The following is a 144,179-nucleotide window of genomic DNA, read 5'->3' on the forward strand; positions in this document are numbered from 1 at the left end:
CTATTTAAAGAATCTCAAAGAAAAAATATATTTTGATTTGTTTAACACTTTTTTTGGTTACTACATGATTCAATATGTGTTATTTCAGTTTGTATGGCTTCACTATTATTCTACAATGTAAAAAATAGTAAAAATAAAGAAAAACCCTTGAATGAGTAGGTGTGTCCAAACTTTTGGATATATTTTGTGGGAAATGATTATCTTATATTTTAGATGTGCTGTTAGCTTAGAAAGAATACATTAATGATTAAACATAATAGGTTTGTGCTGTACTGATATAGACTGTTTAATATAACAAGCTGTGATTAATGTGAGGAACGTTAGGGGGTAGGATGAGATAAGACTTGTGTCTCACATACACACACACAGCCTCTTTGTTAGACCGCTCAAGGACGTGTACTGCAAAAGTGCTGACTCTCTGGACAAGTTGCAAAACAACGAACACCTGGCAACAGTGAAGTGCCAAGGGTCTGGGACCAGCCTGTGCGCCAACGATAGGCTGAGTAAGTCTAAACCACGCTCAGTCTCTACTCTGATAGGCCTGCTTGGAGCAGGAACTATCTCTGTCAGAGTATTTAAAGAAGAACTTATGACAATGGCTCAGTTCTCTGAGTGCCCTGCGTGGTATTTCAGTGGACCCATATATACGAACATCATATTTACCATTGAAGTGGTTTGCATTAATTAAAATACTAGTCTATTTTAGAAGACGTGTATTGACCTCTTTTTGTTCCTATACCAGATTTGAATTGACGCAACTTATCAATTGGTGACCACTGACTGTGATCTGGTAGAAGGGACTTCGCTGGGTATTGTCCGGCCCATTGGACATCTCTGTCATTGGACGGTGTGTTTCACAAAGAGTCCGGACTACTAAAAACAGGTAAGTAGACACCTATTGTTATATAACTAAAGTTCTGCACATTGGCTTTATCCAAATTAATTTTGTGAAACACCTGTCTGATGTAAGTGAACTAAATTATTCGAATTATTATGAGTAGATAAGCACCATATTGTGACATGCAAATCTGTGGTGAATGTGATGTTAAACCTTGGTACCATAGAGTATTGTTCCACCGGCACGTACCAGAGGGCTAGGTACGGCTAGGATCTGGGAAAAATACTGAAATCCCCAGGCTAGGACCACCAGGGGTGGGAAATGGGGGTACAGGGAATTATTGGATTAAAAGTGTTGCGCTATCGGCAAGGTCCGTAACTAGTACGGCTAGGATCGTAGGAGCACTTTAAAGTACACTATAGTGTTGCGCTTCGGCAGGGAGCTGTACTTGGGGGTACCGCCCAGATCGGAGGAGCACTTTAAAGTATAGGGTGTTGTATGCATGAGAGTGCGAATGATCCCAGTGTAATAAAATAGTGTTTGCAGATGAAATAAAAGAGTGAATACGGGTTATTAAAATTAATAAACCTGTATACCTTGATAGAAAACTAATTAGGAATTAAAGACGTCTGTGGCTGTCCAAACTGTATAATTTGTGAATAACTATTGGGTTTGTGGTTGCTTAAACCATATAACCCGTTAATAACAATTGGGAACATAAAGGTAAAATAATGAATAACTAGTATGACTAAACTGAAACGTTTGAACTGATATAACTGAACTGTAACGTTGGTGTTTGAAATAACATAATACTGGTTTTAAATAATTATGTTGAAGCAATTTGGTTTATTATTTAATTTAACGTTTGATGTTTGACATAGCATGATACTGGTTTTAAATAATTAAGTTGAAGCAATTTGGTTTATTATTTAATTTAACGTTTGATGTTTGACCCTGCAAAATACTGGTTAAATAATTACACTGAAATAATTTGGTTTATCGTTGAAATATAAATATGCACTGACTATAACTAATTAGGTGGGAATAATTTAATAATAATAATAATAATAAATAATAATAAATTTGATTTAAATAATTATATAGGCGTACTTTAAATAATAAAATAACGGACGAATATTACAAATTAGGACGAGGAACAGACGGGGCCTGTTCCGACTGGACACAGGAGGGAGAGCCGCGAGGGGAGGGGCTGGAGACAGCTAGAGTGTGGCTTTTGGAGAGTCAGGAAAGACTGGGGGGTGATTTGTGTCGATTGGGAGTTGGCTGGGAACACCACGGGGCGATTGTTTGAGAGGTGCCTGTGGGTTTCTGACGATATATACGTATGGGCTTGCTCGCCCGAACGTAGACGTACGTAATGGGCGAGAAAGTAGAGAATATGAGTTTAAGGTTGTACCGTTGTTTGATCATGTGATGGGGTTTGATGGGTGATCGGACCATGACTGGTGTGGTTATGGAAGTAATGTATAAATAGTGGAGAGCCAATAGGGGGTTCCATTGAACTATTATGTTTTGTTGGGCATTTCGGTGGCATGGGGTGGGGTCTGTGTGTATGAGTGAATTCGGCGGCTGGTATGGGTGAAGGGAGAGAGAGCATTATTTTGTGTTACTGAATGAGGTGAGAGTTAAACTACTGAGAATAGAGAAGTATTATGGACACTCCGTAATAAATAAACTGAACCAAACAAGACGTTACTACAGCAATAGAGGATGGTTAATGTTGTTATGTTAGTTTTTAAACCCGATGATAGAGGTAAATGCAGAACGCTGTTTGAGAGTGTGTTTTATTTTTGCTACTAGGGGATTTAGTGTTTGAGATGAAAGGGCTGGCTAGTCGGGAGTGATGACGTGGCTGGTTGTGCGACATGGAAGTGGTTGTTTGGCGTGCTTTGAAAGCATCGCGGAATGTGTGGGGTGACTGGCAATGTATGGAGAGGGTCCCTGGTTCGAACACAAGTAGGGACAGTGGGTAAAGCTTTCACATTGGGGCTATAGACCTAGATTACTACGTGGATTGAGAAATGTGAAAGGTTGAATTAGATAGCTTAAGTAGAAGTACTCTAGAAAGGTCTATGAAAATATGTTACAAGGTCCCCGTGCCTTCCCCGTTGTGTAGGAAGGAGCAAGGGGAGGGGTGAGAGAGAGTTCAAATGATAGAAATATCATTAAATGTATGCTTATCAACGATAGCAAGTATTTGTTTTATTAATTAGGGCCTAATCAGAGAGAACAGTTAAAGAAATTGAATAGCGAACTGAAATGGCGATAGAGCTGTGAAAATTATTTAAGTTGAGGACAAAGGAAAATAATTTATGATTCTAGTTCCCGGGTAAAAGGGTTGTACTTGCTTGACTAGATCGAGCAGAAGTTTTAATAGTTGAATGAAAAGCATTTCTTTTGACGAAGTCTAATGGTTATTACTTTATTCGATAGGTTGCTTGACGCCAGTGGTGTATGCAAATAGTTGGTGAATTCTAGAACAATAATTTATTTTCATTACGGGGACCAGGGGATGCAAGTGGCTTTGGCTGTTGTGCTGGGGGAATAGCGCCAGCCTGTGGTGGGTTCTAGATTTGTTAAATAAACAAACATATATTTTAAACTAAAGTAATGCATTAGGCTACAATTATAACATTATCAGAAAAAGGCACAATTTAATGTGAAATAGTATTACAATTATTATTAATAGTTATTACAGTTATTATCATTGATCCAGTAATGATAGAAGGATAGTAGAGGAAAGGCAAGGGATTAAATCTCATTTAGGGAAAGCAGAGGAGCATGAAGATATATTAGGGAGAAAATAGGTCTGTAATTTTCATCATAGGTACACGTCAACTATGACAAACAAATTGAGAATTCTTTTCTTCAGAAAATCACATTGTAGGATTTTTTATGAATTTATTTGCAAATGATGGTGGAAAATAAGTATTTGGTCACCTACAAACAAGCAAGATTTCTGGCTCTCACAGACCTGCAACTTCTTCTTTAAGAGGCTCCTCTGTCCTCCACTCGTTACCTGTATTAATGGCACCTCTTTGAACTTGTTATCAGTATAAAAGACACCTGTCCACAACCTCAAACAGTCACACTCCAAACTCCACTATGGCCAAGACCAAAGAGCTGTCAAAGGACACCAGAAACAAAATTGTAGACCTGCACCAGGCTGGGAAGACTGAATCTGCAATAGGTAAGCAGCTTGGTTTGAAGAAATCAACTGTGGGAGCAATTATTAGGAAATGGAAGACATACAAGACCACTGATAATCTCCCTCAATCTGGGGATCCACACAAGATCTCACCCCGTGGGGTCAAAATGATCACAAGAACAGTGAGCAAAAATCCCAGAACCACACAGGGAGCCCTAGTGAATGACCTGCAGAGAACTGGGACCAAAGTAACAAAGCCTACCATCAGTAACACACTACGCCGCCAGGGACTCAAATCCTGCAGTGCCAGACGTGTCCCCCTGCTTAAGCCAGTACATGTCCAGGCCCGTCTGAAGTTTGCTAGAGTGCATTTGGATGATCCAGAAGAGGATTGGGAGAATGTCATATGGTCAGATGAAACCAAAATAGAACTTTTTGGTAAAAACTCAACTTGTCGTGTTTGGAGGACAAAGAATGCTGAGTTGCATCCAAAGAACACCATACCTACTGTGAAGCATGGGGGTGGAAACATCATGCTTTGGGGCAGTTTTTCTGCAAAGGGACCAGGACGACTGATCCGTGTAAAGGAAAGAATGAATGGGGCCATGTATCGTGAGATTTTGAGTGAAAACCTCCTTCCATCAGCAAGGGCATTGAAGATGAAACGTGGCTGGGTCTTTCAGCATGACAATGATCCCAAACACACCACCCGGGCAACGAAGGAGTGGCTTCATAAGAAGCATTTCAAGGTCCTGGAGTGGCCTAGCCAGTCTCCAGATCCCAACCCCATAGAAAATCTTTGGAGGGAGTTGAAAGTCCGTGTTGCCCAGCGACAGCCCCAAAACATCACTGCTCTAGAGGAGATCTGCATGGAGGAATGGGCCAAAATACCAGCAACAGTGTGTGAAAACCTTATGAAGACTTACAGAAAACGTTTGACCTGTGTCATTGCCAACAAAGGGTATATAACAAAGTATTGAGAAACTTTTGTTATTGACCAAATACTTATTTTCCACCATAATTTGCAAATAAATTCATTAAAAATCCTACAATGTGATTTTCTGGATTTTTTTTCTCATTTTGTCTGTCATAGTTGACATGTACCTATGATGAAAATTACAGGCCTCTCTCATCTTTTTAAGTGGGAGAACTTGCACAATTGGTGGCTGACTAAATACTTTTCTCCCCCACTGTAAAACGTTTAGCTGAAAAAGAAAACAGGAATAATTTACCTTACACCCTAATATAGACATTGCATTACTTTTGATGTAATCGTGATTGTATTGGCTAAAAAACTGAAATATGACATTTACAGGGGGGACAGGAACAATAGAAGGGGAGACAGATTATCCTAGGGGGTTGATCAAATAATTGATAATGGATCATTTAAGATGAGGTCACATGTAGCAGATTTAGGGTAATCAATTAAATTATCATTGTATACTCGAGGAATTTTGAGTGGTTTTATGGATTAGTGTTCTATTAATCCTGTGTTTTATGCTTTATTAATCAAGTTAACCATTGTGAATGTTTGTCTTTCCTTATGTGAAGGTTTGACGTTCCTGGGTGGCTGGTAGCCAACCTAGTACAAGTTGGGTGTAGATGGAAGGACTGGGTTTTATTTGTATTTTTTTATTATCATTATTGCCTATTAATAAAAGTGTGATTCTTTTTGTTTGTATTGTATTTTAATGAGTGACACCCTAGTGGGTGTCAAAAGGGGGAATCCTAAATTTCCCTGAAATTTCTTATTTGGGGTTTTCTTATTTTGGGTTCACACCCAGTGGGTGTGAAAAGGGGGATTGTGGGAAATTATTATATTATATTTTAGATGTGCTGTGAGCTTAGAAAGAATACATTAATGATTAAACATAATAGGTTTGTGCTGTACTGATATAGACTGTTTAATATAACAAGCTGTGATTAATGTGAGGAACGTTAGGGGGTAGGATGAGATAAGACTTGTGTCTCACATACACACACACAGCCTCTTTGTTAGACCGCTCAAGGACATGTACTGCAAAAGTGCTGACTCTCTGGACAAGTTGCAAAACAACGAACACCTGGCAACAGTGAAGCGCCAAGGGGCTGGGACCAGCCTGTGCGCCAACGATAGGCTGAGTAAGTCTAAACCACGCTCAGTCTCTACTCTGATAGGCCTGCTTGGAGCAGGAACTATCTCTGTCAGAGTATTTAAAGAAGAACTTATGACAATGGCTCAGTTCTCTGAGTGCCCTGCGTGGTATTTCAGTGGACCCGTATATACGAACATCATATTTACCATTGAAGTGGTTTGCATTAATTAAAATACTAGTCTACTTTAGAAGACGTGTATTGACCTCTTTTTGTTCCTATACCAGATTTGAATTGACGCAACTTATCAATTTACAAAAAAAAAGTGTGTTGTCTTATACTTAATTGCTGACAGCCAGTAAACACCATGTTTACATTGGAGAAGGCCATGCATTTAAGTTGGTTATGTTGTGCAATGGAAGTTGTTTTCTGTTGGTGATGAGCAAACTTGTCCAACAAAACAATGTTATATATTTGTTGGATTTAGCACGTATAGCTTGTTTACACTGATTGGTGTCACCTTGTTAGTCAGTATGTGTTACACCTGTGCTGGCTTGTCCATCTCGTTAGTGGGAAGGCATTTCACCTGTGCTGGCCCTGGTGATGTTTAAGAGTGGCTGGCGCAGTGGTCGAGTTGTCTTGAGAGATGTGTTGGGTCAACACCTTTTAGTTGGCGTGACCGTATTGATTTCTAGATCCTTTATCTGTTTGTCCCTGTTTTCGTGTTGCTTCCTGTCTTTAAGTTTGGTGTGGATTTTCTTTTGTTTGCTTTTTAGGAACATTTTGTGGACACTCATGGTGGGTGTCTTTTAGGGTCCAGTTGTCGGTAGTTAACTTTCAGGGGACACCCCCATGAGTGTCTTTCAGAACCCCTCCTAAAACCCCACCTGTTTTGGTTGTTGTCTGTGACTCTGTTAGTTTCCCCCTTCTGTTTGAGCGACATTATTTGGTTTGCTTGTTGGGGAACGTAACAAAAGACCTGCATCACTATACTGAGCGCTTTGCCATTTGTAACTGGGTGTTTTTAGAGCCTTCATGTTTTTCCGTAGCCCCCATACTGCAGAATGAGGAAGTCTATTGCAGGTGGGGTAAGTTTATCAAAACCAAGTGAAATCACTAAAAAGCTGTCTGGACCCTTCTATAATATGCCATTTACATCAAATTGAGATTTGGTTGTAAAATAGTGAACCAATACTTTACCAAGTTAGCACATTTTATAATAGCAATGTTCTATAGCTTATCTAGCTAGCTAAAATCTTGTTGAAGATTTGTTTTGACTTCAAAAGCACTTGAACAGAGAAGCATCGCATTAGTGGAAACCAAGACTGTTATTAGAGCAGGCCTGGTTGTAGCTAGATATGTTCGAGTCACGTCAGGGACAATTTTAGCTAACCATAAACTAATTATCCTGACCTAATTATCCTAACCTGCCACGAAAAGACACTTCTGCTAGTCAAAACCGGCAGACCTGCCCTGAGAAGTCTTGATTACGACTTCCCGGAAGTTTCCCACTTCCGACAAGCACGTGAATGTCCCATAAATGTATAGGCTTTATTAGCCTACGTGTGTGCACATTTACCTAATAAAAAAACTTGAAGGATTAAGGCATGAGCCTGTCAATCATGACTTTATTACATTTCCCCTCGAATAAACTAATTAAAATGCCTATTAATTAACATGGTGATTACATAATTAATTCCTCTACATCAGTGGTTGAATTGTCAGGCATTCAACTTACTCTTCAAAGTTGTAATAGTAAAATGCACACGATGCAATTTCGAAATTGGGTTGTGCATTAGCAGTTTTCCTCTTGTCATGTCAGTCATTGCAGACTTTAAAGAGCTATTTATAACATGTCAGAAATGTCCAGATCAACTAGCCCATGTTTGAGTCACTCGGATATCACATGAACACAATGTCAAAATGTGTAGAATTGCAGGAAATGGGCTTTAAAATAGTACCAAAAAAAGTATCCACCCCATGGCAAAATGTATCGAATTGCAGGAAATAAGCTTTAAACCTGCAAAATGGAACCACTGTTATACATGTATTGAACATAAAAAAACACTGAGGTAGCCTACTAGGATAGCCGATTAAACTCAACTCCACGATTTATGGAGTTGAGCGGCAACTAGTGTGGGCGGACTGGAGCTCCGACATCAAATAAAATGATGTTATCAAAAGCTACTGATTTCAGCACCCAAAGAATAGGCCGCAATTACACACAACATTGTTCTGAGTAATTGCAGGCTATTCTTTGGGTGCTGAAATCAGTCGTTTTTTATAACTTCACTTTATGTGATGTCGGAGCTCCAGTCCGCCCACACTAGTTGCTGCTTAACTCCATAAATTGTGGAGTTAAGTTTAGTAGGCTACCTATATGAGCAAGCCCTGTGTAGCTCAGTTGGTAGAGCATGGTGCTTGCAACGCCAGGGTTATGGGTTCGATTCCCATGGGGGGCCAGTATGAAAATGTATGCACTCACTAACTGTAAGTCGCTCTGGATAAGCGCGTCTGCTAAATGACTAAAATGTAAAATGTATATGCAGTGGCGACCCGTCATTCAGGGCAGGTGGGGCAGAGCTGTTTTGCATGTTATTTTGGCATTAATACGTGTCACATTAGTTTGCAAACAATGTAAAAAATATATATATATATATACAAACTTGCTCTCTTTTTTGCTTTCCTGAGTAAGGCATCTCCAAAATGCTGGTGTTTCAGCCTAGCTCAGTGCTTTCTGTGGTGGTGGGGCAGCCAGCTGAAAATACGGAACGTAGGTGTTTGTAATGTTCTCTAGTTGCGCCGTGATTGGCTCAGTGTTCTGTCACTCATGGGGACACTACTTCACCGCCAAATCTAAGGGTAGAGCTCGAAAATTCAAGCCCCTTGGGTGCTACCATAGAGTTACATTAGAAGTGCCCATCCAAGAAGGCTCAAGGTCATTGGCCACAGATAAATGACGTCAAATCACGTTATATCTACAGCAGCTTTGATTGGACTGATCATGTCAACATCATACTTTCAAAATCTTAGCTAGCAAGTTAGCAGTCATCATCATGAATCAAGTCGACAATCTACTGGCAAATCATTTTTAATCATTGTCATATGAAGAGAAATAATTAAGAGAAATTATAGATAAAATGTATCGGTGCAATGTAGCCATTGGACATAAACACTACACAACAAGTTGGAAATAGCAAATTCAGCAATGAGTGGATTGGAAGAAATCAGTGACTAACTGCAAGTATTGCAAAGCAATCACTAGCCTTCTATTCAGTGAAGTGGGTGTGTGGTCCCAAGTCTGGGTTTAAGGGTCTCTTTTCCAAGCTTAAAATGATAAACATTCAACAGTGGCCATGGTGTCAATCCAGCATGACTTCTGCCGTGCTCAAAAAAACTGGAAACTCAACTGGGAGATCTGATTTCATGAGCTCCGACTGGGAAAATACATTTTGAACGGTCATTCAACTCGGAATTGCAAGTCGGGAACTCTGCCTCTTTCTAGAGCTCCGACCTGAAGATCACTGATGTCATCATGATTCGACCTTGTTTTTTTCAGAGTTCGCAGTTGTCTTGAAAGCACCATCAATCCAGAGAATGCCAGACTTTGATGACAAAGTTTGGTGACAATATTTGCCCACGAAGGACCGCCGCGCCATCTACCTGTTCAATTGAGCACAGCACAACAAGGTGAGTCCAAAATGTATTGTATGCTGCTGCATAAATTATGTAATATGCCAGGGAGATAAGTATACTGTAGGTAATTAAGTAATACTAAGTGTATGTTGTGTAGTAAGCTGTTAGTAGCCCATGTGCCTCGCCCTAATAATTTGGTATTGTTTCCCCTCCTAATTTCGCCTACTGTTCTGACTTGGTGGTGCATATGTGGCCTATAGCCTGTTTTAGAGAAATGTCATCATTGAATATTGTAAGAGCTTTCATTGTCTGCTTATATGCCTCTTATCCGCTCGTCGTCCCCTTATGCCATAGTTTGTACATCAAAATTTTCAGTAGAAACCACATTTGTTCAAGCAAGTCAGCCATATCAGCTATGTTTTTTTTAAAGGCAATAAATTAGACTGAATTAACTGTTTTGCTGCCAGACAAGGCTCTGCTGATAGCCAGGTGTAGCAGTGGTAAGGTGTTGGGACAGCTTTATGTAGGCCCTCAGTTTGTGGGCACTGTTTGTCACCGTTATAGTGCAATTAATGTATTGTTTAGTGTTGTGTAGTGGCTTTGCTGGCATGCATCTAAAAAACTTTGTTTTTTTCAGTTTGCCCCACCAAGATTTACATGGTAAAATCGCCACTGCCTATATGACACATGCATGCACGCGTTCCAACACAACAGCCTGTTCTCATACACTAGACGTAACATAGTAAATGTAAATCCGTGAAAACGAAAATGAGCGTAATATCTTGGTTTACGTATAGAATAATACGAATAGCTCTGAGACCAGGTTGCACAGCCAGCCGCCACACATAGCTCCGCGGGCTGGGTCTATCTTCTTTAAGTCACCGCCCATATCAACAGAGAGGAGGCACGGCTCACGCATCAGGTATAATATGCATAATTCCATAATGACCCCTGTTAGACAAACGACTCATAGGCTAACTGCAATAATTAGGAAGGCTACATTCGCCATTTTACTCGGTAGGTTCGACTCCAAACCTGTGTTGCTTGCAGGACAGGGCGTTCGGATTTGAGCATCTGCTGGCAGAGAAGATGATATGGACTCTATCGCTGAGGGTGTAGAATACGCATTGTGATGCAAAATCATAGATGGCTATAAGTTGAAAAGACAAAACGAACCTTGTAATCGTAATAATAAGGGAGAATGGTGTTTCTAGCGCGCACCTTTAGACACTGTGACAGCCTGCTACAAGAAGGCCGTGCTGCCTCTGCAGCCTGACAATTTCACGCCAATGGTGCTGGCAACCCGAGGAGAGATACCGACGCTATACTTGACTCAAACCCAGGCTGCCTCTACATATCTGGCCTGGACATGGGTCCGCTAAAGCGGTACCCCGCCTGTCCATAAATCCGAGACTGCACAGAGAGGAAACAAAACCATCGTGATATCCACACCATAACTGCGGATAAAGGCTGTGCTCGCGTTTAATTTTTGTGGGTCTGTTTTCTCGCACCTCTGCGCAAAAGGTAAGCAATGGGTATGCTACCCATGGATGCACCCGTGGTCAATATTTAATGTTGCATTTTATTATGGTTTAGGATGCTGACCAAAGGAATTTAAATATGTTATTATAGCCAAACCATTACATTAGAATACAGAGTCATGTTGTGCATGTGTCATCACTTTCAATTAAGTGAAATTGATTGATTTATAGCCTTGCGTCTTGTCAAGGAGATTGGCATTAAGAATTGACGTAGGGAATTTCCAGAGTAGCCTAACCCAATAGCGAGCAATGATAGCATAATGTTCAGTGCGGTCCCTATTCAGTAATGTGCGCAAAGCAATACGCCTGTGGCCTCGACAGCACGAGAGAAGCGTAGGTATTGACATGCTAATTAATTGATGTAGGCTAGCTTGCCTTGTAGACTACAGTAGGTGCTATAGTAAGATATGTTCAATTCACCTGTCAATATTGAGAGTAGGATATAAAACATGATACTTCTCTGTTGGTGTTATAGGCTACCCATTGTAACAGAACGTTGTGGCTGCGTAATGCCCTGGGGAGGACAGAATAATGCTTACTCCATGTGCTATGTAGCTAAGCATTGACATCATGCCATTATTTCAGATGGTATGAGTGGGTTTATGTTATGCCTACATCCAGGGTGTCACAGCCCCAGTCTTCAAGGGTTCTATCCTGTTCACCTGAGACTGATTAAGACCTGGGAAGAGGAAACTATTACCCTTTCACAATATCATGCAGACCCAAACCATACTGTGCTGGCTCAGAACATCGCAGCAACTATGGTGGATGTGTAACCAGGCGGGCTCAGTACGACATGATTTTGTCTCGACTCGGCTCAGTTGTCAAAACCAAAAGCCATCTGTTTTGTGGGGTCATGCAGTGAAGGTGTAGTTGGACAAAGTGATGTACAGTAGGGAGACTGAGAACAGGTGAAATGGATGTGTCTGGGTTGGCTGTACAGTTTATATGCTTGTTTCATGACCATGCGTGTCTGTCTTTGTGTGTGTGTGTGTGTGTATGCACATCTAAGTAAAATTAAGGTGCAGATTAATGTGCCGTGTGCATATGTTAGTAGCCTTCACTTCCATTGTGTTTATAAAAATATCAGCGTTCTAAAGTGGTTCTGCATGAAAACAGGAAGTGAGCGTGAATGGAGCCACTTCCGAGGCGCTTACTCGCATTGCAGGTCATTGTGGGATACCTCTCAGTGTGTGACTCATTCCAGGCATGTATTCCCATGGGGAAGCAGCCAGCGAAGTAGCCATGACGATAGCTCCATGGCATATTGCTAGAAATACTCTGGCACAGTATACAGTTACTGCTCTCATAGTGAGTCAGAACTGCATTCGTTATTATGAGGCCTCAGTGCATCGATAAAGCTTACACATTTATATGAACTGCATTACCCATAGTGCACAGGTCCATAAATGATTAACCTACTGTATATCCACAGTAACATTAGCATGGTTCATTTACAGCATATCATATTATAGCTGTGTGGACTGTGAGCGCATTCGGCATGTGTTTTTGTGTGTGGCTTTCGGGGTACCCTACGTGTATGCGTCATAGATGCACTGCCTAGGTGTTTCTCAAAATGCAGAATACCGTGCTCCGAGCACACAAATTGGAGCACGGGAGGGTCGGAGTATGAGTCCAAATCAAAGTGTGCGAAGCGAAGCACGGAGGGCACTTCTCGAATGTGTACTCAGTTTGTACATATTTTGAAGCATGCATCGATGCTAGCTTCAACGAAAAGTATGCAAAGAAATATGACGCAACCACGTAAAAAATTACAAAATATTTATTGAAATCAATGGGGGCCATTATTTAAGCTGAAGCGAGAGAAAATACACTCCGACTTCGGAATGAAATGTTGCCTATTCACATCTCATATGTCATATGACTACAATATTTGATCTTGATACGTTAATAATTACATGCTGTTTTGGCATGTTTACCTGCCTACGTACCGTAGATCGCAAGCCCATAATAAGTCAATAGGGCTAACTGGCTAGCTACTACTGTTAGCTAGCCAGATAATTGTTTGCTAGCTACCCATAAAGAATTGACCTTGCATAACATTAGTTTTAGGTCATTTTTGCCCGTTAAACTATCTGATTAGCTACATTATTACGAGTCACATATATCTAGCTAATAATTATGAAGTAAAACGTTTCTTTGTGTATATCTTGTTTTGTCTCTATTGTTGCCATTGTCCTGGCTGGAAGAAGGTTCAGTGAATGGGGAGATGCAGTGTGAGGCAATACAGTAGGGGGAGTGTGAGTGCTTGTCAAATGTAATGTTTTATGCGTTCTCCACACTCTCGTCCTCACAAGAACACACTCGAGAACGTCCTCAGAGAATGCACTCGGAGCATGAGTGTGGAGCAAGGTGTATCTATATTGAGAAACACCTCCTGTTTCAGTGTGTATGTGTGTAGAAGTATAGTGTGTGTGCTAGCTGTTTACATGACAGTATTTGATAACCAATACAAGTCTGTGCCGTCAAAAACCCCCAAAAACAATACTGAGCACACACTTGCTAACATACTACTGTCAGCATGTACACACACAACCACCCCCCTGCGCATGATATAATGGGAGTGCATGTTTGTGTGTGTGCTGCAAAGGAGTTCTTTATACAGTGCCTTGCGTTGTGAAGATTCAGCACTTCTCCTTGGCAAGAGGTGTGTAAGGCATGGAAGTGTGTGCACTGTTCCGTACTGTCATCTATCCTCCCTGAGTTTTTCAGCCTTTTGAGAGGCCCAAATCTCCTCTGGACAGAATGATATCGACAGGAAGCCTGGAAGACGGACAGGTGTCAATCAATATTCACAAGGCCACCCACCCTCTAGCAGGGACACAGAGGTGTAAGGAGAGCGAAAGGGACACATTTTCCACTGTCTAGGTATGCAGTGGTGTTGGTAGAATACGGGTCAATTGGCAAGAACAGCAATATTCTTATTCCAGCTATACACAATTTTTTTAGTTTTTCTCACCAACCTCCCGTTTGAATGAATACTGTAGTTGTGAACTTCCACAAGGTTTATTGCTAGCACTTTTGCTTTTGGGGTCAGGGAAACCAGGTTCCATTCCCACTCATTGTTTGCTACATTGGTGTCAAAATGGAATGGCACACTGTGTGGCCTTTGGAAGTGGGTCCCAGGTCTGAGGCGCGAGGCACTCTTAAAAAAATAAATAAAAATAAAAGTATTTATTATTTTTACCCCTTTTTCTCCCCAATTTCGTGATATCCAATTGGTAGTTACAGTCTTGTCCCATCGCTGCAACTCCCGTACGGACTCAGGAGAGGCGACGGTCGAGAGCCATGCGTCCTCCGAAACACGACCCTGCCAAGCCGCACTGCTTCTTGACACACTGCTTGCTTAACCCAGAAGCCAGCCGCACCAATGTGTCGGAGGAAACACAGTCCAGCTGGCGAACGAGGTCAGCTTGCATGCTCCCGGCCCGCCACAGGAGTCGCTAGAGCATGATGGGTCAAGGACATCCCAGCCGGCCAAACCCTCCCCTAACCCGGACGACGCTGGGCCAATTGTGCGTCGCCTCATGGGTCTCCTGGTCACGGCCGGCTGCGACACAGCCCGGGATCAAACCCGGATCTGTTGTGACGCCTCAAGCACTGCAGTGCCTTAGACCGCTGTGCCCGCGAGGCACTTTTAATGGTGAAGCGCTGGGACGTTACAAACTCCCCAAGGGAGATAACTTTACTCACTCCTGCCATTCGCTACAATACTTTACAAGTACAATCTTCCTTCCTTATTTCCTTGAAATAATTATTGATTTAACATAACTGGACAGGAGAAAGCAAGTGCTCCACAACATATCTTTCACCGATCTAGTCATATCAGATCAGTGACTTTCCTTCAAAGAAGGGCTGTAGGAAGATAGCATTTCTAAAGCAATGAAGAGAATTCAGCCTTTGCTTATCCCACTGGGCACAGATGTCAGTTCAAAATCTAGTTTTGAACTTCAACAAAACATTTTACAATGTCATTGGATTTAGGTCAAATGTTCAGTAAAAAAAATCCTCAAATTCCTTTACGTTGATGACTTCATTCAAATCCAATCAGTTTTCCACGCTGATTCACCGCTATCAGAAGCATATACAGTACCAGTCAAACATTTGGACACACCTACTCATTCCAGGGTTTTTCTTTATTTTTACTATTTTTTACACAGAATAATAGTGAAGACATCAAAACTATGAAATAACACATATGGAATCATGTAGTAACCAAAAAAGTGTTAAACAAATCAAAATATATTTGAGATTCTTCAAATAGCCACCCTTTGCCTTGATGACAGCTTTGCACACTCTTGACATTCTCTCAACCAGCTTCATGAGGTAGTCATCTGGAATGCATTTCAATTAACAGGTGTGCCTTCTTAAAAGTTAATTTGTGGAATTTCTTTCCTTAATGCATTTAATCAGTTGTGTTGTGACAAGGTAGGGGTGGTATACAGAAGATAGCCCTATTTGGTAAAAGACCACGTCCATATTATGGCAAGAACAGCTCAAATAAGCAAAGACAAACAATCCATCATTACTTTAAGACATGAATGTCAGTCAATCCAGAAAATGTCAAGAACTTTGAAAGTTTCTTAAAGTGCAAAAAACATCAAGCGCTATGATGAAACTGGCTCTCATGAGGACTGCCACAGGAAAGGAAGACCCAAAGTTACCTCTGCTGCAGAGGATAACTTCATTAAAGTTAACTGCACCTCAGATTGCAGCCCAAATAAATGCTTCACAAAGTTCAAGTAACAGACACGTTTCAACATTACCTGTTCAGAGGAGGCCTTCATGGTAGAATTGCTGCAAAGAAACAACTAGTAAAGGACACGAATAAGAAGAAGAGACTTGCTTGGGCCAAAAAACACGAGAAATGACATTAGACCGGTGGAAATCGGTCCTTTGGTCTGATCATTCCAAATTTGAGGTTTTTGGTTCCAACCGCTGTGTCTTTGTGAAACGCAGAGTAGGTGAACGGATGATCTCCGCATGTGTGGTTCCCACCGTGAAGCATGGAGGAGGAGGTGTGATGTTGTGGGTGTGCTTTGCTGGTGACACTGTTGGTGATTTGTTTAGAATTCAAGGCACACTTAACCAGCATAGCTACCACAGCATTCTGCAGCGATACGCCATCCCATCTGGTTTGCGCTTAGTGGGACTATCATTTGTTTTTCAACAGGACAATGACCCAAAGCACACCAGGCTGTGTAAGGGCTATTTGACCAAGAAGGAGAGTGATGGAGTGCTGCATCAGATGACCTGGCCTCCACAATCACCCGACCTCAACCCAATTGAGATGGTTTGGAATGAGTTGAACCGCAGAGTGAAGGAAAAGCAGCCAACAAGTGCTAAGCATATGTAGGAACTCCTCCAAGGCTGTTGGAAAAGCATTCCAGGTGAAGCTGGTTGAGAGAATGCCAAGAGTGTGCAAAGCTGCCATCAAGGCAAAGGGTGGCTACTTTGAAGAATCTAAAATATATTTTGATTTGTATAACACTTTTTTGGTTACTACATGATTCCATATGTGTTATTTCATAGTTTTGATATCTTCACTATTATTCTACAATGTAGAAAATAGTAAAAAATAAAGAAGAACCCTTGAATTAGTAGGTGTGTCCAAACTTTTGACTGGTACTGTGTGTGTGTATGTACAGTGAGGGAAAAAAGTATTTGATCCCCTGCTGATTTTGTACGTTTGCCCACTGACAAAGAAATGATCAGTCTATAATTTTAATGGTAGGTTTATTTGAACAGTGAGAGACAGAATAACAACAAAAATCCAGAAAAACGCATATAAATTGATTTGAAAAGTATTTGACCCCCTCAATCAGAAAGATTTCTGGCTCCCAGGTGTCTTTTATACAGGTAACGAGCTGAGATTAGGAGCACACTCTTAAAGGGAGTGCTCCTAATCTCATCTTGTTACCTGTATAAAAGACACCTGTCCACAGAATCAATCAATCAATCAGATTCCAAACTCTCCACCATGGCCAAGACCAAAGAGCTCTCCAAGGATGTCAGGGACAAGATTGTAGACCTACACAAGGCTGGAATGGGCTAAAATACCATCGCCAAGCAGCTTGGTGAGAAGGTGACAACAGTTGGTGCGATTATTCGCAAATGAAAGAAACACAAAATAACTGTCAATCTCCCTCCGCCTGGGGCTCCATGCAAGATCTCACCTCGTGGAGTTGCAATGATCATGAGAACGGTGAGGAATCAGCCCAGAACTACACGGGAGGATCTTGTCAATGATCTCAAGGCAGCTGGGACCATAGCCACCAAGAAAACAATTGGTAACACACTACGCCGTGAAGGACTGAAATCCTGCAGCGCCCGCAAGGTCCCCCTGCTCAAGAAAGCACATATACAGGCCCGTCTGAAGTTTGCCAATGAACATCTGAATGATTCAGAGGAGAACTGGGTGAAAGTGTTGTGGTCAGATGAGACCAAAATCGAGCTCTTTGGCATCAACTCAACTCGCCGTGTTTGGAGGAGGAGGAATGCTGCCTATGACCCCAAGAACACCATCCCCACCGTCAAACATGGAGGTGGAAACATTATGCTTTGGGGGTGTTTTTCTGCTAAGGGGACAGGACAACTTCACCGCATCAAAGGGACGATGGATGGGGCCATGTACCGTCAAATCTTGGGTGAGAACCTCCTTCCCTCAGCCAGGGCATTGAAATTGGTCGTGGATGGGTATTCCAGCATGACAATGACCCAAAACACACAGCCAAGGCAACAAAGGAGTGGCTCAAGAAGAAGCACATTAAGGTCCTGGAGTGGCCTAGCCAGTCTCCAGACCTTAATCACATAGAAAATCTCAGGAGGGAGCTGAAGGTTCGAGTTGCCAAACATCAGCCTCGAAACCTTAATGACTTGGAGAAGATCTGCAAAGAGGAGTGGGACAAAATCCCTCCTGAGATGTGTGCAAACCTGGTGGCCAACTACAAGAAACGTCTGACCTCTGTGATTGCCAACAAGGGTTTTGCCACCAAGTACTAAGTCATGTTATGCAGAGGGGTCAAATACTTATTTCCCTCATTAAAATGCAAATCAATTTATAACATTTGTGACATGCGTTTTTCTGGATTTTTTTGTTGTTATTCTGTCTCTCACTGTTCAAATAAACCTACCATTAAAATTATAGACTGATCATGTCTTTGTCAGTGGGCAAACGTACAAAATCAGCAGGGGATCAAATACTTTTTTCCCTCACTGTATGTATGTATGTATGTATGTATGTGTGTGTGTGTGTGTGTGTGTGTGTGTATGTATGTATATATATATATATATATATATATATATATATATATATATATATATATATATATATATATATATATATACTTACTGAACAGAAATATAAATGCAACATGTAAAGTGTTGTTTTTATTAACTGAAATAAAGGATCCCAGAATTGTTCGATACGCACAAAAATATTATTTCTCAATGTTTGCACAAATTTGTTTACATCCCTGTTAGTGAGCATTTCTCCTTTGCCAAGATAATCCATCCACCTGACAGGTGTGGCATATCAAGAAGCTAATTAAACGGCATGATCATTACACAGGTGCACCTTGTGCTGGGGACAAAAGGCCACTCTAAAATGTGCAGTTTTGTCACAAAACACAATGCCACAGATGTTTCGAGGGAGCGTGCAATTGGCATGCTACCATAAGCCACCTCCAACATCGTTTTAGAGAATTTGGCAATACGTCACACTGGCCTCACAACCGCAGACCACATGTAACCACTCCAGCCCAGGACATCCACATCCAGCTTCTTCACCTGTGGGATCGTCTGAGACTAGCAACACGGACAGCTGATGAAACTGAGGAGTATTTCTGTGTGTAATAAATGCCTTTTGTGGGGAAGCACTCATTCTGATTGTCTGGGCCTTGTTCCCCAATAGGTGGGCCTGGGTCCCACCCATGGCTGCGCCCCTGCCCAGTCGTGAAATCCATAGATTAGGGCCTAATGAATTTATTACAATTTACTGATTTCCTTATATTTTTGTTCAATATAGATTTTATTTTTTATGATGTGGAAGCAACGTTTATTCAACCAGTATTTGTGCCCAACAGAATAGCTCTATGGTATGCCTGCCCAACAATATAATTCTATGGCTTTACCATAAGCCTGGTGCCCAACAAGCTCAAAATGGAACTGATTATTTATTTATAGGCCTAATAATACACTGTTTCATGCAGTTATAACCAGAATCTCAAAGCACCAGATAGATTCTGTGGGTCCCAATACAGAAGAGCATCTGTTTGTTTTTTTACCAACTTTTGGAACCTGCAATTTTTTTGTCCGAAACATAAATGGCTACCATGGCCTTGTTTTGCTTATTTGAAAATGAATACTTGCTTCCTTCTTTCTTTCCTAGATGTAAATCAATCACAGATCTCACATTAAAGCGGTGTAGCAGAAGCCTAGCGTTCACCTAACCAGTCATGTAAGATCAGTATTTATTTCAAGGGAAGGAAGGATGCATTTTCAGGTCAATGCCCCTGTACTGTGAATAGAGGCAGTGAACAGACTCCTTATCCCGTTGGCTCAGTGAGACAGACATAACCCAGACCTCTCCCAATCAAATTAGTGTAAACAATGGCATACAGACATAGAAGGAATTTGAGGACTGACCTCAAGAACAGTTACATAACTACCATTCAAGTGTACAGACTTTTCTCTCTCTCGACTGTATAATGCTTGTTTACTTAAAATGCTCCTTCTCCCACAAGTGTGTGTGTGTGTGTGTGTGTGTGTGTGTGTGTGTGTGTGTGTGTGTGTGTGTGTGTGTGCGCGCACATGTAGCTGTGTACATATCTGTTTGTGCCTGCATGCGTGTGTGTTCCCCAGTTGTATAGTCTTGTTGACTCAGGCACATCCATGCAGGCATCCCTTTCTCCAGTTTCAGCATCAGTCTGGACGCACAGGCAATCCTCACACACACACGACGAGGATCTCTCATCTCATGTACTATCACACTGAGCAACATAGATCGTTACAGGATTACAGATCACTATTAAACTGAGATTCAGTGATATGATGTTGCCTCGGGCAGCAGATGAACTGATGATATTGCAGATGTGCACGATGCAAGACATTGCACTCATACAAAGTATCTGCCCATGTGCACAAGTACACTTCTGTTACAGGAGTTTCCAGATGAACAAAAAGGAGAGCAGTAAAGTCAATCAAAAATCTATCCGGTTCTTACAAGTTGCAGCAGGGAGACACCACCCAACACAGAAGCAGAGGAAAAGTCTTGCTGGCATTCTCTGAACTGGCCCTTATTTCCGAATCAGACGGGAAACTGTTCTGTCAACATTAGCCCTAGGGGTTTGAAGGAAACCCAAATAAGGTAGTGATCTTTGTCTCCTGCTACAGAGTTATAAACATCATCTACTACTGAAAACAGTACTGTAACAGAGCAGACACAGTAGTCAGACGATCATCAGTGATCAATCATCAAACATTGTCCACAGAATGTCATCAATACAACAGTAAATAATCAGTGTGTCCTCAGTCCTTGTACTTGGACCATAGTAACTTGCTCTGGCATCAATCTCTATTAACAGATATGAGAGCAATCCATAACATTCAGCATCAAGTCTAGTGACCATTAACTCACATCACAACATAGCTGCGGGACAAGAACAGAAGAAAAGTTAAACTTCGTGCTTCAAGCGCTTAGTTGTTGTGGACCATGGCCTGACACTTGTTTACTTTGTGCATCGCTGAGTCTACCTTGTGCATCGCTGAGTCTGCCAGCTAGACACACCCCTTAAGTATCTCCAGTCAGTTCATACATATAAAGCCAGAGTCAGACCATCTGCAACAGTCGGACCCACCCACATTTCAACAAACATGCACTATATATACAAAAGTATGTGGACACCTCTTCAAATTAGTGGATTTGGCTATTTCAGCCACACCCGTTGTTGACAGGTGTGTAAAATTGAGCACACAACCATTGAATCTCCATAGACAAATATTGGCAGTAGAATGGCCTTACGGAAGAGCTCAGTGACTTTCAACGTGGCATGCCACCTTTCCAACAAGTCAGTTTGTCAAATTTCTGCCCTGCTAGAGCTGCCCTGGAGCAACAACGGCACACAAGCCTTAAGATCACCATGCACAATGCTAAGCGTCTGCTGAAGTAGTGTAAAGCTCGGCGCCATTGGAATCTGGAGCGGTGGAAACGCGTTCTCTGGAGGGATGAATCACACTTCACCATCTGGCAGTTCGACGGACGAATATGGGTTTGGCGAATGCCAGGAGAATGCTACCTGCCCCAATGCATAGTGCCAACTGTAAAGTTTGGTGGAGGAGGAATACTGGTCTGGGGCTGTTTTTCATGGGTCGGGCTAGGCCCCTTAGTTCCAGTGAAGGGAAATCATAACGCTACAGCATGCAATGACATTATAGACGATTCTGTGCTTCCAACTTCCAACAGTTTGGGGAAGGCCCTTTCCTGTTTCAGTATGACAATGCCCCCGTACACAAAGTGCACAGTGCACGACCTCACTAATGCTCTTGTGGCTGAATGGAAGCAAGTCCCTGCAGCAATGCTTCAACATCTAGTGGAAAGCCTTCCCAGAAGAGTGGAGGCTGTTATAGCAGCAAAGGGGGGACCAACTCCATGTTAATGCCCATGATTTTGGAATGAGATGTTCGATGAGCAGGTGTCCACATACTTTTGGTCATGTAGTGTATGTTGGTTCATCAGAGATCACCTCCTCAATTTACCAAGGAGCTACAGTACTGTGTAATGGTCCGCAAGCACCCACAACAGCTTAGTCGGTTATAATAGTGCTGAACAGACGATGAGACGAGCCCAGCATAGATCAGCCCAAATCAGAAATGACTGGTGCTAGCATTAGCTCAAATTATACCTAATCTTCCAAAAAGCCTTGGTTGTTGCTCAGCACATCTAAAATAAGCTCCCACTGGATCCTAAAGTCACATGTCCCCCTTTTCATTCTATACAGTTGTGGTTCAGAATCTGACAGCCAATCAGAAAGTCCTCCCCCTGATATCCCCCAGACACCTTTGCTGATTTTAAGAGCTTCCAGGGAGGCAGTTACAGCTGCCTTTCTCTGCTGGATCTCCGCTTCCCTTTTCTGGGGCAGTCAATCTGACAGACTCCACAAAGCATGGAGGGAGAGAGGGAAAGAGTCATAGTGAGAGAGAGGGGGACTTTCAGTCCTCAAAACAGTACAGTGGGACATTGTTATTGTTATGGAAACATGTCTCTAATACAATAAATCCTGTTTTAGCTTTGTCTGTCCCATTGCATGCATTTTTTATTTATTATTTTTATTTAACCTTTTTATTTATACAGGTTTTTCTTATTGAGATAAAATCTATTTTTCAAGAGAGAACTGGTCCGACAGCAGCAGGAGGAACAAAGTTTCAGACTAAACAACTTACATACTCTAACACAAAACTGGAGACACACATACAGTACAACTATTACGTAAAGAAACACAAATTAAATCGAGATGGAGAGGTGAAACAATCAGCAGTTTCGCTTAAACCCAGCTTTCCGGATGTCATTTCCTCATTCATTTGGAAGGTTGATTAGGAAGGAGAGAATCACAGTGTGTAAATTAGAATGGTTCGGCCTAGGTGGCAATGTACTATACATTCATTGGTGACTGGATCTTTGACACCACATAGCAGTCTGGTGGTGACAAATGCTTGTTCAGGGATCTCGTGATTGCATTTCACTGAGACTTGTCCAGTGTTCACTGCTTTTGCTGTGCGTGCAGTGCATCGGGTAAGAGTACTGACGTGTTTTGTTCTTTGTGTCACCCGTCTGTCTGCCTCTGTCCCTCATTTTCCTCTCCATGTTGTCTTCTCCTCTTTCCTAGTCTTGAGGTCTCTGTCTCAATCTTTGCTTGTTGGACAGCGTAAATTTGAAGTAGCAGAGTGGACAACGGTGGCTGTGTCTTCCACCCGTCTTTGCTCCTGGATTGTTCACTGCACTCAAGAAATAATTATATTTTTACATTGGCCAGAGAGAGAATGGTCAGAACTTTAGGTACAACACACTGCAGAGCTTCTATGGAAGGCTAAGTTCTGCAGCCTCCACATGAAACATTACTGACACCACCATCTGAAAGCTAAAGCTGTAGCAAGCTACCATAGTTATTAAGTGGCCGAGGTAGACCACATCTCTGAAGCGTAACCCATCACTAAGACCAAGGGTTTCCGGTTATCTAACCAACCCGTTGAGAGCTCCCGTAACTACATCTCCAAACTTTCAATTTCCTGCTTTGGCCTTTCCCCTGCAGCCACCATGCGTCCCTCACTTGCCACAGCAGTCCTTCCAAGGACCCGTAACCATCCCCACACAGCCCACCCCCACAATGCACACGGATTGTCCGGACATGTGGGGCGGGAGCACCTGTCTGCGCCGCGGAGGCGCAGCCCGCACCTGCGACACACGCTCAGCCCGGAGAACCTGCGGAGCCTGGCAGAGCGTGGCGGCGCTGCCGGGTACACGGCTTCCGTGGTGAGCAGCCCCATGGGCCTCCCGAGGGCCAACAGTGACACAGACTTGGTGACGTCGCAGAGCCGCTCGTCGCTGACGGCGTCCACGCTGGAGTTCACGCTGGGGAGGGGCGAGAACCTGGTCATCTCCTGGGACATCAAGGAGGAGGTGGATGCCACCGACTGGATCGGCCTCTACCACATCGGTGAGACACTCAGCATGTTCGTTTCACAATGGGGTAGTTAGTAACTAGGAACGTTTAAAGTAGAACATGTACTGGTTGCCCCCAGGGATACACAGTTATGTTATAGTCCAGTACAAACACAACCTTATTCAACTACTCAACTAATATAGCCCTTGATTAGTTGAATAAGGAGTTGGTAGTACAGGTGTAAACAAAAATGGTCTAACCCAGGGGTACCCCGCCAGAACAAGGTAAACACTATTTAGCCTTATCCAGCTACTGGTAGAGCATTGAATCAAGGGTTGAAAGAAATGTTCACATTTTAGTTTTATTATAGTAGTGTTTCTTTGATTTGGACTGACAAGGCAAACTTTTTAACTAATACTACTGATCTGACTGAACTGATCCTAGCTGTTGTGTAGGACTGGCTGATTCTAGCTAGTTATGTAGAGAGTTGAGAAATGCAAGTCTCTGGTGCAGGAGACTACAGAGTCAAAAAATGAAACTGGAGCTGTTGAAGTTCCACAGAAGGGAAGACTGAGTCAACACAAATACTTCTATAACACACAAATACCATCACATAGAGTACCAGCCAAAAGTTTGGACACACCTACTCATTCCAGGGCTTTTCTTTATTTTTACTATTTTCTACATTGTAGAATAGTAGTGAAGACATCAAAACTATGAAAAAAAACATATGGAATCATGTAGTAACCAAAAAAGTGTTAAACAAATCAAAATATATTTTATATTTGAGATTCTTCAAATAGCCACCCTTTGCCTTGATGACAGCTTTGCACACTCTTGACATTCTCTCAACCAGCTTCATGAGTTCTCCTGAGTGGCGCAGTGGTCTAAGGCACTGCATCGCAGTGCGAACTGTGCCACTAGAGATCCTGGTTCGAATCCAGGCTCTGTCGCAGCCGGCCGCGACCGGGAGACTCATGGGCGGCGCACAATTGGCCCAGCGTCGTCCAGAGTAGGGGAGGGAATGGCCGGCAGGGATGTAGCTCAGTTGATAGAGCATGGCGTTTGCAACGCCAGGGTTGTGGGTTCGTTTCCCACGGGGAGCCAGTATAATGAAACTGGCTCTCATGAGGACCGCCACAGGAAAGGAAGACCCAGATTTACCTCTGCTGCGGAGGATAAGTTCATTAGAGTTACCAGCCTCAGAAATTGCAGCCCAAATAAATGCTTCACAGAGTTCAAGTAACAGACACATCTCAACATCAACTGTTCAGAGGAGACTGCATGAATCAGAACTTCATGGTCGATTGCTGCAAAGAAACCACTACTAAAGGACACCAATAATAAGAAGAGACTTGCTTGGGCCAAGAAATACGAGCAATGGACATTAGACCGGTGGAAATCTGTCCTTTGGTCTGATGAGTCTGAATTGAAGATTTTTGGGTCCATATGCCATGTCTCTGTGAGACGCAGAGTAGGTGAACGGATGATCTCCGCATGTGTGGTTCCCACCGTGAAGCATGGAGGAGGAGGTGTGATGGTGTGGGGGTGCTTTGCTGGTGACACTGTCAGTGATTTATTTAGAATTTAAGGCACACTTAACCAGCATGGCTACCACAGCATTCTGCAGAGATACACCATCCCATCTGGTTTGGGAAGAGTGGGACTCTCATTTGTTTATCAACAGGACAATGACCCAACACACCTCCAGGCTGTGTAAGGGCCATTTGACCAAGAAGGATAGTGATGGAGTGCTGCATCAGATGACCTGGCCTCCACAATCCCCCGACCTTAACTTAATTGAGATGGTTTGGGATGAGATGGACCGCAGAGTGAAGGAAAAGCAGCCAACAAGTGCTAAGCATATGTGGGAACTCCTTCAAGACTGTTGGAAAAGCATTCCAGGTGACGCTGGTTGAGAGATTGCCAAGAGTGTGCAAAGCTGTCATCAAGGCAAAGTGTTGCTACTTTGAAGAATCTCAAATATAAAATATATTTGGATTTGTTTAACACTTTTTTGGTTACTACATGATTCCATGTGTTATTTCATAGTTTTGATATCTTCACTATTATTCTACACTGTAGATAATAGTAAAAATAAAGAAAAACCCTTGAATGAGTAGGTGTGTCCAAACTTTTGACTGGTACTGTATATATACACCTAGACTATCCTGGGTGGTCTCCAATACAGTGCATTCAGAAAGTATTCAGACCCCTTGACTTTTTCCACATTTTGTTATGTTACAGCCTTATTGTAAAATTGATAAAAGTTCCCCCCTCATCAATCTACACACAATACTCCAAAATATGACAAAGCAAAAACAGGTTTTTAGACATTTTTACAAATGTGTATATATATATTTTTTTTTTATAAATGTGTGTGTGTGTATGTGTATATATATATTAGGGCTGTCAAATGATTAAAATTTTTAATCAAATTAATCAGAATTTTCAGTGGATTAATCATGATTAATCACTATTTGCAATTACACCTGAATCCTAACCATTTTTTTTCTGAAATGCATACCAAAAGATAAATAACAGGACACAGATACATAATTTTCATATTATGTCTGTTTATTAACACAGCCAAATAATGGTGTTTTAAATCAAGCTGAAACATACTACACACCATAATATTTGTCTTTGTAATGTTCCATCACTTCCTCTTTGGCATTCCTCTTAACCAGGATGTACAATTTACAGTATTCAATTGAACAGAAAGCAATAAATGTAGTCAAATCATAACAGTGACCTACCACATTTTTGCACAATTTGAGTCATCTGTGGAAAAAAACATTTTCAATAAAACTTTTAAATCAAACCAAAGAACAATCTTTTACCTTTTCCTCCATTCTTTAATCCAGTTGCTCAAAAAATCCAGTTGCTAACTACTATAACATGTTGCACTGAAACTGGTCTTTTGTTTGAACATCACCTTTCAAATCTACTGAGCTTCATCATCTTTCAGCCAGTTGCTGAGGCAAACTAACTTGTTCACATTTTCTGAAAGTAAAGCTGACCTTTTCTTGTTCACAATGTGACCTGCAACTGAGAAAAGTCGTTCACAGGGAACAGTGGTTGCAGGAGTGGCTAGATATTTGTGAGCTAGTGAGGCCAGCTTCTCATGGGCTCCTGAATGAGATGCCCACCACCTCAAGGGGCAGTCCTCCAATTTAATGGTGGGCTCTGCTCTGTACCTCTGTATGGCAGGTTGGACCTCTTCATCTTCTGATTCTGAATCTGAGCCCATTTGCAGAAGGCTGATTTTCTTCCTGGGTGGCCCATCATCATGTGTCTGTGAAGACCTTCTGGGTGATTCTTGTTGCAGCATCCCTTCAAGTGTGGTCCACACCTCTTCCCTGTCTGTCTTGGGCAGGCATTTCAAGTCTTTGAAACGAGGATCCAAAACTGTAGCAATCTGGAGCCATGCATTGTTGAGCTGTTCTTGACGGGATGCTAGGTCCTCCTTGAACTTGGTCTTGAATCTCACCACATATGCAGGGTCCTCATCACAGGCTTCCATCTTGAGACGCAAGTGGCAGAGAGAAGGTAGTACCACAGAACAGGAGACATAGGCCTCTCCACCCAGGAGCTCAGTTACATACCTACGCACACAAACACACACATGCACACAGAGACAGTGTATTATTAGAACAGTGGTTATCAACATATTATTATTATTATTATTATTATTATTATCATCATCATTATTTTTTACATAGATACATGTTATTGATATTTGACTTGGTTTAATTCATTCCAGAAAATAATCAAAGCGATGTTATTTGATAAGTTACAGACTGATTTACCTGCATGGCTCTAGAAGTGTCTCCAGCCTCTGCAGTTTATCCCACTCTGGTGCGGTCGGCAAAACGAGTTTGTGCTCCTGATTGTCCAGGGCTGCGATGACAGCCTCTTTATTTCTGCTCACGCGCTTGACCATTTCCAGCGTCGAATTCCAACGTGTTGGAACATCCTGGATCAATGGCTGTTGCTTCTTTCCCAGACTGACTTGTTGTGCTTGAAGCTCCGCAGCATTTGCTGGGCTGTGCGTAAAATGGCCGACAACTTTGCGAGCCTTGGCCAAAGCATTTACAAAGCAGCTGTCAGCAAGACTCACTGTGACACTTCTCTGCACCATGTGAGCGACACAGTTCATGTGTTCATAGCGTGTAAGTCGAATTGCGGCAACCATGTTGCGTGCACTGTCAGTCCCAATGGTTGTAGTCTTGCCCTCGATGTCCCACTCACGTGCAACAGACAGGAACTGTTCTTTACAAGCCTCCGCAAAATGACGCTCCTCAGTTTTTAATATAGTCAGCGCAAAAGACTTCAGTTCCCACGTGTCACTGATTAAATGTGCAGTTACTCCGAGGTAATTGTTGTTACTCACTGATGTCCAATGGTCTCCTGTCAGGGCGATATGATTTACTTGAGCCAAGACCTCTTTCCTTTTTTCTTTTCGTTTTCATAGAGCTCGTGGATTTTCTTCATAACTGTGGCTCTTGACGGTGGCTTATAGAATGAGTCTTGAGACGCCACTTGCAAAACATCAAGGAAACCTGAGTCTTCTACAATGCTAATGGGTCTACAATCCTTTGCAATCCATTTTGCTATTGTGTTGGTCAAATTATCTGAGGTTGATTTTGTTAATTGCCTGCAAACATTCAGCGTGGTCTGGCGCAAACCACTTGCTGAATCTGACGGCCCAGCAAACGCATGTTTGGCGTTGACATGGTACTTCAAGCTTGAACAGCTCCGGTGAAATTGAAACTCCTTCTTACAAATCTTGCAAATAACCTTGTACTTGTTAACTGTACCATCATCATTCTTTTTATATTTGAATCCGTCAATAGGCCCACTTTGCTCACCTTGCTCCATCTCGCCTCTAGCTCCCAACCACTTTCCTGACCTGAATAATTTGTCACACTGCGCATGCGTGAAATGCGTTAAAAAAATTGACGTAATTAACAGCAAACAACTAATTAACGTCGTTAACGCGCTATTTTTGACAGCCCTAATATATATATATATATATATATATACACACACACACAGTGGGGAAAAAAGTATTTAGTCAGCCACCAATTGTGCAAGTTCTCCCACTTAAAAAGATGAGAGAGGCCTGTCATTTTCATCATAGGTACACGTCAACTATGACAGACAAAATGAGGGAAAAAAATCCAGGAAAATCACATTGTAGGATTTTTAATGAATTTATTTGCAAATGATGGTGGAAAATAAGTATTTGGTCAATAACAATTGGTCAATACTTTGTTATATACCATTTGTTGGCAATGACACAGGTCAAACGTTTTCTGTAAGTCTTCACAAGGTTTTCACACACTGTTGCTGGTATTTTGGCCCATTCCTCCATGCAGATCTCCTCTAGAGCAGTGATGTTTTGGGACTGTCGCTGGGCAACACGCACTTTCAACTCCCTCCAAAGATTTTCTATGGGGTTGAGATCTGGAGACTGGCTAGGCCACTCCAGGACCTTGAAATGCTTCTTACGAAGCCACTCCTTCGTTGCCCGGGCGGTGTGTTTGGGATCATTGTCATGCTGAAAGACCCAGCCACGTTTCATCTTCAATGCCCTTGCTGATGGAAGGAGGTTTTCATTCAAAATCTCATGATACATGGCCCCATTCATTCTTTCCTTTACACGGATCAGTCGTCCTGGTCCCTTTGGAGAAAAACAGCCCCAAAGCATGATGTTTCCACCCCCATGCTTCACAGTAGGTATGATGTTCTTTGGATGCAACTCAGCATTCTTTGTCCTCCAAACACGACGAGTTGAGTTTTTACCAAAAAGTTATATTTTGGTTTCATCTGACCATATGACATTCTCCCAATCCTCTTCTGGATCATCCAAATGCACTCTAGCAAACTTCAGACGGGCCTGGACATGTACTGGCTTAAGCAGGGGGACACGTCTGGCACTGCAGGATTTGAGTCCCTGGCGGCGTAGTGTGTTACTGATGGTAGGCTTTGTTACTTTGGTCCCAGCTCTCTGCAGGTCATTCACTAGGTCCCCCTGTGTGGTTCTGGGATTTTTGCTCACCGTTCTTGTGATCATTTTGACCCCACGGGGTGAGATCTTGCGTGGAGCCCCAGATCGAGGGAGATTATCAGTGGTCTTGTATGTCTTCCATTTCCTAATAATTGCTCCCACAGTTGATTTCTTCAAACCAAGCTGCTTACCTATTGCAGATTCAGTCTTCCCAGCCTGGTGCAGGTCTACAATTTTGTTTCTGGTGTCCTTTGACAGCTCTTTGGTCTTGGCCATAGTGGAGTTTGGAGTGTGACTGTTTGAGGTTGTGGACAGGTGTCTTTTATACTGATAACAAGTTCAAACAGGTGCCATTAATACAGGTAACGAGTGGAGGACAGAGGAGCCTCTTAAAGAAGAAGTTACAGGTCTGTGAGAGCCAGAAATCTTGCTTGTTTGTAGGTGACCAAATACTTATTTGCCACCATAATTTGCAAATAAATTCATTAAAAATCCTACAATGTGATTTTCTGGATTTTTTTTCTTCTCTATTTGTCTCTCATAGTTGACGTGTACCTATGATGAAAATGACAGGCCTCTCTCATCTTTTTAAGTGGGAGAACTTGCACAATTGGTGGCTGACTAAATACTTTTTTCCCCCACTGTATATACACAGTGAGGGAAAAAAGTATTTGATCCCCTGCTGATTTTGTACGTTTGCCCACTGACAAAGAAAGGATCAGTCTATCATTTTAATGGTAGGTTTATTTGAACAGTGAGGGACAGAATTACAACAAAAAAATGCAGAAGAACGCATGTAAACATTTTTATAAATTGATTTGCGTTTTAAGATTTCTGGCTCCCAGGTGTCTTTTATACAGGTAACGAGCTGAGATTAGGAGCATACTCTTAAAGGGAGTGCTCCTAATCTCAGTTTGTTACCTGCATAAAAGACACCTGTCCACAGAAGCAATCAATCAATCAGATTCCAAACTCTCCACCATGGCCAAGACCAAAGAGCTCTCCAAGGATGTCAGGGACAAGATTGTAGACCTACACAAGGCTGGAATGGGCTTCAAGACCATCGCCAAGCAGCTTGGTGAGAAGGTGACAACAGTTGGTGCGATTATTCGCAAATGGAAGAAACACAAAATAACTGTAAATCTCCCTCGGCCTGGGGCTCCATGCAAGATCTCACCTCGTGGAGTTGCAATGATCATGAGAACGGTGAGGAATCAGCCCAGAACTACACGGGAGGATCTTGTCAATGATCTCAAGGCAGCTGGGAACATAGTCACCAAGAAAACAATTGGTAACACACTACGCCGTGAAGGACTGAAATCCTGCAGCGCCCGCAAGGTCCCCCTGCTCAAGAAAGCACATATACAGGCCCGTCTGAAGTTTGCCAATGAACATCTGAATGATTCAGAGGAGAACTGGGTGAAAGTGTTGTGGTCAGATGAGACCAAAATCGAGTTCTTTGGCATCAACTCAACTCGCCGTGTTTGGAGGAGGAGGAATGCTGCCTATGACCCCAAGAACACCATCCCCACTGTCAAACATGGAGGTGGAAACATTATGCTTTGGGGGTGTTTTTCTGCTAAGGGGACAGGACAACTTCATTGCATCAAAGGGACGATGGACGGGGCCATGTACTGTCAAATATTGGGTGAGAACCTCCTTCCCTCAGCCAGGGCATTGAAAATGGGTCGTGGATGGGTATTCCAGCATGACAATGACCCAAAACACACGGCCAAGGCAACAAAGGAGTGGCTCAAGAAGCAGCACATTAAGGTCCTGGAGTGGCCTAGCCAGTCTCCAGACCTTAATCCCATAGAAAATCTGTGGAGGGAGCTGAAGGATCTGCAAAGAGGAGTGGGACAAAATCCCTCCTGAGATCTGTGTAAACCTGGTGGCCAACTATAAGAAACGTCTGACCTCTGTGATTGCCAACAAGGGTTTTGCCACCAAGTACTAAGTCATGTTTTGCAGAGGGGTCAAATACTTATTTCCCTCATTAAAATGCAAATCAATTTATAACATTTTTGACATGCGTTTTTCTGGATTTGTTTGTTGTTATTCTATTTCTCACTGTTCAAATAAACCTACCATTAAAAGTATAGACTGATCATGTCTTTGTCAGTGGGCAAACGTACAAAATCAGCAGGGGATCAAAACTTTTTTCCCTCACTGTATATACATACATACAGATGAAGTTGGAAGTTTACATGGAGTCATTAAAACTCGTTTTCAACCACTCCACACATTTCTTGTTAACAAACTATAGTTTTGGCAAGTAGGTTAGGACATCTACTTTGTGCATGACACAAGTAATCTTTCCAACAATTGTTTACAGACAGATTTTTTTCACTTAATTCACTTTACCACAATTCCAGTGGGTCAGAAGTTTACATACACTAAGTTGACTGTGCCTTTAAACAGCTTGAAAAATTCCAGAAAAGGATGTCATGGCTTTAGAAGTTTCTGATAGGATAATTGACAACATTTGAGTCAATTGGAGGTGTACCTTTGGATGTACAGTGGGGAGAACAAGTATTTGATACACTGCCGATTTTGCAGTTTTCCTACATACAAAGCATGTAGAGGTCTGTAATTTTTATCATAGGTACACTTCAACTGTGAGAGACGGAATCTAAAACAAAAATCCAGAAAATCACATTGTATGATTTTTAAGTAATTAATTTGCATTTTATTGCATGACATAAGTATTTGATACATTAGAAAAGCAGAACTTCATATTTGGTACAGAAACCTTTTTTTGCAATTACAGAGATCATACGTTTCCTGTAGGTCTTGACCAGGTTTGCACACACTGCAGCAGGGATTTTGACCCACTCCTCCATACAGACCTTCTCCAGATCCTTCAGGTTTCGGGGCTGTCGCTGGGAAATACGGACTTTCAGCTCCCTCCAAAGATTTTCTATTAGGTTCAGGTCTGGAGACTGGCTAGGCCACTCCAGGACCTTGAGATGCTTCTTACGGAGTCACTCCTTAGTTGCCCTGGCTGTGTGTTTCGGGTTGTTGTCATGCTGGAAGACCCATCTTCAATGCTCTTACTGAGGGAAGATTTCGCGATACATGGCCCCATCCATCCTCCCCTCAATACGGTGCAGTCGTCCTGTCCCCTTTGCAGAAAAGCATCCCCAAAGAATGATGTTTCCACCTCCATGCTTCACGGTTGGGATGGTGTTATTGGGGTTGTACTCATCCTTCTTCTTCCTCCAAACACGGCGAGTGGAGTTTAGACCAAAAAGCTCTATTTTTGTCTCGTCAGACCACATGACCTTCTTCCATTCCTCCTCTGGATCATCCAGATGGTCATTGGCAAACTTCAGACGGGCCTGGACATGCGCTGGCTTGAGCAGGGGGACCTTGCGTGCGCTGCAGGATTTTAATCCATGAGGGTGTAGTGTGTTACTAATGGTTTTCTTTGAGACTGTGGTCCCAGCTCTCTTCAGGTCATTGACCAGGTCCTGCCGTGTAGTTCTGGGCTGATCCCTCACCTTCCTCATGATCATTGATGCCCCACGAGGTGAGATCTTGCATGGAGCCACAGACTGAGGGTGATTGACCGTCATCTTGAACTTCTTCCATTTTCTAATAATTGCGGCAACAGTTGTTGCCTTCTCACCAAGCTGCTTGCCTATTGTCCTGTAGCCCATCCCAGCCTTGTGCAGGTCTACAATTTTATCCCTGATGTCCTTACACAGCTCTCTAGTCTTGGCCATTGTGGAGAGGTTGGAGTCTGTTTGATTGAGTGTGTGGACAGGTGTCTTTTATACAGGTAACGAGTTCAAACAGGTGCAGTTAATACAGGTAATGAGTGGAGAACAGGAGGGCTTTTTAAAGAAAAACTAACAGGTCTGTGAGAGCCGGAATTCTTACTGCTTGGTAGGTGATCAAATACTTATGTCATGCAATAAAATGCAAATTAATTACTTAAAAATCATACAATGTGATTTTCTGGATTTTTGTTTTAGATTCCGTCCATCACAGTTGAAGTGTATCTATGATAAAAATTACAGACCTCTACATGCTTTGTAAGTAGGAAAACCTGCAAAATCGGCAGTGTATCAAATACTTGTTCTCCCCACTGTATTTCAAGGCCTACCTTCAAACTCAGTGCCTCTTTGCTTGACATCATGGGAAAATCAAAAGAAATCAACCAAGGCCTCAGAAAAAACATTAGAGACCTCCACAAGTCTTGTTCATCCTTGGGAGCAATTTCCAAACGCCTGAAGGTACCACGTTCATCTGTACAAACAATAGTACGCAAGTATAAACACCATGGGACCACGCAGCCGTCATACCGCTCAGTAAGGAGACGCGTTCTTTAATTTAATTTAATTTTAATATGCCATTTAGCAGACGCTTTTATCCAAAGCGACTTACAGTCATGCGTGCATACTTTTTTTTTTTTGTGTATGGGTGGTCCCGGGGATCGAACCCACTACCTTGGCGTTACAAGCGCCGTGCTCTACCAGCTGAGATGAACGTACTTTGGTGCGAAAAGTGCAAATCAATCCCAGAACAACAGCAAAGGACCTTGTGAAGATGCTGGAGGAAACAGGTACAAAATAATCTATATCCACAGTAAAACAAGTCCTATATCGTCATGACCTGAAAGGCCGCTCGGCAAGGAAGAAGCCACTGCTCCAAAACCGCCATAAGAAAGCAAGACTACGGTTTGCAACTGCACATGGGGACAAAGATTGTACTTTTTGGAGCAATGTCCTCTGGTCTGATGAAACAAAAATATAACTGTTTGGCCATAATGACCATCATTATGTTTGGAGGAAAAAGGGGGACGCTTGCAAGTCAAAGAACACCATCCCAACCGTGAAGCACGGGGGTTGTAGCATCATGCTGTGGGGGTGCTTTGCTGCAGGAGGGCCTGGTGCACTTCACAAAATAGATGGCATCATGAGAAAGGAAAATTATGTGGATATATTGAAGCAACATCTCAAGACATCAGTCAGGAAGTTAAAGCTTGGTCGCAAATGGGTCTTCCAAATGGAAAATGACCCCAAGCATACTTCCAAAGTTGTGGCAAAATGGCTTAAGGACAACAAAGTCAAGGTATTGGAGTGGCCATCACAAAGCCCTGACCTCAATCCTATAGAACATTTGTGGGCAGATCTGAAAAAGCATGTGCGAGCAAGGAGGCCTACAAACCTGACTCAGTTACACCAGCTCTGTCAGGAGTAATGGGCCAAAATTTCACCCAACTTATTGTGGGAAGCTTGTGGAAGGCTACCTGAAACGTTTGATCTAAGTTAAACAATTTAAAGGCAATCCTACCAAATACTAATTGAATGTATGTAAACTTCTGACCCACTGGGAATGTGATGAAAGAAATAAAAGCTGAAATAAATCATTCTCTCTACTATTATTCTGACATTTCACATTCTTAAAATAAAGTGGTGATCCTAACTGACCTAAGACAGGGAATTTTTACTAGCATTAAATGTCAGGGATTGTGAAAAACTGAGTTTAAATGTATTTAGCTAAGGTGTATGTAAACTTCTGACTCAAGCTCCTCTCAAGCTCTGTCAGGTTGGATGGGGAGCGTCGCTGCACAGCTATTTCCAGGTCTCTTCAGAGATGTTCGATCGGGTTCAAGACGGGCTCTGGCTGGGCCACTCAAGAACATTCTGAGACTTGTCCCGAAGCCACTCCTGTGTTGTCTTGGCTGTGTGCTTTGGGTCGTTGTCCTGTTGGAAGGTGAACCTTCGCCTCAGTCTGAGGTCCTTGGTCACTTCCCTGACCAAGCTCTAGGAAGAGTCTTGGTGGTTCCAAACTTCTTCCATTTAAGAATGATGGAGGCCACTGTGTTCTTGGGGACCTTCAATGCTGCAGATTTTTTTTGGTACCTTTCCCCAGATCTGTGCCTCGACACAATCCTGTCTCTGAGCTTTATGGACAATTCCTTCGACCTCATGGCTTGGTTTTTCGCTCTGACATTCACTGTCAACTGTGGGACCTTATGTAGACTGGTGTGTGCCTTTCCAAATCATGTCCAATCAATTTATTTTACCACAGGTTGACTCCAATCAAGTTGTAGAAACATCTCAAGAATGATCAATGGAAACAGGATGCACCTGAGCTCAATTTCGATTCTCACAGCAACGGGTCTGAATTCTTAAATAAGGTATATCTGTTTTTAAAGAATTATACATTTGCAAACATTTCTAAAAAACGGTTCTTACTTTGTCATTATGGGATATTGCGTCTAGATTGATGAGGGAGAAAAAAACAATTTAATCCATTTTGGAATAAGGCTGTAACGTAACGAAATGTGGAAAAAGTCAAGGGGTCTGAATAATTCTGAATGCACTGTATTAATGCCCTGCTTAGGGTCAGGATTTTGATTGTAAACTACACTGAACAAAAATATAAACGCAACATGTTGTGTTTCATGTTTCATGAGCTGAAATAAAAGATCCCAGAAATGTTCCATATGCACTAAAATGTGTTTACATCCCTGTTAGTGAGCATTTCTCCTTTGCCAAGATAATCCATCCACCTGACAGGTGTGGCATATCAAGAAGCTGATTAAACAGCATGATCATTACACAGGTGCATCTTGTGCTGGGGACAATAAAAGGCCACTCTAAAATGTGCAGTTTTATCACACAACACAATGCCACAGATGTCTTAAGTTTTGAGGGAGCGTGCAATTGGCATGCTGACTGCAGTAATGTCCACCAGAGCTGTTGCCAGAGAATTGAATGTTCATTTCTCTACCATAAGCCGCCTCCGTTGTTTTAGAGAATTTGTCAGTACATCCAACTGGCCTCACAACCGCTGACCAAGTGTATGACGTCGTGTGGGTTAGCGGCTTGCTGACTTCAGCGTTGTGAACAGAGTGCCTCATGGTGGCGGTGGGGTTATGGTATGGGCAGTCATCAGCTATGGACAACGAACACAATTGCATTTTATCGATGGCAATTTGAATGCACAGAAATACCTGGAAAAGATCCTGAGGCCCATCTGTGAGCAACAGATGCATATCTGTATTCCCAGTCATGTGAAATCCATAGATTAGGGCCTAATGAATTCATTTAATTTGACAGATTTCCTCATATGAACTGTAACTCAGTAATATCTTTGAAATTGTTGCATGTTGCATTAATATTTTTGTTCAGTATATATTAAGTGGCACACTGTATAAGGCTACTTAGGCTAAAAACAACTTCTCCAACAACTTTTTCATATTAATTCATATAATGAGCCACATATTGTTTTAATAATAATAATATGCCATTTAGCATACCTACAGTATAACCAATTTGGTTCTATACGAGAATGCATACCCACTAAATACATTCAGGCAACAAACTCAATAGTATTTATCTAACACAAACTATATGCAATCGCATTAGGCTTGTCTAACAGTCCTCTCTAATACTCATTTACCAGTTTACCAATATAATAATTGGCTGTGGGACGAGTCGGTCAACCTCCAAGAAGCTTCTGAATCCTCTATCCACCCGCCCCTTGACCTGTCTGGATTTCCCCCCTTCCTCCTTTAAGGAAGAGGGATCCCAATCATCCCTGTCAGGTGAAAATATGAGAGGAGGGAGAAAGCAGAGAAAGCAATCCATGCAGGGATCCCTTTAGCTATCGATCACGAGGCCAACATGCACTTCATTACCAGCGTCAGGGTCTTAATCCCCCTGGGGTGCTGCATGCTTTCCCACTTTCCACAACTAAGCAGACATTCAATGATATCACCCCCCCTCCTCATCTTTTCCCCCACATCATGCTGCTTCGTGCTTGTTTAGTTCAGCCTGAAGTGGTCGTTCATTATAAGGGGGTGAAAGTGCTACGTACAGGGGAATTCCCTCGGTTTTAACACTGTGGGAGGTTTCAATTTCTTGTCCTTTGTGTTAGAGGTTGTAGAGAATGTATTTTAGGCACTACATTTACGAATTAAAGGATAATTGTCTGAGTTTGAAGTATCTGTTGAGGTTATGGTATGGGGCAAAACAGACATTATACATGGAACAAGAGTTGTGATAAGGCTGCAATGTGGAGCGTAGATATGTGCTGTTCAGTAAACATCTGACCATAACATTAGTTTTCATTGGGGTCAACCATTTTCAAGGTTGTACAATAATCAAACATTTTGTCAGTCACTGTCACGTCTTTATAGACCACAACACACACGCACACACACATGCACACACACTCATTTAGAACCACACACAAACTGAGTGGACTGACGAAGCTTCTTTGTTCCCCGGCCGGCTCAGATGAGACCAGCCCGTCTAATGTGTGGGACTGTAAGAATCGTGGGGTGAATGGGACACAGAGGGGCCAGATCGTCTGGAGGCTGGAGCCTGGGCCTTACTTCATGGACGGTGAGTGGGAGGAGAGAAGACGAGAGGAGAGGAAAGGAAGGGAAGGAGGGAGTGAAGGAAAGAAAGAAAGCATCAATATGATCAAGTATGATGTGGAAATGAAGTTTCAAAGGGTCTTTGAGCAATAAGTGCGGTCCAATGGGATGAGATTAAGAAAGGGGGAGAGGCAACGCTTAATAATAAACAGGTTTTGATCCAAATGGCACCCTATTCCTTATGTAGTGCACTACTTTTGAGCAGGGCACATAGGGCCATTATTCTACTGGGAAGGTAATTGCACTGCAATTATATAGTACACTACTTTTAATTGAATTGTTAATTCTGTAATACATGTAAATACAAGTAATTGTGAGCAAGATTTTTGCATTACTCTGTACATACTTCCCTCTTAACAAGGAAGATTAGAAGTCACGTCTCACAATTGAGATTCAGCTAGCCAAAGAGTTGGTGAAGAGAGAAAAATAGAAGTTGTGTTCATATCAACAATCTTTCTATTTCCCTCTAGCTGAGACCAAGATCTGCTTCAAGTACTACCATGGTGTCAGTGGAGCCCTGAGAGCAACCACCCCCTGCATCACTGTGAAGAACCCTGGAGTCCTGGTGTGTGTGTATGTCTGTCTGTGTGCATGCATGGTGTGTGTGTCTGTGTAGCTCAGTTGGTAGAGCATGGCGCTTGCAACGCCAGGGTTGTGGGTTCGTTTCCCACGGGGGGCCAGTATGAAAATGTATGCACTCACTAACTGTAAGTCGCTCTGGATAAGAGCGTCTGCTAAATGACTAAAATGTCAATGTTAAAATATACAACTTCTCTGCGTCTCTCAGGGAGAAGGTCAAAGTGAGGGGAAGTCATCCACAGATCATCCTCGCAAACTAATCAGCTTTACTTTAACAGGTGAGGTGTGGTTTGGCTAAAACCAGGTAAATGTCCTCATTGACTCTGTCTTAGAAAAGGTGTACACTCTATAGTTCCAATTCAAATGATTTAGTAGAAGATTGTCAACGTTTTGGCAGCAAACTGCTTTTGTCAGGGTTTCCCTTATTGATTAATCTTATTAATCAATAAGATTAAACTTGATTAAACATATTAATCTAATCTGCTACCACTTTATTCAACCTTTTTATTCCTCCTTACATGTCTTATTCCCACTTGAAAATAAGAGGTTCTAACTTTGCATTGGTGCAAATGCTCACAAGATCTGACCCTAAGTGTCCTAACGTGAATGGCAATGTACCTCACATCTGACATGCAGGCAGCTTTACAGTCAGCCTCTATCATTGACTGAAGTTTCCTCCAACTGGCCTCAAAATTAACGAACTGATTTCTATTTCAAAAGTAGGACACACCTACTCATTCTACATTGTAGAATAATAGTGAAGACATCAGAACTATGAAATAACACATATGGAATCATGTAGTAACCAAAAAAGTGTTAAACAAATCAAAATATATTTTATATTTGAGATTCTTCAAATAGCCACCCTTTGCCTTGATGACAGCTTTGCTCACTCTTGGCATTCTCTCAACCAGCTTCATGAGGTAGTCACCTGGAATGCATTTCAATGAACAGGTGTGCCTTGTTAAAGTTAATTTGTGGAATTTATTTCCTTCTTAATGCGGTAGGGGGGTATACAGAAGATAGCCCTATTTGGTAAAAGACCAAGTCCATATTATGGCAAGAACAGCTCAAATAAGCAAAGAGAAACGACAGTCCATCATTACTTTAAGACATGGTCAGTCAATATGGAAAATGTCAAGAACTTTTAAAGTTTCTTCAAGTGCTGTCGCAAAAACCATCAAGCGCTATAATGAAACTGGCTCTCATGAGGACCGCCACAGGAGTGGAAAACCCAGAGTTACCTCTGCTGCAGAGGATAAGTTCATTAGAGTTACCAGCCTCAGAAATTGCAGCCCAAATAAATGCTTCACAGAGTTCAAGTAACAGACACATCTCAACATCAACTGTTCAGAGGAGACTGCGTGAATCAGGCCTTCATGGTTGAATTGCTGTAAAGAAGCCACTACTAAAGGACACCAATAAGAAGAAGAGACCTGCTTGGGCCAAGAAACACAAGCAATGGACATTAGACCGGTGGAAATGTGGCCTTTTGGTCCGCTGTGTCTTTGTGAGACGCGGTATGGGTGAACGGATGATCTCCGCATGTGTAGTTCCCACCGTAAAGCATGGAGGAGGAGGTGTTATGGTGTGGGGGTGCTTTGCTGGTGACACTGTCTGTGATTTATTTAGAATTCAAGGCACACTTAACCAGCATGGCTACCACAACATTCTGCAGTGATACGCCATCCCATCTGGTTTGGGCTTAGTGGGACTATCATTTGTTTTTCAACAGGACAATGACCCAACACACCTCTAGGCTATGTAAGGGCTATTATACCAAGAAGGAGAGTGATGGAGTGCTGCATCAGATGACCTGGCCTCCTCAATCCCCCGACCTTAACCCAATTGAGATGGTTTGGGATGAGTTGGACCACAGAGTGAAGGAAAAGCAGCCAACAAGTGCTCAGCATATGTGGGAACTCCTTCAAGACTGTTGGAAAAACATTTCAGGTGACTACCAGTTACGACATGAATCCATATGTCTTTTTTCATAGTTTTGATATCTTCACTATTATTCTACAATGTAGAAAATAGTAAAAATAAAGAAAAACCCTCAAATGAGTAGGTGTCTCCAAACTTTTGACTGGTACTGTATATATATCTATATACAGTGGGGGAAAAAAATATTTAGTCAGCCACCAATTGTGCAAGTTCTCCCACTTAAAAAGATGAGAGAGGCCTATAGTTTTCATCATAGGTACACGTCAACTATGACAGACAAATTGAGAAAAAAAATCCAGAAAATCACATTGTAGGATTTTTAATGAATTTATTTGCAAATTATGGTGGAAAATAAGTATTTGGTCACCTACAAACAAGCAATATTTCTGGCTCTCACAGACCTGTAACTTCTTCTTTAAGAGGCTCCTCTGTCCTCCACTCGTTACCTATATTAATGGCACCTGTTTGAACTTGTTATCAGTATAAAAGACACCTGTCCACAACCTCAAACAGTCACACTCCAAACTCCACTATGGCCAAGACCAAAGAGCTGTCAATGGACACCAGAAACAAAATTGTAGACCTGCACCAGTCTGGGAAGACTAAATCTGCAATAGGTAAGCAGCTTGGTTTGAAGAAATCAACTGTGGGAGCAATTATTAGGAAATGGAAGACATACAAGACCACTGATAATCTCCCTCGATCTGGGGCTCCACGCAAGATCTCACCCCGTGGGGTCAAAATGATCACAAGAATGGTGAGCAAAAATCCCAGAACCACACGGGGGGACCTAGTGAATGACCTGCAGAGAGCTGGGACCAAAGTAACAAAGCCTACCATCAGTAACACACTACGCCACCAGGGACTCAAATCCTGCAGTGCCAGACGTGTCCCCCTGCTTAAGCCAGTACATGTCCAGGCCCGTCTGAAGTTTGCTAGAGTGCATTTGGATGATCCAGAAGAGGATTGGGAGAATGTCATATGGTCAGATGAAACCAAAATATAACTTTTTGGTAAAAACTCAACTCGTCGTGTTTGGAGGACAAAGAATGCTGAGTTGCATCCAAAGAACACCATACCTACTGTGAAGCATTGGGGTGGAAACATCATGCTTTGGGGCTGTTTTTTCTGCAAAGGGACCAGGACGACTGATCCGTGTAAAGGAAAGAATGAATGGGGCCTTGTATCGTGAGATTTTGAGTGAAAACCTCCTTCCATCAGCAAGGGCATTGAAGATGAAACGTGGCTGGGTCTTTCAGCATGACAATGATCCCAAACACACCGCCCGGGCAACGAAGGAATGGCTTCGTAAGAAGCATTTCAAGGTCCTGGAGTGGCCTAGCCAGTCTCCAGATCTCAACCCCATAGAAAATCTTTGGAGGGAGTTGAAAGTCCGTGTTGCCCAGCGACAGCCCCAAAACATCACTGCTCTAGAGGAGATCTGCATGGAGGAATGGGCCAAAATACCAGCAACAGTGTGTGAAAACCTTGTGAAGACTTACAGAAAACGTTTGACCTGTGTCATTGCCAACAAAGGGTATATAACAAAGTATTGAGAAACTTTTGTTATTGACCAAATACTTGTTTTCCACCATAATTTGCAAATAAATTCATAAAAAATCCTACAATGTGATTTTCTGGAGAAAAAAAATCTCATTTTGTCTGTCATAGTTGACGTGTACCTATGATGAAAATTACAGGCCTCTCTCATCTTTTTAAGTGGGAGAACTTGCACAATTGGTGGCTGACTAAATACTTTTTTTCCCCACTGTATATCATCCTTCCTTTTGCAATAAACCTCAGACAATTAGTGAAAACACAGAAGATTCTGTTCCCTCTCCAATTGCAATACATGCAGTTCATATAGTAAGGTGCCCTTTGGTTTCCCTGGCTTGTGACATTGACATGAAATTGGATTTGGCTAAACATGTATGATATAGTTGCAGATAAAAGCCATTATTGAAACGGCTTGGCATCTTCATTTTGCAAAGTAAAAAAAAAGAAAAAGGTAAAAATATTGTCTACTGCCAATGTGTTGCGGTTTCACACAACCTTCATCACTGCATTTGCAGAGAGGAGATGTTGGGTGGAGATATTGGAAGATGGGCTCATTGTAATGGCTGGAATGGAATAAATGGAATGGTATCAAAGCCCATCCTCCTATATCTCCACCAACTAGCGTCTTCTGGTTGACAGTTTAGCCTCCAATTTTGTTTTGTCAAAGCCTCAGACAATGCTCAGTGAAGGAGGACCTGGGGCCGTACTGTATGTATAAGAGTCTCAGAGTAGGAGTGCGAATATATGATCAGGTCCTCCTGTCCATGTAGTCTTATTTTTTTGTGCTCTATAAGGCTACACTGATCCTGGATCAGCACTCCTACTCTGACACTATTGATACATACATCCCCTGATGTGATGATAATCTTCCTCTGTGTAGATATGCGTGCGGTGGGGCTGAAGAAGGGAATGTTCTTCAACCCGGATCCCTACTTGAAGATGTCCATCCACCCTGGGAAGAGGAGCGGCTTCCCCACCTTCAGCCACCACGGACAGGAGAGACGCTCCGCCATCATCACCAACACCACCAACCCTAAGTGGCACAGAGAGGTGATCTATAAGCATGCATATGTGCACACACACACTTGCACATACATGCACACGCTCCCTCCACTCCTATAGGTCACTCACTCACTATAGATGAAGTTTCAAAGAATCACTTGAGTATTAAGTGTATTTTAATTATACACAAATGTGTTCCCTATTATTTACAATATTGTAAAGGTTAGACGTTTGAAATCAATATGGCTGAAGAGACTAGGTCAGGGATTGGTAACTTTGATGGGGGTGGGGGACACAAAATCTGAACTCATCATGAGGGGCTGCAGTGGCTCGCAGGTCTGCGTATCCACATCCATACCCACACATGCATCCCCTAGCCTTTTGGGGTTGCCCATCCCTGGTCTAGATAAATATAGAGTTAATGGGGAGCCGAGCAAGGCTTTCCCTTTAGGCGTCTCGCTTGGCGTCTCAGATGGTCACTGTCCACTGTCATGTGGTGCTGAACTTCAGATTTCTGATTAAGTTGCTGTACCCTTAAATTAGTCCTGAAACTCTGATTGCTGCAATTCACTTGTTGTTTACTTAGCTTAGCACCATCTAACCTTTATCTTTTGTGAAAAAGCCAGCTCATAGAAACATGTTCTAACAGTCTGTGTCTCCCTCCCTCTGTAGAAATACACTTTTGTAGCACTGATGACAGACATTCTGAACATCGAGGTCAAGGACAAGTTTGCCAAAAGTCGACCAATCATCAAGCGCTTCCTTGGTCAGCTGACCATTCCTGTTCAGAGGCTGATTGAGAAGATACCTGGGTAGGTAACATGGCAAAAGGACGCATGCACATACGAAGACATACGTGTTCTTACTGACACTCAAGTAGACCCATGTTCATAATTATTGATTGTTCACTGTACTTTATCATTGAGTGTTCACTACAGTTGAGTGATTGCATTTGGTTGTTTGTATGTCCGTCCATCTGTCTGTCCTCAGTGTCCAGCCTCTGAGCTTCTCTCTGTGTCGACGGTTGCCCACTGAGCATGTGAGTGGCCAAATGCAGTTCAAAGTGGAGCTCACATCCACTGGACCTGACGGTGAAGACCATTACCTTTAATTTATTGTGTTTGTAAACAACAATATCTAATGAAAGTACACACTGATGAATTGTAATGTAATAGAAATCAAGGTATTACAAAATGATCGATCTTTCTCTGTTTCATGCTCAGGGGCCTCACCAGACTCTATCATTGGTGTGCCCAATAACGGGGCCCCGGGGACTCCGTCAGATGACGAGGATCTGCCCCACCCACTCCCGGGGGTGGTCACTGGAGGCCCCTCCCCTACTGGCTCTCTGGGCTCACAGAGGTCCTGGGAAGGCGGGGCCACAGCCTATCCAGTCCCAGACTACAGGGACTTCAGTGGTACAGAGGGCGGAACCACAGAGGGCGAATCCTACTCTGGCCCTCAACGGCTGCAGAGGTCCCTAAGTGAAGGCCTGGATGCCATCGAGGCCCCCAAGGGCCCCGGAGAGAGGCCCCTGGGCGCTGCCTCCCCGAAGCTGCGGTCTAGCTTTCCCACTCACACACGCCTCAGTGCCATGCTGCACATTGACTCGGACGAAGAAGAGGAGCGCTCGGGGTCCACCGACATCTACCCGGTGCCCGGGTCCCCCCTGCTGCTCAACGGGGGGCATGAAGAAGAAGATCTCTTCCCAGAGCTACAGCAGGACTCTTACATTGAGCAGCCGCAGCCCAGGGTGGAGGGTGATGAACAGGAGGGGGTAATGGGGGAAGACTGTGCCTCTGGTGGTGAATCTTATGTGGCACCTGAGTTAGACCTGGCCCTCGACTTGGAAGACGCCTCAGAGCCTGATGTTTTCTCAGAGGTGGAGGACGTTCCTTTCTTCTCAGAGGCACTGTCCCAGAGTCTTTTGGCTGAGGGCCTGGAGGGGCCAGAGGAGGGCCAGGGGCCCGCTGACGACCCCTCGTCGGAGATTGACACATGCTCCATGGCAACAGCCCCACAGACAGTCTTCTCTTCCTCAGACAGTTGCCCAATCACAATGTCCACAGCTCAGGTGAGTGTGACCGGTGGTGCAGTAAGTAGATCGTAAAGGCCCAATGCAGCCGTTTTTATATAAATATAAAATCATTTCTGGGTAACAATTAAGTACCTTACTGTAATAGTATTCCATTAAAATGGGCAAACATTTATTTTTGCTAGGACTGTCTGGGAGTGGTCTGAGTGGGGAGGGGAAAACTGAAAACTAGCTGTTATTGGTAGAGAGGTTTGGAGCTCTCTTTGTTATTGGTCTATTAACCAATTTACCACATGACAATGTCACCATGGAAAGCCAGAACTCCTGCCGATGCAAACCTGCTGATTAGAAGTTCCTGTATAGATTGTATTTTCAAGAAGCAACTATGAGGAAATAACACTGATCCAATGTTTTCACACTTTTACAGTGTTAGTTTCATCAGCTGTTGTACAATATGTGTAACGTATACGCTGGGAGTCAGGAAGCAGGTGCAGAAGGTGAGTTTAATGATAAGAATAAGGCAGATAAACAAAACAGGAGAAGCTTACTGAACGTGCCAAAACCAATACTGCCTGATGACTGAGGCTACTGAGGGCTAAATAAAGGGAGCGTAATCAAGGTGATGATGAGGTCGAGGTGTGCGTAACGAGGGGGAGCAGGTGTGCGTAATGATGGTTGCCAGGACCGGTGGTTAGTAGACCGGCAACGTTGAGCGCTGGAGCGGGGGAGCGGGAGTAGGCGTGACAAAATGATACAAAACACAGGAAACACTGAATGTTGACTGCACTGAGCTTTTAACCTGTGGTTAAAAGTTCTCTATGCAATAATTCCACCTGAAATAGCCTATAGGTCCCGTGTAGCTCAGTTGGTAGAGCATGGCGCTTGCAACGCCAGGGTTGTGGGTTCGTTTCCCACGGGGGGCCAGTATGAAAAAAAAAAAATGTATGCACTCACTAACTGTAAGTCGCTCTGGATAAGAGTGTCTGCTAAATGACTAAAATGTAAATGTATAGTATATCTCTAAAATAATAATCTTGGAAATCAAGAACTAAAATCTTGCGTAATTGCATCCGATTCTCAATTTAGTTCTGGGGACAAAAGTGTTAAAAAATATACTACAACGAGGAGTGAAAGCAGGGTGGGATCTCCACCCCCCTCTCTTTGCAAGTTACAGGCAAGTCTATGGGAATGTCCATGAATGTGGATGCTATTCTTACTTACAATAAAAGTGACTCCAAAATGACACGACATTATTTACCATTCAGTTCCTATTGGTACAACATAATCCAAAGAAAACAACAAACTGCAAATGCATCCAACAAGTTTGTAGAGTCACAAGCATGATGTAGTCATTGCGTGCAAGGAATATGGGACCAAATACTACACTTTTGACTACTTTTAATACACTATAAGTGAATTTGTCCAAATACATATCTTTTCAAATGGGGGACTAGATACATAAAGGTCTTTCATTTCTAAACAGTAAGATAAATAGAAAATATATCTAAAATCCAAAATGATGGAGTAAAGAGCCCCATAATTTTTTGCTTCACTGTCCAAATACAGTGCCTTCAGAAAGTATTCACACCCCTTGACTTTTTCCACATTTTGTTGTTACATTCTGTATTTTTATTTTGTGTCACTGGCCTACGCACAATATCCCATAATGTCAAAATGGAATTATGTTTTTAGATGCAAAAAATGTGGCAAAGAAATGAACTTTTATGTCCTGAATACAAATCTTTATGTTTGGGGTAAATCCAACACAACACATCACTGAGTACCACTCTTCATATTTTCAAGCATGGTGGTGGCTGCTCATGTTATGTGTATGCTTGTCATCGGCAAGGACTAGTGTGTTTTTTAGGATGAAAAGCAACGGAATAGAGCTAAGCACAGGCAGAATCTTAGAGGAAAACATTTCACCTTTCAGCAGGACAATAACCTAAAACACAAGGCCAAATATACACTGTAGTTGCTTACCAAGACGACATTGAATGTTCCTGAGTGGCTTAATTACAGTTTTGACTTAAATCAGCTTGAAGATCTATGGCACGACTTGAAAATGGATGTTTAGCAATGATCAACAACCAACTTGACAGCACTTGAAGAATTTTCAAAAGAATAATGTGCAAATATTGTACAATCCAGGTGTGCAAAGCTTTTCGAGACTTACCCAGAAAGACTTACAGCTGTAATCGCTGCCAAAGGGGATTCTAACGTGTATTGACTCAGGGATGTGAATACTTATGTACAGTTGAAGTTAGTGGTTTACATACACTTAGGTTGAAGTCATTAAAACTTGTTTTCCAACCACTCCACAAATTTCTTGTTAACAAACTATAGTTTTGGCAAGTCAGTTAGGACATCTACTTTGTGCATGACACAAGTAATTTTTCCAACAATTGTTTACAGACAGATTATTTCACTCATAATTCACTGTATCACAATTCCAGTGGGTCTGAAGTTTACATACACTAAGGTGACTGTGCCTTTCCAGAAAATGATGTAATGGCTTTAGAAGCTTCTGATAGGCTAATTGACATAATTTGAGTGCCTCTTTGCTTGACATCATGGGAAAATCAAAAGAAAATCAGCCAAGACCTCAGAAAAAAAATGTAGACCTCCACTAGTCTGGTTCATCCTTGGGAGCAATTTCCAAACGCCTGAGGGGACCACGTTCATCTGTACAAACAATCGTACGCAAGTATAAACACCTGGCACCGTGTACCTGGTGCCGACGAGGATGGCGGCCTCGCGACTAACTCTTAGGAAACTTTGCTGTATTTTGTTTTTTTATGTATTATCTTTTACATTATTAGCTCAGAATGTGTTTTGTATCATTACATACAGCCGGGAAAATCTATTGGATATCAGAGCGGCGGTAACTCACCAGCATTACGACCAGGAATACGACTTTCCCGAAGCAGATCCTTTGTTTGCTCTCCCCAGGTTAATTTAATTTAACTGATTCCTTGCGGCTGACCCAAAACATCGCCGGCGGAGGAGAGGCACTCGGCGCGGCCTGCTGGTTCAACTTAGGAGGCGCACACACCACCCACCGCTTCCAAGTATACTACTCGCTAATGTTCAGTCTCTGGTTAACAAGCTCGACGAGCTCCGGGCAAGGATTTCTTTCCAGAGAGACATCAAGACCTGTAACATACTTTGTTTCACGGAAACATGGCTCTCTGGGGATATTCTGTCAATCGGTCCAGCCAGATGGGCTCTCAGTTCATCGTGCAGACAGGAATATATATCTCTCCGGGAAGCAGAAGGGTGGAGGTGTGTGTTTCATGATTAACGACTCATGGTGTAATTGTAGCAACATACAAGAACTCAAGTCCTTCTGTTCACCCGACCTAGAATACCTCACAATCAAATGCCGACCGTATTATCTCCCAAGATAATTTTCTTCGGTTATAGTCACGTCCATGTATATCCCCCCTCAAGCCGATACCACGACGGCCCTCAAAGAACTTCACTGGATCATTGCAACTCCACGAGGTGAGATCTTGCATGGAGCCCCTGGCCGAGGGAGATTTGACAGTTCTTTTGTGTTTCTTCCATTTGCGAATAATCGCACCAACTGTTGTCACCTTCTCACCAAGCTGCTTGGTGATGGTCTTGTAGCCCATTCCAGCCTTGTGTAGGTCTACAATCTTGTCCCTGACATCCTTGGAGAGCTCTTTGGTCTTGGCCATGGTGGAGAGTTTGGAATCTGATTGATTGATTGCTTCTGTGGACAGGTGTCTTTTATACAGGTAACAAACTGAAATTAGGAGCACTCCCTTTAACAGTGTGCTCCTCATCTCAGCTCATTACCTGTATAAAAGACACCTGGGAGCCAAAAATCTTTCTGATTGAGAGGGGGTCAAATACTTATTTCCCTCATTAAAATGCAAATCAATTGAAAACATTTTTGACATGCGTTTTTCTGGATTTCTTTGTTGTTATTCTGTCTCTCACTGTTCAAATAAACCTACCATTAAAATTATAGACTGATCATGTCATTGTCAGTGGGCAAACGTACAAAACCAGCAGGGGATCAAATACTTTTTTCTCTCACTGTATTCAATCTCTCCCTTTCCCAGTCTGCTGTTCCCACATGCGTCAAGATTGCCACCATTGTTCCTGTACCCAAGAAAGCAAAGGTAACTGAACTAAATGACTATCGCCCCGTAGCACTCACCTCTGTCATCATGAAGTGCTTTGAGAGACTCGTCAAGGATCATATCACCTCTACCTTACCTGTCACCCTAGACCCACTTCAATTTGCTTACCACCCCAATAGATCCACAGACGATGCAATCGCCATCACACTGCACACTGCCCTATCCCATCTGGACAAGAGGAATACCTATGTAAGAATGCTGTTCATTGACTATAGCTCAGCATTCAATACCATAGTACCCTTCAAGCTCATCATTAAGTTCGAGGCCCTGGGTCTGAACCCCGCCCTGTGCAACTGGGTCCTGGACTTCCGAAAGGGCCGCCCCCAGGTGGTGAAGGTAGGAAACAACATCTCTACTTCGCTGATCCTCAACACTGGGGCCCCACAAGGGTGTGTACTCAGCCCCCTCCTGTACTCCCTGTTCACCCATGACTGCGTGGCGAAGCACGCCTCCAACTCAATCATCAAGTTTGCAGACGACACAACAGTAGTAGGCTTGAATACCAACAATGACGAGACGTCAACAAAACAAAGGAGATGATCGTAGACTTCAGGAAACAGCACCCCCCTATCCACATCAACGGGTCCGCAGTGGAGAAGGTGGAAAGCTTCAATTTCCTTGGCGTACACATCACTGACAAACTGAAATGGTCCACCCATGCAGACAGTGTGGTGAAGAAGGCGCAACAGAGCCTCGTCAACTTCAGGAGGCTGAAGAAATTTGGCTTGGCACCTAAAACCCTCACAAACTTTTACAGATGCACAATTAAGAGCATCCTGTCGGGATGTATCACGGCCTGGTACGGCAACTGCACCGCCCGCAACCGCAGGGCTCTCCAGAGGGTGGTGCGGTCTGCGGAACGAATTACCGGGGGCAAACTACCCACCCTCCAAGACACCTACAGCACCCGATGTCACAGGAAGGCCAAAAAGATCATCAAGGACATGAACCACCCGAGCCACTGCCTGTTCACCCCGATATCATCCAGAAGGCGAGGTCAGTACAGGTGCATCAAAGCTGGGACCGAGAGAATGAAAAACAGCTTCTATCTCAAGGCCATCAGACTGTTAAATAGCCATCACTAGCACATTAGAGGCTGCTGCTGCCTATTGAAATCACTGGCCACTTTAAGAAATGGAACACTAGTCACTTTAATAATGTTTACATGTCTTGCACTACTCATCTCATATGTATATACTGTATTCTATTCTATAATATTCTACTGTATCTTAGTCCATGCCTCTCTGTCATTGCTTGTCCATGTATATCTTTTTTAATTCCATTCCTTACTAGATTTGTGTGTATTGGGTATATGTTGTGAAATTGTTAGATATTACTTGTTAGATATTACTGCACTGTCGGAGCTAGAAGCACAAGCATTTCGCTACACCCACAGTAACATCTGCTAAGCACGTGTATGTGACAAATACAATTTGATTTGATTTGATACACCATGGGCCCATGCAGCCGTCATACCGCTCAGGAAGGAGACGCATTCTGTCTCCCAGAATTAACGTACTTTGGTGCGAAAAGTGCAACTCAATCCCAGAACAACAGCAAATGACCATGTGAAGATGCTGGAGTGCAAAAGTAACTATATCCACAGTAAAACAAGTCCTATATCGACATGACCTGAAAGGCCGCTCAGCAAGGAAGAAGCCACTGCTCCATAACCGCCATAAAAAAGCCAGACTACGGTTTACAACTGCACATGGGGACAAAGATTGTACTTTTTCGTCATAATGACCATTGTTATGTTTGGAGGAAAAAGGGGGAGCTTGCAAGGCAAAGAACACCATCCCAACCATGAAGCAAGGGGTGGAGGGCAGCATCATGCTGTGGGGGTGCTCTGCTGCAGGAGGGACTGGTGAGGGACTGGTGAGTGTATGTAAACTTCTGACCACTGGGAATGTGATGAAATAAATAAAAGCTGAAATAAATCATTCTCTCTACTATTATTCTGACATTTCGCATTCTTAAAATAAAGTGGTGATCCTAACTGACGTAAGACAGGGAATTCTTACTAGGATTAAATGTCAGGAATTGTGAAAAACTGAGTTTAAATGCATTTGGTTAAGGTGTATGTAAACTTCCGACTTCAAATGTAAATAAGATATTTCTGTATTTAATTTGAAATAAATTTGTAAACATTTCTAAAAACATGTTTTCACTTTGTCATTATGGGGAATTGTTTGTAGATGGTTGAGAAAAACAACATGTAATCAATTTTGAATTCAGACTTTAACACAACAACATGTGAAATACAGTGGGGGAAAAAAGTATTTAGTGAGCCACCAATTGTGCAAGTTCTCCCACTTAAAAAGATGAGAGAGGCCTGTAATTTTCATCATAGGTACACGTCAACTATGACAGACAAATTGAGAATTTTTTTCTCCAGAAAATGACATTGTAGGATTTTTTATGAATTTATTTGCAAATTATGGTGGAAAACAAGTATTTGATCACCTACAAACAAGCAAGATTTCTGGCTCTCATAGACCTGTAACTTCTTCTTTAAGAGGCTCCTCTGTCCTCCACTCGTTACCTGTATTAATGGCACCTGTTTGAACTTGTTATCAGTATAAAAGACACCTGTCCACAACCTCAAACAGTCACACTCCAAACACCACTATGGCCAAGACCAAAGAGCTGTCAAAGGACACCAGAAACAAAATTGTAGACCTGCACCAGGCTGGGAAGACTGAATCTGCAATAGGTCAAATCAAATCAAATCAAATGTTATTGGTCACATGCGCCGAATACAACAGGTGCAGACATTACAGTGAAATGCTTACTTACAGCCCTTAACCAACAGTGCATTTCTTTTTAACAAAAAAAGTAAAAGTAAAACAACAACAAAAAAAGTGTTGAGAAAAAAAGAGCAGAAGTAAAATAAAATAACAGTAGGGAGGCTATATATATACAGGGGGGTACCGGTGCAGAGTCAATGTGCGGGGGCACCGGCTAGTTGAGATAGTTGAAGTAATATGTACATGTGGGTAGAGTTAAAGTGACTATGCATAAATAATTAACAGAGTAGCAGCAGCGTAAAAAGGATGGGGTGGGGGGGCAGTGCAAATAGTCCGGGTAGCCATGATTAGCTGTTCAGGAGTCTTATGGCTTGGGGGTAGAAGCTGTTGAGAAGTCTTTTGGACCTACACTTGGCACTCCGGTACCGCTTGCCATGCGGTAGCAGGGAGAACAGTTTATGACTAGGGTGGCTGGAGTCTTTGACAATTTTGAGGGCCTTCCTCTGACACCGCCTGGTATAGAGGTCCTGGATGGCAGGAAGCTTGGCCCCAGTGATGTACTGGGCCGTACGCACTACCCTCTGTAGTGTCTTGCGGTCGGAGGCCAAGCAGTTGCCATACCAGGCGGTGATGCAAGCAGTCAGGATGCTCTCGATTGGTGCAGCTGTATAATTTTTTGAGGATCTGAGGACCCATGCCAAATCTTTTCAGTCTCCTGAGGGGGAATAGGCTTTGTCGTGCCCTCTTCACGACTGTCTTGGTGTGTTTGGACCATGATAGTTCGTTGGTGATGTGGACACCAAGGAACTTGAAGCTCTCAACCTGTTCCACTACGGTCCCGTCGATGAGAATGGGGGCGTGCTCAGTCCTCTTTTTTTTCCTGTAGTCCACAATCATCTCCTTTGTCTTGGTCACGTTGAGGGAGAGGTTGTTGTCCTGGCACCACACGGCCAGGTCTCTGACCTCCTCCCTATAGGCTGTCTCATCGTTGTCGGTGATCAGGCCTACCACTGTTGTGTCCTCGGCAAACTTAATGATGGTGTTGGAGTCGTGCCTGGCCATGCAGTCATGGGTGAACAGAGAGTACAGGAGGGGACTGAGCACGCACCCTGAGGGGCCCCCATGTTGAGGATCAGTGTGGCAGATGTGTTGTTACCTACCCTTACCACCTGGGGGCGGCCCGTCAGGAAGTCCAGGATCCAGTTGCAGAGGGAGGTGTTTAGTCCCAGGATCCTTAGCTTAGTGATGAGCTTAGAGGGCACTATGGTGTTGAATGCTGAGCTGTAGTCAATGAATAGCATTCTCACGTAGGTGTTCCTCTTGTCCAGGTGGGAAAGGGCAGTGTGGAGTGCAATAGCGATTGCATCATCTGTGGATCTGTTGGGGCGGTATGCAAATTGGAGTGTGTCTAGGGTTTCTGGGATAATGCTGTTGATGTGAGTCATGACCAGCCTTTCAAAGCACTTCATGGCTACAGACGTCAGTGCTACGGGTCGGTAGTCATTTAGGCAGGAGTCCTTGGGCACAGGGACTATGGTGGTCTGCTTGAAACATGTTGGTATTACAGACTCAGTCAGGGACATGTTGAAAATGTCAGTGAAGACACTTGCCAGTTGGTCAGCACATGCTCGGAGTACACGTCCTGGTAATCCGTCTGGCCCTGCGGCCTTGTGAATGTTGACCTGCTTAAAAGTCTTACTCACATCGGCTACGGAGAGCGTGATCACATAGTCATCCGGAACAGCTGGTGCTCTCATGCATGCTTCAGTGTTGCTTGCCTCGAGCGAGCATAGAAGTGGTTTAGCTCGTCTGGTAGGCTTGTGTCACTGGGCAGCTCGCGGCTGTGCTTCCCTTTGTAGTCTGTAATAGTTTTCAAGCCCTGCCACATCCGACGAGCGTCAGAGCCAGTGTAGTACGATTCAATCTTAGCCCTGTATTGACTCTTTGCCTGTTTGATGGTTCGTCAGAGGGCATAGCGGGATTTCTTATAAGCGTCCGGGTTAGAGTCCCGTTCCTTGAAAGCGGCAGCTCTACCCTTTAGCTCAGTGCGGATGTTTCCTGTAGTCCATGGCTTCTGTTTGGGGTATGTACGTACGGTCACTGTGGGGACGACATCATCGATGCACTTATTGATGAAGCCAGTGACTGATGTGGTGTACTCCTCAATGCTGTCTGAAGAATCCCGGAACATGTTCCAGTCTGTGCTAGCAAAACAGTCCTGTAGCTTAGCATCTGCGTCATCTGACCACTTTTTTATTAACCGAGTCACTGGTGCTTCCTGCTTTAGTTTTTGCTTATAAGCAGGAATCAGGAGGATAGAGTTATGGTCAAATTTGCCAAATGGAGGGCGAGGGAGAGCTTTGTATGCGTCTCTGTGTGTGGAGTAAAGGTGGTCTAGAGTTTTTTTTTCCTCTGGTTGCACATTTAACATGCTGGTAGAAATTGGGTAGAACGGATTTAAGTTTCCCTGCATTAAAGTCCCCGGCCACTAGGAGCGCTGCATCTGGATGAGCGTTTTCCTGTTGATTTATGGCCTTGTACAACTCATTCAGTGCAATCTTAATGCCAGCATTGGTTTGTGGTGGTAAATAGACAGCTATGAAAAATATAGATGAAAACTATCTTGGTAAATAGTGTGGTCTACAGCTTATCATAAGATACTCTACCTCAGGCGAGCAAAACCTTGAGACTTCCTTAGTATTTGATTTTGTGCACCAGCTGTTGTTTACAAATATACACAGACCGCCACCCCTTGTCTTACCGGAGTCAGCCGTTCTATCCTGCCGATGTAGCGTATAGCCCGCTAGCTGTATGTTATCATTGTCGTCGTTGAGCCACGACTCGGTGAAACATAAGATATTACAGTTTTTAATGTCCCGTTGGTAGGATAACCGTAATCTTAGGTCATCCAATTTGTTATCCAATGATTGAAGATTGGCTATTAGGATTGATGGAAGAGGCAGTTTACTCGCTCGCCGTCGGATCCTTACAAGGCACCCCGATCTACGTCCACGATATCTTCGTCTCTTCCTCACGCGAATGACGGGGATTTGGGCCTTGTCGGGTGTCTGTATGATATCCTTCGCGGCCGCCTCGTTGAAGAAAAAATCTTTGTCCAATAGGACGTGAGTAATCGCTGTCCTGATATCCAGAAGCTCTTTTTGGTTATAAGAGACGATGGCAGAAACATTATGTACAAAATAAATTACAAATAACGCGGAAAAACACACATAATAGTACAAATAGTTAGAGGGCTGTAAAACGGCAGCCATCTTCTCCGGAGCTGTGATAAAAAAAGGAGCAGCTTGGTTTGAAAAAATCAACTGTGGGAGCAATTATTAGGAAATGGAAGACATACAAGACCAATGATAATCTCCCTCGATCTGGGGCTCCACGCAAGATCTCACCCCGTGGGGTCAAAATGATCACAAGAACGGTGAGCAAAAATCCCAGAACCACACGGGCGGACCTAGTGAATGACCTGCAGAGAGCTGGGACCAAAGTAACAAAGCCTACCATCAGTAACACACTACGCCACCAGGGACTCAAATCCTGCAGTGCCAGACGTTTCCCCCTGCTTAAGCCAGTACATGTCCAGGCCCGTCTGAAGTTTGCTAGAGTGCATTTGGATGATCCAGAAGAGGATTGGGAGAATGTCATATGGTCAGATGAAACCAAAATATAACTTTTTGGTAAAAACTCAACTCGTCGTGTTTGGAGGACAAAGAATGCTGAGTTGCATCCAAAGAACACCATACCTACTGTGAAGCATGGGGGTGGAAACATCATGCTTTGGGGCTGTTTTTTCTGCAAAGGGACCAGGACGACTGATCCGTGTAAAGGAAAGAATGAATGGGGCCATGTATCGTGAGATTTTGAGTGAAAACCTCCTTCCATCAGCAAGGGCATTGAAGATGAAACGTGGCTGGGTCTTTCAGCATGACAATGATCCCAAACACACCGCCCGGGCAACGAAGGAGTGGCTTCGTAAGAAGCATTTCAAGGTCCTGGAGTGGCCTAGCCAGTCTCCAGATCTGAACCCCATAGAAAATCTTTGGAGGGAGTTGAAAGTCCGTGTTGCCCAGTGACAGCCCCAAAACATCACTGCTCTAGAGGAGATCTGCATGGAGGAATGGGCCAAAATACCAGCAACAGTGTGTGAAAACCTTGTGAAGACTTACAGAAAACTTTTGACCTGTGTCATTGCCAACAAAGGGTATATAACAAAATATTGAGAAACTTTTGTTATTGACCAAATACTTATTTTCCACCATAATTTGCAAATAAATTCATAAAAAATCCTACAATGTGATTTTCTGGATTTGTTTTTCTCATTTTGTCTGTCATAGTTGACGTGTACCTATGAGGAAAATTACAGGCCTCTCTCATCTTTTTAAGTGGGAGAACTTGCACAATTGGTGGCTGACTAAATACTTTTTTCCCCCACTGTAAGTCAAGGAATCTGGTGTGGACTGTAGTATTGGTTAGAAAAACTTGGGTAAACACAGAATGCCTTTCGAGATAATGCTGGTGGGTAACACAAATGCTAACAATGTCAGTTTAGTGTTTTAGGTGTGCAAATGTTGTTCACCAAAGCAAATAAGGTGTGTTAACAGCATTTATTAACGCTCCACTACATCCCTGGTCCTAACCCTCTATTTGGGAAACAATGCTCTGACCTCATCAGCCTTCATGTTGTCGGATGTCTTTGGGCTTTGTAGGAGGCGGAGGAAAGGGCAGAAGCTGCCATTGACCCAGGGGGAGATACCATCACCGGCAACCCACCCACCAGTCAACATGTAGACGAAGAGGGAGGCGGGCAGATGCCAGCCAATGAGGTTGAAGGAGATGATCCGCCAGTCAATGAGCTGGAGCCAGGAGAGGAGATAAGTGAGCTTAGGCGGAGCTTGCAGGCATCTGGGGGTGTGTCCCAGGATGAGGTGGGGGAGGAGCCAAGGGCAGCGGGGGATGCAGGATCTGTGGATTCAGATGTAGTTGCCACGGAGACAGATGGAGAGGACGGTATGTAACTACCACCTTTAAAATATATATTTTTTTACGGTCTGATGTTTACCTGGTATTTACTTCTAAATTACATTCTGAAATGATAATCACATTTTAATTCCCTTGAAATTACTATTTTACTTCCTTGGGATTCATTAAAACATCCACATACTCCCCTACCTGGAACAATCATTAATATAATTCCCTCATTCATCCAGTTATGTAGCAACTAATAGTGAATTACAATAAAACTATAAAAAGGCTCATGTGTTCTTCTTTTACTGAATATTGTGTATGCTCAGGTGCTCAAGTGAACGGTCACCCCGTGCACTCGCTCCCCACAGTGCGCCATGACATCCACCGATACCAACGAGTGGACGAACCCTTACCTCCTAGTAAGTGTCCTCCTGTACATACTACATCTGTTTTGTATTTGAGGTGAAGGAAGATGACAAAAGAGAGAGAAAGAAAGCTGCTTGATATACACTGCTCAAAAAAATAAAGTGAACACTTAAACAACACAATGTAACTCCAAGTCAATCACACTTCTGTGAAATCAAACTGTCCACTTAGGAAGCAACACTGATTGACAATACATTTCACATGCTGTTGTGCAAATGGAATAGACAACAGGTGGAAATTATAGGCAATTAGCAAAACACCCCCAATAAAGGACTGGTTTTGCAGGTGGTGACCACAGACCACTTCTCAGTTCCTATGCTTCCTGGCTGATGTTTTGGTCACTTTTGAATGCTGGTGGTGCTTTCACTCTAGTGGTAGCATGAGACGGAGTCTACAACCCACACAAGTGGCTCAGGTAGTGCATCTCATCCAGGATGGCACATCAATGCAAGAAGGTTTGCTGTGTCTGTCAGCGTAGTGTCCAGAGCATGGAGGCGCTACCAGGAGACAGGCCAGTACATCAGGAGACGTGGAGGAGGCCGTAGGAGGGCAACAACCCAGCAGCAGGATTGCTACCTCCGCCTTTGTGCAAGGAGGAGCTGGAGGAGCACTGCCAGAGCCCTGCAAAATGACCTCCAGCAGGCCACAAATGTGCATGTGTCTGCTCAAACGGTCAGAAACAGACTCCATGAGGGTGGTATGAGGGCCCGACGTCCACAGGTGGGGGTTGTGCTTACAGCCCAACACCGTGCAGGACGTTTGGCATTTGCCAGAGAACACCAAGATTGGCAAATTCGCCACTGGCGCCCTGTGCTCTTCACAGATGAAAGCAGGTTCACACTGAGCACATGTGACAGACATGACAGAGTCTGGAGACGCCGTGGAGAACGTTCTGCTGCCTGCAACATCCTCCAGCATGACCGGTTTGGCGGTGGGTCAGTCATGGTGTGGGGTGGCATTTCTTTGGGGGGCCGCACAGCCCTCCATGTGCTCGCCAAAGGTAGCCTGACTGCCATTAGGTACCGAGATGACATCCTCAGACCCCTTGTGAGACCATATGCTAGTGCGGTTGGCCCTGGGTTCCTCCTAATGCAAGACAATGCTAGACCTCATGTGGCTGGAGTGTGTCAGCAGTTCCTGCAAGAGGAAGGCATTGATGCTATGGACTGGCCCGCCCATTCCCCAGACCTGAATCCAATTGAGCACATCTGGGACATCATGTCTCGCTCCATCCACCAACGCCACGTTGCACCACAGACTGTCCAGGAGTTGGCGGATGCTTTAGTCCAGGTCTGGGAGGAGATCCCTCAGGAGACCATCCGCCACCTCATCAGGAGCATGCCCAGGCGTTGTAGGGAGGTCATACAGGCACGTGGAGGCCACACACACTACTGAGCCTCATTTTGACTTGTTTTAAGGACATTACATCAAAGTTGGATCAGCCTGTAGTGGGGTTTTCCACTTTAATTTTGAGGGTGACTCCAAATCCAGACCTCCATGGTTTGATACATTTGATTTCCATTGATAATTTTTGTGTGATTTTGTTGTCAGCACATTCAACTATGTAAAGAAAAAAGTATTTAATAAGATTATTTAATTCATTCAGATCTAGGATGTGTTATTTTAGTTTTCCCTTTATTTTTTTGAGCAGTGTAGTATGTGTATTTGTCTCGATATAGTTTTTTTTTGTATCTGTGCCATATATGCTTCTGTGACAACATTTGCAATAAGTGTTAAATAAAAAAGTTGTCAATTTCTTCTTCTACGGTAAACAGAAAGGGTGCATACTGCCACCTGGAGTGTGTTGTCTGAACAGGTATAAAGCCAAGATTTGTGATTTACTGCCGCCTGCAGTTATAAAATGTTTGCTCAGGAGTATAATTAATTGGCTGATCTCTCCTTATGACCTGGATGGAATTATGTGATCTTTCCATAACCCATACAGTAGGAACTCCCACCGAGTTCACTACTTCAAAATGGTGGAAGTCCTCAATGGCGCTGCCCATGCTAAAACACACTTTGGGGCACTAGAGCTGTCTATCTTAGTCTATGATTTGGCCCACGTTTCTAAGTGCTATGTACACAATGTTATACTATTTGACATAATGTGTGTTTATGTTATTTCAAGATGCCATGGTTGGATGTCAGAATTCATCCGTACATGTCAACCATGTGTGAATTCAGTTTGACTGCGACTGTGGGTGCATCCCAAATGGCACCCTATTCCCTATGGGCCCTTGTTAAAAGTAATGCACTAAAAAGGAAATGGGGTGCCATTTGGGACGTGGGCTGTGTCTTAAATGTAAAGTGTGTGTTTGCAAATGTACAGCGATGTGTTTGTTCTCCTTACAGATTGGGAGGCGAGGATCGATAGTCACGGTCGTATTTTCTTTGTGGATCATGTGAATCGGACCACCACGTGGCAGCGCCCCACCGGACCCCCCGCCCCCCAGGGCCTGACCCGCTCCAACTCCATTCAACAGATGGAGCAGCTCAACCGCAGGTCTGTGTCATGTAGAGAGATACACAGGCAAAAACACATATGTACACACACACACATAGACATACGCTCATAAACATATACACTCACACACTCGCACACATACAGTATATGTACGTACATATACACACATACAAACACACCCTCTCTCTCACACACATACAGTGCCTTGCAAAAGTATTCAGCCCCCTTGGTGTTTTTCCTATTTTGTTGCATTACAACCTGTAATTTAAATTGAATTTTATTTGGATTTCATGTAATGGACATAAACAAAATAGTCCAAATTGGTGAAATGAAATGAAAAAAATAACTTGTTTCAAAAAATTCTAAAAAATTAATAACGGAAAAGTGGTGCGTGCATATATATTCACCCCTTTGCTGTGAAGACCCTAAATAAGATCTGGTGCAACCAATTACCTTCAGAAGTCACATAATTAGTTAAATAAAGTCCACCTGTGTGCAATCTAAGTGTCACATGATCTGTCACATGATCTCAGTGTATATACACCTGTTCTGAAAGGCCCCAGAGTCTGCAACACCACTAAGCAAGGGGCACCACCAAGCAAGCGGCACCATGAAGACCAAGGAGCTCTCCAAACAGGTCAGGGACAAAGTTGTGGAGAAGTACAGATCAGGGTTGGGTTATATTTAAATCCATTATAAAAAAAGGAAAGAATATGGCCCACCAAAACTCACGGACCAGGCAAGGAGGGCATTAATCAGAGAGGCAACAAAGATACCAAAGATAACCCTGAAGGAGCTGCAAAGCTCCACAGCGGAGAATGGAGTATCTGTCCATAGGACCACTTTATGCCATACACTCCACAGAGCTGGGCTTTACGGAAGAGTGGCCAGAAAAAAGCCATTGCTTAAAGAAAAAAATAAGCAAACACGTTTGGTGTTCGCCAAAAGGCATGTGGGAGACTCCCCAAACATATGGAAGAAGGTACTCAGTTCAGATGAGACTAAAATTGAGCTTTTTGGCCATCAAGGAAAACGCTATGTCTGGCGCAAACCCAACACCTCTCATCACCCCGAAAACACCATCCAAGCATTGTGGTGGCAGCATCCTGCTGTGGGGATGTTTTTCATCAGCAGGGACTGGGAAACTGGTCAGAATTGAAGGAATGATGGATGGCGCTACATACAGGGAAATTCTTGAGGGAAACCTGTTTCAGTCTTCCAGAGATTTGAGACTGGGACGGAGGTTCACCTTCCAGCAGGACAATGACTCTAAGCATACTGTTAAAGCAACACTCGAGTGGTTTAAGGGGAAACATTTAAATATCTTGGAATGGCCTAGTCAAAGCCCAGACCTTAATCCAATTGTGGTATGACTTAAAGATTGCTGTACACCAGCGGAACCCATCCAACTTGAAGGAGCTGGAGCAGTTTTGCCTTGAAGAATGTTCAAAAAATCCCAGTGGCTAGATGTGCCAATTTTATAGAGACATACCCCAAGAGACTCGCAGCTGTAATTGCTGCAAAAGGTGGCTCTACAAAGTATTGAATTTGGGGGGGGTGAATAGTTATGCACGCTCAAGTTGTCTGTTTTTTTGTCTTGTTTCTTGTTTGTTTCACACACAAAAAAGATTTTGTATCTTCAAAGTGGTAGGCATGTTGTGTAAATCAAATGATATAAACCCCCAAAAAATCCATTTTAATTCCAGGTTGTAAGGCAACAAAATCTGAAAAATACCAAGGGGGGTGAATACTTTCGCAAGCCACTGTACGCTCACACACACTCACATGCACACATACTTTTGTAACTTCAGTCCTCTGCATTTCCTCTTCTCACCGTAACCCTTCACACCCCTTCCTCTCTCTTTTCTCTCTCTCTCTCTATCTATCTCTCGATCAGGTATCAGAGCATAAGGAGGACGATGACCAGTGAGAGGTCCGAGGAGAACACAGTTGACCTCCCGCCAGAGCCCACAGAGAGTGACCTTCTGCCCCAGACCATCCCTGGTGTGCTAGTATAGTCACACACACACACACACACACACACACACACACACACACACACACACACACACACACACACACACACACACACACACACACACACACACACACACACACACACACACACACACACACACACACACACACACACACACACACACACACAGGGCTCTAAAGTACATAACTCCTGAGTGGCGCAGTGGTCTAAGGCACTGCATCGCAGTGCTAACTGTGCCACTAGATCCTGGTTCGAATCCAGGCTCTGTCGCAGCCGGCCGCGACCGGGAGACTCATGGGCGGCGCACAATTGGCCCAGCGTCGTCCAGGGTAGGGGAGGGAATGGCCGGCAGGGATGTAGCTCAGTTGATAGAGCATGGCGTTTGCAACGCCAGGGTTGTGGGTTCGTTTCCCACGGGGGGCCAGTATTTAAAAAAATATGTATTCACTAACTGTAAGTCGCTCTGGATAAGCGCGTCTGCTAAATGACTAAAATGTAAATGTAAAGTGCGACCAGTTTGGTCGCAGATGCAACAAAATATTTTGCTGTGCGATCTGGAGTTTTAATTTGGGAGCGTCATGTTTGCAATATTACTACAGCGAAAACTGCTTGTTTCTAGCCGAAACACAACGTCTTTTTCTTCCTGTCACGGATTGGGGGGGCGCATTTTACATTCATAAACCATGTCGCGGGCAGTTCTAAAACATCTTGCGGTCCGCATTTGTTTTACACCTTGTTTGTTCATGTAGCTAGCTAGCTAACAACCTGGTAACTTTACCAGTATATCCAAACATTTGGGGGCACAAAAAATAAAAAAAGGGGGATAGCTTCTTCAGGAGATCAATAATCATAGTAATGAATGAATGACATATCTTGCATGTCGTCATCAAAAACGTAACGCTCTTAATAGAACTGCTGGACCTCGAGGGACCCCCCTTTAAGCTAATGAGTGACTATGAGGTTAAAGTAGTGCAGACTGTCAGCTTTAATTTGAGGGTATTGTCATCCATATCGGGTGAACCGTTTAGAAATTACAGCACTGTTTGTACATAGTCCCCCCATTTTAGGGGACCAAAAGTATTGGGACAAATTCACTTTTGTGTATTAAAGTAGTCAAAACTTTAGTATTTGGTCCCATATTCCTAGCACGCAATGATTACATCAAGCTTGTGACTCTACAAACTTGTTGGATGCATTTGCTGTTTGTTTTGGATGTGTTTCAGATCATTTTCTGTCCAATAGAAATGAATGGTAAATAATGTGTTGTCATTTTGAAGTCACTTTTATTGAAAATAAGAATTAATGTGGATTCCACCATGATTACGGATAGTCCTGAATTAATCATCAATAATGATTGAGAAAGTTACAGACGTACAAATATCATACCCCCCAAAAGATGCTAACCTTCCCTGTTATTATAATGGTGAGAGGTTAGCATGTCTTGGGGGGTATGATATTTGTGCTTCTGCAACTTTCTCACATTTATTTAACCTGTTGTTATATGTGTGAAATCAGTTTCGGTGTAGTTTAGGTTCAACTGGGCATGGCACTTTCAACTGTCAGGGGAAGGAGGGGAGCAGGACCTACTGTCGGAAGAAGGCGGGGCAAGGGGGGAAAACCATTCAAAAAACAACGTGCCCTCCTAAAACTGGTTATAACTCCAGTTAAGTTTGTGATATTAAGATTCTAACAAGTGTGTTATATAGACTTATTTAGGAAAAGTCAAGGATGGAGGAGGGCATGAGTTTTAAAATGGCAGAGTAATACTTTAAACAAAAATCAAGAGCAGTCCAAATGACTGCTTCAGCGGTTCTAGTGTAAAAGGGATAGTTCAGCCAAATTACATATTGGTTTCCTTACCCTGCAAGCAGTCTATGGACAAAGTGCCTGGGAAACTAAAACAAAGCATATATTGCTGTCATACCTTGTCCATTGACTGATTACAGGGTAAGGAAACAAGTGTCATTTTGTAATTTGGGTTACTATCCCTTTAAAGAGAGTGTACAATTTTCAATGTAATACATCTCAATAGGAAAATAGCGCTTTTACATAATGTAAACATATATTCTACAAAATACTTTTTAATTTCATTGACAGGTATTTGTATAAAAATAAATAAAAAATAAATAAAACATTTTAGCTTTTTATAATAAACATGTATTTACAGGGTTACATATTCATTTCTAGGGCACAACATGTGCTTCAGACTTAGCTAGAATTCATATTGGCTATATCTCAATCAATTTATTTGTATTTTTATTTAAAGCACTAGCACACACACACACAGTCTTGTATAACTAACCTTGTGGGGGCACACATTTCAGTCCCATTCAAAATCCTATTTTCCCTAACACTAACCTTAACCCCAAAATGTCCCCAGTTGGTCAAATACTTTTTCATCTACCATTCTACACACACACATCCTTCCCAACATCTATTCTACTCTTACAGTGTGTGTTTTGTCTGTCGTAGAGTACAGGAGAGAGAGTGCGGTGGGTCACTCCAGCTCCCGGTCTCGTCTCTCTCTGCTGCTCCAGTCCCCCAGCGCAAAGTTCCTGTGCAGCCCAGACTTCTTCACCGTGCTGCATTCTAACCCCGTGAGTCTGGCTGCACAGGCCCTCAACCCTCACCTTCTTATGGTCACCTTTGATCCCTCAGCTCTCACTTATCACGTCATATCTCTCAGTAGTTAACGATTTGCAAAAGTGTGCTTACCACTTTTTGGAATTAAATGCTGTTTTCAAATTTACATGAAATGTGGCCTTCATCAGGTTAATTGAAATAGAACTATGAGGTATGGTATCTGGGATTTAATTTCCCATTATGAGTCATCATTCTTCTCTTAATCTGTGTTTTATCAAAATAATGACAACCCCATTTACAGAAGAGCCCGGCATTTCACATGTCCCTCTTTGATGACCTCATCAGTCTGTTCCCTCCTTCCCTCCCTCCCTCCCTCAGAGTGCCTACCGCATGTTTACGAGCAACACTTGCCTGAAGCACATGATCAGTAAGGTGCGTCGGGACGCCCACCACTATGAGCGCTACCAGCACAACAGGGACCTGGTGGCCTTTCTCAACATGTTCACCAACAAACAGCTGGAGCTACCCAGGGGCTGGGAGATGAAGCACGACCAGTCCGGCAAGGTCTGGACCACAGTGTGTGTGTGTAGGGTGTGTGTGTGTGTGTGTGTGGGAATGTTTTAGTTTATGTGCAATGACACGTGAATATACAGTGCATTTGGAAAGTATTCAGACCCCTTGACTTTTTCCACATTTTGTTATGTCACAGCCTTATTCTAAAATGGATTACATTTTAAAAAATCCTCATCGATCTACACACAATACCCCATAATGACGAAGCAAAAACTGGTTTTTAGATTTTTTTGCAAATTTATAAAAAATAAAAAATAGAAATACCTTATTTACATAAGTATTCAGACCCTTTGCTATGAGACTCGAAATTGAGCTCAGGTGCATCCTGTTTCCATTGATCCTCCTTGAGATGTTTCTACAACTTGATTGGAGTCTGCCTGTGGTAAATTCAATTGATTGGACATGATTTGGAAAGGCAAACACTTGTCTATATAAGGTCCCACAGTTGACAGTGCATGTCAGAGCAAAAACCCAGCCAAGTCGAAGGAATTGTCTGTAGAGCGAGACAGGATTGTGTTGAGGTTCAGATCTGGGGAAGGGTACCAAAACAGTTCTGCAGCATTGAAAGTCCCAAAGAACACAGTGGCCTCCATCATTTTTAAATGGAAGAAGTTTGGAACCACCATGACTCTTCCTAGAGCTGGCCGCCCGGCCAAACTGAGCATTCGAGGGAGAAGGGCCTTGGTCAAAGTTCCTCTGTGGAGATAGGAGAACCTTCCAGAAAGACAACCATCTCTGCAGCACTCCACCAATCAGGCTTTTATGGTAGTGGCCAGATGGAAGCCACACCTCAGTAAAAGGCACATGACAGCTGTAAGGCTGTAACGTAACAAAATGTGGAAAAAGTCAATTGGTCTGAATACTTTCTGCATATACTGTAGTTTCTTTATCTATCTTACTGTACGTGGCTGGCTGTGTGTCTTCACAGCCCTTCTTTGTGGATCACAACTGTCGCTCCACAACCTTCATCGACCCGCGGCTCCCCCTCCAGAGTGCACGCTCCACTGGCCTGCTGGCCCACCGCCAGCACCTCAGCCGCCAACGCAGCCACAGCGCAGGCGAGGTGAGAGACTACTGCTGCATTCACACAGGCCACTTGACAGACCGGACTGCATGACGGCATGCTAACTAGTGGACTACCCTACATGTGGCTTGGCGGTTTGCCTGGCTCGGTTGAATTCATATAGCTGGTTTGAAGAACATGCCAACTAACATCCAAAATAGAAAATACCGCTGCAGTGGATGATGTCCGTCGGCCTCATCAGAATTTGCCATCATTGTCTCTATGAAAATACTACATCTGGTTTCATATTGCCGTAATAAGTTGCCTATGTGAACGCAGCAAACTGCTGTACTACTGCACCACTAATGCAGGCTTGAGATCAGCTCTAAATCTAGTCTATTACACCCACTGCACCACTGACACACTGGAATTCTGACCTGTGATCATCACTAAGACTTTAGATTTAGCTAAACAAGACCAATATCAATGACTTAGCAATGACCCAAGCCCAGCTCAGCTAATCCCTACCATTGTGACGCAGAGTTGTCAAAATGCTTTAGCAAATGTACATTACACCAGCGGCCTCGGTAGACACAATGTGGGTAACCTGGTTTGTGTCCCTCTAGCTGCCCTGGGTGCCTCTGCTGACCCTGCAGCTGTTGTGTGCAGTGATCATGTGCCTAGGAACCAGATTTATACTGTTAGCACTGAGCCGGTGTGCCCAAGGAGGCAGTCCACTGTGTGCAGCTCACCCAGCACTAAAATAAAGAACATGAGCACATCTACTGCTGCTAAGCTTCCCAATAAAGCTATAAAAACAAATAAGCATCCCATAAGAAAAGTGCTCAAAATAGCCCACGTTAACATATGTAGCTTAAGAAACAAGGTTAATGAAAACAATAATTTGCTAGTAACAGATGACATTCATATTCTGACTATCTCTGAAACTCACTTAGATAATACCTTTGATGATACAGTGGTAGCAATACAAGGTTATAACATTTACAGAAAATATAGAAATACCAATGGTGGAGGTGTTGCTGTTTATATTCAGAACCACATTCCTGTGAAGATTAGAGAGGATCTCATGTTAAATACTGTTGAAGTTATATGGCTACAGGTTAATCTGCCTCACCTAAAGCCAATTCTGGTGGGAAGCTGCTATAGACCACCAAGTGCTAACAGTCAGTATCTGGATAACGTGTGAAATGCTTGATAATTTGTAAGTCGCTCTGGATAAGAGCGTCTGCTAAATGACTTAAATGTAAATGTAAAAATAATGTATGTGATATCAATAGAGAGGTATACTTTCTGTGTGATTTAAATATTGACTGGCTTTCATCAGGCTGCCCACTCAAGAGAGCTTCAAACTGTAACCAGTGCCTGCAACCTGGTTCAGGTTATCAGTCAACCTACCAGGGTGGTTACAAACAGTACAGGAATGAAATCATTAACATGTATTGATCATATCTTTACTAATGCTGCAGAGATTTGTTTGAAAGCAGTATCCAAATCCATTCGATGTAGTGATCACAATATAGTAGCCATATCTAGGAAAACCAAAGTTACAAAGGCTGGGCCTAATATTGTGTATAAGAGGTCATAAAATAAGTTTTATAGTGATTCCTATGTTGTTGATGTAAAGAATATATGTTGGTCCGTGGTGTGTAATGAGGCGCAAACAGACACTTTACACATTTATAAAATTGCTTATTCCAGTTACTAATAAGCATGCACCCATTAAGAAAATGACTGTAAAAACTGTTACAGCCCTGTGGATTGATGAGGAATTGAAAAGTTGTATGGTTAAGAGGGATGAGGCAAAAGGAATGGCAAATAAGTCTGGCTGCACAACCAATTGGCAAACGCATTGCAAATTGAGAAATCATGTGACTAAACTGAATAAAAAGAAGAACAACACTATGAAACAAGGATAAATGACATAAAGAATGATAGTAAAAAGCTTTGGAGCACCTTAAATGAAATTTTGGGGAAAAAGGCAAACTCAGCTCCATCATTCATTGAATCAGATGGCTCATTCATCACAAAACCAACTGAAATTGCGAACTACTTTAATATTTTTTTATTTGGCAAGATTAGCAAACTTAGGCATGACATGCCAGCAACAATTGCTGACACTACACATCCAAGTATATCTGACCAAATTATGAAAGACATGCATTGTAATTTTGAATTCCATAAAGTGAGTGTGGAAGAGATGAAAAATTGATTGTTGTCAATTAACAATGACAAGCCACCGGGGTCTGACAACTTAGATGTAAAATTGCTGAGGATAATAACGGACGATATTGCCACTCCTGTTTGCCATATTTTCAATTTAAGCCTACTAGAATGTACAGTGAGGGAAAAAAGTATTTGATCCCCTGCTGATTTTGTAAGTTTGCCCACTGACAAAGAAATGATTACTCTATAATTTTAATGGTAGGTTTATTTGAACAGTGAGAGACAGAATAACAACAAAATAATCCAGAATAACGCATGTCAAAAATGTTATAAATTGATTTGCATTTTAATGAGGGAAATAAGTATTTGACCCCCTCTCAATCAGAAAGATTTCTGGCTCCCAGGTGTCTTTTATACAGGTAACGAGCTGAGATTATGAGCACACTCTTAAAGGGAGTGCTCCTAATCTCAGTTTGTTACCTGTATAAAAGACACCTGTCCACAGAAGCAATCAATCAATCAGATTCCAAACTCTCCACCATGGCCAAGACCAAAGAGCTCTCCAAGGATGTCAGGGACAAGATTGTAGACCTACACAAGGCTGGAATGGGCTACAAGACCATCGCCAAGCAGCTTGGCGAGAAGGTGACAACAGTTGGTGCGATTATTTGCAAATGGAAGGAACACAAAATAACTGTCTATCTCCCTCGGCATGGGGCTCCATGCAATATCTCACCTCGTGGAGTTGTAATGATCATGAGAACAGTGAGGAATCAGCCCAGAACTACATAGGAGGATCTTGTCAATGATCTCAAGGCAGCTGGGACCATAGTCACCAAGAAAACAATTGGTAACACACTACACTGTGAAGGACTGAAATCCTGCAGCGCCCGCAAGGTCCCCCTGCTCAAGAAAGCACATATACAGGCCCGTCTGAAGTTTGCCAATGAACATCTGAATGATTCAGAGGAGAGCTGGGTGAAAGTGTTGTGGTCAGATGCGACCAAAATCTCACCGTGTTTGGAGGAGGAGTAATGCTGCCTATGACCCCAAGAACACCATCCCCACCGTCAAACATGGAGGTGGAAACATTATGCTTTGGGGGTGTTTTTCTGCTAAGGGGACAGGACAACTTCACCGCATCAAAGGGACGATGGACAGGGCCATGTACCGTCAAATCTTGGGTGTGAACCTCCTTCCCTCAGCCAGGGCATTGAAAATGGGTCTTGGATGAGTATTCCAGCATGACAATGACCCAAAACACACGGCCAAGGCAACAAAGGAGTGGCTCAAGAAGAAGCACATTAAGGTCCTGGAGTGGCCTAGCCAGTCTCCAGACCTTAATCCCATAGAAAATCTGTGGAGGGAGCTGAAGGTTCGAGTTGCCAAACGTCAGCCTCGAAACCTTAATGACTTGGAGAAGATCTGCAAAGAGGAGTGGGACAAAATCCCTCCTGTGATGTGTGCAAACCTGGTGGCCAACTAGAAGAAACGTCTGACCTCTGTGATTGCCAACTAGGGTTTTGCCACCAAGTACTAAGTCATGTTTTGCAGAGGGGTCAAATACTTATTTCCCTCATTAAAATGCAAATCAATTTATAAAATTTTTGACATGCGTTTTTCTGGATTTTTTTGTTGTTATTCTGTCTCTCACTGTTCAAATAAACCTACCATTAAAATTATAGACTGATCATTTCTTTGTCAGTGGGCAAACGTACAAAATCAGCAGGGGATCAAATACTTTTTTCCCTCACTGTATGTGCCCCCAGGTTTGGAGGGAAGCAAAAGTCATTCCGCTACCTAAGAATGCCCCTTTACTGGCTCAAATAGCCGACCAATATACTAAATACCAACCCTTAGTAAACTATTGGAAAAAATGGTGTTTGACCAGATACAATGCTATTTTACTGTAAACAAATTGCCAACAAACTTTCAGCATGCTTATAGAGAAGGACATTCAACAAGCACAGCACTTACACAAATTACTGATGATTGGCTGAGAGAAATTGATAATAAAAATATTATGGGGGCTGTTTTGTCAGACTTCTGTGTGGCTATTGACATTATCAATCATAGTCTGCTGCTGGAAAAACGTATGTGTTATGGCTTTACACCCCCTGCTATAATGTGGATAAAGAGTTACTTGTCTAACAGAATACAGAGGGTGTTCTTTAATGGAAGCCTCTCCAACATAATCCAGGTAGAATCAGGAATTCCCCAGGGCAGCTGTCTAGGCCCCTTGCTTTTTTCCATCTTTACTAACGACATGCCACTGGCTTTGAGTAAAGCTGGTGTGTCTATGTATGCGGATGTCTCAACACTATACACGTCAGCTACTACAGCAACTGAAATAACTGCCACGCTAACAAAGACTTGCAGTTAGTTTCGGAATGGGTGGCAAGGAATAAGTTAGTCCTGAATATTTCTAAAAGCACTGTATTTGGGTCAAATCATTCACTAAACCCTAAACCTCAACTACATCTTGTAATGAATAATGTGGAAATTGAGCAAGTTGAGGAGACTAAACTGCATGGAGTAACCCTGGATTGTAGACTGTCATGGTCAAAGCATATTGATACAACAGTAGCTAAGATGGGGGAGAAGTATGTCCATACTTAAGCGCTGCTCTGCCTTTTTAGAAACACTATCAAAAAGGCAGGTTCTACAGGCCCTAGTTTTGTCGCACCTAGACTACTGTTCAGTAGTGTGGTCAGGTGCCACAAAGAGGGACTTGGGAAAATTGCAGTTGGCTCAGAACAGGGCAGCACAGCTGGCCCTTAAAAGTACACGGAGAGCTAACATTAATGACATGCATGTCAGTCTCTCCTGGCTCAGAGTGGAAGAGAGAGAGACTTCATCACTGCTTGTTTTTGTAAGAGGTGTTGACAAGCTGAATGTATCAAGCTGTCTGTTTAAACTACTATCACACAGCTCGGAAACCCATGCATACCCCACAAGACATGCCACCAGAGGTCTCTTCACAGTCCCCAAGTCCAGAACTATGGGAGGCGCACAGTACTACATAGAGCCATGACTACATGGAACTTTATTCCACCTTATGGAACAACGGGGACTGTGAAGAGACACACACACAAGGGTATAGACACATGCATACGCACACATTGTGATATTGTTGTATGGTGGTATTCAACATTTTGTATTGTAGATGGGTAGTGGTGTAATAATGTCATATGATGTACTGTTTTATATTTTGTTTTATATGTAATGTAAGTGCTTTAATATGTTTCGACCCCAGGAAGAGTAGCTGCTGCCTTGGCAGCAGCTAATGGTGATCCCTAATAAATACAAATATAAATCATAATGCTTATAGCAAGAAAAAGATTGAAAGGGTTCCTAAAATGGGTGTAGGTTGTACAGTTTTCAATAGAAACAATGACAATGCTGGGTTTATGGCTGGGAGTTCCCTGATTGTGTCAATTGATAGCAGCAGTGGGATCCGTACTGACTCAGTGTCCCCTTGCAGGTGGTAGATAACACACGACACTCCAGCCCACCTGTCATGCCCCGCCCCTCCAGCACCTTCAGTGGGTCCACTCGCAATCAATACCAGGACCTGGTGCCTGTGGGTGAGTACACACACACGCACGTACGCACGCCAGTTAGCCTAGCAGTTAGTGTTGGGCCAGTAACCGAAAGGTTGCTAGTTCAACTCCTTGTGCAGACAAGGTGAAAATTCTGTCCATCTGCCCTTGAGCAAGGCACTTAACCGTAATTGCTCCACTTAAAGCTACTATATGTAGCTTTTTGGGGCAACCCGACCAAATTCACATAGAAACGTGAGTTCTAGATCTTTCATTCCCATTGAAAGCAAGTCTAAGAAGCGGTAGATCTGTTCTATGTGTGCTATTTCTATGCTTCCCGTTCTGAAGTTTTGTTTTTGCGTCTTTTACTTTCGGTTTTGTACACCAGCTTCAAACAGCTGAATATACAATATTTTGGTTATGGAAAATATATTTCACAGCGGTTTAGATGGTACAATGATTCTCTACACAGTGACTGCTTGTTTTATCACAAGACTGAAATTAGGCTATTTATTAGAATTTTAGCAACCCTGAAATGGTGGAGCGATTTCTGCATAGTGCATCTGTAACCCTAATTGCTCCAGGGGTCCCTGGCCACAACTCCACTCTGAGGGGGTCTCAAGGGGAGTTGGGATATGCAAAAAACATGTCAATTTCACACCTCAAACTCATACAGGTTACCCACTTGTACATGCAGGGAAACAGGAAAAATATAAGCACCCCCTATTAAACCTTTTTACACACACACACACACACACACACACACACACACACACACACACACACACGCACGCTATATACAGTGCTCACTTATGCACTAATAAACACAGTAATGTTGATTACTAACACGGGTCTCTCCCCAGCCTACAATGACAAGATTGTGGCGTTTCTACGGCAACCCAACATCATTGAGATCCTGCAGGAGAGGCAACCAGAGCTTGTCAGGAACCACTCACTCAAGTAGGTCACCCCAATCACCATGGGAACCCTTTAATCAGATATTTAACCCTTAATCCTAACCCTCTAAACATATTATGATTATGCCAAACAGCAGTATCACGAATGTTAACGTGTGTGTGTGTGTGTGTGTGTGTGTGTGTGTGTGTGTGTTTGTCTGCAGGGAAAGGTTACAGTTCATTCGCAGCGAGGGCGTTTCTGGGCTTGCTCGTCTCTCTAGCGATGCTGATCTAGTAATTTTGCTCAGGTGGGACCTTTGTATTTGTCTTTATGTGTTAATGTCTGTTTGTGATTGGTGTATGTTTGTGTGTGCGAGAAGGTATTGAGTGTGTGTGTGTGAGAGAGATCATTTAAGCACTCCTCTCTCCCTTAGCCTGTTTGAAGAGGAGGTGATGTCCTATGTGCCACCTGCTGCCTTACTGCACCCCAGCTACTGCTCCTCCCCTCAAAGCTCCCCTGGTGAGACCACACACATGCATGCACGCACACGCACACACACACACACATATATTTTCTCCTCTCATTTTCTCCTCATGCCCTTCTTCTTCCCTTAGTCTTGCTTCTAATCGAAACTATCCATCCAAAGCAGGGCAAGATAATGAGATAAAGCCTTGAGCCGTAAAAGTTGCTTAGCGCTCTCAATTAGTGAAGTTTAGTGTTTTTTCTAAACCAATTCTATGCTAATGTTGGTTGTAATAATAAGATACAATTACGATATTCTGAGGAACTTATCATGTATTTTTTGTCTATTTTTCATACTTCTCTCCCTCCTCCCTGCTCTTCCTCCTTCTTCCGCCCCTCTCTCAGGTACTCAGAGAGCTAATGCACGTGCCCCTGCCCCGTACAAACGTGACTTTGAGGCCAAACTGAGAAACTTCTATCGCAAGCTGGAGACGAAGGGCTATGGCCAGGGACCTGGGAAAGTCAAGTGAGTACTTGATGACGTCATTCAATAGGTTGAGAGAACCGCTAAATATCAGCAGTATTCTGACATGGAATCACTGGTCACTTTAATAATGAAACACTAGTCACTTTAATAACGTTTACATACTGCTTTACTCATTTCATATGTATATACTGTATTATATTCTACAGTATTTTAGTCAATGCCCCTCCGACATTGCTCGCCCTAATATTTATATATTTCTTAATTAATTATTTTACTTTTAGATTTGTGTGTATTGTTGTGAATTGTTAGGGACTACTGCACTGTTGGAGCTAGGAACGAAAGCATTTCGCTACACCCGCAATAACATCTGCTAAATATGTGTATGTGACCAATACAATTTGATTTGATTTGTTCAATCCTAAACTGGGTTTGTGTGTGTGTTGTGCCTGCATGCATTCATAACTATATCTGGGTGTTTTTCCTTCTTCCAGATTAATCGTTCGTAGAGATCACCTATTGGAGGATGCCTTCAATCAGATCATGTGCTACTCCCGCAAAGACCTGCAGAGGAGTAAGCTCTATGTCAGCTTTGTGGGCGAGGAAGGGTGAGTGTTGCCTTTTGGGGTTTAGCTCTTTCATATATGCTACACATTACCTTAAAAGTTTGCTAATTTGCATCGGCTGTTATGTTGTGTCTCTACATTGTTTATTTTCCATAATTTCAATACATGATTTACAAAATGTGTGTGTGTTATAGGCTGGACTACAGCGGCCCTTCGAGGGAGTTCTTCTTCTTGGTGTCAAGGGAGTTGTTTAACCCTTACTACGGCCTGTTTGAGTACTCGGCCAATGACACCTACACTGTGCAGATCAGCCCCATGTCTGCCTTCGTCGACAACCATCACGAGTGGTGAGTGACGAGTACATTACCATTATGGTTAGGCGGATGGATGGATGGATGGAAGGATGGACGGGCGGGCGGGCGTGTGGTCGGATTTATGAAGACAGACAGACATGCTGGACAGACATACTGTAGATAAAATAAGGAACAAAGACGCAGATAGACCTATAATAACATCTGACTTGTCATCATATACTGTACATACTGTACTGTATTACACCTAGCAATGTTGCTCTGTGTTCCAGGTTTCGTTTCAGTGGGCGTATCCTGGGCCTTGCTCTGATCCACCAGTATCTGTTGGATGCCTTCTTTACCCGCCCGTTCTACAAGGGCCTGCTGCGGATGTAAGTGTCTCAATCAGGTCCTCTTAGCTAGCAAACGGCTAGGGCTCCTATCACCATGAACACCGCATTGTTATAGGTTTGACAATGCAACCACCCTGGCAAATTGCCAGTTATGCTTTAGCGTAAAATATATTATATGAAAAATACACACCTCAGAATTTTTTAGGTAGTAACTACTGAACTGGAAGAAGCTGAACAGACAGGAGTTGGTTAGATTGATTTGACTTTAGTTATTCAGTTACCATGCTTTCATTATGTGGTTGATATACACTCTGGAAAACAACAAGCTAAATTACTAAAATGTCAATATAAGGCTTAGAGTTATGAGTTTAATTTTTCGCCTCTCGTTGACCTTTGACCCCTACAGCCCGTGTGACCTGAGTGACCTGGAGTTCCTGGACGAGGAGTTCCACCAAAGTTTACAGTGGATGAAGGACAACGACATCGAGGACATGCTGGACCTCACCTTCACCGTCAACGAGGAGGTCTTCGGACAGGTGTGTGTGCATGCTTGTGTTTTGAATAATTAATGTATTGTATGTATCTTCAATCGTTTTAGACTACATACACTACCCTCCATTTGATATTTAACTGCTTGTTGCAATGTGTTGTACTTGGGGGTAAATCCTGACTTTACTTAGTCATTAATTGATGTCAATGGTAAGGTAGGATTCACCCTATATTGTGTTTCTATCTTTACGGCCCTATAGATCACAGAGAGAGAGCTGAAGCCAGGCGGGGCAGGTATTCCAGTGTCAGAGAAGAATAAGAAGGAGTACATAGAGCGCATGGTTAAGTGGCGCATCGAAAGGGGCGTGGCTCAGCAGACTGAGAGCCTGGTGCGAGGCTTCTATGAGGTAGGGCCCTGTGTTTTGCGCAATCATGTGACATAGCAAGATTTTATCCTGTATTTTAAGCCTTATCCAGAAATGAGAATTACAGCAAAAATTAAAGTAATTGTCTGAGGATGGTGCTGGAACATCTGACAAAAAAAGAAAAGGGGACAGTTTGATGAAAAAGCTTTAAATAAAGGTTAAAATCCAGGTCATGTGACATGGTTGCACAAAACACAGGACCCTATGACATCACACACATCATCGATAATGGTCCATCATTGTGATATGTATTGGTCAAGTGGCATTGTGTCTGCATAATGATGCAGAGCTACGTTGTGATACAGTATGTATTGGTCAGGTATTGTGTAATAGATAATGATGCAGCAAGTGGTAATTTATCTGAAATAGATATGATGAAATAGAAAGTCATGCATGCCATTAACAATTAATGTGGTTACTCCTAATGTATTAGAAGTGAATTAGTATTGTGATATGTACTGGCCAGGTGGTATTGTCTCTGTAATAGTAAATGTATCAGAATTGTGACATGTATTGGTCAGGTGGTGGACGTGCGGCTGGTGTCTGTGTTTGATGCCCGGGAGCTGGAGCTGGTGATCGCTGGCACTGCAGAGATCGACCTGGCAGACTGGAGGAACAACACAGAGTACAGAGGAGGTAGAGACAGGGGAGCAGTGGGGGGCAGTCTTAACCTTGGAGAGTCAGATGGTGTGGGGGCACGCTTTTTCAGCCAAGTAGTGATGCCCCTGATTATATTAATCTTGGTCTTTAAAGATTAGATCATGACTTTGATTGGTGGAATCAGGTGTTACTGCTTGGCTCCGCACAACTCAGGGGCAGCACTTTTGTTACAGATTGTGCTTTTAAGAAAAGCAGGCTTATTTTGGTCTACGGCTGATAGGTACACCTTTCATATTTCTCCCCAGGTTACCATGACAACCACATAGTAATCCGCTGGTTCTGGGCAGCAGTGGAGAGGTTCAACAATGAGCAGAGACTCAGACTGCTGCAGGTACTACTTTTCAGGGGACACTCCAATAGAGTTTGATACTGACGAAAGGTCTTAACTTAACTTCGCTAACTCTTTGTTTGTCAGCCCTGTTGCTACTGGTATTTATCTGGTATTGAATGTGATATTACTTGGTAACAATTGGAACATCCTGGTACAATTAATCCCCTAGTGACCGATAAATAATTTCTGGGCAATAATGACATAATTGACATCTATCATAATTGCCCTGTTAACATGTAGTTTCTAAGCGAATATCTGGTCATTAGGGGCTGTAAAATAAAATGTTACCTAAACGGGGATTGTTAAGATTGTGTATGTCTCCTTAGTTTGTGACAGGCACCTCCAGTATTCCCTATGAGGGCTTTGCCTCCCTCAGAGGTAGCAATGGACCACGCAGGTTCTGTGTGGAGAAGTGGGGCAAAATCACCTCCTTACCCAGGTATAGTACACCTCTCTGTCTGTCCGTTCGTCCGTCTGTCCATGTTTGACTACCTGTCTGTGTGAGCTATTCTTATTTTTCTGTATGTTTGTGCATATGTGATGTGTGCACATATCAATTAGTGTGTATGCAGTGTGTGTATATTATGCGCATCTGTCAGTGTACTCCTCTCACTATCAGTCTGCCTCTCTACAGGGCTCACACATGCTTTAACCGTCTGGACCTCCCACCGTACCCTTCGTTCTCCATGCTCTACGAGAAGATGCTGACGGCCGTGGAGGAAACCAGCACCTTTGGCCTGGAGTAACCTCTCCAAAATGGCTGCCACAGCCAGGGGTCGAATTGGGAAAGAACAATGGTGAAGAGGAAATCCCGCCACCTTAGCTTGCGGCGAGACAGTACTCACAGTACACAATGGAAACTGAATAGACTAGATCTATCAGAAATTATCATTTTGGAGAAGCAACAACTTTTGGGGACAATTTCACCACCAAGACAATCCAAACCCCCCCCCTCCCCGCTTGGCTATACCTCCCTTCTCCATGATCCCACACTTCCTGGAATAACGTTGCTGTTCCATTACCTGCACTGATGCCCTCCATTCGATTCCTGCGTACAACAACCACACTTGTGCTTTATCTCTTATCAGTTTATTGGCCTTGGTTACTGTATCTCCTTCTTTTTCTTACTGGGCCTCAGCCTGCACTTCAAGTCCAGAGACACCTCTTCCTAATACCCTATGCTTACTCCTGGATTGACCTCCTGCTCTGGACCTCGGAACTGTGTCTTTCTACTCTGGGACTGCAGACAGTGGACACTATAATACATAATGGACTAATTCCTTGGCTTCAAACACACACACATGCACGCAAACACACACTCATTCACTCACACACACTTTCAAGATAACCCTCATGATTAATTTCTGAGGGGATTAAATTGTATGTCACAGCTCCTAAGGGGCACCAAAGGCATTGTCTCACTCCAAAACACATTGTACTTCTTATGCTAGACTACACGAGCAAGGCTCTAAAACTGGCACACACTAACTCACGATAACAATTACAATTGTAGGGTTACTCTTTTTCAAAATAAATGAGATGCACTTTCTCATACACACGTAGCTCCACACGCACGCACGCACACACACACTGAGACATTGCCTAACAAATGGCTCTATCTCTCACTAATGTTATTGCCTCCCATCCAGTGAACCGATGAATGTATCACATAAAAGACTGAATGTATGAACCTTCAGCACCTCTGGCTTGCCGTAGTAGGAGGACTGAGGAGCCTTTGTGGCCAAAGAAAAATAAACACAGCCGCCGCACCAGGAAGTGGAGCACTTAAAATTGGACAGAGGAATGTGGAAGCCGAGACTGAAAGTGGCACCAGACACGTTCCTTGTTATGAGAGACACTTTCACTCAGTGTTTTGCGGAGGGTTGGTTGGGGACCCGATAGTAGGTCGCGCCTATTTCTTCCTCTTGGGTCACAACCAAAAACTGAGTTGTAACGAGAGACTTTGTAATGTTTATTTGGTCGGTCAAAAGAACATTCAAATGGCTTTAGGTGTGTTACACACAACAAAAACAGAGCTACAACTCTTGTGTATTCCAAAACAGTTCCTGGATGCAAACACAAGAGGGCAGTACATGATATGGTACTTACTTCAGTACGTACACACAGCTATGGAAGCATCTTTAAGCTCGGGACACTACACACCTACACAGATGCTTATGATTTCTTGAAAGCACGTGTTCATCCTGGTTTTGGACTTCTCAGTGCATAACCCCTACCCAAAGGACTCATTCAAACACACACACACACACACACACACACACACACACACACACACACGTGTACACAGACACACCATTTCTATGGGGTGTACGCACGATTACAACTACTGTACAGAGTTCTGTGCGAGCTAGACATACAACCCGGGCTGGAAGCCCCACTGTGATGCACTGTGGAGGAAGCCTTCATATCTCAGCCTGGCTTGAAACTGCATGCAGGGTCCATCTCAGCAACTCTGTGAGCTGCACTGAGTCCGGAACCCCTAGATGGTGTTGTGTTATATCTCGATATTTGCATGCCGAAATAGTGCAACAAAAGTCTGTCCTTATTAGCTTTTGCATGAGGATATCGCTATCGATGTTGAGAAAAGGGTGGGAGGAGCCGGTTAAGAACTTTAGGGTATGCTGCTATAATGCGTTATAAATATGTCCGTGGTCAAATAAATACTTAGGTTTTGTGACACATTGTTTATGGCTTCACAATTGTGAAATGTTATAACAAGCATTATGTTGTTTGTTTATATGACTGGTTATGACGAGTGTTACTGAAGTACTATGGCAGCACGCTTTAAGGGAATTGTTTTTGTTACATTCATGAGATCACCTGTCTTGATGATAGGTTAGAGGTCAATGGTCATGGTTCATGGCTACACAGAGAACCACACGGTGTGCTGGTCCTGTATGTCTCTTATCTTTGTGTACATGTATGTCTGTACCTGTTGTGTGTATAAATATATATTTTGCACCGAATGTACCAAAGGTTTGGGGCTTCGATAGTCAACCATGTCTCCCTAACTCTGTCAGGTTGACAGAATTAGGAATGACCCAAGCCTCGGCCACACATACCCACATCACCTTGAGTTTAGAGGGGCAGCTTCGTGACATAGGCAGTAACCCTTCACAACAGGGTTTTAATCATTTCTGCCAATCAATACATTTTCCACGCTAAGGATTTTTCTGCTGCGAATGTCCAAAAAAGAATAAAGTCAGTTTGCTCCTCGCCCAATGAGGACAAAGCTCAGCGCCACCACCACTCCCCATTCCTGATCAATTACCAATAGGATTGGACATCTCAGTGTCAGAACTCCACTCTATGCAAAAGCTCCTGTATCTCTCCATTTCACCCCAATTATTGTATTAAAAGACAATGACAAATGACAAGTTTTAATTTGCTAGTTTTAATTAGAGATACATGAATGTGTGTTTTCTTTCTGTATATCTTTTGAGAGATGAACCAGGGGCTCAGCCAGTGGGCCCAACGCTTAGAGAGCAGCAGATGAAGAACTACAGCATAGATTGGGCATGGTTTTCTAATCTATAAAATTGAGAATATCTCTCCTTCTATCCTATATATTAATTTCTGCAGAAATAAACAAACACACACATCTTATTTTAACTGCATTCCACAAACAAAATCTATAGGAAAATATGAAAAATACCCGGGCCCAACTAAACAATTCAAAGTCAAAGTTTTTTTTGTTTGCTGATCGATGATTGTATTGATGGTTTTCAGCTTTTTGTGCAATACATGTCAGAATGACCCTGTCCTTGGGAGATAATTGTTCTGTGATCAGATAACACAAAAATGTTATTCTCTTTCAAGTATTCATTTCGGTATTTCACTTATGGGATACGCCCCCAGCGTATTCTTCAGAAGCCTTTACTAAACTACGCCAGCCATGATTGGCTGGACGTCTAGACGTGTGCGTTGGGGAAAGGTGTCCCTCCTACCCTATATAAGGTCCTACGCAGCGTCTCTGAGTCATTCAAACACCTCTTCTCGCTTTTCATCAGAAAGCTTAACTCAACACGACTGCATTTTCCAGAATTAGCTAAACTGTCCACAGACGTGAGTTTAGAACTCGATCGCCGGGCCCTATTGTCTGGACTGTGTGGTGGTGGCAATTTTCCTTTTCCTTCACCATAGTTAGAGGAAGATTATTTGAGGGAGGAACGGGTACAGCTGGGACATGGCTAACTCGTTCAGGACCAAGTTAGCTGTATCCAAACAGTGACTAGTCGTTAGCAAGCTAGCCACCACGCTAGCTAGCTTTTGTGGTTTTACTTAGAAAATAAAAGTTTTTTACTAGCTACACTAAGCTACCTTTTCTAATCTGTCATTTCGGAAACGGTATCCGGCCATCCGAGTGCCACCGTCGGAGATCACCCACTAATCACTAGCTATCTCACTAGCCTACCACGCTAGTTTTTTTCTGACAGCTAAAAACATAGCATCCCAGCTATGGCAACAAAAGCATCTCCCACTCCAAACGAGGAGAAGCTCCTGGCACGAATCTTCTCTTGTGGAAACAAGATATCGGCCAAGGACACCCACTCGGTGTGCTCCGCTTGCCTTGGGCATAAGCCTTCCCCGGCTCCTGTCCACACTGTGCCCTCTTCACTGTGAAGAGCCTCCGTCGCCTGAGTCAACAGGACCCTAACATGGTGGCTGGCGTCCCCGATGGCTCACCAGAGGCAATGGATATCCCCACAGTGAATCCTGGAGCGACAGCTAGCGCTAGCTGGGGCGACCAGCTCAACGGCATTGTCCCGCTGTTGGAAGACTCCAGCAACGACCTCGCGGCTTCCCTGCCGGGCTTCCTGATTGGAGACAACAACGACTCCATGGGGTTTTACGTCAGCCTCCTTTCGAAATCATCGGACGGAGACAAAGGCTCCTTCGTCCCCTCAGGCCAGGCCACCAAGCCTCCTGCCAGGGAATCCAAAACCGGAAACTCTCGGTGTGGACCTGCAGGACGTGTGCAAATGCGCTGTGGATAAACTGGTGATTCCCTGGCCCAACGCAGTAGCAGAGACCACCATGTCCCGCTACGAGGGTACCCAAAGCCAAACGGGTGGCCAGGCAATTACTACCAGTCTTCCCAGAAGGCCTGGAGGATGTTACCCGTACCTGGGGTACACCTTTCTCCTCCAAGAACCCTGTCCAAGGCAGGTTGGTGTTGGACTGTGTTGACATGGAAGAGATTGGGCTTGCCCACATGCCCCCCATCGAACCCCTGATGGCTTCCCATCTACACCCCAGCCAGAAGTCCTCCATGACCTCAACTGGCCCCACCTTACCAACCAAGTACGAGCGCTTCCAGTCTTCCGTGACAGAGAAGGTCTACAGGTCGGTCGCCACAGCGGTGAGGGCTCACAGCACCGCCTCCATGCTCTCGGCATACCAAGATGAGATACAGGAGGAGATAGCGTTCACACCGGAGCCGGGTTTATGGAACGAGATCTGCATTGCCACAGACCTCATCCTGCGTCTGCTTAAAGCTGCCGTCCAGGCGTCAGGATGAGTGATGGGGCTCATGATATCCCAGGAGAGGGCGCGATGGCTCAATCTATCCACGGTGTCTACAGTTAAGACACAGCCCAGTGCCTCCCCTGTGCCTTACCGCACCTTCTCCCAGGCTGCAGCAGGTCGGCCCCCCTCAACCTTTAAGATCCCCAGACTCCCAGCTCCCCAGGCTGCGAGCCCAGGGTAGCAGAGAACCTTGGACCTTAAAGGCCCCTGGGCTAAGAAGCCTCCCTTCCCACCCATGGCACAAAGGAGCCAGCCAGCCCCTAACCCCACCCAGGGGGTAAGGAGGAAGAAGTGGATGGCCTAGCGGTGTCCCCATTGCCAGACAGGCGAGTACGGCCTCCCCCAAGCGCAGATCTATCTCTTTTACCAATCCTGAGCTTGTTCCAGGGTGCAAGTACCCAGGCACCTCAGTGTTATTTCCGGCATACCGTCCCCAAGTCGGTGGTCACAGAGTACAGCCCAAAGAGGAGAAGAGACAATGTTCAGGTGGATGCTCCTACAACGGCCCCCTCTTTTCTCACAAACACTCCCCAATGTCAGTTCACATTAAAAAATGTACCACTAGCGCAACCAAGCTACAGGCCAAGGGTGCAGTCAGACATGTTGTTTCTGACAAAATCAAAACAAATAGGGTGCCTCCCTATAACGCCGCCAGAGGGAGCTACTTATTTTTCTGTGGTGATACGCCACTTAACCGCTCTCCCAGTGTGGGCCAGCCGAGCATGCGCAGTGCGTTGCGGACTGTCATACACCCTTCCCCGGACAGAGGGTTCTGCTGCACCATCTGTGGGGGGAAGCCCATCAGCCCTCTCTCGGAGCGGAGAGAGAACTGGCGGGGATGTGCAGTGTCAAACTGGGTACATGCATGATAGACAGGGGACACAGACTACAATTCATTGTCACCCCACCTCGATTAGATGGAATCAGATACTCTCAGGCTCAGGGGGAATCAGTGTGTGTCCTCCGGGAGGAAATCACAACGCTAATGGGGAAAATGGCAATAAGAATTGTTATTTTACTCGAAATATTTCCTGGTTCCAAAAAAGGGCGGTGGTATACGCCATATCCTAGATCTACGTGCTTTCAACAGACACATGAGAAAGTACACGTTCAGAATGTTGACACACTGCTCTGCTACGTTCTGTGCGCCCAGGCGATTGGTTCGTAGCCATCGACCTGAAGGATGCTTACTTTCACATCTCAATATACCCTCCTCACAGGAAATCAGAGAAGGGAGAAAGGGGCATTCGGCTAATGACGTACGTACTGTAGACGATTAGCTGCTGTGCGCTCAATCGAGACAAAATGTCTTAGAACACAGTCAGCTGCTCTTGGAACACCTGACATTTCTAGGTTTCAGAATAAACACAGTGAAGAGCGTTCTGATTCCCACGCAGACAGTGTCTTTCCTAGGTTTAACCCTAGATTCGGTATCATTCAAAGCTCGCCTTTCAGTGGAACGTATAACCTGGTCTCTTTCAAAACATGCCTGAGGCTGCTAGGTTTGATGGCATCAGCTTTAGTAGTCATCCCATTAGGATGCTTGAATATGAGAGGGTTTCAACGCTGGGTCTCGTCTCTAGGTCTGAGCCCAATACGTCACAAACATCACAGTGTACAGATCTTCATAGATTGCACGGTAGCACAGCACTCCTGGAGACACCTGACGTTTCTGTCACAGGGTGTCCAGATGGGCACTGTTTTATCCAGAAAAGTAGTCACGATGGACTAATCTCTCTCGGGTTGGGTTGCGACCCATGATGGCAGAACAGTGAACGGGGACCCCATCTCCGTTCTATTCACATAAACTGCCTGGAACTCCTTGCAGTGTTCCTAGCATTAAAGTAGTTTCTCCCATTTCTGGAGGGTCGTCATGTTCTATTCAGAACAGACAATACCACCGTTGTTGCTTACATAAACAGACAAGGGGGACTGCGATCCCCTCACTTACACACACTGGCACACAGACTGATTATGTGGAGCATTGTGCATCTCCAGTCACTGAGAGCGACTCATGTACCGGTAGGACTGAATCTGGGGGCAGATTTACTCTCCAGGGGGAAACCTGTATATGGGGAGTGGAAGCTCCACCCAGAGGTAGCCAATCAGGTTTGGATGCACTTCGGCATTCCAGCAGTGGATCTTTATGCATCGATGGAGAATACACAGGGTCCACTGTTCTTTTCCCTGAGGGATCGAGATGCACCGATGGGAGTGTACGCGTTGGCGCACGAGTGGCCACACGTCCTCCTGTATGCATTCCCCCCACTGGCACTGATTTCCCCCACCCTAGCCAGGGTGCAGGAGAAGGGTCTGTCTCTCATACTAATAGTGCCACATTGGCCAGAGAAACACTGGCTAGCGGAGATCACTCAACTACTATGCGGTCAACCGTGGCCCCTCCCTCTGCATCAGGGCCTACTGTGCCAGGCGCACGGGGAGATTTTCCATCCTCACCCGGAACGGTTGGCACTCTGGGCCTGGCCTTTGAACGGTTAAACTCGAACACCACCAGGATTCCCCAAAATGTAAATTTGACTATTCAGAGTGCTAGAGCCTCATCCACCAGGTCCCTTTATGATTGCAAATGGCACGTGTCTGTGGAATGGTGCACTAAGTCACAGACACTGCCATTCCAGTGCTCTGTCCATGTAATCCTGTCATTTCTACAGGAATTATTAGACAAAGGAAAGGCTTTTTCTACTATTAAGGTATATCTGGCAGCTATTTCGGCTTGTCATGTGGGTTTTGGGAGCACGACAGTGGGGCAATACCCCCTCGTCTCCTGTTTTATAAAGGGTGCATGTCGTTTGCGTCCGGTGTCCAAACAGCTTGCCCTGTCATGGGACTTATCAGTTGTTTTGGATGCTCTGTACCAACATCCTTTTGAGCCCCTGAATCAGGTGGATCTGAAGATGCTTTTATTTAAGACAGCACTATTACTAGCACTGGCCTCCATCAAGAATTTAAGTGACATTCACGCACTCAGTGCACTCGTCATGTGCACAATTTGCACCAGGTAATGAGAGGGTATCATTGCGGCCTAACCCCGCCTTTATCCCTAAGATTATTAACCCATCTTTGATGTGTCTTCCCCTTGAGCTGGTAGCTTTTTATCCTCCACTGTTTTCCTCTCTGGAACATCAACGGTTGCATATGCTGTGCCCAGTACACGCTCTGCGCATCTACATGGACAGGACTGAGGGTTTAGAAAATGTGATCAGTTGTTTGTTTCCTGGGCGAAACCTTACACGGGTAAAGTGCTCTCTAAACAGGGCCTCTCCCACTGTATAGTGGGGGCTATCGCTTTGGCCTACGTAAGTAAGGGTCTTCTGTCTCCTGCTGGTCTACGGGCTCATTCCACTAGAGGAATGGCTACATCCTGGGCTTTATTTAAGGGCATATCTATCCAAGATACAGTTGAAGTCGGAAGTTTACATACACTTATGTTGGAGTCATTAAAACTAGTTTTTCAACCACTACACAAATGTATTGTTAACAAACTATAGTTTTGGCAAGTCTGTTAGGACATCTACTTTGTGCATGACACAAGTACATTTTTACAACAATTGTTTACAGACAGATTATTTAACTTATAATTCACTGTATCACAATTCCAGTGGGTCAGAAGTTTACTTACACTAAGTTGACTGTGCCTTTAAACAGCTTGGAAAATTCCAGAAAATGATGTCATGGCTTTAGAAGCTTCTGCTAGGCTAATTGACATAATTTGAGTCAATTGGAGATGTACCTGTGGATGTATTTCAAGGCCTACCTTCAAACTCAGTGCCTCTTTGCTTGACATCATGGGAAAATCAAAAGAAATCAGCCAAGACCTCAGATTTTTTTTTTTGTAGACCTCCACAAGTCTGGTTCATCCTTGGGAGCAATTTCCAAATGCCTGAAGGTACCACGTTCATCTGTACAAACAATAGTATGCAAGTATAAACACCATGGGACCACGCAGCCGTCATACCGCTCAGGAAATCAATCCCAGAACAACAGCAAAGGACCTTGTGAAGATGCTGGAAGAAACAGGTACAAAAGTATCTATATCCACAGTAAAACGAGTCCTATATCGACATAACCTGAAAGGCCGCTCAGCAAGGCCAATGCTCCAAAACCGCCATAAAAAAAGCCTGACTACGGTTTGCAACTGCACATGGGGACAAAGATCGTACTTTTTGGAGAAATGTCCTCTGGTCTGATGAAACAAAAATATAACTGTTTGGCCATAATGACCATCGTTATGTTTGGAGGAAAAAGGGGGTTACTTGCAAGCCGAAGAACACCATCCCAACGTGAAGCAAGGGGTGGAGGGCAGCATCATGCTGTGGGGGTGCTTTTCTGCAGGAGGGCCTGGTGCACTTCACAAAATAGATGGCATCATGAGGAAGGAAAATTGTGTGGATATATTGCAGCAACATCTCAAGACATCAGTCAGGAAGTTAAAGCTTGGTCGCAAATGGGTCTTCCAAATGGACAATTTCCCCAAGCATACTTCCAAAGTTGTGGCAAAATGGCTTAAGGACAACAAAGTCAAGGTATTGGAGTGGCCATCACAAAGCCTTGACCTCAATCCTATAGAAAATGTGTGGGCAGAACTGAAAAAGCGTGTGCAAGCAAGGAGGCCTACAAATCTGACTCAGTTACACCAGCTCTGTCAGGAGGAATGGGCCAAAATTCACCCAACTTATTGTGGGAAGCTTGTGGAAGGCTACCAGAAACGTTTGACCCAAGTTAAACAATTTAAAGGAAATGCTACCAAATACTACTTGAGTGTATGTAAACTTCTGACCCACTTGGAATGTGATGAAAGAAATAAAAGCTGGTATAAATCATTCTCTACTATAATTCTGACATTTCAAGTTCTTAAAATAAAGTGGTGATCCTAACTGACCTAAAACAGGGAATTTTTACTAGGATTAAATGTCAGGAATTGTGAAAAACTGAGTTTAAATGCATTTGGCTAAGGTGTATGTTAACTTCTGACTTCAACTGTATCTGCTCAGCAGCGAGTTGGGCTTTGCCTCATACATTTGCAAAGTTTTATTGGCTCGATTTCACTGCACCGACCCTGGCGCATACTGTTTTACGTGTCGGATCTTCTGAGGGGCAAGGCCCATTTGTGTGATATATCGCACAGGATAGACGGTCGTCAGGATAAGCTTGTCTGGCAATACGGGAGTCAGTATATCCCATAAGTGAAATACCGAAACAAATTCTTAAAAGAGAACTTTAGGTTACGACCGTAACCCCGGTTCTCTGATAGTATGAGTGAGGTATTTCACCAGACCACCCTCAGAAGAGGTGTTGCTAATTTTGAATGACTCAGACGCTGCGTGGGATCTTTTTTATAGGGTAGGAAGGACACCCTTCTCAAGTCCAGCCAGTCATGGCTGGCGTAGTGTAATAAAGGCTTCTGACAAATACACTGGGAGCATATCCCATAAGTGAAATACCTCACTCATACTATCAGAGAACCGGGGTTACGGTCGTAACCTAACGTTTTTGATTTTGCATATAACCACCAGAGGGCATCAGCGGCCACAGGTTCACGTCGATGATGCCGTCTCTTTGACAAACTTTCAAAAAAATGTGTTAATACCTAGCAAATGATGTAAATGAACACCCAGTCAATTGCATTTATACTTCTATGTTACAACTGATGCATGGGTTAAAATATCATTTATTTTATCATGAAAATTGAGCTGTAGAAAAGACGTAGACACGTCGCGCGTGCGCAGAACGAGGCGACAAAATGTCAAAACCGTCCGAATGAGATTGGTCGCAATCTAATTTTGAAGATATGTTGCTCACTTCAACGAGAGGAAGGATAATAGCCAGATGCTAGCTAGGCAGTAAACTCGCCTATTAATCAACACAGTCAATAGGGAAAGTTTGTCAAGCATCCCGATAAGTGACAATTCGTGATGTATAGTTAACGTTAACTGTCTAGAAAAGAAAAGTAAAAGGTAGCTAGCTCGTACTGTTGTTTGCGTGTTTAGATGGATAGCTAGCTAGCTAGCTAACTTTAGCCGTTGTTCTGCGTGACCTGTCTGTCAAGTAACTAACCTTAACCAGCTATTTTACTACTAACAAGTTCTTCTCTACAGCTAAAGCATCTCAAACTAGCTAGCTATTAGCTAGTAACTTAGTTAACGTTACTATGTAGCTATCCAGCTAATAGGTATAACGTTAGCTAACTAAACATTCAGCTAACTACCTGGTTTAGCACTGGCTAAACACATTAACTACTAGCTGGCTAGCTAGTCTACGGCCTTGACTCGGCTTGACAGGTGCTAATTTAATGCCACAATAAAATCAGGCTAGTAACAACGATGTCTCGCAGGCGGCTTGACAGCCGCAATGGACCTACTGGGCTACTTGGAGAAATTCAAACCCATATCAATACGGAACCGATGGACAGTGTTTATGAAATCACTGGCGAGTTGGGCAGGTGAGCCAATGTTACAATGTCCCCTTTTCAAACTTTCTCATTCCATCATTCTCTTCTCGCACATCTTACGACTCCAATGCTTTCCATTGGCCTTTTGGATCCTCGAGAGCTAACGTTAGTGAGCTAAAACGTACTCACATCATCCTAGTTAGGCTGGATATCATCTTTAGCTATAACATAGTTAGCTATAACATATGTCTCCCTCTATATCAAATCTAATTGTATTTGTCACATGCTTCGTAAACAACAGGTGTAGACTAACAGTGAAATGCTTACTTATGGGCCCAACCCAACAATGCATAGAGTGGGAAAAAAGAAATAATAGAAAAATAATAAACCGAGGAGTAAATACACAATGAGTATACAAGGGGTAGTAGTACCAAGTCGATGTGCAGGGGTACGAGGTAATTGAGGTAGAAATGTACATATATTCAGTAGGTACAGTGAGGGAAAAAAGTATTTGATCCCCTGCTGATTTTGTATGTTTGCCCACTGACAAAGAAATGATCAGTCTATAATTTTAATGGTAGGTTTATTTGAACAGTGAGACAGAATAACAACAACAAAATCCAGAAAAACGCATGTCAAAAATTTAATAAATTGATTTGCATTTTAATGAGGGAAATAATTATTTGACCCCCTCTCAATCAGAAAGATTTCTGGCTCCCAGGTGTCGTTTTATACAGGTAACGAGCTGAGATTAGGAGCACACTCTTAAAGGGAGTGCTCCTAATCTCATATTGTTACCTGTATAAAAGACACCTGTCCACAGAAGCAATCAATCAATCAGATTCCAAACTCTCCACCATGGCCAAGACCAAGAATGTCAGGGACAAGATTGTAGACCTACACAAGGCTGGAATGGGCTACAAGTCCTTCGCCAAGCAGCTTGGTGAGAAGGTGACAACAGTTGGTGCGATTGTTTGCAAATGGAAGGAACACAAAATAACTGTCTATCTCCCTTGGCATGGGGCTCCATGCAATATCTCACCTCGTGGAGTTGTAATGATCATGAGAACAGTGAGGAATCAGCCCAGAACTACACGGGAGGATCTTGTCAATGATCTCAAGGCAGCTGGGACCATAGTCACCAAGAAAACAATTGGTAACACACTACGCCGTGAAGGACTGAAATCCTGCAGCGCCCGCAAGGTCCCCCTGCTCAAGAAAGCACATATACAGGCCCGTCTGAAGTTTGCCAATGAACATCTGAATGATTCAGAGGAGAACTGGGTGAAAGTGTTGTGGTCAGATGAGACCAAAATGGAGCTCTTTGGCATCAACTCAACTCGCCGTGTTTGGAGGAGGAGGAATGCTGCCTATGACCCCAAGAACACCATCCCCACTGTCAAACATGGAGGTGGAAACATTATGCTTTGGGGGTGTTTTTAAACAGGTCAACATTCACAAGACAGCGGTGCCAGACGAATTACCAGGAAGTGTTCTCAGAGCATGCGCGGACCAACTGGCAAGTGTCTTCACTGACATTTTCAACCTCTCCCTGACCGTGTCTGTAATACCTACATGTTTCAAGCAGACCACCATAGTCCCTGTGCCCAAGAAAGAGAAGGTAACCTGCCTAAATGACTACCGCCCCTTAGCACTCAAGTCGGTAGCCATGAAGTGCTTTGAAAGGCTGGTCATGGCTCACATCAACATCATCATCCCGAAAACCCTAGACCCACTCCAATTTGCATACTGCCCCAACAGATCCACAGATGACACAATCTCAATCGCACTCCACACTGCCCTTTTCTACCTGGACAAATGGAACACCTATGTGAGAATGCTGTTCATTGACTACAGCTCAGCGTTCAACACCATAGTGTCCACCAAGCTCATCACAAAGCTAAGGACCCTGGGACTAAACACCTCCCTCTGCAACTGGATACTGGACTTCCTGACAGGCTGCCCCCAGGTGGTAAGGGTAGGCAACAACACATCTGTTATGCTGATCCTCAACACGGGGTCCCCTCAGGGGTGTGTGCTTAGTCCCCTCCTGTACTTCCTGTTCGCCCACGAGTGCGTGGCCAAGTTCGACTCCAACACCATCAAGTTTGCTGACGACACAACGGTGGTAGGCCTGATCGCCAACAAGACAGGCTATAGGGAGGAGGTCAGAGACCTGGCAGTGTGGTGCCAGGACAACAACCTCTCCCTCAACGTGAGGAAGACAAATGAGATGATCGTGGACTACAGGAAAAGGAGGGCCGAACATGCCCCCATTCACATCGAAGGGGCTGTAGTCGAGTGGGTTGAGAGTTTCAAGTTCCTTGGTGTCCACATCACCAAAAAACGATGATGGTCCAAACACACCACGAAAGTCGTGAAGAGGGCACAACACCTTTTCCCCCTCAGGAGACTCAAAATATTTGGCATGGGTCCCCAGATCCTCAAAAAGTTATACAGCTGCCCCATCGAGAGCATCCTGACCGTAAGGCGCTACAGAGGGTAGTGGGTACAGCCCAGTACATCATTGGAGCCAAGCTTCCTGCCATCCATGACCTATATACTAGGCGGTGTCAGAGGAAGGCCCCAAAAATAGTCAGACTCCAGTCACCCAAGTCATAGACTGATCTCTCTGCTACCACACGGCAAGCAGTACCGGAGCACCAAGTCTAGGTCCAAAAGGCTCCTTAACAGCTTCTACCCCCAAGCCATAAGACTGCTGAACAATTAATAAAATGGCCACCCGGACTATTTACGTTGACACCCTTCCTGCTTAGTTTTTACACTGCTGCTACTCGCTGTTTATTATCTATGCATAGTCACTTTACCCCTACCTACATGTACAAATTACCTCGACTAACCTGTACCCCCGCACATTGACTCGGTACCATTACCCCCCTGTATATAGCCTAATTATTGTTCTATATTTTGAGAATTTTTTTTACTGACCCCTGTCAATACACAACTGGACACACCTGCTCCCATTTTCTTGCGTTGTGCTATTTATAAACAAACACGTGACTGGCTCAACTGTTCTGGGGGAACTACAGTAAGCTTCATAATGTAAAATAATGTGACAAGGTGAAATGAAGAACGCAATCTGCTTTATCTCCTAATGTATTGCACAAGTTGACTGCAGGTATTTACTTAAAGTTGCTACAAATATAAACATTTATTGAAAAACGTAAGAAATAGTTTCAGCGGTATTGGGAAAAACCATCCTGTGGCTATTTCGAAATTACCCTGGTATACGGTATACCGCCCAAGCCTTGTACAAACACTCAAACGAAAGGCTATAAGGTGAAACCACACAAACACTCAAACTGGAAACGGCACAGAATGCATTGTGTGGCATATACAGTTGAAGTCGGAAGTTTACATACACTTAGGTTGGAGTCATTAAAACTCGTTTTTCAACCACTCCACAAATTTCTTGTTAACAAACTATAGTTTTGGCAAGTCGGTTAGGACATCTACTTTGTGCATGACACAAGTAATTTTTCCAACAATTGTTTACAGACAGATTATTTCAGTTATAATTCATTGTATCACAATTCCAGTGGGTCAGAAGTGTACATACACTAAGTTGACTGTGCCTTTAAACAGCTTGGAAAATTCCAGAAAATGATGTCATGGCTTTAGAAGCTTCTGATAGGCTAATTGACATCATTTGAGTCAATTGGAGATGTACCTGTGGATGTATTTCAAGGCCTACCTTCAAACTCAGTGCCTCTTTGCTTGACATCATGGGAAAACCAAAAGACATCAGCCAAGACCTCAGAAAAGAAATTGTAGACCTCCACAAGTCTGGTTCATCCTTGGGAGCAATTTCCAAATGCCTGAAGGGACCACGTTCATCTGTACATACAATAGTACGCAAGTATAAACACCATGGGACCACGCAGCCGTCATAACGCTCAGGATGGAGACGCGTTCTGTCTCCTAGAGATGAACGTACTTTGGTGCAAAAGTGCAAATCAATCCCAGAACAACAGCAAAGGACCTTGTGAAGATGCTGGAGGAAACAGGTACTAAAGTATCTACATCCACAGTAAAACGAGTCCTATATCGACATAACCTGAAAGGCCGCACAGCAAGGAAGAAGCCACTGCTCCAAAACCAGCATAAAAAAGCCAGACTACAGTTTGCAACTGCACATGGGGACAAAGATCGTAGTTTTTCGAGAAATGTCCTCTAGTCTGATGAAACAAAAATAGAACTGTTTGGCCATAATGACCATCGTTATATTTGGAGGAAAAAGGGGGATGTTTGCAAGCCAAACAACACCCTCCCAACCGTGAAGCACGGGGGTGGCAGCGCCATGTGGTCCGGGTGCACTTCACAAAATAGATGGCATCATGAGGAAGGAAAATGATGTGGATATATTGAAGCAACATCTCAAGACATCAGTCAGGAAGTTAAATCTTGGTCGCAAATGGTTCTTCCAAATGGACAATGACCCCAAGCATACTTCCAAAGTTGTGGCAAAATGGCTTAAGGACAACAAAGTCAAGGTATTGGAGTGGCCATCACAAAGCCCTGACCTCAATCCTATAGAACATTTGTGGGAAGAACTGAAAAAGCGTGTGCGAGCAAGGAGGCCTACAAACCTGACTCAGGTTACACCAGCTCTGTCAGGAGGAATGGACCAGAATTCACCCAACTTATTGTGGGAAGCTTGTGGAAGGCTACCAGAAACGTTTGACCCAAGTTAAACAATTTAAAGGCAAGGCTACCAAATACTAATTGAGTGTATGTAAACTTCTGACCCACTGGGAATGTGATGAAAGAAATAAAAGCTGAAAATAAATCATTCTCTCTACTATTATTCTGACATTTCACATTCTTAAAATAAAGTGGTGAACCTAACTGACCTATGACAGGGAATTTTTACTAGGATTAAATGTCAGGAATTGTGAAAAACTGAGTTTAAATGTATTTGGCTAAAGTGTATGTTAACTTCTGACTTCAACTGTAAGTGTCGCAACTGAGTGATGAAAAAGTCTGCCCTTTTAGTGTCCATGGCAGACTCGTTGGCAGTGTGAAGGAGAGATGTTGACTGCAGTATGTCCACACACAGATGTGTAGGCATAAAAGGTCTGTTTTCAAACCTACTGTCAGTCCACTTTTTTTCAGTCCACCATATAAGGTAGGCTACAGCTGATCTGGTGCCTTGACAGTCATGAACTGTCGGCATTTGTGTAGACCTATGCCACAGTTTCCAATCAGATTGGGACTGTAAATTTTCAGTCCTCACACATCAATGCAGTTCTGGTGTCAACAGTTAGGGATATGCATGGTATGGGGAGTACTTTGAGTTGCCTTTTTAGATAGCAAAGCATGTTGTTTTAAGCTTAGGCTATGGTTAGGCCTAGGCTAGTGATGACTTGAGCAAAATGTGTGAACTCTTGGACAATGTGAAATGTAAAATTATTGCATAAAGAGTTTGTAGGCCTAATGCATTTACAATCAAGTAAAGAAATAAAGAACGCATAGGGTAAGGTAATGACTAGGCTAACCATTACCACCAAGGCCTAAAATTAAATTTTTGGTCCACCAGCCACTGTGGCAAGGTAAATTAAAAAATCTACCAGCCACTCAGATTTTTTACCAGCCCAAATATTTTTTTTCTACAAAGATTACACCAACAAAGCACAAAAAGGCGGATGAGCATGCTTTGTAATGTTTCTAAAACAATACATTTATTACTAGTAATAAGTAATGTTGTGTATTGTTTAATTTCATTTCATTTTTTGTGACCTGAGTCTTTTAACCAAAATATCACAGATGAGACAATTTACACCTGCCCCTTTAAGCGTGGGAGGTTATGTAGTAATGCAACTCGAGTCATGTTTGTGCCTGTGAGATTGAGTCTGACTAGTAGCAGTGTCTTTTCCCTAGCAGTTGAAACTCAAACATTGGAAAACAACCTAACTTGTGAACAAAACAATGTAAATAGCCAAGAAACACAAGGGCCAAGTCTCACTTCAGTAGACTTTCGTGTCAAGTAAATTAGACCAACGTTTATGCCTAAAAATGAATCTTTCACTTAGCTCTTCACGTGCGCACAGCCAGCAGCCAGGCAGTGTTGCAACCCAAGGTGCGATAGTCTATATAGGATTCATAGTTATTTGACTTTGTGCAATTAAGTTATGAAACAAAACGGCAGAAATACTTTGAAAACAGCTACTGCAGCAGTTATTTTACTATAAATGCCAACGTGGCTGATGAAATAGACATCTTACCCGCCAATGCAAAAATCTATCCATGTGGCAGGTGTTCATTTTAGACCCTGATTACCACACAACATATTGTGTGTTGTTATGGGAGGGTGTGGGTATGGAGTGGCCTCATTTTAACCCTTTTCACACTACTGAGCCAAGCTATAGGCTTACTGAGCTGGCCGGGTTATGCATCCACCTACTTGTTGTAACGGTGCTTGACAGGACAATGTGAGAAAAAAATATCAAAGCCGGCACAGTACGGTTTGGTTGGCAGTGCACTATGTGGTTGTCCTACTGTTGATGATTGAACTGCCTGTAAGTCACTCTAGATAAATAATAATATATGCAGACGCTTTTATCCAAAGCGAAATATAATGTTTGTGTAAATGTACATATTAACTGATGTCATATTGTAACAAAGTTGTCTCCTTCAGTGTAGACTAAAATGACCCAGATAGTGTGTGATGAATGACTCGGCCCTCCCTCCCTTCGTCCTCGGTGCCAGGGGGAAATTTGCGGTGGTGAAGCGGTGCGTGGAGAGGTCCACGGGGAAGGTGTTTGCCGCCAAGTTCCTGCGGAAGCGGCGGCGGGGCAGAGACTGCCGGGCCGAGGTGGTACACGAGATGGCCGTGCTGGAGGCGGCCCGCAACAACCCTCGCGTGGTTAACCTGCACGCTGCCTACGAGACAGACCACGACATCGTCCTGCTGCTGGAATAGTGAGTTATGGGCAACTTCTAGATTGCACTCAATGCTATCAGTTCAATCAGTAACCCATCTTTCAAATCTGTTACTTATGTATGTTTCTCCATTTTTTGTTCTCCATATCTTTGTACATGACAGAGGTTATTTAAAGTTTCTCATATCTGAGACGGTATAATGTGTGATTATACTTTGAACTTTATTGGAATCGGTACTCCTTTACACTGAATCCAACAAAACAGAAACTAGAATGCAGGTTGTAGATAGGCTGCAATCCACATTCTGTGCTTAAAGGGATACTTCGGGATTTTGGCAATGAGGCCCATTATCTACTTCCTCAGAGTCCGATGAACTCGTTGATACCATTATTATGTCTGCGTGCAGTTTGAAGAAAGTTGCTAACTAGCGCTAGCGCAATACTAACTAGCATTAGCGCAATGCCTGGAAGTCTATGGGTATTTGCCAGCATGCTAGCAGATACCCATAGACTTCCAGTCATTGCGCAAAACTACCTATAACTTCCTTAATACTGGAGACGGAGACATAAAAATGGTATCTACAAGTTCATCTGACACTGGGGAAGTAGATAAGTTGGAGATTGCTGTTGTTCCTAAACCCTACCCTTAGCAGTCTTGTATATTCTGAGAGCCAATAGACATGTTTCATTGAGTTTTGAGGAAAGCCTTTCAAATCCTGCCCTGAAAGCGAAGTGCCGTGTAAACTCTGAAAGGGGAAGGCCATTCCATTGGAAGTACCCAATTATCTGTTGCCTGACCTGAAATGATATGAAACAGGCTTATACACTCAGCTGAGTCAAAACCACCTAGGTTTTATGGATGCAATCATGCAAAAAAGTTTTACGATAGTTTGTGTTAGACACTGTGACAGTCTCTCTGTGTGTGTGTGAGACAGTGCGGCGGGGGGTGAGATCTTTGACCACTGTGACTGTGATGAGCTGCTCCCAGAGGGCCAGATCACACGGCTGATCAGACAGACGCTGGAGGGCGTCCACCTTCTCCACCAGACCAGCGTGGTGCACCTGGACCTCAAGGTCTGTCCCTCCACATCTCTTAATACACACACACAGATAGACTAGTATATAAACAGAAGTGCACTGCCCACAAACACATACAACAAACACATGTACATACACCTAAAATTCACCTCTCAACCCTATTTGCTCCCTTATTCATCTTTACATCACCACTTGCGTATTTTCCCTATAAACATGATCTCATGCAGGAAGGATTGTGAATGACTGGACCTGCTGTATACAGCTTTATTATTACACTGCACAACTTTTAAGTCACCCTTTTTGACTACTCACCCAATCCCTCCCTCTTTCTTTCAGCCCCAGAACATCCTACTGACCAGCCTGGCTCCGCTGGGGGACATAAAGATTGTGGACTTTGGCCTGGCACGCAAACTGGGCACGGTCGGAGAGCTCCGAGAGATCTTGGGCACGCCTGAGTACGTGGGTAAGGCAATGTAACATACCTCCAACGTTCCTTCAACTAGCTGCAATTAAGTCTTGACATTCTACAATAACAATGTTGTGATGTAATGATATGGCCTCTCTCTCTTTCTCCCTTTTCTCACATAAGCTCCAGAGATCCTGAACTATGAGCCTATCACAACGGCAACTGACCTGTGGTGAGTCATCACTATTAACACTATAAACTCTTTTGACTGTGTATATGTTGATGTATGTGCGTGCCTGCCTGAGGCACTTGTGTGAAGTGTGTATGTTTGCAGGTCAACACGTGTACACCCTCTGACACATTTGTACTAACTGTATTCTGGGTGTGTGTGTTATGTATTTTTCAGGAGTGTGGGAGTGATCGCCTACATGCTGGTGACGGGCGAGTCTCCGTTTGCAGGGGATGACAAGCAGGAGACGTACCTGAACGTGTCCCAGGTCAATGTGGACTACAGCCAAGAGGCCTTCTCCAGGGTGTCGGAGCTCGCCGTCGACTTCATCCGCAAGCTGCTGGTCAAAACTCCAGAGTAAGTGGGACTATCACCAGCCAGTAAAGGTTCAGGGAATTGTAATGGTAGTTGAAGTACTGCTACTGACAGGAAGCGGTAGAACAAATTGTGTTCAGCAATACAAATTATAATAAATAATTTTGTTTTTGTGCTTACTAAACATTTTCTGTTTTAATTTCAAATAATTGGTTTTGACCCTTGTCCGTCTTCACGCTCTCCACACAGGGACAGGCCCAGTGCAGCTGACTGCATGACCCACCCCTGGCTGTGGCAGCAGCATCAATACCCAAGTACCGAGCCTGTCCTGCCACGAACCCCCCGTGAGAGGAGCAGCGGTACCAAGTGGGCCGCCCCACCCGAGGACCCAGAGGACAAGGAGAACTTCACCTTGGACTCGCCCCACACCCAGGCCAAGAGGTTTCGCTTCGAGGAGGAGACACCCGCTGCCACCAATGGTGGTGACGGGGACTTCTGAGGGGGAAAGAGCGACGCAAGCGCACCCCTCCCACAAGCTCCCATTTTGCTTTTATTGGTTTTATGCAGCAAGGAACCTGCCGGCAACAGTGTCGCCTACCCAAGAGCGCTTCTGTTCTGTTCTAGTGCTCGCTTGTATCCAAGAGCGCCCAGCCAAACCAAAGATAACCAGCTTCCATTGTGATCTAACGTCAATTCGTCACTGTTTCTATGTGTAGTTTGTGTTTCTAAATAATGCATTGATTTAAGAGTTGATTTAAGATAAGTCATGTATTTTATTGTGAGCTGTTTTGGTCCTTTCCAGTGTATTGTCTTTGTTTTGTCGGGTATGTTTTGTCCCGGAATTTAGAGAATATGCGGCCAGATATATCTCAAGGGAAATCTATGCAATACTGTTTTGCCACAAGTAACTTTTAAAGGAGACATTTAAATAGTCAACAAATTATTACGTGATAATTTTTGCCAGAAAGGCAGTAAGTGGTCGTAAAAGTGTTCTTAGTATTTCGTGAGAAAATCATCCGACAGAACACCAAACTGTGCAGATATGAGCTAAATCAGTCTATTTAAGGAAGTGAAAGTAAAGTATGTCCTCACACTATGTCCTTGTTTGCCTGACCCAAGCTGTACATTACCTCCCTACTCTCAAACAAGCTTACGCACATTATATTCCATCTGTGACATTCTCTTGTCTTGCTCTCCAGCACTCTACAACACGCCACATCTGAAAGCACAGTATGATGTTGTCTTAGACATGTTGTCTATGCACAGTACCCGGCCCTGGCCTGCATAATTAGTAAGCCAACAAGTCACACTGGTGTCTGTTTATTACACACACAGTTTACTGTTAACCCCAACTCTTCCTCTGGTTTACAATTAAACAATAATAGAGATTTAAGAGGGTTCTGTAAAAAGGTGACTCATGGACAGTTCATACACCACTCCCATGCTTACACAAATGTGTTTCTTCAAACGTTGTCAGTTCCTCTTTAGTCATTTGCTTAGGGGAACTGTGACTGAAGCATTTAACTATTTATCTTCTGGGTATTTCATTGATTACTTAACTGGAAAATTACTATGCCCTATGAAGAGATGTTTTTAATTCCATGTTTTCTTTTGTGTAACTTGAACACAGTGTATTTCCTGATATTCACTGAAGTCATTTAATCTCCATTCCTTTAATTGGCATTAAAAAGCTACTGTTTTTTTATGGCTAGGAACCCTTTCAAGTTTAATGGGAGTCGGGGTATATTTGGGAATCATAACAGATTGTCTGTGTATGAAGGCGAGTTCATTTTCCTTCCTATCCCTATGTTCATTCAATTTCCTTCTCATCTCAGGGAAAATTACCTTTCACTTTGGTCGTAACTATTGTGTGCCTTTTTATATTCTAACATGATTCTCAATATGTTTATATAATGGGATGGTGTTTTGTTTAGATTTAGATGTACATATGTGTATGTGCTGTATTTAACTGGATTCAGATGGGTTTATTAAGAAGATACGGGTTGTATGGGATATAGTATTGATGGCATCTCTTAACAAAAAGCTGTTTTGGTAACGGAGGTGACATGAAATTGAAATATGCTTTGGTTGTGAAGTGGTGAATGTGGGATATACATGAAAGGTTTGGAAAAGTGATTAGAGATGGATTTTGGATTTAGAAGAGAAAAATATTGTTTCGGTTATGAGGAAAGGGTATGATGACATTGAGATGGTTACAGAGGAAGATAAAATATTTTTGATTACGGAAGTGATGTGGGTAAAGGTTATGGAGTTGATGGGATAAAATGTGGACAGAAACCTTTTGGTAATGCAGTCGATAAAGAAGAGAAAGGTTTAGACAGATTATATTTGTACAGTATTACCAGCAGGATGAATGGAAGTGCTCTGTTGAGCATGCATTCCCCATCAATCTGTGAAAGAATAACCCATACTGAAGAAATTCTCATTGAAACTGGAGTGTTATGAAGCCTAACTGCCAGCAGCCCTCAGCTGCATGTTGCTTTGTTCAAGGAGGTGCAAAGACTACATATCCTTGTTTGTTGTGGTCCTCAAGGTTTCCCAGAGATGTCACCGGCCTGGCACACACAATAGCCTTTTTCTTCGAGAGGGCTGTCTCCAGTCACGGCCATGCTCTCACTGTATGCTGTCATCCTAAAGGAGAACTGGAACACCAATACGTCATTAGTGAGTGGTTCAAAGACAGACACTTAAATGAAAACCAGACGTTCGAAGGTACTGCTGACACCAGTCGGCACAAAGTGGACCTGTACAACTTGATTATATTTGTAAGATCTCCACTGCTGATTTCATTTTGTATGGCTGTCTGAATTTACTTTTAGATACAGATGCTAGTCAAGTGACCCGTGTGTTCTCTGGGGACAAAGGTGGCCAGTTTGCACTCTTCACATTCCTGTAGTGAGATCTTCTCCCACTTTACCAGGGTAATACTGAAGGAAACGTCTGAGTCAAACTAATACCATTTAGAAGCACAAGCAATAACCCTTAAAGATGTTTATTTTGCATTTGATAGATTTGTAGGTATATTCCGTTTGCATTTGAAATGATCCATTCTAAAAACAATGTAAAATCCCTATTTGTATTTTCTGATCAACATCAATCTAATATTTAGGTGTCATTAGCAAACGGGAATGCTCATTAAAGATGATAGAAAACCTACATGGTGGATGGAGTCTGGTCTTTTTACACTACTGCACAAAGTCCTGAGTCTGATGTTGTCAACTGTTGTTTTTTCTACATTTTGTCTTGTCTTATCTCAGTGGGTCCCCTCTCAGGTGCGAAGACCACAAGAAACATTTGTGGACAACACCTGCAGAGACTGGTCTTAAAACAGAGGAACTACCAGCGGCCATGAACAACAGAGAGCTAAGGCATGCCATCATCCAACGCATTGTGCTGCCAAAAGCAAGTAAGCAATTATATCCATTCTGCCATCTACTGATGAGGAAACATTGCCTCCTAGTGCTGATGGGAATGTGTGCCATGTGTGTATATATATATATATAAAGCCTAATCACCTTTTAAGTAATACAAAAAAAAAGGGGTTGATTTCGGTTGATTTGGCAATTACATTGACAATTGCACACATGCCCCCATCACTCCCATTGACTCCTTTCAGGATGAGGCACCATCAATTTGTAAAATCCTGAACTTCCCCTCTAAGCTCCATTTAAAACTAATCCATTGTTACTTATCCATTTTGGATGCACAAGTTGTAAGGACATAGCTAGCTACAGGTGTTTGTAATGACCGTATGTTAATTATAAGTTAACATTTACTACATCGATATACAATATATATACAAAAGTATGTGGACACCTCCTTCAATTGAGTGAATTTGGCTATTTCAGCCACACCCGTTGCAGACAGGTGTATAAAATTGAGCACACAGCCATGCCATGAACAGCTCCGTGACTTTCAACGTGGCACCGTCATAGGATGCCACCTTTCCAACAAGTCAGTTTGTCAAATTTCTGCCATGCTAGAGCTGCCCTGGTCAACTGTAAGTGCTGTTATTGTGAAGTGGAAACGTCTAGGAGCAACAAAGGCTCAGCCGCAAAGTGGTAGGCCACACAAGCTCACAGAATGGGACCACCGAGTGCTGAAGCACGTAAGAATCGTCTGTCCTCGGTTGCAACACTCACTATCGAGTTCCAAACTGCCTCTGGAAGCAACGTCAGCTCAAGAACTGTTAGTCGGAGCTTCATGAAATGTGTTTGCATGGCCGAGCAGCCGCACACAAGTCTTAAGATCACCATGCGCAATGCCAAGTGTCGGCTGGAGTGGTGTAAAGCTCAACACCATTGGACTCTGGAGCAGTTGAAACGCGTTCTCTGGAGGGATGAATCACGCTTCACCATCTGACAGTCCGACGGACAAATCTGGGTTTGGCGGATGCCAGGAGAACGCTACATGCCCGAATGCATAGTGCCAACTGTAAAGTTTGGTGAAGGAGGAATAATGGTCTGGGGTTGTTTTTCATGGTTCGGGCTAGGTCCCTTAGTTCCAGTGAAGGGAAATCTTAATGCTACATGCAATGACATTCTAGATGATTCTGTGCTTCCAACTTTTGTGGCAGGCCCTTTCCTGTTTCAGCATGGCAATGCCCCCGTGCACAAAGCGAGGTCCATGCAGAAATGATTTGTCGAGATTGGTGTGGAAGAACTTGACTGGCCTGCACAGAGCCCTGATCTTAACCCCAACGAACACCTCGCATTAGTGAGCCCTGCCCGACCTCAATAATGCTCTTGTGGCTGAATGGCCCGCAGCAATGTTCCAACATGTAGTGGAAAGCCTTCCCAGAAGAGTGGAAGCTGTTATAGCAGCAAAGGGGGGACCAACTCCATTTTAATGCCCATGTTTTTGGAATGAGATGTTCGATGAGCAGGTGTCCACATACTTTTGGTCATGTAGTGTACCTTAAAATGCTCTTTTCATCATGATTGCTGTGTGCCAGACATGCATGCAGCTATGTGTATTCAAGCATTCACAAATATAAAATGTGCTTTTTATGACTGCGAAAGAACCACTATACACACATTCCAACAGTATGGTTTCTTTTAAGAGTTAAGATTTTTTCTAAATGAACAAATCATACAAGAACAGCTATGGAATAACATGTCTTAAAAACAACAGCATTTTTAAAAATGGAATGGCTATGAAGTAGAAAGTACATTCATTGCATTTGAGTAGACATTGAAACAACAATCATCACCAGAAATCCAGAATGGTAGTGCAAAAGCAGCTCTAAGCTTACCAAGAGAAATCCCTCTAGTCTATTAGAATGCATTATGCATGCTGAACAACAGCCTGCAAGATTAATTTAAGCTAACCTCCAACTCAAAGTCCATCACTGAACATAAGTCAATTTACAAGAAGTTACAGGACATTCAAACAATATCAGGAAATGTAGTTGTTCCGCACAAACACCACCAAGTGTTCCTTGGTGAGAGAGAAAGGCCCACTCCAAGTCACCACAGTATGTCACTTGACATCAAGAAAATGTTCAATGGAAGGACCTGGTGCACTTGAGGAATAGTCAACTGTTGCCACTGAAATATTGCAAGAAAATAAAACTTACTCAACCACATCGGACATGGACAGTGGGGTCAGATCAAATCTACTTTTAGATTACGATCAATGTTTAGTATTTCACAAAAAGGCAAAGGTTACAATCAAGCTTAGATAATCTGACAATTGACAGGTCTGACCCTCAATCTTAAAGACATGCTCTGGAACTTTGGCGACTAGTAAGTATTTTTTTAAACCTCCCGCTTTGGCCTGGATGTTTCAGTGTAGTTCATACATGCATAATCTATGAGCAGAATTACTGTTTCTAAACTAGACACGAAATCCCTAGTTTGAAAGCGACTGTTTACTGGAAGTTGTGTGGTGCCATTTTCCCCACACGTGGGCCAGCCCCCTAGCAATTGGAGTTCTAGCCAATGAGCTTCAGCCCCTCGCCATTTGAGTGACAGCTCGCAAGATGCACACAGCAGAGCGAGAGAGAGCAATGAAGTGGTGCACATATCTGCACATACAGTATGTGACGTAGTACGCAATTTTAGGCACCACTTCTGGCTCGTGAGTGCTACTTTCAGAACTACTGGCTAAAAAGTATACAAAAGTACCGGAGAATCTCTTTTTAAAGGGGAGGTTGAGGACAGAAATTCAAGAGTATCTCAATGAGGTTCATCGTACTTTAACATTCAATAGTGTCTATTATATCATAAGACTTTACGAGATTACAGACATCAGAGCAACAGCGTGAGACACTGCAAATAACCTCTGCTCACTTTCAGCCAAAAGATGCTTTGGCATTTTTTTATCAAAGGTTTGATTTTGTCCTACATACTTAATGTCAGTCTTTAAAGTTGCATTCTTTCAGATTTTCACATAAAAAATATCCCTTATTTAAGTACAATATGCAAACTTTGTCTATGATGTAGGCCAATCTGTAGTAGTAAGGAAATAAATTCCTAGGAGAAATGACTGAGGGGTGTCTAGATAAGGGCAAAGCATTCCAATCGGAATCTGCATTCTTGGCTATTAAAGATATCATAGATCATGAAATATGAGGTCCAGGAAGATGGGGACAGTGAGATTGACTTCTGCACGAAAGGAAGAACTGAAAGGGATGAAATGAGACTCAACTAGCTTTAGCCCCTTGCATTAAACCAGAATTTTGCAGTTCAAATCATAAGCGTGAATCAAGCTTTGCCAGTTTTTTTTTACTTTGCATGCCAATAGACAGTCAGGAATGAACGAACACCTCAGAAATCCTGGATGATCCGGAAGTGGTTCTCGATGGATGCGGGCTCATCCTCAAAGTGCAGCTTCTGGCTGAGTCGGGCGCCTAGGTCCTCAAGTTTCTTGACAAAGCACCCATGCTCGCGGCCCACCCAGGCCCGCATGGGGTCACGTACCTCGTACGGTGTCACGTGGGCGTGGACCGCAACCCCGCTGGCTGCCAGTTCCCCCAGCGCCCGCTTGTCAGTCACCCAGGTCTCGCTGCCTCCCGGGTGGCCGCCGTCCAGCCAGTACATGTCTGAGAGGCGCTCCACAAATGGCCCCAGCTCCGGGTCAGCCCGCGCCCTCGCAAGCTCGTACACCATCTGGTTGAGCACCACGCAGCCTTTGCTGAAGCCCACCACGGCCAAGGAGAAACCAGGGGTGACTTTGTCGCCGCACCCTTGAAGCGGGAGGGGGTTAGGCAAGCCAGCTTGCTCCATGCCGTTGCTCAGCAGTGCCCTACAATCACAGTTACAATTCAGTCATTTGGCAGATTATCTAAAGTAATTTACAGTAAGTTGAGAGAACAGCATAAAAATAACATAGGTTGGTAGTGAGTGTTAGCGACAATCACAGTGCTAGAATAAAACATTACGAGATGGAACACCTGAGGTGGCGAAATGCTCCGTAGTCAGGTGAGTGCTCGGGCGCTCCAAACAGGTTGCTCTCCACAAAGTTGTGGTAGCAGCTGAACTTGTGCAGGTACATGCGGGAGGCTCGGATCACCCACACGTGGCGGTCAGGGAAGCGACGACCCAGGGTGAGGGCGACGTTCTCCAGGCTCCAGGACAGCCACTGCGCCCCCTCCGGCTGGAGCGACATCTCCTGCTGGAAGTTCTAGGGATGAGAGAGGGAGGAGATGGACAGAGGAACAGGGGTGTAGGATATAGATGGGAGGAGTGGGTTGTGTGGAGGTGAGAGAGGTGGGGGAAAAGGAGAGGTGGACAGAGGGGGTCAGTGAAAAGGGAAATAGACAGATGGGGGTGAGAGTGGGGGAGATAGACAGAAGAGAGGGGCCGAGGATGGAGAGAGAGAGAAAGATGGGGTGAGTCACCTGGCTTAGAGCAGTTTAAGAAGGGTTCATGTTTTTGTGCATCATGGCAACTCGATTACAACCGCATCAATTGGCAGACAAGACCTGTCATGCAGTTTGCCTAACAATGACCATAAACTAATTCTGACTGAAAATAGGCTACCCCTTCCACCAAGGCTCAAGTCTGACCTCTTTCTTTGGTCCTTGGGTAGAAGACCTAGCTTACTTCACCAGTTTTTCAACTATCCTCCTCCCAATGGTGTTCCACACATCTGGTGAAAGAGTGGTCCCTATGTGACCAGGTTGAGGGGTTGCATACAATGAACACATTCATTAACAATCGATGAGCATCCCACTCGCAACATCCCAACAACAACATCCCAACAACATCCCAACAACAAAATGCATGCTCTTCAACCGAACGCTGCTTGCACCCGCCCACCCGACTAGAATCACTACTCTAGACGGGTCTGACCTAGAGTACGTGGACAACTACAAATATCTAGGTGTCTGGTTAGACTGTAAACTCTCCTTCCAGACTCACATTAAGAATCTCCAATCCAAAGTTAAATCTAGAATCGGTTTCCTATTTCGCAACAAAGCCTCCTTCACTCATGCTGCCAAACATGCCCTTGTAAAACTGACTATCCTACCGATCCTTGACTTCGGCGATGTCATTTACAAAATAGCCTCCAACACTCTACTCAGCAAATTGGATGTTGTCTATCACAGTGCCATCCGTTTTGTCTCCAAAGCCCCATATAATACCCACCACTGTGACCTGTACGCTCTTGTTGGCTGGTCCTCACTACATATTCGTCGCCAAACCCACTGGCTCCAGGCCATCTATAAATCACTGCTAGGCAAATCCCCGCCTTATCTTAGCTCATTGGTCACCATAGCAACACCCACCCGTAGTCTGCGCTCCAGCGGGTACATCTCACTGGTCATCCCCAAAGCCAACACCTCCTTTGGCCGCAATTCCTTCCAGTTCTCTGCTGCCAATGACTGGAACAAACTGCAAAAATCTCTGAAGCTGGAGACGCTTATCTCCCTCACTAACTTTAGGCATCAGTTGTCAGAGCACCTTACCGATCACTGCACCTGTACACAGCCCATCTGAAATTAGCCCGCCCAACTACCTCATCCCTATATTGTTATTTATTTTGCTCATCTGTACCCCCAGTATCTCTATTTGCACATCATCTCTTGCACATCATTCCAGTGTTAATACTAAATTGTAATTATTTTGCACTATAGCCTATTTTATTGCCTTACCTCCATAACTTGCTAAATTTGCACACTGTATATTAATTGTATTTCTGTTGTATTTTTTTGATTTTTGTTTTGTTTTACCCCATATGTAACTCTGTGTTGTTGTTTTTATCGCACTGCTATGCTTTATCTTGGCCAGGTCGCAGTTGTAAATGAGAACTTGTTCTCAACTGGTTTACCTGGTTAAATAAAGGTGAAATAAAAAAAAATAAAAATAAAATCCCAAGAATACAAAAAAGCCCTCGGAAATACTAAGACACCCTTGGAATAATAACATTGAAGTAGGCTAGCCTGTTGGGACTCTTGGAATGAATTTAATTATTTGTGGGCATGATTATGTGAATTCGACACTCCACTTGAAATGTAAACAACCATAACTGTAACCAATTTAGCTAACAGGATTATAGGCTAGCTACGCAACGGCCCTTTAACCGAATGCTTGGCATCAATTGGAATAAGTGTATAACGTTACCAAGCTGCATCATGTAATGACAAATAGCTTAAAATGTTCCTTTGATGGCGAAATAAGTGATATTCAAATGTCCTGCCTGACAACGCCCACACCTCACCTGTATGTCTCCAGGGAAAAACACAACATGTGCACTGCGTTCTTCGGAGGCCTCGATGGCTGAACCGCACTGTCCCTGTGACTCCGAAGTACTGAGTAGAAGCAAGTCGTTGACTCGGTCCGGTTCGCATCCCGGTATGTCGACCAGTCTCCGCACTCGCGGCGGGCACCCAGGGCGTGTTTCCTGGACTCCAGGCAGACAAAGTTCTGGAGCCTGGAAGTACGATGAACCTGCTGCAGCGCTCATTGCTTTGGCTGCACAACGAAAGCCAGTTGCAACTCCACGAGCGGTTATCATGTGGGCTAAAACCGGATTACTGTAGTCTAGACGCAAATGCATAGCCAGCTAACTTTAACATACAGCATCCGAGACTGACATACGCCATCATAGACAATGAACGTGCAAAACGATGCAATACCGACAAAATAGTCAAACAACTTTCTACCTTATTTCGTTGTATATCCTCCTCAAAAACATCGTTGTTTATCCTGGACGGTGATAATTTTGTCAACCTGGGTGATGTTAATGCGGTACTGTTGTTGTCTTTGCATTGTGGTCCTCCACGTGTCGCTGTTTACAAAGGACGTCAGCACGAGAACCAGCCCGGCCTCATCCAGTTCCCGTAAGCAAAATACGAATTGCGCATGTTCACATATTTTTATAGTTCTTAAATTGAAGCAAAGACAGTACAGTATGAAGATGGGCAGAAGCTGCTTCTCCAATAGAAATCCCCGATCACGCTTGTAGTAGGCGATGTCATGGTGACTTTGGCTAGCTAAGCTCATGCGCAGAAACACGTAATCGGGTCTAAACTGTCGTCTCGCGCCGAACTGCGCATGTGCAGACCGTCAAATCAAAGGCAGTCCTTCAAAAAGTTGTTTTTGATGGAAATGACAACGTGTCAGTTTGTCACTTTCATGAGGTTGGCGACTCGACTCTAGGTTGTGCTTTTAGATTTCGAGAAAATGAACAACTAAGGAAGAATTTGTCACTTCTCTAATTGACTTCTGAAACCCCAAACCCTGGCCTGGTCTGTTTCGCATGCTTTCGCGATGTTGCCTCTGTGGTTGAAGGTTGAGTTTACCACGGAGTTTCTAAACCCAGAGGTACAACGTCACAAGAGACTTCCGGGAACGCTTGCGAAGCAGACCAGGCCGGGGTTTGCGGTTTGAGAAGTCAATGAGAGAAGTGAAAAAATCTTCCTTAGTTGTTAATTTTCTCGAAATCTAAAGGCACAACTTAGATTCGAGCCAATGTCTTAAATACTTGAACATGTTATTACTCAAACCTCGTGAAAGTGACAAACTGACACGTTTTCATCAAAAACTTGTATATCGAAGGAGTGCCTTTGAGTTGACGGCCTGCACATGCGCAGTTTGGCGCGAAACGACCATTAGCCCCCGATGACGTGTTTTTGTGCATGAGCTTAGCTAGCCAACGTCGCCATTACATTGCTTACAAGTGTGATCGGGGATTTCTATGGTTTCCACTAGTTACCACAGCCACGAAGTCAAAATTGTCTATATTGTAAAAATTAATGTGATCAAAAATTAGCTTTTTGGTATTAATTTAAGGTTAGGTTTTAAATCCAATTTTAAGCAGATAATTGTAGAAATGGGCGGTGTTTATGACTTTGGTAACTAGTGACTGATTTCTATTGGATAAGCAGTTTCTGTCTATCATACATTTACATTTTAGTCATTTAGCAGACGCTCTTATCGACAGCGATTTACAGGAGCAATTAGGGTTAAGTGCCTTGCTCAAGGGCACATCGACAGATTTTTCACCTAGTCGGCTCGGGGATTAGAACCAGCGACCTTTCGATTACTGGCACAATGCTCTTAACCACTAAGCTACCTGCCGCCCATTCTCATCGATTAAACATCTGATCTCAACACATTCTTCTGTTCCCAAACACAGTGCACTAACTTTTACAGACTTGAGGCTTTGCCAAAGTATTATTATTTTTTTAAATTTTTTTATGCGTCGCTTAGGAGTGCAAGGTCGAATCGAGTTTGTGCACATACCTACTTCTGAGGAGGCGTTCTTCATATACTGTACGTTCTTTGGTTTTTATCTTTAGGGGATGTTGAAGTTTCAATAATAATAATATACCATTTAGCAGACGCTTTTATCCAAAGCGACTTACAGTCATGTGTACATACATTTTTACATATGGGTGGTCCCGGGGATCGAACCCACTACCCTGGCGTTACAAGTTCCATGCTCTATTAATTGAGCTACAGAGGACCACAATTAGCAAGGCAGAGGCAAAAAGACTGATATATACAGTGATGGTGCAGAGATGGAGAGAGGAGGACGGCAGGAAGGGACAGAAGAGAGGAGGCTATTTTTACAAGATTAAGGGTGGGACACAGCCAGTTGAATAAGACATGTGATGGGAAAGCATCCAACAGGAAAGTGTGATTATTGTCAGGAAACAGAGACCGTGGAGCATGTATTCCTACAGTGTGGGCAGTATCAGGGGGAAAGAGAGATGATGAGATCTAGTATGAGGGAGAAGGGGATACAGGAAATTAGTTTATTGAGTAGAACGTCATTAGATGTAGTCTCAAATATTTTGTTATCTTTTTTTAAGAGCAACGGGGCTGGCAGGTAGGATTTAGTTTCTCCCTGTCTCTGGCCCACACTCCAGTACAGTAGGCGGCGGTAATGCACCATAACGTTGGATGCCAACCGCCGATAAACCCCACTGAAGAAGAAGAAGAAGAAGAAGAACAAGAAGTTTTACCTTTGTATGATTTTGCAAATGGTGTACATTTTTCGCTTTACACTAGACACGTGATCGACTGAAAGCGTTGTCAATTTTCGTGGTTATTAGAACGCAAGTATGACATAATGTCTACATATCAACCCCGCACACGAGAGATGTTTAGCATGTCATGTTTTATATGTTCATTAATGCATTTATGAACTGTGCTTGCTTTCTCGTCTTGTGTAACTGCATTGACCATGTTTGGACTTTTAGCATATCGGTTGATGACAACATTCAAAGTTTCAAGTGGGATATTCCTTTGAGACGAATACGTTTGTAATTTTTTCAACAAAATAATAATAATAATTGTACTCCATGTTTATGTTTGCTATGTTGTTTATGTTATGATGGCGAGATATCCCCTACTTTCTGATCACTGAGCTGCAGTTTGCTACAGAATGTTGTAGACATATTGACATTTTTGGGATGAAAATGTTAAATTTCTCCATTAAATTGTATTTAAATGGAGTAAGACAGGTTATCCCAAAGTGAACACTTTTCAAGCATCAGAATATAGTAGAGACCCAAGGAAATACAGTACAGTTGTCAAATAAATGGTGCTTAGCTACAATTGTACCTGGTGAAATGGACCACTGCAAATTCAGCCTACCTAAAGTTCAGTGACATGGGTTCCTTCAGGGGGATGGCTCATAGTGCCATGGGCCAGCGTCTGGTCGCCTGCCTCCTCAATGTCTCAGAAGCCCGCAGGAAGGAATTGGTGGAAACAGTGGCCAGGGCAGCTGTATTTGACAGTAATGGTGAGTTACCCCTGTAAAAATGTTACATTGTTCACTGCTTATACAGTAGTAACATAGTGATATGAGTGAACAATAGTTAGTATTTAACAAAATAGGATGGTTTCTTCATGGATTTATGCATCTTTCCCATTGTATGCATCTTGTCAGGCGGACGGCGAGAAGGGACAACAGTGCTCAACATCTTTAATGACCAAGACTACAACCGCTCTGTCATCACCATCGTGGCCAGTATTGACTGCATCAGTGAGTCTCTGTCCTTTTATTGGGGAAAAACAACAACTATACTAAGGGACATTTCCTACAGGCTTTGTTCAGGATCACAATGTTACAATAAATATGACAAGTACTTTGCAACGGTCTTCATTATCCTCCAACAATCTTTTACTCTTATGAGGGGCAGTGGTAACCCCTGAACATGGCTGCTTAAACATTTTTCAAGCAGACCAGGAACTAAGCACCCTAATTTAACCAATAACTGAACCCTGATTTCACTTGTGTCATTCCAATAATAGAAGGCGTTGTCAATGTTTTTCTGTTGTAGGGGAGGCAGTGCTGTCTGCATGTGAGCAGGCCTGTGGGCTGATTGACATGAGTGCCTATGCAGGGGGCCACCCAACAATGGGCGCTGTGGACCTGGTGCCCCTCTACCCTCTGGGAGAGGAGGTGGGACTGGGGGACTGTGCCAAGGAAGCTAGAGGTGTGTGTGTGCCTGTATGCATGTGTGTACACTTTAAGGATTTGGCCCCCTCTTTCTCTCTTCTCAGTCATTATGCTGTATGCTGTATACATGTGCATTGTGTATGTACAGAGCCTTCAGAAAGTATTCATGCCTCTTGACTTATTCCACATTTTGTTGTGTTACAGCCTGAATTCAAAATTGATTCAATATGTTTTTTCTCACCCATTTACACACAATACCCGATAATGAGAAAGTGAAAACATATTTTTGCGAATTTATTGAAAATTAAATACAGAAATATCTCATTTACATAAGTATTCACACCCCTGAGTCAATACTTTGTAGGAGCACCTTTAGCAGCAATTACAGCTGTAAGTCTCGCCTTGTTCACACTGCAGGCCTTAATGCTCAAATCAGTTTGTTTTGGAATATTGACTTCCCAAACAGCAATTTACAAGTGACCAAATCGGATTTGTGTGTGAGACAGCAGTCATTTGCTGACATGTCTACGCTAGTTGTCATAGTAACGGCGGGTGTGTGAGCAGTGGTGTAGGCTGATTGGTGGTGGTGCTCCTGCTTCCTATCACTCAGAAGCTATGTAGCAAGATAAAGTGACAACAATGCCTGCCATGGATGTTTCCCAGTTGCTTTGAATGTTCAAAATCATAGTGTAAGAACACCTTTAAAGCCTCAAAGGATCAAATTATCCAACTTTTAAAACAAGTCATTTTTGGCTAGCTACTGCAGTCAATTAGCTAGCTAAGATGGCTGTTTAGTTTCTAGCACATTCACTAATTTGTTTGTAAACAATTAACAAGCTAATTGGCTACCACATATTCTTGTCAAACTGTCAACAGAGTAGCTAGCAAGCAACAAGATATGCCAAATAACTTAGTGCCTTGTTGCAAACAGGATGCATGTTTTGGAATATTTTTGATTCTGTACAGGTTTCCTTCTATTCACTCTGTCAAATACATTAGTATTGTGGATTAACTACAATGTTGTTGATCCATCCTCAATTTTCTCATATCACAGCCATTAAACTCTGTAACTGTTTTAAAGTCACCATTGGCCTCATGGTGAAATCCCTAAGCAGTTTCCTTCCTCTCCGGCAACTGAGTTAGGAAGGACGCCTGTATCTTTGTAGTGACTGGGTGTACTGATACACCATCCAGAGTGTAATTAATAACTTCACCATGCTCAAAGGGATATTAAATGTCTGCTTTTTTTTTTACCCATCTACCAATGGTTGCCCTTCTTTGCGATGCATTGGAAAACCTCCCTGGTCTTTGATGTTGAATCTGTGATTGAAATTCACTGCTTGACTGAGGGACCTTACAGATAATTGTATGTGTGAGGTACAGAGATGAGGCACTCATTCAAAAATCATGTTAAACACTGTTATTGTACATGCAACTTATTATGTGACTTATTAAGCAAATGTTTACTCCTGAACTTATTTAGGCTTGCCATAACAAAGGGGTTGAATACTTTATTTTATTTTATTATTTTTATTTTATTTTATTTTTAGGGGTTGAATACCTATTGACTCAAGACATTTCAGCTTTTCATTTTTAATTAATTTATAAAAACATAATTCCACTTTGACATTATGAGGTATTGTGTGTCCAATCCATTTTAAATTCAGGCTGTAACACAACATGTGGAAAAAGTCAAGGGGTGTGAATACTTTCTGAAGGCACTGTATGTAAGGTATGTGTTAACCCATCCTCTCACCCTGTCCAGCGGTGGCTGCTGGGCTGACTGAACGGGTCAGTGGCACCAGTGCTTTCTTCTTTGGCTGGGCGGACTTACCCCAGCACCGAGGCCTGGCGCAGAGACGCAAGGAGATGGGCTGGTTCAGGAAGAATCCAGACACAGGAGCCAGCCGACCAGACATGGGGCCCCTGCCACAGAAACGATATGGCCTCACAGGTTAGCACCCGCTTAGGGCTTAGCGGATGTCCTGTGCACGCAAATACTGAGATATCATGGGATGAAATGCAAGGTGATTTTTAAAACATAGGGTTAGGTTAGATTTGCATGTTTCATTCTGATGACAAGCCCTCAGTGCCCCCACATTACACTCTCATGAAGCATAGCACAGAGAGAGGGTACCCAGTAACCACTAATTGGGCACATTTGAAAATAACTGCATCTCAGTACCCTTTTGTTCACACCATCTTGTGACTTTTTGTTTAATCTTCTGACCTTTGACCTCACCTTTGCCATGCAGGTATCGGAGCTAGTCCCTACGTCATGAACTGCAACGTCACCATCGACACCCAGGACCTGGCTCTGGGGCGCAGCGTCGCCATGGCGATTAGGGAGTCTACTCCTGGGGGCCTACCAGGGGTGCAAGTGCTGGCCCTGCCACATGAGGGTGCCGTGGAGATAGCCTGCAATGTGGAGAGCATAAAGGGGAACCCTCCTAGCCAGGTTGGGGAGAGGGAAGAGCCATGGCCCACCTTCAGTATTGGTGGGCAGCTATACTGCCATGCCCCGGCATCTCTTATCACAGCCAGGGTGGCAGAGCTGGCAGGACGGCAGGGGGTGGCCACTAAGGGCACGGCACTGGTGGGGTTCACGCCCCGTGAGTGCAGAGTCCTGGCAGAGAGAGCTTTGTCATTGGGCATTGCCGAGTTCTGGAAAGAACGGAGCAGGGTACACATGTAACCTTCCAAACTTTACTACAAAACCTCAACGTTTTGTATTATTCAGGTTGATTGAACGAATAATGTAAAAGGACATGCAAGCTGTTATCAGCAAGGTTTACAGCGTATGAATTGCACAAATGCACGACTATTACACAACAGTTTTGAATCTGTGGGCTCTGGATTTGATGTAGCACATCTGAACAAGGATATTGTACAGAGCATCTTATTTAGTGTGGTGATCATGGTTGAAAACATCAACGCCATAGACCTTAACTGTGATTGTCTTAATATAAGTACTTATCAAGACTCAAAATGGCCAAATTACCTTTTTACTTTTTTGTAAATCATTCAACGATGTCAATGGGAGACGTGCGCAAATTTCTTTGATAAGCGTGCATATCTCAAGTCAGAATAACACCGAAAGTGCTGCAAAATGTTGCAATTTATTGCTCTATTAACAGGTTAATCCTTCTTTATTTGACTTCTACTAATCTGTAAAGAATAAACATGATGACTTTACTATAACTTTACTATTTTCGTATAATTGTTTATAATTGTACAAAAAAGAATAATGAAATATATTAAAGGTGCATTCTGTAACATTCTCATGTTCAAAACTCTAAAACTACCATTAACATTGGACTCAATGAGAGTAAAAAAAATAACTGTGTAGACCAAGGTGTGTACACAGCTCGCGTTGTAAGACGTGGTCTAGTGTCTGCCAGGAAAGTTCTGGCCACCTTCAGACAAACAAACGAGCACACTGTTTGGCATGGTATAGTCCTTCGCAGAGATGTGTCAAAACGCATAGACATTTGTCTGTTTATGTTATTGCCTTTTGTGATTGGATTTAATATTACCAGGTTGATGGAAATGGCTCACTCCCAAAGTGGTCAATGACAGGGTTACATTTAGGGGTGGTGCTTAAGCCATTCTACATAATATATTCTAATGTCCAGCACACTATTTTGGGGAATAGTTTTTGCATGCTCTTTCACTATACATTCAACTAATTACAATATGTATGCCAATTCAATTCATCTATACTGAACAAAAATATAAACACAACGTAAAGTGTTGGTCCCATGTTTCATGAGCTGAAATAAAAGATTGCAGAAATGTTCCATACGCACAAAAATATTATTTCTCTCATATTTTGGGCACACGTGTGTTTACATCCCTGTTAATGAGCATTTCTCCTTTGCCAAGATAATCCATCCACCTGACAGGTGTGGCATATCAAGAAGCTGATTAAACAGCATGATCATTACACAGGTGCAGCTTGTGCTGGGGACAATAAAAGGCCACTAAATTGTGCAGTTTTGTCACACAACACAATATCACAGATGTCTCAGGTTTTGTGGGAGCGTGCAATTTGCATGCTGACTGCAGGAATGTCCACCAGAGCTGTTGCCAGAGAATTTCTCTACCATAAGCCGCCTCAAACATCGCTTTAGAGAATTTGGCAGTACGTCCAACCTGCCTCACAACCGCAGACCACGTGTATGGCGTTGTGTGGGCGAGTGGTTTGCTGATGTCAACGTTATGAACAGAGTGCCCCATGGTGGCGGTGGGGTTATGGAATGGGCAGGTATAAGCTACAGACAATGAACACAGTTGCATTTTATCGATAGCAATTTGAATGCACAAAAATACTGTGACGAGATCCTGAGGTCCATTGTGAGGCCCATTTATGGTATTGGTATTAAGGTATTGACCAACAGATGCATGCATATCTGTATTCCCAGTCATGTAAAATCCATAAATTAGGGCCTAATGAATTTATTTCAAATCTATGAAATTGTTGCATGTTGTGTTTATAATCTTTGTTCAGTATAGCTTGGCTACAAGAGTGATATGTACTGTATGCATGCATTGTGGTAATTCTAGTCATTTAATTCACAAAATTACTCATTTATAATTTCATCTTCACATATTCATGTTTTAATTTTAAATACCTAGGTGTCTGGTTAGACTGTAAACTCTCCTTCCAGACTCACATTAAGAATCTCCAATCCAAAGTTAAATCTAGAATCGGCTTCCTATTTCGCAACAAAGCCTCCTTCACTCATGCTGCCAAACATGCCCTCGTAAAACTGACTATCCTACCGATCCTTGACTTCGGCGTTTTTCAAAATAGCCTCCAACACTCTACTCAGCAAATTGGATGTAGTCTATCACAGTGCCATCCGTTTTGTCTCCAAAGCCCCATACACTACCCACCACTGTGACCTGTACGCTCTTGTTGGTTGGTCCTCACTACATGTTCGTCGTCAAACCCACTGGCTCCAGGCCATCTATAAATCACTGCTAGGCAAATCCCCGCCTTATCTTAGCTCATTGGTCACCATAGCAGCACCCACCCGTAGTCTGCGCTCCAGCAGGTATATCTCACTGATCATCCCCAAAGCCAACACCTCCTTTGGCCGCCATTCCTTCCAGTTCTCTGCTGCCAATGACTGGAACGAATTGCAAAAATCTCTGAAGCTGGAGACTCTTATCTCCCTCACTAACTTTAAGCATCAGTTGTCAGAGCACCTTACCGATCACTGCACCTGTACACAGCCCATCTGAAATTAGCCCACCCAACTACCTCATCCCTATATTGTTATTTATTTTGCTCTTTTGCACCCCAGTATCTCTATTTGCACATAATCTCTTGCACATCTAGCATTCCAGTGTTAATACTAATTGTAATTATTTTGCACTATAGCCTATTTATTGCCTTACCTCCATAACTTGCTACATTTGCACACACTGTCTATCTTTTCTGTTGTATTTTTTGACTTTATGTTTTTTTACCCCATATGTAACTCTGTGTTGTTGTTTTTATCGCACTGCTTTGCTTTATCTTGGCCAGGTCGCAGTTGTAAATGAGAACTTGTTCTCAACTGGCTTACCTGGTTAAATAAAGGTTAAATATTTTTTTTTTTTAAATGGTCTTTGTGTATCTCCGTGCAATGTGAAATTTGAGTGTTACATTGGAGAGTAGCTATTTCCCTCCATTCTGACTCACAGTATTAACCATTTGATGACATGCAGGGAAATTTGGCCAGATGACAAGCGGATGGAACTGGGTTGAAATTATTTCACTCATTGGTTACATAAGGGCAGTTCAATCGAGTACAGGCTTAACTGAATGAACAACAAAGACGGAACTTTATTAAATAGTTTGGTGATTGGCCACGTCTCTGAGGGACGATCCTCGGAGCCAGAAGATGTGATGGCAGGTAGCAAAACCTGCACAGCTAAATCAAGCGCACCTAAAGTTATTGAAAGGAAACATATTATTTTGACCCAGGTCTGTGTTTCACATACATTTGAAAGCCCACAATGGATCTGATGGTGTGAGCTATCAAGGCATTCCAGAGATAGAATTTGGTGTGTTGCACCCTTAATGTATGCATGTCCCATCTTTATGAATTTATGTACTTGTATGGTTTGTGTACTTCAGGTATGAATTTTCCTACTGTAGGCTATATTTGTTTGCATTAGCGTTTATATGCATCTGTACATTCCTTAACATTCATCTCTTTGTATCTTGTCCAGCTGAGGTTCTTAGTCATACAGTTAATGCAGCCATGCAGCTTCATCTCATCAGTACATTACATACTGCACAACACACACACACTCCCTGCCAGCCTTGGGAGCATCAGGCCCCAATGTAGGTCACATCATAAGCCCAGGGGTGTCCTGGTCCTTCAAACACTCACACACATGTATGGACATGTACATGGAACCCTATTCACATTTTTGCTCATTTATCTTCCAAACAGTATCTACCTCAAACTAATACGTTAGCACTCACTCCACACTTTGTTTTGAAAAGCTACCTAATTCAATCTAAGCAGCTGTCACTCATGTCCCCATACATTAGCTTACTTTTATACTTTTATGTATTTCGCTCATGTAAAGAAAAAACAACTGATTGAGCATTAGATAGATAGGTACTGTATTATTCCCAGAGGGGAAATTTCATTTAAGCGTCTCTGTCTCGAGCTCACTTGCTCTCTCTCGCTCATGCTCTCTCTGCTTTCCCTCTCGCATAGTCTTTTTTTGCTATTTTCCTCTCTCCCTATCCTCTCACTCACTCTCTTTTCCTCCCTCTCTTAATCTACACCCCTCCCTCCCCATTAACCTCATTAGGCCTAGTGAGTCACTTCTGATAGCCCTAACGACTGTAAATGCAACCATGCTAGATTCTAGGTTGACAATTCCTTCTAAGGACTTTCAAGGAGGGCCCTTTTTAGATCCTCACTAGAAAATGTGGATTAGGTAGTCACTAGGCAGAAATACATAATGATAGCGTGGCATTGGTTGTCTGTTACTGTATATTTCATAGCAAAAATATACTGTAGATACTATATTATATATCAGGTGTTAATGTTATAGCCCTTATTTTCACTATAAACATTTCTATCTAATAATCAAATGTTCACTGTAAACATGTCATTGTAATAATCCAATGTTTTTAGAGTTTTGGGCCTTTTTAGTTCTTCAATAGATGCGACATAGGATTCTTTCGACATGAGTTAGTCTGACAGTGTATCATCTGAGGGTCATGTGACATGATACAGACATAAAGGATCTGATTATTTACATCAGTTTCCAACGTACTATTAATAATACTCCAAAGCCGTTATTCTTTCTCTCTCTCTCTGCCCTGTCAAATGTGTAGATAACTGCGTCATCAGTGCACCTTCTATTGAATCATACTACTCCACTGAAGATGGACTAATAAATGAGGTGCACAAATGGGCAACCATTCATAAGCAGGTTATTAAGCTGATATGTGGACCATAATGTTTTTTTTTTTTAGTAATGTGTTTGCTGTGATTTTATCATTTTATTTCTGATAATTTGAGACCTGAGGCCAATTCAGTCGTGACAGCATAGCATTATCTTCCTCAGCAGTACCCACAAGTCAAACACATTCCTTTTAAACTTAATTGATTCTGTCAATTCAAAGAAAGTAATGTATACCGTTGGTCAAATATCTTGTAACTACCTTTTGACGCAGTGTTAGAATAATTGCCCTTCTCATGTAAAGTATAACGATTTTGAAGTAGCTTTGGAGGCAACTTTTTAAAGTCTATCATGGTCACTCATTAAAATAGTCCAAAATGCTATGGCTATCCTCACCCGCCTTGCAGAAGCAGAACGTGCCACCTATGAAGTCAGCAGTCCCCAACCCCCACCCTGAACACATGTTATACATCCGCTGGGCACAGGCTGAGCATAACGCTGAGACACAGCTGAGAATAGGGAGAGAAAGAGAGGGGGCACTGAAGTGGAAGTATGAGTGAGCATCAGAGAGAAGGACAGAAATAGAGCGATAAAGGACTGAATTGCAGAGGGAGGCTCAGAGAGAGAGAGAGCAATGGTGGTGCACATGGGTTTATGGTATTGTTGCAAGAGCCTTTTCTGTTATTTTCTGTGGATATGAACCTCACGTGGATTTTGTTTCTCAGACTCCCAGTGGATTACCCTGCAATTCCTCCCTGGATCTAAACAGCTGTTGAAGACTTAAAGACCAAACCATGCCTTCTCTTCATTGTAGCTTCAACATGGGCCCTTGACTGGGTTCCCTGGCTGGATTCCTACTACCACGGATACCCTTTACGATTTTTATTTAACTCTATCTTAGTCCCAATGAGATCAAAATACTTATTTTTCAAGGGAGACCTGGTGACGAAGGATGGCGCTATGTTGCACCTCCACTGATCACCACCACTCAGTGCATGCTCTACAGTGAAGATTCCTCCATGTGCTATCTATACTGACGTCCCCACTCGTGGATAGCCACTGGCAGGGTAAGATGCTGCCATGATGGCTGCTTTGAATGAATGACTGTCATGTAGAAATGTAAGACTGTTCAGTGTGGCACTGAATTACCACATTGTTGGTGTGTTATATATGGCCTGAGAATTGGCATGGAGACAGACAGACAGACAGGAATTGAAAGGTATGGTTTGTGTAGCAGTGGCAAGGTTCATGACGTGTTAATGGACTGCACTTATGTAAAAAGGAGTATAAACTGGATGGTATGGTATTAGTATCGTGCCTAAGACCCTCAACACTGCACTCCTCTCCATGCCCCCTTATATTTATGGCCCTTCTCCCCTCAGATCTACTCCCCAACTATAGTCTCACACTTTATCTATTCTTTATCCCCCTCCCCAAGGGATATATTCATACCTAGGAGTACATTCACATTTCACTGTGCCAGGTAATTCTGAATTACGCTTGAAACTTGAGTGCGGGACTCCAATGCGGAATCTAATGTGCTTCTGTGCCAGCTGTGCACTTTGGTGGAGCAACTTACATATATTTGTGTACATACAGAATATTGCTCTGGTAGCACCTATCTAAACAAGTCTGCACACACATCCAAAAAGGGAATACAGAATTTTGAGAAGTACGTAGTCAAGTGTTAAAAGTGCGTAGCAGCCGATATGTGATATATACCTCCATGTTGCTTCCTGATGAGTAGGCCGTCTCATCCAATAGAAATGGAAGACTATGGCAACAACACTGCAGTAGCCCTGAATAGGACAGGCCTCTTACTCAACAGTGGATGTGATGTGGCTCAGGGCAAGGGGATGGTCATTGTCCACAGCTAGATTTTCATGCTTGGTCTGTCAAGGCACACAATCGACTGTGTGGGCAAAGGAGAATGAGAAATGCATTTAGGATGAGGTAATTAGTCTACATGTTTTGGATAAGCATACAGTACAATGAGAAGATGATAGACAGTGAAACATTGATATGTATGCACATTTTATTTAATTAAATCAAATAGTTTATGTAATCAAGGTGTTGTTTACGTAATCAAGACATACAGTTGAAGTCGGAAGTTTACATACACCTTAGCCAAATACATTTAAACTCAGCTTTTCACAATTCCTGACATTTAATACTAGTAAAAATTCCCTGTTTTATGTCAGTTAGGATCACCACTTTATTTTAAGAATGTGAAATGTCAGAATAATAGTAGAGAGAATGATTTATTTCAGCTTTTATTTCTTTCATCACATTCCCAGTGGGTCAGAGGTTTACATACACTAAATTAGTATTTGGTAGCATTGCCTTTAAATTGTTTAACTTGGGGTCAAACGTTTCGGGTAGCCTTCCACAAGCTTCCCACAATAAGTTGGGTGAATTTTGGCCCATTCCTCCTGACAGAGCTGGTGTAACTGAGTCAGGTTTGTAGGCCTCCTTGCTTGCACATGCTTTTTCAGTTCTGCCCACACATTTTCTATAGGATTGAGGTCAGGGCTTTGTGATGGCCACTCCAATACCTTGACTTTGTTGTCCTTAAGTCATTTTGCCACAACTTTGGAAGTATGCTTGGGGTCATTGTCCATTTGGAAGACCCATTTGCGACCAAGCTTTAACTTACTGACTGATGTCTTGAGATGTTGCTTCAATATATCCACATAATTTTCCTTCCTCATGATGCCATCTATTTTGTGAAGTGCACCAGTCCCTCCTGCAGCAAAGCACCCCCACAGCATGATGCTGTCACCCCCGTGCTTCACGGTTGGGATGGTGTTCTTTGGCTTGCAAGCGTCCCCCTTTTTCCTCCAAACATAACGTTGGTCATTATGGCCAAACAGTTCTATTTTTGTTTCATCAGACCAGAGGACATTTCTCCAAAAAGTACGATCTTTGTCCTCATGTGCAGTTGCAAACTGTAGTCTGGCTTTTTTATGGCGTTTTTGGAGCAGTGGCTTCTTCCTTGCTGAGCAGCCTTTCAGGTTATGTCGATATACGACTCGTTTTACTGTGGATTTAGATACTTTTGTACCTGTTTCCTCCAGCATCTTCACAAGGTCCTTTGCTGTTGTTCTGGGATTGATTTGCACTTTTCGCATCAAAGTACGTTCATCTCTAGGAGACAGAACGCGTCTCCTTCCTGAGCGGTATGATGGCTGCGTGGTCCCATGGTGTTTATACTTGCATACTATTGTTTGTACAGATGAACATGGTACCTTCAGCCGTTTGGAAAAAGGATGAACCAGACATGTGGAGGTCTACAATTTTTTTCTGAGGTCTTGGCTGATTTCTTTGGATTTTCCCATGATGTAAAGCAAAGAGGCACTGAGTTTGAAGGTAGGCCTTGAAATACATCCACAGGTACACCTCCAATTGACTCAAATTATGTCAATTAGCCTTTCAGAAGCTTCTAAAGCCATGACATCATTTTCTGGAATTTTCCAAGCTATTAAGTGAAATAATCTGTCTGTAAACAATTGTTGGAAAAATTACTTGTGTCATGCACAAAGTAGATGTCCTAACCGACTTGCCAAAACTATAGTTTGTTAACAAGAAATTTGTGGAGTGGTTGAAAAACGATTTTTAATGACTCCAACCTAAGTGTATGTAAACCTACGACTTCAACTGTATGTACGTGCTGCAGCAAGCAATAGTCTGGGAACTAAGATAGCTAACCCCACTTATGCAGACATAGCGGTATTGTAACCAAGCTAAAGTTAATGCTGTCTTTTCTAGAACATTACTGGAGTTGTTTTCAGAACTGTTGGGCCAGCAGAGAACACTCTGCAGACCCTGACTGCACATCCTTGCTTCACCCCTTTGAGTAGAAGGGAATTGTTTCTCAATTCTACTAAAGAATCCCCAAACAGCACATAGTCTCTTGTGAGAGACTGTTAACATAAATGTAATGTCTGTCGGCACTACTGCTGAATCTGAGATGTGGGGGGACATGGTTGGTTCGGGAATAAAACAGCACAGTACACTGTATAAAGACAAGTTATGTCAAATGATCAAGTTGTCTGGGTTGCAGCAGGATGTAATTTACTGGAGAAGTATGTATTTAAATGCCCAGGGGGAAGGTCCCAAGGCCTTGCCCTAATTCATTCAGACATAAATGTGAGAGGAAGAGGAGAGCTTCCTCAATTATACCAATTTACCCCCCACCCAGAGGAAGACATTTAATGACACGGTTTACTTTTCTGTACCAAGTATTTCCATATAAGCACACATACAGAGTACTGCTGCTGCTGACAAGCCAGTAATGGAATGACTGTAGGCCCATCCTCAGTCGTTCCCACACCATGGGCTCAATTCGGGATTGTGGCTTAAATGTTTGCACACATTGATTTGCACACATTTAAGTATTGCACACATAAGGTTCAACAGAATCTTAATCTTATATTTTCACTTGTCATAGGAATAATTTGTGAGGATAATGAGGAACTACACAGCAAATTCTCTAGTAAAAAAAAGAAAAAAAAAGAACACTGTGTAAAATCAACACTTAAAGTCTGTGGACTCGCATACAAATGGAAACAGTTTTAAATTAGCACGTTGCTTAGTGTAAAGCCTTATTCAAATATTTCCCAGAGTGCCTTGCCTTGCCCAGAGTTACCACCCATGACTGTATTTTTTATTGACAGACATGGTTGTTGTATTCATCCGTTTTCGGCCTTATGGACTTCACCAATTGATATCCTATGGGAATATGTTATAATAAATACAATTTAAAATGTAGCAATACCATATGTATTTCAATATCTATGTTTGTGCATGTACATTGATTAAAACCCCCAGGGCCACTTGATTCTGAAATGTAGGACCCCTTTAGCTATACATTTTTAAAATATATATAATTTGATGAAACATTGAATTTGGCCTTAGATTTATTAGCCCATAGAAACGCATTGTATAACAGATGCATACAGTCGTGGTCAAAAGGTTTGGGAATGACACAAATACTAATTTTCACAAAGTCTGCTGCCTCAGTTTTGATGATGGCAATTTGCATATACTCCAGAATGTCATGAAGAGTGATCAGATTAATTGCAATTAATTGCAAAGTCCCTCTTTGCCATGAAAATGAACTTAATCCCCAAAAAAACATTTCCACTGCATTTCAGCCCTGCCACAAAAGGACCAGGTGCCATCATGTCAGTGATTCTCTCGTTTACACAGGTGAGAGTGTTGACGAGGATAAGGCTGGAGATCACTCTGTCATTCTGATTGAGTTAGAATAACAGATTGGAAGCTTTAAAAGGAGGGTGGTGCTTGAAATCATTGTTCTTCCTCTGTTAACCATGGTTACCTGCAAGGAAACACGTGCCGTCATCATTGCTTTGCACAAAAAGGGCTTCACAGGCAAGGATATTGCCGCTAGTAAGATTGCACCTAAATCAACCATTTATCGGATCATCAAGAACTTCAAGGAGAGAGGTTCAATTGTTGTGAAGAAGGCGTCAGGGCGCCCAAGAAAGTCCAGAAAGCGCCAGGACCGTCTCCTAAAGTTGATTCAGCTGCGGGATCGGGGCACCACCAGTGCAGAGCTTGCTCAGGAATGGCAGCAGGAAGGTGTGAGTGCATCTGCACGCACAGTGAGGTGAAGACTTTTGGAGGATGGCCTGGTGTCAAGAAGAGCAGCAAAGAAGCCACTTCTCTCCAGGAAAAACATCAGGGACAGACTGATATTCTGCAAAAGGTACAGGGATTGGACTGCTGAGGACTGGGGTAAAGTCATTTTCTCTGATGAATCCCCTTTCCGATTGTTTGGGGCATCCAGAAAACACCTTGTACAGAGAAGACAAGGTGAGTGCTACCATTAGTCCTGTGTCATGCCAACAGTAAAGCATCCTGAGACCATTCATGTGTGGGTTTGCTTCTCAGCCAAGGGAGTGGGCTCACTCACAATTTTGTCTAAGAACACAGACATGAATAAAGAATGGTACCAACACATCCTCAGAGAGCAACTTCTCCCAACCATCCAAGAACAGATTGGTGATGACCAATGCCTTTTCCAGCATGATGGAGCACCTTGCCATAAGGCAAAAGTGATAACTAAGTGGCTCGGGGAACAAAACATCGACATTTTGGGTCCATGGCCAGGAAACCCCCCAGACCTTAATCCCATTGAGAACTTGTGGTCGATCCTCAAGAGGCAGGTGGACAAACAAAACCCCACAAATTCTGACAAACTCTAAGCATTGATTATGCAAGAATAGGCTACCATCAGTCAGGATGTGGCCCAGAAGTTAATTGACAGCATGGCAGGGCGGATTGCAGAGGTCTTGAAAAAGAAGGGTCAACACTGCAAATATTGACTCTTTGCATAAACTTAATGTAATTGTCAATAAAAGCAGTTGACACTGATGGAATGCTTGTAATTATACTTCAGTATACCATAGTAACATCTGACAAAAATATCTCATAACACTGAAGCAGCGAACTTTGTGAAGACCAATACTTGTGTCATTTTCAAAACTTTTGACCACGACTGATTGATTAATTAATTATTCTTATGCTACTCAAATATAAATTACAAACATTTTCTAAACTAATCCAATATGTTACTTGGACTTATTGCACCCATTACTGAAATGCTTGTTCCAGTTTAGATGCTAGTCTCATAGGGTAGTCATCCCAACCCTGGCAGTCACTCTAAATAAAGGTTGCAGGTGATATTTTTTTTTGTATGTACTCACACTGGCTGGATTCCAATAAGACTTACACATCACCTTTCAAACCAGCATAAAGTGACTTGCAGGCCTGACGTAGCCTGTAAACCATGAATTTCAGGCCATTGTATTACACTCAGAATAAAAGGTTTAGATAAAAGGGGTAGAAACACATTTCACTTTAGTGGGACACTGTAAGGTCATCCTTTGTACCTTTAGTTAGTAGTGCATAATTGTACCCCAGTTCATATCTCAGCCACATCAGGCCTGCAAGTAGGGTTGCAAAATACCCAGAACTTCCAAAAATGCTGTTTGAAGGATTTCAGATTTCCTGCTTCCGTTTCCAGGAAACTTCCAACCAGGATTTCTGGAGAACCTGGGAATTTTGGGGAAATTACCAGAATTTTGCAACCCTGCCTGCAAGTCACATTATACTGGCTTGCTAACTGATGTGTAATTCCTATTGGAATCCAGCCAGAGTTAGGATATCCAACAGATGGAATTTTTATTCACCTGCAACCTGCAATTAGAATGAGTGCCAGGGTTAGGAACATTGTGAGGAGACTACCTAAGACATTTAAACTGGAACAAACACTTCAGTAACGGGTACAAAACATTTTATCGAACAAACAGATTGGATTAGTTTAGAAAAATGTATGTTATTTATCTTTGTGTAGCATAAGAAAAACATCCTAGAGTCGATTGACGCAGTAGCGCTTCAGTCTAATTAGCATAACAAATTAAGATAGAGATCGTTTTTTTGCATGGGCCACATCCACCGATGTCAGCCTTCCGCATCTGCTGTGGTAGGTTTGTCAGACCAGGAAACATCCCGAAAATCGGTCTTCCCTCTAGTGTACCCTGCAAGCACAACCCGTGTGGAATTCCGAGTCTCTGGCAGCGTTTGGAACTGCCGATCTGCAGTTAAGAACGCCGAGGTCATCAAAGCCTATGCTGCCCTTCAGTCCCTTTACTTTTTGTCCCTGATGGAGACATGGATCACCCCAGAGAACACTGATACTCCAGCTGCTCTTTCGTCATCTGACTATGTTTTATCTCATAGTCCGAGAGCATCTGGTCGTCGCGGTGGTGGCATGGGTCTACTCATTTCTCTATTTCTCACCTGTCCATCTCGTCATTTTAATTCCATGCGGTCACTGTCACTTGTCCACTCAAGCTTAACATTATTGTCATCTATCGCCCACCAGGTGGCCTTGGAGAGTTCCTCAATGTGCTTGACACATTGATAAGCAAATTTCCTGACGATGGCTCACCGCTCTTCGTACTTGGCGACTTCAACCTCCTGAAGTCTGCCTTCAATTCATTTCTTTCCAACTCTTTCTTTCCCCTCCTTGCCTCTTTTGACCTCACCCTTTCCCAATCCCCTCCAACTCACAAGGCAGGCAATATGCTTGAGGCTGCTCGCCTACTAATCTCAATGCAACCCCCCTCCAGGTCTCTGATCACTACTTTGTTTCCTTTTCCTTCTCCCTTTCCTCCAACCCTAACCACTCAGCCCCTACCCAGATCGTCATGCACCGTCGTAATCTTCACTCTCTCTCTCTCACTACTCTCTCCTCTTCTATCCAATCCTCTCCTGCTAAATCCTTCTCCCTCCTGATTCTGCCTCTTCGACCCTACTCTCCTCCCTTTCCGCATCCTATGACTCGCACTGTCCCCTCTAACCATAGGAAACTATTTTCCACCTTCTCCCTCCTTAATCCTCCACCCCCTCCCCCTCCCTCCTCCCTCTCTGCGGACAACTTTGTCAACAACTTTGAAAAAAAGGTTGACGACATCCGCTACTCATTCACTCAGCCTATTGAGTCCACTGGTCTCACTCACAAAGAACTACCCTTACCTTTTTCTCCCCTCTCTCTCCAGATGACATCCTGTGACTAATGAGGTCTGGCCACCCGACAACCTGCCTGCTCGACTCCATCCCCTCCTCCAGACCATCTCTGGAGACCTTCTCTCATTCCTCACTTCCCTCATCAACTCATCCCTGACCACTGGTTGCATCCCCTCTGACTTCAAAATGGCCCGAGTTGCTCCCCTCCTCAAGAAACCAACACTTGACGCATCTGACGTCAAAAAATTGACCTGTATCCCTTCTTTCCAAAACACTTGAGCATGCTGTCTCTGATCAACTTTCTTGTTATCTCTCTCAGAACGATCTTCTTGACCCTAACCAGTCAGGCTTCAAGACGGGTCACTCAACCGAGACTGCACTTCTGTGTCTCGGAGGCTGTCCGCACTGCCAAATCTGAATCTCTCCTCTGTTCTCATCCTCCTAGATCGATCCACTGCCTTCAACACTGTGGACTAAAAAATCATCCTCTCCACCCTCTCAGGGCTGGCCATCTCAGGCTATGCACACTCTTGTATTGCATCCTACCTGGCAGGCCGCTCCTACCAGGTGACGTGGAGAGGATCTGTGTCTGCACCATGTACTCTCACTACTGTTGTCCCCCCGGGCTCAGTTCTAGGTCCTCTCCTCTTCTCTCTATACACCAAGTCACTCGGCTCCGTCATATCCTCACATGGTCTCTCCTATCATTGCTATGCGGATGACACTCAACTACTTTTCTCATTCTCCCCCTTCTGACACCCAGGTGGCAACACTCATCTCTGGGTGCCAGGTAGATATCTCAACTTGGATGTCGGCCCACCACCTCAAGCTCAAAAAAACGGAACTGCTCTTCCTCCCGGGGAAGGCCTGCCCGCTCAAAGACTTCTCCATCATGGTTGACAACTCCACAGTGTCGCCCTCCCAGAGTGCAAAGAACATTGGCGTGACCCTGGACATCACCCTGTCGTTCTCTACAAACATCAAAGCAGTGACCCGCTCCTGCAGGTTCATGCTCTACAACCTTACCTCACACAGGAAGCGGCGCAGGTCCTTATCCAGGGAGTTGTCCTCTCCCATCTGGACTACCGCAACTCACTGTTAGCTGGGCTCCTCGCTTTGCCATCAAACCTCTGCAACTTATCCAAAACGCTGCAGGCTGCCTGGTTTTCAACCTTCCCAAGTTCTCTCATGTCACCCCGCTCCTCCACACACTCCACTTACTTCCAGTCGAAGCTCGTATCCACTACAAGACCATGGTGTTTACCTACGGAACAGCAAGAGGAACTGCCCCTCCCTACCTTCAGGCTATGCTCAAACCCTACACCCCAACCCGAGCACTCCGTTCTGCCACCTCAGGTCTCTTGGCCCTCCCACCCCTATGGGAGGGCATCTCCCACTCAGCCCAGTCCAAGCTCCTCTGTCCTGGCACCACAATGGTGGAACCAACTTGAAGCTAGGACAGCAGAGTCCCTGCCCATCTTCCGAAAAAATCTGAAACCCTAGCTATTCAAACAGTATCTTAAATAATCCTCCTCCTAACCAGCCCTTGCTGTAACTGTAAGGCGCTCTGGATAAGAGCATCTGCTAAATGACTAAATGTTTTGCTCTACGATCCCCACAAGTGTCACAGGACTCGTCTGAACGTAACCCGGTACCGGGCCGAAAAATGAATGGAAGTGAATAGGGCATTTTCAAGTCAAAGGTATACGGGTAATTGCACCTTTTTTTCTGAGCTTTCTTATATCGCTCAGATATAGACAGACACTTCAAAAATTGTTCCTTTTGATAAATGTTTTGACTCTCTGTTTTTCCATGTACAGTCGTGGTCAAGAGTTTTCAGAATGACACAAGTATTGGTCTTCACAAAGTTCGCTGCTTCAGTGTTATGAGATATTTTTGTCAGATGTTACTATGGTATACTGAAGTATAATTACAAGCATTCCATAAGTGTCAAAGGCTTTTATTGACAATTACATTAAGTTTATGCAAAGAGTCAATATTTGCAGTGTTGACCCTTCTTTTTCAAGACCTCTGCAATCCGCCCTGGCATGCTGTCAATTAACTTCTGGGCCACATCCTGACTGATGGCAGCCCATTCTTGCATAATCAATGCTTGGAGTTTGTCAGAATTTGTGGGGTTTTGTTTGTCCACCTGCCTCTTGAGGATCGACCACAAGTTCTCAATGGGATTAAGGTCTGGGGAGTTTCCTGGCCATGGACCCAAAATGTCGATGTTTTGTTCCCCGAGCCACTTAGTTATCACTTTTGCCTTATGGCAAGGTGCTCCATCATGCTGGAAAAGGCATTGGTCGTCACCAAACTGTTCTTGGATGGTTGGGAGAAGTTGCTGTCGGAGGATGTGTTGGTACCATTCTTTATTCATGGCTGTGTTCTTAGGCAAACATGTGAGTGAGCCCACTCCCTTGGCTGATAAGCAACCCCAAACATGAATGGTCTCAGGATGCTTTACTGTTGGCATGACACAGGACTGATGGTAGCGCTCACCTTGTCTTCTCCGGGCAAGGTGTTTTCCGGATGCCCCAAACAATCGGAAAGGGGATTTGTCAGAGAAAATGACTTTACCCCAGTCCTCAGCAGTCCAATCCCTGTACCTTTTGCAGAATATCAGTCTGTCCCTGATGTTTTTCCTGGAGAGAAGTGGCTTCTTTGCTGCTCATCTTGACACCAGGCCATCCTCCAAAAGTCTTCGCCTCACTGTGCGTGCAGATGCACTCACACCTTCCTGCTGCCATTCCTTTGCAAGCTCTGCACTGGTGGTGCCCCGATCCCGCAGCTGAATCAACTTTAGGAGACGGTCCTGGCGCTTGCTGGACTTTCTTGGGCACCCTGATGCCTTCTACACAACAATTGAACCTCTCTCCTTGAAGTTCTTGATGATCCGATAAATGGTTGATTTACGTGCAATCTTACTAGCGGCAATATCCTTGCCTGTGAAGCCCTTTTTGTGCAAAGCAATGATGACGGCACGTGTTTCCTTGCAGGTAATCATGGTTAACAGAGGAAGAACAATGATTTCAAGCACCACCCTCCTTTTAAAGCTTCCAGTCTGTTATTCTAACTCAATCAGCATGACAGAGTGATCTCCAGCCTTGTCCTCGTCAACACTCTCACCTGTGTTAACGAGAGAATCACTGACATGATGGCAGCTGGTCCTTTTGTGGCAGGGCTGAAATGCAGTGGAAATGTTTTTTTGGGATTAAGTTCATTTTCATGATAAAGAGGGACTTTGCAATTAATTGCAATTCATCTGATCACTCTTCATGACAGTCTGGAGTATATGCAAATTGCCATCATCAAAACTGAGGCAGCAGATTTTGTGAAAATTAATATTTGTGTCATTCTCAAAACTTTTGACCACGACTGTACATGCACAAACATAGATATTGAAAGAAACAATTCAAAAAAAATTACCTGCGATAGAGCATGCGGGGAAATATGATAATAATGGGGTGGTTTTGGTTCAAAGTGATGTGTTTGAGTTTCAGGCCCCTGTATTAGGGTAAAACTACGCCCTCAAATGAAGACCTTGTGAAATACGTATGATAGGCTGTGTTTACACAGGCAGCCAAATTCTGATCTTTTTTTCACTCATTCATCTTTTGACCAATCAGATCAGCGCTGAAAAAGATCTGATGTGATTGGTCAAAAGACCAATTCGTGAAGTAATTATCAGAATTGGGCTGCCTGTCTAAACGTAGCAGTATTGTGTTAAATAATATATATTTTTTATGATTACATATTCGGTTAGGATCTCACTTGGTGAAGTCCATGGGACCGAAAATGGATAAATGCAACAACCATGTCTCTGTCACTAACAAATACAGTCATGGGTGGTAAACTCTACAATTTACTTGAAAGGCGCTCTGGGAAATATTTGAATAAGGCTTTACACTAAGCAGTGTGTTAATTTAACACTGTTCCTGCGTTCAGTGTTGATTTAACACGCTGTGTTAATTCTTATTTATTTTTTTACACTGGAGAATTTGCTGTGTATTAATCCACTATGACCATTGGCTACAATTTTATGTTCTACCCTGGTCACCATAGATGTTTAATTTATCTGAGCATATGAGGGCCCTCACAGTAAATCACAACAGTGTGTGAATCATTTGACTTGGTAATGTAATTAAGCAACAAACAAACCACAGCACAGCAGCACTCGTACAGCCCTCTAACATCCTAGTGTTACACTCCTGATCTAGGTCACTTGTCCTGAATTCCAGCAGATCCTACTAATTCAGTGAACTCTCGCAAATCACAGATCTTCCTTTTATTTTGTCTGTGAAATAAGATGAGTATGCTACTGTAGTCTCTGAGCTTTCACAATCCCTTTAATAGATATTGTAGATATAGCCTATTGTATTTTAAATGCAGAGTCCGTGCATTTAAAAAAAATGATAAATTAGCAGATTTTGAGCTAGGTGTAATGCTTTTTTAGAAAGGGTTTGGTGTTATGATTATGAATCCATAATCCACAAGCTTTAAAATGATGGCATTGTAACCGTTATGTTATGATGGAATATTACACTGAATTTAATATGGAAAGATGTTGATGAAATAGTGATTAATACGTGTGCAGATACACATGCGACTTATTAACTAAGGCATTTATTTTATTTTATTAGTTGTGATGAGTGTGATAGAAGGAGTCAGGCGCAGGAGGGTATATCACCGAATACAGAGTTTATTCCGTCGTACACAATTGCGCTGGATAGCGACAACAGAAAACAGGCACAGGGGAAACCATCTACCCTGGCAATACAAGGCACGAGTAGCTCCACCGAGCTACACTACTCTCACAATAAACAATCACCCACAAGGACAAGGGTGCAGAGGGAACACTTATACATGGACTAATGAGGGGATAAGAACCAGGTGTGTGTAATTGACAAGGTGGTCCTCTGTAGCTCAATTGGTAGAGCATGGCGCTTGTAACGCCAGGGTAGTGGGTTCGATCCCCGGGACCACCCATACGTAAAAATGTATGCACACATGACTGTAAGTCGCTTTGGATAAAAGTGTCTGCTAAATGGCATATTATTATTATTATTACAAGACAAAACAAATGGAATGATGATATATGGAGGTGGCTAGTAAGCCGGTGACGACGAACGCCGAAGCCTTCACCGGGACACAGCACCGTTCCTCCGGACCGTACCCCTCCCACTTTATGAGGTACTGAAGGCCCCCCACCCGACGCCTCGAATCCAGGATGGAACGGACAGAGTACGCCGGAGCCCCCTCGATGTCCAGAGGAGGTGGAGGAACCTCCCGCACCTCAGACTCCTGGAGCGGACTAGCCACCACCGGCCTGAGGAGAGACACATGAAACGAGGGGTTAATACGGTAATCAGGTGACCTCGTTGATTCTCTTCAGGACTTTGAACGGCCCCACAAACCGCGGGCTCAGCTTCCGGCAGGGCAGGAGGAGGGGCAGATTCCGGGTCGAGAGCCACACCCGATCCCCCGGTACGAAGACCGGGGCCTCACTGCGGTGGCGGTCAGCGTTGGCCTTCTGACGACGCATGGCGCGCTGGAGGTGAACGTGGGCAGCGTCCACCGCAGGAGCCTCGGTCTGGCTCTGGTGCCACGGTGCCAGAACCGGTTGGTAACCTAAAACACATTGGAATGGCGTTAGGTTAGTAGAGGAGTGGGGGAGAGAGTTCTGGGCATATTCTGCCCATGGCAAGAACATCGACCACTCCCCCGGCTGGTCCTGGCAGTAGGACCGCAGGAACCTATCGAAATCCTGATTTACCCGTTCCACCTGCCCATTAGACTCGGGGTGGAACCCAGAGGTCAGGCTGACCGAGACCCCCAGACCTTGGACGTGAACTGGGGACCTCGTCGGACACTATATCCTCTGGTACCCCGTAGTGCCGGAAGACGTGAGTAAACAGGGCCTACGCAGTTTGCAGGGCCGTGGGGAGACCGGGCAGAGGAAGGAGGCGGCAGGACTTGGAAAAGCTGTCCACAACGACCAGGATGGTGGTGTTACCTTGGGAGAGGGGAAGATCAGTCAAGAAATCAAAACTTAGGTGAGACCATGGTCGTTGTGGAACTGGTAAAGGTTGTAACTTACCCGCTGGGAGGTGCCTAGGTGCCTTACTCTGGGCGCACACCGAGCAGGAGGAGACGTACACCCTCACGTCCTTATCCAAGGTAGGCCACCAGTACTTTCCGGTCAGGCAGCGCACTGTATGACCGATATCTGGGTGACCAGAGGAGGGTGACGTGTGTGCCCAGTAGATCAGACGATCACGGATAAGAGCAGGCACGTACCGCAGCCCAGCTGGACACTGAGGTGGAGATGGATCTGTGCGTAATGCCTGCTCTATATCCACGTCCATACTACCGCTGCCACAATGCAGGAGGCCGGGCGTATGAGCATGTTGTCTCTGAGCCTCTCCTCTGTGTCATACAGCCGGGACATTGCATCTGCCTTTACGTTCTTCGTACCCGGAATGTATGACAGTGTAAAATCACGGTGGTTCGTCCAGACGAGGAAAGGGTGTTTCGCCCCTTCGAGCCAATGCCTCCACACGGTCAAAGCTCGGACAACAGCCAACAGCTCCCAATCACCAACGTCGTAGTTCTGCTCCGCCGGGCTGAGCTTCTTAGAGAAGAAGGCACAGGAGTGGAGCTTGGGTGGCGTGCCCGAGCGTTGAGATAGGACAGCGCCTATCCCTACCTCAGATGCATCCACCTCCACTACAAACGGTAGTGATGGATCGGGGTGGGCCAGTACCGGGGCTGAGGTGAACAGACCCCGCAGTGTACTGAAGGCCAGGTCAGCCTCAGCAGACCAGCGGAGCCGGGACGGCTCGTGTGGCGGAATACACCAGGATGTGATCGATGTAGACCACTACACCGTGACCAAGCATGTCCCGAAACACCTCGTTCACAAAGGACTGGAAGACGGATGGAGCATTCATCAAACCGTAGGGCATCACCAGGTATTCATAATGCCCCGTGGTTGTGCTGAATGCTGTCTTCCACTCATCCCCCTCCCGAACACGCACCAGGTTGTATGCACTCCTGAGATATAATTTGGTGAAGAAGCGCGCCCCATGCCTTGACTCAATCACTGAAGGAATGAGGGGGAGTGGATAACTAAATCTTATCGTCTCCTTGTTCAGTGATCGATAATCAATGCACGGGCACAGACCGCCGTCTTTCTTCTTCACAAAGAAGAAACTTGAAGACGCGGGTGAAGTGGAGGAACGTATATACCCCTGGCCCAGGGACTCGGTGACGTATGTTTCCATAGCCTCCATTTCAGCCTGCGACAGTGGGTACACATGACTCCTGGGAGGTACAGCGTCTACCCGAAGGTTTATCGCGCAATCCCCTGCCCGATGAGGTGGTAATTTTATCGCCTACGTTTTAGAAAACGTGTGCGCCAAATCGAGGTATTCGGGGGGAATGCGCACAGTGGAGGTACCGTCTGGACTTTCCACCGTGGTTGCACCAACGGAAACACCTAGACACCTACTCTGACACTCTTGCGACCACCCCGTGAGAACCCTCTGCGGCCATGAGAAGGTGGGGTTGTGGAGTGCTAGCCAAGGGATACCTAATACCACAGGGAAAGCAGGAGACTCAATAATCGAAAAAGTAACCTGCTCACAATAAGTCTCCTGGGTGATCATGGTGACTGGTACAGTAACTTCCTTAACATCCCAGACCCTAATGGTCGACTATCAAGTGCTCTGATGGGGAGTGGAATGGATAGGGGAACCAATGAAATGCTTTGCAGGCGTGAGAATGCCCTGTCCATAAAGTTCCCAGCTGCGCCTGAATTTGTTCTGGACCTGGGGCATAAAAAAGATCAATTCCAGGTAATTCATAATTATAATATGCCATTTAGCAGACACTTTTATCCAAAGCAACTTACAGTCCTGTGTGCATAGATTTTTACGTATGGATGGTCCCAGGGATTGAACCCACTATCCTGGCGTTACAAGCGCCATGCTCTACCAATTGAGCTACAGAGGACCACGTCAAAGGTGCATGTCAAAGGTTCATGCTCTTGGACTGAGAGCTCCATCTGCAGGAGACAATAGAGAAAAAATATAATTGATAATGCTATATGAGACAACCTGTTATATAATGCCCATACATGAGACTGCGTTTAATAACCAGCATTATTGTGCGTTTTCACAGCAAATTTTTTGAAGAATAGCCTAATAATGTATCTCTCCTTTCTGATGTATAATGCCAATACACAGAATATCTATAACAGTGACAAACACGCAGTGACATAATGCTAATACAAGAAGAAACATGCTGGGATGAAATCAAATGTGTCACGTGACATGGAGCTTGACGTCACAACTACTGTATACCTTCCCCTCTAGTAACTGATGGTGTTCACCACTAGATGGGAGTGGTGACCCAGGTTAAAGTCAATATTGCCAGGCACCTAATCTTGGCAACCCAGAGACAGAAGAATTATACAAAACTGACAGTCAAATTGATGTCTCGCATGTAAATTGATGTAAATGTTTTAGAAGATACTGCCAAAGAGATTAATTTGGTTACTTTGGTTATCTACAACTACAAGTAAAAACACGTTTCTATCCAGCAAAATTAAATAATTGCATAATTTTAAGTTGCGTACAGGTATAAGGAAAATATCTTTGACTATGGGAAAGATTGTTGAATGAGTCAATGAACCAACATTTTACTGCAATTAGCTCATACATACTATCACAGAGCTGACATTGTCTGGAACACACTAAAGGCTGTGTTACACGTGACTCATTGATTTTGGAGGCATATCTTTACAATTCCAATTATATGATTGTTACATCCATTTTTTGACTTTTTAGTTAATGATATATAACCATTTATTCTTGAAGAATATAACTTTTATAAATGCCTCCATGAGCTTAGTTCAACTGTCGTACCCTATCAGAGCCCCAATCTAAGCTTGTTTCACTCCAATGTTGGTAAACAATGTAATTGTAAACAAACACTGTATAGCCTCAAAACATGGTTTAAACTATAATTGTGATATCATGGATCGTCAGTCCTTGCATCCCTAGCTCTGTTTACAAATTTGAGTCGTTACACTCAGGTCTTTACCAAAACAGTGGTGGGGTGTCTGCTTTGTTATTGTTTGAACAGCAGATTGCCCCTTTAAATTTAGATTAAGATGAACCTTTGGGGTTTTGGTATAGGTTGGTCAGATGTGAGGTGGTCATTTTCAGTAGGCCTTGCCAGTGGAAGGTACCCCATAAATAATAATATAATTGTGCCAAATGTTATGACTATTACCTTTTGTAATTACGACTTAGTCATGACCCATTGCTGATCTGCTATGTACTAGGCTAATAACGCTTGCCCTTTTCCTCATAGCCTAAATAATGGGATTGGTTGAAGCTCAATGTTAACTTCAAATCTCCCTACCATCATATCTAAGCAATATTTCGACAATGTCGATGAAAATGTGCAAATCACCTTGATAGGAGATACACAACACACTCCCCGCCTCTCGTCACGCGCCATCCAGCCATTACCGAGAACCACATATCAGATTTTAACCGAGTTGTTAGCATTAGGGAAAAATAAAATTTCTTAATATCTAGATATAGATCAATATCTAGGCATCAGATAAGAGGAAGACTACAGCGTCCATAAAGTGACCATTAGACTTAAGCCACCTTTCGGACTGAATAAGTTTGTAGGGGTAAAAGTTTTGATGAAATTGGTAATTTATCGCTCTCACGTGCCAATAGAGAATCAACGATGTGCAAATTTTTTTTAGCATTTCTGACAATGCTAACATATTTTCAGCAGAATCTGAATAAGAGTTCTATCTAACCGGGACAAGCAACTCGGTTGCTGCGCAACAGCACCAGCTAGTTCGTAGCAGGCTAGGCGCTGTAGCTAGCTAGCTAAGACCAGTCGGATGAGAAGGAAGCTACAAGCAAAGGAGGCTAGCTAGTTAGTTATATTTTGCTATGGAATGTTTTCAATGTTTTCAGAGGGTAGTGCGTACGGCCCAGTACATCACTGGGGCAAAGCTTCCTGCCATCCAGGACCTCTATACCAGGCGGTGTCAGAGGAAGGCCCTCAAAATTGTCAAAGACTCCAGCCACCCTAGTCATAGACTGTTCTCTCTGCTACCGCACGGCAAGCGGTACCGGAGTGCCAAGTCTAGGTCCAAAAGACTTCTCAACAGCTTCTACCCCCAAGCCATAAGACTCCTGAACAGCTAATCATGGCTACCCGGACTATTTGCACTGCCCCCCCCACCCCATCCTTTTTACGCTGCTGCTACTCTGTTAAGTATTTATGCATAGTCACTTTAACTCTACCCACATGTACATATTACCTCAACTACCTCAACTAGCCGGTGCCCCGCACATTGACTCTGCAATGGTACCCCCTGTATATATAGCCTCCCTACTGTCACTTTATTTTACTTCTGCTCTTTTTTTTTTCTCAACACTTTTTTTGTTGTTGTTTTATTTTTACTTTTTTTGTTTAACCCTCCCGTTGTCCTAGGGTCAAAATGACCCGCCACTGTGATGAACCAACTTTATTAAATTTTTATATTTTTTGGATCATTTGTGAGAAGGAGGCAGTGATACTTTCTTTAAAGTCTCACTGCCTCCTTCTCACAAATGATCCCCAAAATATAAAAATTAAATAAAGTTGGTTCAACACAGTGGCGGGTCATTTTGACCCTGGGACAACGGGAGGGTTAAAATAAATGCACTGTTGGTTAAGGGCTGTAAGTAAGCATTTCACTGTAATGTCTGCACCTGTTGTATTCGGCGCATGTGACCAATACAATTTGATTTGATTTGATTTGAAATGGCTGAAGTAATCGGTGTATAAATCAGAGCACAAACTAATAAGTTAGCAAACTTCCTTGGCTGTTATTATAGCCAGTTAGCTAGTCAACTAATGTAGCTACGAGCCATAGCTGTAACGTTATAGATCCTGCAACAACAACTCAATGTTGACAATATATCCTCGCTAGCTACATTCTTCCATAAAGCATAGATAGCTAAGTAAAGTTCATAGTCAACACCGAACTTTGGGAAACTGCCACGCTGCTAACTTATAATACATGCAATGGGCATTGCTCATCTAGTGTAGCTACTCCGGCATGATACAGTCAAACTGTCTAGCTAGTTACATATGCAGCTAGATGTCATTTTCAGCACAAACAGCTCCTAGCTAGCCTAGATTTCCTCAACCAAGACCAGCATCTCACTACACAAACTAGCTGATAAATGGATTTGTCTTGTTAAGAAACAGTTATCTATGTTGAATCTAAGCCTGGTCAACGCATATGCAAGTAAGCGCATTGCAATGTGTACACATGCTAGCTAATTAGCTAGATCGAAAGACACGTCGCATTTCGAGCAGCCAGAACAAATTCCAGCCCTTACTTTATGACGCATTATACAACCGGTGGGTCTAATCCTGAATGCTGATTGGTTAAAACCGCATTCCAGCCGCTGTCTATTCCACAAATTACCACCCGCTAAATCTATGACATTAAAATGCCTATTTACTCTGTTCCATCTGACTGCGCAATCCACTGTCTCATCAGCCCAGCCAAGCAATTTATAAACTTGATCTCCACTATAAAAAGCATCTACATAAAAAAATAATCATTTTAGTCATTTAGCAGATGCTGTTATCCAGAAAGACTTACAGTTAGTGAGTGCATACATTTCTTTTTATTTCTTTTTATTCATACTGGCCCCCCGTGGGAATCGAACCCACAACCCTGGCATTGCAAGCGCCATTCTCTACCAATTGAGATACACGGGGCCTAATCTAGACATTATCTCACATTTCTTTTAGACTAACATTTAGTTTTCAACAGTGGAGATTTGTATAAACCTTTCTGTCTGTCTCTCCGACATTTGCAACATTTGCAACATTGTTTCAATATTCAAATTCGATCTCCAGCTATCCCATAGTAATGAACATGTTGGGAGTCGGGACAAGACAGACAGGCAGGCAGGCAGTTGTTAGGTAAACAAGTTGATAGGTAATCGACTAGCTGGGCTATTCCCCGGACCCCGTATGTAGGGACTTGTACAATGCTTGAACATGGCTATTGAACTTGAGATTTGTGTCTTTCTTTATTCTTTAATCTAACATATCATACAGAAACATAGTATCAGAAGTGGCTCGAAAACCACATATTTGTTATGTTTGTAGCTAAGTACAGTATAGGCACAGTTACATTCCATATTCAACAGATCAATCAGGCAGACTACTTAAATGTCACAGATCACCGCCTAGCCCAGATCAGGCAAAACACTGACAAGGACGAACACCTACAGTCACTGAAGTCCATGGTTCTCACAGATTGGCCGTACCTGAAAGAGGAGACATCTTTCACAGTGAGAGAATACTGGACCTTTCGAGATGAGATCAGCGTGCAAAATGGCATCTTGTTCAGAGGTCAGAAGGTCATTATCCCCAAATCACTACGTCCAGAGATGCTTACCCACATACACTCCAGTCACGTTGGAGGTAACGCATTCTACCGCTAGGCACGCAAAACATTATACTGGCCAAACATGCAAGCAGAAATTAAAGACTTTGTCAGCAGCTGTACCACATGCAATGAGTACGCTCATGAACAGCAAAAGGAAACCATGATGTCGTACGAACTGCCCACGAGGGCCTGGCAAATCGTCAGCATGGATTTATTCAGCCACAGACAAAATGACTATCTTCTCATTGTTGATCACTACTCTGACTTTTGGGAAATTGAACTGCTCCCTGACTTGTAAACAGGTTTTTAGAAATGTTTGTGAAAGAAACAGAAATACCTTATTTACATCAGTATTCAGACCCTTTGCTATGAGACTCGAAGTTTAGCTCAGGTGCATCCTGTTTCCATTGATCATCCTTGAGATGTTTCTACAATGTGATTGGAGTCCACCTGTGGAAATTCAATTGATTGGGCATGATTTGGAAAGGCACACACCTGTCTATATAAGGTCCCACAGTTGACAGTGCATGTCAGAGCAAAAACCAAGCCATGAGGTACAAGGAATTGTCAATAGAGCTCCGAGACAGGATTGTGTCGAGGCACAGATATGGGGAAGGGTATCAAAAAATGTCTGCAGCATTGAAGGTCCCCAAGAACACAGTGCCTCCATCATTCTTAAATGGAAGAAGTTTGGAACCACCAAGACTCTTCCAAGAGCTGGCCGCCCGGCCAAACTGAGCAGGGAGGTGACCAAGAACCCGATGGTAAAAGGCACATGACAGCCCGCTTGGAGTTTGCCAAAAGGCACCTAAATCTCTGACCATGAGAAACAAGATTCTCTGGTCTGATGAAACCAAGATTAAACTATTTTGCATGAATGCCAAGTGTCACGTCTGGAGGAAACCTGGCACCATCCCTACGGTGAAGCATGGTGGTGGCAGCATCATCCTGTGGGGATGTTTTTCAGCGGCAGGGACTGGGAGACTAGTCAGGATCGAGGCAAAGATGAACGGAGCAGAGTATGGAGAGATCCTTAATGAAAACATGCTCCAGAGCGCTCAGGACCTCAGACTGGGGCGAAGGTTCACCTTCCAACAGGATAACGACCCTAACCACACAGCCAAGACAACGCAATGTCCTTGAGTGGCCCAGCCAGAGCCCGGACTTGAACCTGATCGAACATCTCTGGAGAGCTCTGAAAATAGCTGTGCAGCAATGCTCCCCTTCCAACCTGACAGAGCTTGAGAAGATCTGCAGAGAAAAATGGGAGAAACTCCCCAAATACAGGTGTGCCAAGCTTGTAGCGTCATACCCAAGAAGACTCGATGCTGTTATCGCTGCCAAAGGTGCGTCAACAAAGTACTGAGTAAAGGGTCTGAATACTTATGTAAATGTCATATTTGAGTTTTTATTTAGTCATTATGGAGTATTGTGTGTAGATTGATGAGGGAAAAAAACAATGTAATTAAATGTTGAATAAGGCTGTAACTTAACAAAATGTGGAAAAAGGGAAGGGGTCTGAATACTTTCCAAATGCACTGTAGTAGTTAAATGCACTAAAGAGGAACAATGGGTACATACAGTGGGGAGAACAAGTATTTGATACACTGCCGATTTTGCAGGTTTTCCTACTTACAAAGCATGTAGAGGTCTGTAATTTTTATCATAGGTACACTTCAACTGTGAGAGACAGAATCTAAAACAAAAATCCAGAAAAACACATTGTATGATTTTTAAGTAATTAATTTGCATTTTATTGCATGACGTAAGTATTTGATCACCTACCAACCAGTAAGAATTCTGCCTCTCACAGACCTGTTAGTTTTTCTTTAAGAAGCCCTCCTGTTCTCCACTCATTACCTGTAATAACTGCACCTGTTTGAACTCGTTACCTGTATAAAAGACACCTGTCCACACACTCAATCAAAGAGACTCCTACCTCTCCACAATGGCCAAGACCAGAGGGCTGTGTAAGGACATCAGGGATACAATTATAGACCTGCACAAGGCTGGGATGGGCTACAGGACAATAGGAAAACAGCTTGGTGAGAAGGTAACAACTGTTGGCGCAATTATTAGAAAATGGAAGAAGTTCAAGATGACGGTCAATCACCCTCAGTCTGGGGCTTCATGCAAGATCTCACCTCGTGGGGCATCAATGATCATGAGGAAGGTGAGGGATCAGCCCAGAACTACACGGCAGGACCTGGTCAATGACCTGAAGAGAGCTGGGACCACAGTCTCAAAGAAAACCATTAGTAACACACTATGCCATCATGGATTAAAATCCTGCAGCGCACGCAAGGTCCCCCTGCTCAAGCCAGCGCATGTCCAGGCCCGTCTGAAGTTTGCCAATGACCATCTGGATGATCCAGAGGAGGAATGGGAGAAGGTCATGTGGTCTGATGAGACAAAAATAGAGCTTTTTGGTCTAAACTCCACTCGCCGTGTTTGGAGGAAGAAGAAGGATGAGTACAACTCCAAGAACACCATCCCAACCGTCAAGCATGGAGGTGGAAACATCATTCTTTGGGGATGCTTTTCTGCAAAGGGGACAGGACGACTGCACCGTATTGAGGGGAGGATGGATGGGGCCATGTATCGCAAGATCTTGGCCAACAACCTCCTTCCCTCAGTAAGAGCATTGAAGATGGGTCGTGGCTGGGTCTTCCAGCATGACAACGACCCGAAACAGACAGCCAGGGGAACTAAGGAGTGGCTCCGTAAGAAGCATCTCAAGGTCCTGGAGTGGCCTAGCCAGTCTCCAGACCTGAACCCAATAGAACATCTTTGGAGGGAGCTGAAAGTCTGTATTGCCCAGCGACAGCCCTGAAACTTGAAGGATCTGGAGGTCTGTATGGAGGAGTGGGCCAAAATCCCTGCTGCAGTGTGTGCAAACCTGGTCAAGACCTACAGGAAACATATGATCTCTGTAATTGCAAACAAAGGTTTCTGTACCAAATATTAAGTTCTGCTTTTCTGATGTATCAAATACTTATGTCATGCAATAAAATGCAAATTAATTACTTAAAAATCATACAATGTGATTTTCTGGATTTTCTTAATTTTTTTTTAGATTCCGTCTCTCACAGTTGAAGTGTACCTATGTTAAAAATTACAGACCTCTACATGCTTTATAAGTAGGAAAACCTGCAAAATCGGCAGTGTATCAAATACTTGTTCTCCCCACTGTATCCCCAGAATCTTTTCACGTGTCTATTTTCAAAGGATAAAGCTAAGAACATTAACAACTTCATAGTTAAGAACACTATAACAAAATGGAAGAAAATGAAACGTATTCTACAAGAACCAATATCACTCCCTAGAAGCACAAGCCTATGAAACAATCCTTGGAAAGCTTTTCATAATTCACCGATAAATTGGTCCACATGGAAAACTAAAGGCAAAGAAACCATAAATGACTTGGTAATGAGAAATACATTTATTTCAATGATAGAATTAAAAAGCAATTTTGGATTGACCGATTTAGATCTTTTTAAATACGTTTAGACATCAAAGCAATCTTGAGGGAATCCTATTTGAGTGAGAAAAGGATATTCAAGTGTAAAACTAACAATGACTCATTAATCCATGCCTTCTGGGAATGCTATAAAGTCCCAAAGTTATGGGTGGAGTTAGAAAGTTGTCTGTCAGATGTATTACAATGTAAATTTACTTTGAATCTGTCTGTTTGCATATTTCAAGACATGGCAAATGAGGGTGCTGTGAGATACCCGGTGGGTTGGACGATACGTTTCTCGTCAATCATCTTGAAAAAACATATACTTAAAAACTGGAAATCAACCAATCCTCCTTCGTTAACACAACGGAAAGGTCAAATGCTTTATTATTTAAATGTTGAAAGTGC

At 43.4% G+C, this 144,179-nt stretch overlaps 5 protein-coding genes across 13 annotated transcripts; 3 read left to right on the forward strand and 2 right to left on the reverse strand.

The window, feature by feature from the left end:
* The first annotated feature begins 10,554 nt into the window (after positions 1-10,554).
* LOC121550592 (E3 ubiquitin-protein ligase HECW2) lies at positions 10,555-78,061 on the forward strand. 3 transcript variants are annotated; one of them, XM_041862929.2, is made up of 30 exons: positions 10,555-10,638; positions 23,161-23,988; positions 38,209-38,316; positions 38,822-38,916; positions 39,139-39,208; positions 43,312-43,481; positions 44,106-44,245; positions 44,424-44,524; positions 44,657-45,507; positions 57,115-57,415; positions 57,700-57,792; positions 60,152-60,302; positions 62,161-62,267; positions 64,735-64,859; positions 65,224-65,409; positions 66,347-66,481; positions 72,090-72,192; positions 73,011-73,107; positions 73,268-73,351; positions 73,478-73,563; positions 73,912-74,032; positions 74,485-74,598; positions 74,751-74,903; positions 75,140-75,238; positions 75,606-75,735; positions 75,949-76,095; positions 76,635-76,749; positions 77,019-77,104; positions 77,431-77,543; positions 77,739-78,061. In XM_041862929.2, exons 2-30 carry the CDS (start codon positions 23,589-23,591, stop codon positions 77,848-77,850), a joined length of 4,593 nt encoding a protein of 1,530 aa, XP_041718863.2. In that variant the 5' UTR covers positions 10,555-10,638; positions 23,161-23,588; the 3' UTR covers positions 77,851-78,061. The 3 variants fall into 3 exon arrangements, with proteins under 3 accessions (XP_041718863.2, XP_041718854.2, XP_041718870.2); XM_041862920.2 differs by having other exon boundaries at positions 10,614-11,240; XM_041862936.2 differs by having other exon boundaries at positions 10,614-11,240; positions 66,410-66,481.
* On the reverse strand, positions 26,873-27,982 carry LOC121573033 (zinc finger BED domain-containing protein 4-like). The gene is made up of 2 exons (XM_041885071.2): positions 27,747-27,982; positions 26,873-27,542 (listed from the first exon to the last, which is right to left on the reverse strand). The coding sequence occupies exons 1-2, from the start codon at positions 27,878-27,880 to the stop codon at positions 26,882-26,884; spliced, it is 795 nt and encodes a 264-aa protein (XP_041741005.2). The 5' UTR covers positions 27,881-27,982; the 3' UTR covers positions 26,873-26,881.
* A 10,362-nt stretch (positions 78,062-88,423) lies between the features above and the next one.
* On the forward strand, positions 88,424-101,130 carry stk17b (serine/threonine kinase 17b (apoptosis-inducing)). Its single transcript, XM_041862909.1, has 7 exons — positions 88,424-89,114; positions 95,793-96,005; positions 96,901-97,039; positions 97,340-97,466; positions 97,593-97,641; positions 97,816-97,995; positions 98,203-101,130. Exons 1-7 carry the CDS (start codon positions 88,996-88,998, stop codon positions 98,450-98,452), a joined length of 1,077 nt encoding a protein of 358 aa, XP_041718843.1. The 5' UTR covers positions 88,424-88,995; the 3' UTR covers positions 98,453-101,130.
* Positions 101,131-104,681: 3,551 nt separating this feature from the next.
* c4h2orf69 (chromosome 4 C2orf69 homolog) lies at positions 104,682-108,718 on the reverse strand. Of its 2 annotated transcripts, none has more exons than XM_041862837.2 (3): positions 107,641-108,718; positions 105,371-105,600; positions 104,682-105,222 (listed from the first exon to the last, which is right to left on the reverse strand). In XM_041862837.2, the coding sequence occupies exons 1-3, from the start codon at positions 107,977-107,979 to the stop codon at positions 104,745-104,747; spliced, it is 1,047 nt and encodes a 348-aa protein (XP_041718771.1). In that variant the 5' UTR covers positions 107,980-108,718; the 3' UTR covers positions 104,682-104,744. The 2 variants fall into 2 exon arrangements, with proteins under 2 accessions (XP_041718771.1, XP_041718780.1); XM_041862846.2 differs by having other exon boundaries at positions 108,086-108,717.
* Positions 108,719-110,332: 1,614 nt separating this feature from the next.
* Positions 110,333-115,040, forward strand: ftcdnl1 (formiminotransferase cyclodeaminase N-terminal like 1). Of its 6 annotated transcripts, none has more exons than XM_041862891.1 (6): positions 110,333-110,413; positions 111,056-111,174; positions 111,322-111,417; positions 111,716-111,871; positions 113,600-113,788; positions 114,090-115,040. In XM_041862891.1, exons 2-6 carry the CDS (start codon positions 111,060-111,062, stop codon positions 114,527-114,529), a joined length of 996 nt encoding a protein of 331 aa, XP_041718825.1. In that variant the 5' UTR covers positions 110,333-110,413; positions 111,056-111,059; the 3' UTR covers positions 114,530-115,040. The 6 variants fall into 6 exon arrangements, with proteins under 6 accessions (XP_041718825.1, XP_041718793.1, XP_041718809.1 ...); XM_041862859.2 differs by having other exon boundaries at positions 110,350-110,489; positions 111,038-111,174; XM_041862875.2 differs by having other exon boundaries at positions 110,350-110,489.
* Positions 115,041-144,179: the final 29,139 nt, after the last annotated feature.

The sequence above is a fragment of the Coregonus clupeaformis genome, chromosome 4, assembly GCF_020615455.1.
Source record: "Coregonus clupeaformis isolate EN_2021a chromosome 4, ASM2061545v1, whole genome shotgun sequence".
NCBI classification, from domain to species: Eukaryota; Metazoa; Chordata; class Actinopteri; order Salmoniformes; family Salmonidae; genus Coregonus; species Coregonus clupeaformis.

Bases quoted from the DNA above. Each gene is read 5' to 3' on its own strand.
- c4h2orf69 (XM_041862837.2), bottom strand. From the start codon at position 107,979: ATGCATTTGCGTCTAGACTACAGTAATCCGGTTTTAGCCCACATGATA. The intron at 105,601-107,640 runs GTGAGGTGTGGG...TCTCATCCCTAG, and splicing joins TTTTCCCTGGAGACATACAG to AACTTCCAGCAGGAGATGTC. The intron at 105,223-105,370 runs GTGTTCCATCTC...CTGTGATTGTAG, and splicing joins GGAGCATTTCGCCACCTCAG to GGCACTGCTGAGCAACGGCA.
- LOC121550592 (XM_041862929.2), top strand. From the start codon at position 23,589: ATGCGTCCCTCACTTGCCACAGCAGTCCTTCCAAGGACCCGTAACCAT. The intron at 66,482-72,089 runs GTGAGAGACTAC...GTCCCCTTGCAG, and splicing joins GCAGCCACAGCGCAGGCGAG to GTGGTAGATAACACACGACA. The intron at 74,904-75,139 runs GTGAGTGACGAG...TCTGTGTTCCAG, and splicing joins GTCGACAACCATCACGAGTG to GTTTCGTTTCAGTGGGCGTA.
- ftcdnl1 (XM_041862859.2), top strand. From the start codon at position 111,042: ATGGGTTCCTTCAGGGGGATGGCTCATAGTGCCATGGGCCAGCGTCTG. The intron at 111,175-111,321 runs GTGAGTTACCCC...GCATCTTGTCAG, and splicing joins AGCTGTATTTGACAGTAATG to GCGGACGGCGAGAAGGGACA. The intron at 111,418-111,715 runs GTGAGTCTCTGT...TTTCTGTTGTAG, and splicing joins GGCCAGTATTGACTGCATCA to GGGAGGCAGTGCTGTCTGCA.
- stk17b (XM_041862909.1), top strand. From the start codon at position 88,996: ATGTCTCGCAGGCGGCTTGACAGCCGCAATGGACCTACTGGGCTACTT. The intron at 97,642-97,815 runs GTGAGTCATCAC...TGTATTTTTCAG, and splicing joins ACAACGGCAACTGACCTGTG to GAGTGTGGGAGTGATCGCCT. The intron at 97,996-98,202 runs GTAAGTGGGACT...CTCTCCACACAG, and splicing joins CTGCTGGTCAAAACTCCAGA to GGACAGGCCCAGTGCAGCTG.
- LOC121573033 (XM_041885071.2), bottom strand. From the start codon at position 27,880: ATGGTCAAGCGCGTGAGCAGAAATAAAGAGGCTGTCATCGCAGCCCTG. The intron at 27,543-27,746 runs GTAAATCAGTCT...TTGTGTGCGTAG, and splicing joins ACACTTCTAGAGCCATGCAG to GTATGTAACTGAGCTCCTGG.